Genomic DNA, 123,111 nt, shown 5'->3' with positions numbered 1-123,111 from the left:
GCCAAACCATGGAAAGAACCTAGATGTCCATCAACAGATGAATGGATAAAGAAGATGTGGTATATATACACAATGGAATACTATGCAGCCATCAAAGAACGAAATCTTGCCGTTTGCAACATGGATGGAACTAGAGGCTATTATGCTGAGTGAAATGAGTCAATCAGAGAAAGACAATTATCAGATGATCTCTCTGATACAAGGAATCTGAGAGGAAGGGTAGGGGGTTGTGGGTAGTAGGGAGGGAAAAAACTAAACAAGATGGGACTGGGGAGGGAGGGAGACAAACAGTAAGACTCTTAACCTCAGGAAACAAACTGAGGGTTGTTGGGGGGATTGGTGGGAGATGGGGTGGCTGGATGATGGACACTGGGGAGGGTATGTGCTATGGTGAGTGCTGTGAATTGTGTAAGCTTGATGATTCACAGATCTGTACCCCTGAAGCAAATAATACATTATGTTAGTAAAAAGAAAAAAAAAAAAAAAAGAAATGCCCTCTATTTCTTGGTTTATTACAGTTGCTAAAAGCAGGGATGGTGTTTATCCTTTGGGAGGATAGGAAACATGGGCTTCAGGAAAGCATGAAGGGGTCCCAGTGCTGAGTAACTCCTCCCTACAAAAATGAGGGAGTGTCTCTTAGTTCCATTAGTTGAGGATCCCATTTTAAGAGAATTCACAAAACCACCAAAGATTTAGTAAAGAAAAATTCTCCCAAATGTACGGGTATTTTGCAAACATGCTGAGGACACACGATCATGAGTTAATTAGAGCAGTCTGGTAGTACTTTAGTCAAGGTCCTTTCGGTTGCATGTAATAAAAAGTCACTTCGGACTGATTTTTGAAAACCCAAGAGGCATGCTAAGGATACCTGAGGGATGAACAGGGTCCAGAGGAAGGAGGGAAAACAGATCCAGAAACCCATGAAGGCCTCGAGGCTACTAAGTAGCCGATCTAATTTGCTTGCACTTATGGTTCTCTCTTTCTACTTCTAAACCTCTATGCTTGCCTGTGCAGGGCAGCTCACGGGTCCCGACTTTCTTAAGGGCCCTGCACAAGCTGCAATCCCAAAGGGTCTCTCTCCTTCCCCTTGCAAAATTCTTAAGATAAAGAAGTGTCTTGGGCCTGTCTGGATGAGAAGTTCGACGCTGGTCTCATCAACTGGTGGGGGTGGGGAGGGAAGGGAAATGTCCCTGGGTACAGACATGGCCCCCTTTCCTGTAGGGAATGAGGGCAGCGGCAGCCTGAGTCAGGCAGGCGCCCCCAGTGTCAGCAGAGAGAGAGAGAGAGGTCTGCTGCTTCGGCAGGGGCTTAGCTGCTGGTACTTAAAACAACACAGTCTGTAACTGCCTGCGAAGCCTATGATACCTTCCCCTCCAAGTTCCTGCTGACCAATTCCAAACACGTGCACTACTAACATTTCATGAAGCTCTACCTGTTTTTATTGCTCTTTGCTGGACTTGGTTGATGTTTGCTTTTTACTTTCGTCAAATCTTACAGGAGAGATGAAGACATGGCAAGTTACAAAGGTACCGCTTCTGCACTAACATCTGTTCTAACAATCTGGGTTGGTGTCAGCAACACGATAAAGATGGATGTTAACAGATTCCTTGAGCCTATGAAAATCCTGCCGAGGAATCGTATTTTGTGGGTGCACTGCACAGAGCCTGGAACACAGTGGTGCTCAAGGTCACACTGAATCCAATTCCAATTTTAACTTAAGTACAAAGATCTACTTCCGATCAAATATTAAATCTGGCTAATAACTTCAGGCCACAATCTGCTCTGTGTCCCACAGCAGGTGGGGCAGAAGAAGGTAATGAAGTCTCCAACTTGCTGTTCTCCTCTTTTAAGAACCTTATCACAACAGACCATCTCTAGCTCAGAAGCACAAAATGTATACGAAGAAATTACTATATAGTAACTAAAAGCACAAGTTTCAATAGCCTAGGGTCTTAGAGAAATTGTTATTCCAAAACATGCAGAGGCAGCAAGAGTCACCCAAAACCACATTTTATTCTATGACCTTTATATTGCTTTTCTGTTACTTAAAGGTTGAAGCAAAATGAAAGGATGGAAATATTTTGTTAAAGGAACAAAATAAGTTAATCACAGCAAATACACCTAATAAAACCTCAGGGTCTATGCCGTACACTCCAAACACAAGATTAAGTCCAGGAGTGGCTCATGTCTGGGTTTTTGTAGAGCAAATGGAAATATTTGGAAGAATCAACACATTTCAGTAGAAGAGCCATAAATGCCCTGAAAGCAGAAAGTTGACACAATTTTAAATATAATTCTCATATATATATATTTTCAAATCAAACACAATTAAATAGAATATGGTTTAAGTACATGAATACTTTGCTTTAGAAGAATAACAGAGGTGGTACATAGTACCAAAAACTTATACACAGCCTTTTTGCTTCTTCTGTTGATGAAACAGTGTGCCTCTATACAATCAAATATTGCAATGGAATAAATTCTCTATTCATTCAAGACTTTCTCAAGGACAGAGGTGATTAATAATTATATACTTATATATATATATATATATAATTTCTTTTTTTCTTTTTTTTTTTTTTTTGCAAAGTCTGAGCAAAAGCAGTAACACCTAAGAGAACGTTCGTCCTCCTCAGTCACACATGGTGAGGAGGCGTGGGCACTGCAGGCCCGTGGAGTGTGCTCGCCAGTGGGGTGGCCCTGCTGATGGCAGCGAGCCCCGCACCCAGTAGCTGACCGAGGGAAGTGCAGTGAGGGAGTCTCCTGCTCTCCTAGAGACAGAAAGAGAAAAGGCCACCACGTGCACACTTCCCAGCTCACAGCAAAAAGGGGAGGCAGCCAAGATCAAGTGCTTTTCCTGCCCCGCCCCCCAAACCTCGCTTGCCAATCTTAAAAAAAAAAAAAAGAAAGAAAGAAAAAAACAAAACAAAACCCATACAATCTGGGAATAAACATTTTGTCCAAGGTATCACAGGGGGAAACTGGAGTGATTGTTACTCCTGCTCCTTTTCCTCATGTATTCTGAAGGGAAAGCTAAGTAACTTGGAGCAGAGCATTCTAGAAGAGCAAGTCTTCGTGCTCAAAGTAAAGGAGGCTCATCTTTTTTGTTAGCAGGGGAGACTGGTTTGCAGTACACCGCATCTGAGGAGCAATTAAAATGGAAAATTGCACACTGTCACCCAAGGGAAGGACAATGTCACCAAGACTCGACCAGTCAGCTAGCCTCCTTCCAAATTAATGCCTCTGTGAAGGAAGACCACCAGGGAGCCCTCACCCCGGTCTGCTGGAGGAAAACAATCCACTAGCACCACACGGCCACTCTGAGCTGCCTGGCTCTCACTCTGAGCTGCCTGGCTCTCGGAGGGGCTGACTCACCTGTCTGCTCAGGCCAAAGCAAAGCACTTCCCGCACCTGCTTTAGGATACTTGTAGGGATGGGTCACGGCTACAGAATGTGTGTCAATCACGTATCAGCTCTATGCTTATCTGCCTCCCACAGTATGTGGTCCCTGTCTATTCCGGTGGACTAAAACTCGTTCATAAATGGGTTATTGCCATTGGAAAGCTATTAATTTTCTAGTAATGTAAACAATACCACTTTGTCTCTTTATGACTTTCACTGTGTGAACATCATGTGCAGCAAATATGTCTACATGTCACTCTGCTTAGGATGGAAGTCTAGGATTGTCTGCCAGTCTTTCTTGGGAACAACAGTGATATATCAGTGAAAAGAAATACAGTGCTTTGTTTTCATTGGCTGTGTTGAAGAATCCAACCAGAGCAAAAAAGTTCTCTTATTTTTCAAAAGCAGATTTCCTTTCTCTCAGGTCTTGAGTCATAGCTGAAAAAAGGAGAAAGAAAAAGGTTAAGGTGCATTTTTATAACCAGGGACATATTATCATGACAGATTAAGGTTACCCAGCACTTAGTGTTTACTACATACCAGCGCTTTTGACAGTGAGGATCTGACTATAATCCTGAGGTAAAATGCTGTAACCATTTCATTTACATATGAATGAACGGAAGCTTAAAAAGGTCAAGCAGCTCACCCTAAGATAACAAGGACTGGGACCCAGGTCCGCTTTTATCTTTCCCTTTTGGCAATAGATAGTAGAAGGAAACATCTAGTCTTTGACAGAGTAATTTGCCTTCTAGGAATTAACCCTGCACCATGCTCATAAGAGAGGGCAAAGATTCATATGCACACACATTCACTGAAGTACTGTTTGTAACAGGGACAAACCCAAAATGACTTAAATGACAATCCACAGGGGAGTGGGAGATCAGGAGATCCATAATATCAGGAAATATCCTGGTATCTCATATCACAATATCAGGAGAGCCATAATATAAAATACTCCAATACCTTTGGAAAGAAAAAAAACCCCTGATTTCTCCTCACCAGGTTCCTGAGGTGGAGACCCCTTTACTCACAGCACCGGGAAGAAAAAAAAACATCCCAGAAGACAAGGTCCTTAGGACATATACACATGCAACAATTCAGAAATGCTGTGAGGTAGTTTATATTAAATGCCTAAGTACATTCTATAGACCAGCGTAAAGTAAACATTCAAAGAGAGGCTTCAACATGGGCTAGAGAGGCTGGGTAATCTTTCATGGAAGTAGGATGTCTTACTTTCATAAAATCATGGAATGAGACTCAGAAGGAGATCTTATGAGACTGTCTTGTTCAATTTCTCTCATCTACTGATGAGGAACTAAGACTTGGAAAAGGAAAATAACTTGCAAAAGGTCACATATGTTCATTAAAAGTGGAACAATCAAGTTCTGTTTAGCTCAGCACTTCTTCCATACCAACACACCGCAGATCCCTAAGGACAGGCAGGATAGGTATCTTAGCCAGCCAAAGAGAAAGGCTAGCAAGCTTAAAAAAACCAAAATACAGCAAAATGTATCTGTATATCCTAAAAATAAAAAGCACATGATAATAAAATCTGAACATACAACTCAAATAAAAAGCCTTCATTTTAAATATCTACTTTCTAAAATGGTGCCTAAAAGGACATTTTTCGTATTGTTAAACATTTCATCCTCAAAGATAATGGGGAATCACAACTTCATACACCTTGATCTTGCTCTTTGCTATTTTAGGTTTGCCTGAGCCAGTGAAGATAAATATAGATAAAAATTATCACCCTTAAACAGAAACGAGGGTAGAATCTGCAAAAGTGAACAGAAAGTTGGTGTGAATCAGCTCAGTGCAAAGTTCAAAATCAAACCAAGCTCTGGTAAGGACAGTTCTCCGAGCAAACAGAGGCAGAGAAAGGGGTCTGCGGGCCTGTCTAAACACAAGCCCTCAGAACCACTGTGGGTTCCATGGGATGTCATCTGAACATCTTAATTCTGATTCCCAATTTCTGCTAATGCAAGTAACAGAGTAGTAGTTTCCTGCCTTCATAAGGAACAGGAACAGAAATTCTCCTATTGGCTTAAATCTCTGTGAATCAACTCTAGTTAGATAAAGAAAAATTGCTGAAGAAACTGGGAATGTCTGGCTTGAAGAGAGGACTGGGTGTCGGAGGAGGCGGGGAGGGAGGCAGGGTATGCTACACGGCAGCCCTCAACTTTCTGAAGGTCACTTGCATGGCTCTCACACACCCAACTAGAACCAGCTGGTGAAGCTGTAGAGAAACAGAATATTAGCTTGTGGATATTCTGAATACAACCCCTTTCTCAGAAAAGTTGTTCTGCAAATATCATCTCCCAGTCTGTAATTTGCCTTTTCATTTTCTTTACAGGGTCTTTTGACAAGCACAGGTCTCTACTTTGGATAAAGATCAATTTATCGATTTTTCTCCTTTATAGCTCATGCTTCGTATGTCTAAGAAATCTCTGCCTAATCCCAAACCATGGATTTTAGTTTTTAGCTCTGACATTTAGGTCTATGATCCATTTTGAGTGGGTTCTCGTGTGCTATGAGGAAGAAGGTTCATTTTCCTCCCATACATATATCTTGATGTCCCAGTACCGTAAACCAGAAAAGACTAGCTTTTTATCACTGATCTACCTTGGCATGTATGTCAAAAATCAACTGACTCTATATATTTGGGTCTACTTCTGTATTCTCTGTGTCTACCCTTATGCTGATATCACTCCGCCCTGACTGTGCAGCTTAATAGTAAATGTGTCCACGTACTGTTAGTCTTCCAACTTTTCTCTGCCCCTCCGCCCCATATGTCTGTCATTCTAGTTTCTTTAAATCTTCCAGTTATGTTTTATAATCAGCTTGTCAACTGGTCAACTTCTACAAAACACCCTGCTGGAATTTTTATTGTGATTGTACTGAATCTTGGATATCTTGTACGGCATGGAGAGTCAATACTGTATAACATATTTGAAAGTTGCTAGAACTTAAAAGTTCTCATCACAAGAAAAAAAATTTGAGATCATTTTGCAATGTATATAAATATCAAATCCCTAGGTTGTAGACCCAAAACTAACATAATGTAAGTCAGCTATACGCCTCAAACATCATCACCACCACCATCATCCTGGGGAAAACCAGCACCTTAACAACATTGGTCTCTTGATTTATTTAAATATTTAATTCTGCTCAGTTACAGTTTATATCATATAAACCTTACAGACATTTTGGTAAATATATTCTTAGAATTTTATGTTTTAGGATGCTACTGTAGATTGTAACTTTTTAAATTTCAATTTCTGACTGTTAATTGCTGCTATATAGAAATGTACTTCATTTTTATATATTAACCTTATAACATTTAGTATTGCTAAACTTAGTCCTAACCCTTTTTTTTTTATAGACTCCTTAAAATACTACCGTCCAAAAGACCTTTCTGTGACAACAGAAATGTTCTGTATTGTGCATACATGGCTAGTCACAACCATACTGGATAAAGCAACCTTAGGAATGTCTACATGAATGATAAGGTCTTCTGCAAAGAAAACCAGTTTTACTCCTTCCATTACAATTTACAGGCCTCTTCTTTTTTGCCTTTTTGCACTGGCTAGGACTTCCAGTGCAAGTATCCTTGCCTTCTTCCTAGAATTATGCAGTCTTTCCCCATTACACGTGATTTTAGCTGTGAGTTTTATCAGGTTAACGGGGTTCTTCTATTCTGTTCCTAGTTTCCTGAGAGTTTTATTGCCAGTGGTTGAATTCTGTTAAATTCTTTTTCTTCATCTACTGAGATGATCATAGGTTTTTCTTTTTATGATGAATAACTCCAATTTTTTCCTTTAAAAAAAAAAAGATTTTATTTATTTATTCTGGAGAGAGAAAGAGAAAGAGAAAGTGAGCATGAGTCGGTGGACGGAGGGACAGAGAGAGGGACAAGCAGAGTCCATGCTGAGCGCAGAGCTCAATGTGGGGCTTGATTCTAGGACCCTGAGATCACGACCTGAGCTGAAGTCAAGATGCTTAGCCAACTGAGCCACCCAGGCATCCCAGCAACTGATTTTCAACTATCAAAGCAAACCTGCTCTCCTGGGGTGCCCCCCACTTGTTATGATGTATTATCCTTTTTATATACTGATGACTGGGTTCCTTGTATTTATTTACTTACTAATTTGAGGGCACTAGCGGGAGAGATCTCAAGCAGCCTCCCTGCTAAGTGTGCAGCCTGATGCAGGGCTCAATCTCATGATTCTGGGCCAAAACCAAGAGTAAGATACAGCCAGTTGAACCACCTAGGCACCCCTTCTTGTATTTTTGTTAAGGATTTTGCATGTATGTTCGAGAGAGACACTAGCTTGTAGTTTTCTTTTCTTGTAATATCTCTGGTGTTAAGGTAATGCTAGCTTAATACAGTGTGTTGGGAAATATTACCTCTTCTTCAATTTTCTAGAACTTTGTCTAGAATCAGTATTATTTCTTCTTTAAATTCCATCTAGGCCTGGAACTTTCTTTGTGGGAAGGAACCTGATGTTCTCTCTCCCACCCCCCAATTTCATTGTTATGTCTGACATAATACCGTGTAAGTTTAAGGTGTATAATGTGATAATCAGATAAATATATATTTTGTGAAATATCATCACAAGAAGATTAATACATCCTTCACCTCACATAAATACCTTTTTAAAAAATAGTAAGAATACTTAAGATCAATTGCATTAGCAACTTCCAAGTATATAATACAATACTAACTAGAGTCCCCACGCTATGCATTAGATCTCCAGAACTAATCCATTTTCTAACTGGAAGTTTGTATCCTCTGACCAACATCTCTTCATTTCTCCTAATCCCCAGTCCCTGGTAACTACTATTTTACTCTGTTTCTACGAGCTCAACTTTTTTAGATTCCACATGCAAGTGAAATCATACAGTATTTGTCTATGTCTGACTTATCTCACTAGGCATAATGTCCTCAAGGTCCATCCATATTGTCACAAACGACAGGATTTCATTTTTTTTAAATGGGTAAATTTTCTTGATGCATTCAACGGTCAGTGCCACTTGGGTTATTTCTATGTAACACCTGGCTATTATAAATTATGCAGTCAACATAAACAGGGGGTACAGGTATCTTTTTGAGGTAATAATTTCACTTTCTTCAAATATATACCCAGAGTAGGACTGCTGGATCTATACGGTAGTTCTATTTTTAATTCTTTGAGGACTCCCCATACTATTTTCCAAGGTGCCTGTACCAATTTCCATTCCCACCAACACTGAACAAGGGTTCCTTTTTCTTACATCCTTGTCGACACTTGTTATTGCTTGTCTTTTTGGTAACAGTTATCCTAAAAGGTATGAAGTGATAGTTTACTGTGGTTATAATTTGTACGTCACTAATGATTTGTGATATCAAGCACCTTTTCATGTACCTTTTGGCCATTTGTAGGTCTTTGGAAAAAGGTCTTTCCAGGTTTTTTGCCCATTTTAAATTCAAAATCTTTTTTTCTATTCAAGTACGTATATATTTTGGATAGTAATTCCTCAAATTCAATTTAGCAGACACAGTATTATTCAGGCTACCTATTTCTTCTTGAGTGAGCTTTGGTAATTTATGTATTTCAAGGAATTTCTCCATCTCATTCAGGCTGTTGAATTTATTAGCATAAAGTCATTCATAAGATTTTACTATTACCATTCTAGTAAATTTAGGATCTGCAGTGATGTCCCCTTTTTCAATCCTGGTATTGGTAATTCCTATCTAATCTCTTCTCCCTCCCCACCCCAGCCTTGGTAAAGGTCTATGAATGTAATTGGTCTTTTTAAAGAGCCAGCTTTTGATTTTTCTCTATTATCTATGTAACTCATATTCATTTTTTTTTTTAAAGCCCAACATGGGGCTTGAACTCATGACCCTGAGGATCCTGAACTGAGATCAAGAGTCAGATGGCTGGGGCGCCTGGATGGCTCAGTTGTTAAGCGCCTGCCTTCGGCTCAGGTCATATCCCAGAGTCCTGGGTTTGAGCCCCGCATTAGGCTCCCTGCTCCCTCTCCCACTCCCCATGCTTGTGTTCCCTCTCTCAAAGAAATAAAAAATCTTAAAAAAAAAAAAAAAAAAGATTCGGATGCTTAACTAAGTCACCCAAGTACACCCCATATTCACTTTTATCTTTAATACTTCCTTCTTTGGGTTTAATTTACTCATTCCCTAGTTTAAGACAGAAGATTGAAAACTTTTTTTTTGTCTAATATAAACATTTAATGCTATAAATTTCCTTCTAAGGACTGCTTTAGCAGAGGTCTACAAATACTGTTGTTTTCATTTTAATTCAGTCCAAAGTATTTTCTAACTTCTATTTTGATTTCTTCTTTGACCAATGGAAGACTAAGAAGTAAGCTATTTAATTTCCAAATACTTGGGGGATTTCCCACATATCCTCCTGTAACTGACTTCTTGTGTAATTCCTTTGTGGTAAGAAAACAGACTGTATGATTTCAATCCTTATAATTTACTGAAAATTGTTTTATGGCCCAGAATATAGTATATCTTGATAAATGTTGTATTTGCAGGCCAAAAGAGTATCTGCTGAATGCACAGTCTATATGTGTCCCTTGAGTTAAGCTGGTTGATGGTGCTGTTCTATTCATTACTGAGACATTATCCACTATGGATTTGTGTATTTTCCTTGTAGTTCTAGCAGTTTTTGCTTTGTGTGTTTTCAATCTATTATTAAATGCATAACATTTAGGATTCTTGATGTCTTCTTGATGAACTGATCTTTTTATCATATAAAATGTCTTTCTTTTTGCCTGATAATATTCCTTGATTTGAAGTTTACTCTGACTTGTAGTAATACATGCAGTCTTACTTTTTTTTTTTTAAAAGATTTTATTTATTTATTTGAAAGACAGAGATCACAAGTAGGCAGAGAGGCAGGCAGAGAGAGAGAAGGAAGCAGGCTCCCTGCTGAGCAGAGAGACCGAAGTGGGGCTCGATCCCAGGACTCTGGGATCATGACCTGAGCTGAAGGCAGAGGCTTTAACCCAATGAGCCACCGAGGCGCCCCAAATTACTTTTTTTTTTTAAAGAGTTTATTTATTTATTTGACAGAGAGATCACAAGTAGGCAGAGAGGCAGGCAGAGATAGGGAGAGGGAAGCAGACTCCCCACTGAGCAGAGAGCCCAATGTGGGGCTCCATCCCAGGACCCTGAGATCATGACCTGAGCTGAAGACAGAGGCTTAACCCACTGAGCCACCCAGGTGCCACAGTCCAAATTACTTTGGATAATGTCTGCATGGTACATCTTTCCCATTCTTTTACTTTTAGCCTTTATATTTATATTTATATTTAAAGTCGGCTTCTTACAGATAGCATCTAAGTAGGTTCTGCCACTATCTAATCAGATAATCTGTTTTAACTAGACTATTTAGATCATTTGCATTTAACATGGCAATTTATATTATTTAACTTAAACCTGCTATCTTGCTATTTGTCTTTCATTTGTCCCACTAGAGTCTTTCTTCTCTTTCCCCCCTTTTCTTGAGTTCTTTTGTACTCAGTATTTTTTTTTTTAGGGTGTGGTTTCTACAGATTGTGTTTTCTCCCGATTGTGGGTCAAGTTTTTCTGCTTCCTTGCATACCCAGTAATGCAGTGGGTGGCAGACACTGTTATTTTTACACTATTGAGTGCTGAACTTTACTGTGTTCCTTTAAAGGATTGGCCTTTGTTCTGATCCTTTCCAAAGTTGCTTTTAGGCTTGGTTAAATGTTTTACTCTAAGGCTAATTTAGCTCCAGTATTAAGGGATGTTTCTGAAGACACTACTCAATGTCTTGTACATTATGAGATCTATCCACACCGGTCAGTAACGATGTGACCTATTCCTAACCCCATGTTTCAGGAATTGCTCAGCCTACTAATTTCTGGTAGTTTTTTTCCCTCCCGATGGGCATTTTCACCCAATACATGTATAGATCAGTATTTGGCCAAGGACTTCCAGGGACCTCTCATAAAGAGATAAGCTTTGGAGTTTTCTTTCTGTGAAGCTCCTTTTCTAGTAACGTGCTCTATGACTTCCTGCCACCCTGGGCTATCCAAACTTTGATTTCTGACTCCTCAATTCAGCAACACTATGAACTTTGGTAGACTCCCCCTCCCTGTACTTTGGAAACTGCTTCTGGGCAGTGAGCTAGGGATTGTGTCAATTTTACCCTTCTTTCAAGGATCACAGACCTCTTCTGCCTATTGTCCAGGATCTGGAAACAGCTGCTTCATTTAGTTTGTTAGTTTCCTAGTTGTTCATGATGAGAGGGCAGTTTCTAAAGCACCTCATCTTTCAAAGGCAAAAGAATCTGCCTTATGTCTTTTTTATGTATCTGGAATCTAATTCTTTTCAGTTTTATACAGGCTGGATCAGAACTTGTGTTGACACAAGTCATCTTTACCTTTGTAGACTTCTCTAAAGGTTGATCATACTGTGCCTGTTGCATAACATCACTGACTATCATTTTAGCAATCTTCCAAGCTAGTTCTTCTTGGGCCTAAAAACAAAACAAAAACCAAATGACTCAAACTGTTGATAATGGTTATTCATTAGAAAAATCAAGACTTACATTATTAGTGCTCTAACACAACTATCTACGCATATCATGTCTACCCCGTGGATAAGTAGCACATTCCAAGTATGAACGGACCTACACCACCCTCTGGCTACATTAACGTGCTGTTCACGTGCTGTCTTCTAGGGCCTAGTACCTACTTCTAGGTACTGGGTACCCAACATCCCAACTATTTTCACATTAGATGATCAGAGCAAAAATTTTTCTTTTTCCACTCACAACTCTCAATGTACTAACTAGTCAAAAAGCAATCCTTTTTCACTGACAGTGAAGAAGGAAAAAGTTGAGCTTTTTGATTGTACTGATGCAAACTTGAAGGCGCGGATATTTTTCAGTGGCCAGAATCTCTGAACTAAAGATTCTGCACTGCTCCCGTGAGGCTACTGTTAGATGCTAACAAGGGCCGCCCCTTCTTGGTCCGTCCTGGAGCAATGCGCCACCATACTTGAACATGGGAACTAAAGAAAGGGAAAACTTGAAACCTTAGTTAGACAGGAATTTCTTTACGTGAAAAGTAGAATTTACCTCGTCAGTATTTCCTTGCACCCATTTCTTCATAGCTTGTGAGAACATGGATCCTAATAAATGAAACCAAAACTGAGTGTAGATTTCATGCATAATTTTGTATTTAAAAAGTGCTCTTATTCAAAAGCTACTTCCAGAAATGGATATTCTTTTTTTTGCACAATCTTGTCTAAAGCGTTAAGGAATATTACCATTAATTAAAATTGATTATCTCCATTAATAAGTATTTAACTTGCAAAAACCATGGTTCGAAAGACTTCTGAAAGGCTATTTCAGAGTTCTGGACTTTTCTTTCTTCTATTCTCTTCTATCATCTAGTGTTAGATTTTCAGCAAACGTTAGGCAAGCAGAAGAAAACTGGCCAGGATTTGGTCTTAGATAAGAATCCAGTGATACATCAGGAGATATCAATCCACTTGCTATATATTCAAACTGTTCAGACCAGCTCCTATACAAAAGGGCTTCCAGTAGAGATTACTTTATTACATTCTTAATCTCTGGTTTGTATAAATTAGCTGTGTAAGAACAGAGCTTTAACTAGCCATGCTGTGTCTGAGCCATGGCACACCTCAGTCTCCCAGGAGATACACAAGAGCCTACCCACATCTGTACTCAGGTCTGAGGAATTACAAAAACATAGGCTAGCCACTTTTTCCATGAATTAAATACATAGCTTATCCTTTCATTAACACAAATAGGCTCCTGTCCTAACTCTGCTTTAAATCAAATGCTGGTGGATTATTTCTTAGGCAAGGTCCTGATTATTTCAATGACTGGATTAGAACAAAAAACAGCATTCATGAAAAGTATAAAACCCTTAATAATTTTCAGTATTAGCTAAAAGTCTGAATACTGGTCTAGTTAAACTTTATGGCCAACAGGGGCCACAATATTACACGTTCTGCCTACAGCTGCAAACGGCTGTTGAATTGCCCAGTTGCTGCTCCCTCTATGGACTCATCCAAAGAGTCACACTGCTGACAGTCTCCTACTTGCTTAATGCTCGCTCTCCTTTTTTTTCTCCCCAAATACCCACATATTTGACTCCTTTCTGTGTGTTCTGTCCTCCTTTAATATAGAACTTCTCCAGGACCCCATCCCCAGCCTTCTTTTCTCCTTCACCATATGTTCTCTGGGATATCTCATCACCTCTTTTGACTTTGACTTCCTTCAAAACACAAATAATCAAAAAACCTGTTCTTGGGTGTTAAATTCGTACTTACATATTGTCCTAAGGTGTCTCAAACTTATGTGCTCCAAACTGAGTGTCTGTTTCCTACCTACTCTTTTTCTTATATCTTCTCTCAGACATTAATTTAATCCTTTATTAAAAATTCACACCATAGGGGTACCTGGGTGGCTCAGTGGGTTAAGCCTCTGCCTTCGGCTCAGGTCATGATCTCAGGGTCCTGGGATTGAGCCTGGAATAGGGCTCTCTGCTCAGCAGGGAACCTGCTTCCCCCACCCCCCTGCCTGCTTGTGATCTCTCCCTCTCTCTCTCTCTGTCAAATAAATAAGTATTAAAAAAAAAAATTCACACCATAAATTTTCACCCAGAGAACCCAAATTAAAAAACTCAATCCACCTTCCTCATTTACTCTCTATATGAATCTGTCCCCAAATTCCACCCTGAATGCAGTCTCTTGAATTTCCCTTTGGAAGACTTAGAAATCTGACCTTTCAAATTCCTGCTACCACTACCTACCTTCAAATCCTCTTCTATCTATCTACATTACTAGCTAATCCTACTACCTGACTGGTCTCTCTGATACCAATTCATTCCTCTACCACTGCCAGAAAAATGCACCTAGTTGGTACTCTTGCTAAAGCGAGGTGGGGTGGGGAGCACCTGGCTGGCTCAGTTGGTAGAGTGTGTGACTCTTGATCTCCAGGAGCCCATGCTGGGTGCAGAGATTACTTAAAAATAAAATCAAAGGGCACCTGGGTGGCTCAGTCAGGTTAAGCACCTTTCTTTGGCTCAGGTCATGATCCCAGGGTCCTGGGACTAAGGCCCGTGTGGGCTCCCTGCTCCGCAGTAGTCTGCTTCTCCCTCTCCCCCTCTGCCTCCAGCTCTCCCTCTCCCCATGCTCTCACTTGCACATTCTCTATCTGAAATAAATAAATAAATAATCTTAAAAAAAAACAAGAAAAGAAAGAAAAAAAAAGACAGAATCCCTGATGCTTACACGACAGGAACCCATGCTTCTTACTCTGAAACACCAGGGCTTTCACAACCTAAGTACTGTTTCATCGCCCACCACTGCATCCAGGCACTAGGCCTAGCCACTGTACGTGTTCACAACATCTTTTACAACTCCTTGTTATACTTTCTCCAAGAGGATTTGAAAGCAACTTTTTAAAAAGATTTATTTTAGAGAGTGAGAGCATGTGTGCACCGTGCACAAGAGTAGGGGGTTGGCGGTGGGGGGGGGGGGGGCTGTGGAGAGGGAGAGAAAGAATCTCTAGAAGATTCCCCACTAAGCGTGGAGACGGACCCAGGGCTTGATCTCATGACCTGAGTCACCCAGGCACCCCTGAATGTAACTTTCAAAATTACTTCGCTTGCCCTGAAAGCAAAGTTCCCATACTTTCAGAAGCCTCTGAGATACTCAAAGCTCAATTCTTTCCTCTGTCCTCTTATCAGTATATAAAAAACCAAACTGAAACTATAGTGTAGTAAATGACGACCATTCTTGCAGCTATCCTCAGCAAGGAAGGAGAGGAAGCCGAGCTGAACTGTCACAACAGTATCCTGAGCCAAAGCCCCTAGATTGCTGTTAATCTGCTCTGTGATTCCTACAGGTTAAAATTTCCTGGATCCTCAACTACTTCATTTGCAGAATAAGGAGGTAGTATGCACTGCTAAGGAATCTCCATTACTTGGGGTCTGAGAATGCTTGGGAGTAGGGTTCTATGAGTATCCTCAGAATAATAAAGTAATCTGGATAAGAAAACTGAGTGTGTTGGTTTAAAAAACAATACTTTTCTTAAATTAAAAAAATATGATCCATAATCTTACCACCTAGATAATCTCTGAAGAAATTCCTTTAGAATAATTAAAACAACAAATATTTAATTAGTGCCTATCTGCGGTAGGTATAATTTTAGAATCAGGGAATACAGTGCCAAATAAGACAGACCAAATCCCTGCTCTCAAGAGAGGTGATACTATACTCATGGAAGAGAAATAGAGTATAACAAGTAGGCAAATGAGTTAAGACAGTATTAGACACTGGTAAGAAAATAAAGAAGTTGGTATGTTAGTGATACAGATAAGCTGAGATCATGTGGCCTGGGAAGTCCTCTCGGTCTGTTTGTTTTTTAAGATTTTATTTATGTACTTGACAGAGACAATAGCGAGAAAGGAAACACAAGCAGGGGCAGTGGGAGAGGGAGAAGTAGGCTTCCTGCTGAGCAGGGATCCCGATGTGGGGCTCAATCGCAGGACCCTGGGATCATGACCTGAGCCAAAGGCAGATGCTGACCAACTGAGCCACTCAGGTCCTCTCTGAAGAGCGAATACTTGCCATGAGAAAGAGCTCACGAAAGCCATGGCAGGGAGAACGGCAGATGGAGAGGCCCTAATAGAGAAGGGACCTCAAAAAAGAATAAAGGAGATTCTAGTTAGATCCTAGTCTATGAAGCAGAGAGTGGCTCAAGGCAAAGTTGTAGAGGCAGGCTGGGAATATTTAAAGGTCACAGCAAAGAGGCGAGCCAAAGCCATGGGAGAAGAGGTGGGTGGGTAATTAAGCAGTAAAGCAGATGGGGTAAAAAAATTCAAAAAGCAGAGGAAAAGGGTATAAAAGAAAGAAGGCATCTCCCTCTTCTCATCCTTCCACTACGTTACATGCTTTGTGTATCCTTCCAGGAAATATATATATATATTCTTCTAAAAATATCATATTCAAATCAAGACTTTAGGTACAAATTCCAGCTCAGGAGAAACACAGGTGAGAAAGGAGTGAGCTAAATAGGACGACCAGAAAAATCCAGAAGGTAGGGCATCTGACAGAATAATTAGCATGACAGGCTTGCGCCGAGTCAGGGTCATAAAGGAGGGACTAAGCTAGATTAAAATAAACTCCAAGTTTATGTTCTTATTTGTATGCTTAGCACATAGCATCGTCTCCAGTCTTCTGAGTAAATGAATGGAACCTGCTGGCTCCTACTTTAGGTCATTTACTTACCACAAAAATACATTTAAAGACATGTCTGGACAGCTGAAGGAAGCACTGGGATCTGTGGATGCATTTACTCAAACTGCAGAAATTACTATTAATTACTTCATGTGGGAACATCTCAATTACATTAATAATGCGAGTAACCTGATGGACCAGCTTGCTGGTGGATACAGAACCCTGCTGCCTCTACCTTCAAGCACAACCCAAATCTGACGGTTCTCCCACGACCTAAATCACAACCACCATCCTCCTCCTCTCCTTAGACCACGAACCTTGTTTCCCTGCCTCTCCTCTCAAACCCCTCCATTCTACTTTCCAAACAGCTACCAAAACCACACCTTTAAAACATGAGTCACATCCTGGGACGCCCCTTCTCCAACTTCCAACACTTCGAACTTCCTACCATGGTCTGTGAGAACCGTCCGAAGCCTACCGCCTCCTCAGCTCATCCCCCTTCCTTCGTGCTGGTCTTGCTGCTGCCTGATTGTGCCGGGCTCTTACATTTCAGGGCTTGTCTTGGTCCTTCTGCCAAGAACCCCTTCCTGCAGTCTTGCCAGGGCTTACTCCCCCATTTTGCTCAAGTCTCTACTTGAAATGCGACTTCCTCAATTGAGACCTTTCCTGACAACCATTTTCTTTATTTCTTCCTTCCTTCTTTCCTTTTCTTTCTTTTTTTCTTTTAAGTAGGCTTCAGGCCCAGTGTGAAGCCCAATGCGGGCGTGAGCTCACAACCGAGATCGAGACCTGAGCTGAGATCAAGAGTCAGATGCTTAAATGACTGAGCCACCCAAGAGCTTCTCCAGACAACCCCTTTTATTTTTTTCCTTTTAAAGATTTTAATGTGTTTATTTATTCTAGGGGCGAGAACGTAAGCAGGAGGCGGGGGAGGGAGAGAGAATCTCCCAACCCTGAGATCATGTCCTGAGTCAAAATTAAGAGTCGGACGCTCAGTCAAATGAGCCACCCAGGCACCCTTGACAACCACTTTTAAAACAGAACTCCCCATTATTCTTACGTTTATACGTGTGTGTACACACACACAGTATATATCTGTTTACTGTCTCTTCCACTATAATGTGAGTTCCACAAGGACTGGAGATTTCCTTTGCTTCTCAGAATCTAGAACGACAGATGCATAGAGCAGGCACTCATATTTTAGAACGAATAAGTAAATGCGTAATATGAAGAGACTCAATAAACAAAATGAGCAGAGATAGAGTGTGGAGGAAAAAGCTTCTTGTGTATCTTTAGCTCCTAACTACACCTCTTGATTTGTATGTATGTGTATATATGTATCTATCCCTGGAAGCACCCAACACCCGTACTCCAGAGCAGGAGCACTTTTTCATAAGGTGTCAGAGGAGTAAGACCAGCTTTTCAAAAAAATTAATGAGCTGAGAAATTCTCTTAATCCTGGAGATGCCATTATCCTCACTGACAGAAGCTATCTGAGAACAGCACAGAGCCGTTCCCAGCAAGTCCCCTGCAGAACTTGTCCAGCACTCCCTCCGCTTCAAGGTGACCAGATCAGGTTTGACCTAACCAAAGACGCGGCTAGACTCTGAGTTTAACGGCAGGATCGGTATCTTCTAACCCGCCCCCTGAATATGAGTGCACAGAGTCACTCAAAAATTATTTACTGACTGAGCTGTGAAGACTTCTTTCAGTCTTTAAACTTTTCCTGACCATGTACTTCAGACTTCTTTGGCAAAATAGGAAATAAAATCAATTATTTAAATACACTTAAAAAAAAAATAATAAATAAATAAATAAATAAATACATACACTAAAAGGTGAAACAGGTAACAGGCCCTTTTTTGGGTCTAAATTATTTCAACAATTATTGCATTTTTTGCTTACTCTGTCAACGTAGATCTGACCCAAAAGTAGACTGCTCCTCAACATAAAGTGGTGTGATTCATTCAAATAACAGTTGCATTAAAAATTAAACATAATATCGGGCGCCTGGCTGCCTCGGTCAGTAGAGAAGCACGTGACTCTTGATCTTGGGGTAGTGAGTTTGAGCCCACATAAAGTTTACTTAAAAAAAAAAATTAAAAATACACATAATAGGAATGTAGTCCTATTAAATTTAATAGGAAGATTAACAATAGCTCTCAATTTTAAACACACTATCAAAACAATACTTTTTCTTTTTAAAAATTTTTTTAAAGATTTTATTTATTTATTTGAGAGAAAGAGGCAGCGAGTGTGTGTGCACACAAATGCAGGGGAGGTAGAAGCAGAGTCCCCACTAAGCGGGGAACCTAATGTGAGGCTTAATGCCAGGACCCTGAGATCATGACCTGAGCCAAAGGCAGACGCTTAACCAACTGAGCTACCCAGGCACTCCTGGAACATTTTCTTCTTACAAAAGTTAGTATCTTTTACTCAAGACAATACTGTCAATCCAATCACACTGAAAAATTTCTAGATCCCAAGTGAATGGATCCACACTGGTTTCCAAAATCTTCTTGTGTAAGACAAATTGTTTGGAAGTTGAGATCAGTCACAAATAATGTTGTCAAAAAAGACTTCCAGGTTTAACAATTGACTGAGCACTCTCCTGCTGATTAAACAAAGGATTTGAATTTCAACCTATTAATATTTTCCACAAATATTTCATAATAACTTTCAGCAAATAAGAGGAAATTTAATGAACTAAAGGGTGTCAAAATAAATATTAAGTCCAACCTCAACTGGGTATTCACCATCCTTAAATAGAAAGGTGACAAATATTCTTTCATAAAGATGTGCCTTCTGTCATGGTGAAGCAAGTTCACGAACTTACTTTTTTTTTTTTTTTTAAAGATTTTATTTTATTTATTTGACAGACACAGATCAAAAGTAGGCAGAGAGGCTGGCAGAGAGAGGGGGGAAAGCAGGCTTCCCGCTGAGCAGAGAGCCCAATGTGGGACTCGATCCCAGGACCCTGGGATCATGACCTGAACCGAAGGCAGCGGCTTAACCCACTGAGCCACCCAGGTGCCTCACTAACTTTCTTTTTATATAAATTTTTTAAAGGTTTTATTTATTGATTCGACAGAAATCACAAGCAGGCACAGAGGCAGGCAGAGAAAGCTGGGGGGTGGGGGAAGCAGGCTCCCTGCTGAGCAGAGAGCCCCATGCGGGGCTCTATCCCAGGACCCTGAGATAATGACCTGAACCGAAGGCAGAGGCTTTAACCCAATGAGCCACCCAGGCACCCCAGTATATGAACTTTCATTCAGGGAGATGCAACTACACACAGCCCTTGGACTCAGCTGTGATATAAACACAAGTGAGAGATAAGGCAGTTATTTCATAAGATAAACTGTTTGTATCTTAAATGATCCTTCACTTACAGTCAATGACTAATGTGAGTGAAGGCTTAACAGAGTATAAAACACCACAAACCTTTTGATTTCTTTACATCAGGTTCAGGCTCAGATTCTCGGATGAATTGCCCCAAGTCACTTACTCTTCCAAATGTCATCTTCCTATATAAGTACAAAAAGAAGAACATGATTTCTAACAATTAATTTTAAATTAAGGAAAGAAAAATTTTTTAAGAACATTATAGATAGCTCATGTTATTCAGAGCAAGGCTTATTTCAAATAGAACTGTTCCCCAAAGAAAGCAAAATTAATCTTTAATTCAATGTAATTTTATTCAAAATCCCAGAAAGGTTTATGAAACATGATGCGTGAAGAGATAGCTCACAATTCTAAAATCTATATATAAGAGAAAAGGTATAAAGCCAAGATAATTCTGTAAAAGAGATAAAAAGGTAGGAAGCTGCCCTAGATCAAAATGTGTATTATAAAGCTAAAGTAATTATATATCCTATAAATTTACAACAATATGAAACAAAGTTAAAAGGCAAAGAACACAGTGAAAGATCTTACTTAACAGATATTACTAATCAATAATGAAAGCTAAAAAACATACAGAATTCCAACAAGTCACTGAGAAATCATCCAGGAGAAAAATATAAAAAGGAGATGAACGGTCAGTTCACGGGAGAAAAACCTGAACAACCAACAAAAGAAGCTTAATCTCAGGAGCAGTAGTCCAGATTGATAAAAAGTCAAACATCTGATGCTATTTAATGTCAATAAAGATGTGAGGAAAATTAGTATTTTTATCAATGGGTGGTAAGAATGCAAAATATACATATTTTTAAAGGTAAGTCAGTAAGATCTATTAAAATTTAAAATCTGCTTCATGGTATAAGGAAGTCAATAAAAGAAAGTCTTCTGCTATTCTGTGTATAACAGTGAAAAATTGCCAACAACTTAAATACTCATCAATACCAAAAGGGCCGAAGAGTGGCCATGGTTATGAGCCGTAATTAATATTATATGTAGAATACTACAACATAGTTAAAATGAAGTAAAACTGTATAAACTAACAAAGAAAAATCTCCAAAACTCACTGTGAATGAAAGCATGAGATACCGAACAGAGTGTGATGTCAATCACTAGAAATAAGCAAACAAAAATACATACTATAATGTTAACAGTGATTATCCTGAGTAGGAAAAGGAGAGAATGAGTAGTGGATTGTGACCACAGGGGACATTAGCTTTATCAATTTAACTTGTATAAGGGATTAATGTATTTGTAATTAAAAGGTAAAAAAAGAAAAAGAAACTCTGTGATGCCAAGGTATTATTTCACTTTGGGCACAGTGGGTCTTGCTTTAGGGCTACTGTTCCTAGCAAGTCCTCATTTCAAATGTGATTGCAATACACCAACAGATACAAATTTGTCTTCTTTGAGAAAAATTTCAGGAAGATGCCAAAACCATAACGCTAAAACAAACACTGAAAACTATCTTTAAAGATGTGGAAATGTCATTACTTCTCTATTTCTGACCCATTTTATACATTATCTGTTAAAATTGATTTATTTTACACACCAAAATACTTACAGAAGTAAACCATCTTGCAATTGACAGACTTATTTATTTTGTTTTTAGATTTTATTTATTTGACAGAGAGAGAGAGAGAATGAAAGAGAGAGCACAAGCAGGGAGAGCGACAGGCAGAGGGAGAGGGAGAAGCAAGCTCCCTACTGAGTAGGGAGCCAGATGCAGGGCTCGATCCCAGGACCCTGGGATCAGGACCTAAGCCAAGGCAGCCGCTCAACTGACTGAGCCACCCAGGCACCCCAACAGACTGTCTTAATTAAGGCTGTAAGTAAATGAACCAACCATTCCCTAATAAATACAACCTTTGCTAATTAATCCAATAGGCTTACTGTCCACCATTTGCCAATAAGTGGCAGAGCCAAGATTAAAACCGAGGAAGTCACTCCTGAGCCTCCACTCTTAACTGTGGTCTACTGGATACTCTATGTAAAAATGTAACAGTAGATTATAAAAATTTTTAAATTTTAAATAAAAAAATAGAAGATGCAAAATTCAGTAGACTTGTAAAAATTCTTGATACCAGTTAAACTTACCCTGCGTATGTCCGCTGATACAGAGATTCTGGGTCCAGACTCGCAGCATCCACAATTATCGCTTCATCAAAATTTTTCAGAATTTTAACACTGGCTTTTTTCATACTGGACTACAAGAGAAATTGTAAAATTAATAGTTACTCAGGAATCAAACAGTCCTAAGTTTGGATTATGACAGAGTTGTATAAAATCTTCAGTATTTGAAATACATGTAATTCTCACTCAACTTCAACATTATGGAGATGTTGAAAAGCAATGATTATGAAATACAAAATACAACTAAAGTACAGTATTACAATGTACAACATACACTATTTATTGCCAAATCTGTTTGTCTTCTTAATGATCTATGTTCCAACAAATGTGCTATCTTCACGAGTATTACCTTCCCAAGTATGTAGGACTCGTATCCACCCAGACATAGTTCAGCTAACTTTTACAAATAAACATGAATACTTCTGACTTTCAGTGTACCTTGTGTACTTTCAGTGTACATAACAAAGGAGAAGCTAAAGAAAACTTTCTAAAATGACCAGCTAGATGAGTATATAGTAAGTTCCCCTCCAGCATGTCATCTCCCACTCCTCATCCCACAAAAAAGTCAGAATTGGTATTTCTAGGAAATACCGGAGCCACGGGTTTTCCTAGATATTCCACCTCTAAAAATTCAATTACAGTCAGACTTAGCTCCACAGAATGACTAATACACAAGATTATTATTCACTGTAGCATTGTTTAAAATAACAAAAGATGGGAATGTGCTTAATATACATGACTAAGGTATAGGTCAAATTAAAATAAAAACTGAACAGACACTTATTATAGAACACACCCTACAGTGTGGGGGGAGGGAGTTCTCTTTAAGTAACAAGAAGGGTAAATAATTAAAAAGAGGCACCAGGGCGCCTGGGTGGCTCAGTTGGCTAAGCGCCCCCTTCAGGTCAGTTCGGGTCCTGCACTGGGCTCCCTGCTCAGTGTGGAAGTATATGCTTCTCCCTTTGCTTCTCCCCCTTCCAGACCCCCGCCCCCCCGGCTTGTGCTCTCCCTCTTGTTCACTCTCTTTCTCTCAAATAAAGGTATCCAAAAGAAAACTATTAGAGCTAACAAATGAATTTAGTAAAGTTACAAGGTACAAGATCAGCACAGAAAGTTTATTCCTATGCATTACCAATGAAGAATAAGAAAATGAAATTAAAAAAATAATTCTAATTATAATGGCATCAAAAAGAATATTCAGGAAAAAAAAGACCCATGGAAATACAAAACTTGTACACTGAGACCCTACAAAATTATGATGAAAGAAATTAAAGACAGCTTAAATAAGTGGATGACATCCCACGTTCATGGACTAGAAAAAGACTTAATACTGTTAAAATGGCAATAGAGCCCAAAGGAACCTACAGATTCAATGAAAACCCAATTTTAAAATTCATATGAAATTGAGGGACCCAGAACAGCCACAATAATCTGACAATTGAATAAAACAAAGTTGGAGGACACACAGTCCTGATTTCAAAACTTGTAAAGCTGTAGTAATCAAAACAATGTAGTACTGGCATAAGATACATGTAGATCAAGGTAGTAGAACTGAGAGTTCCAGAAATAAATTTAAGGTCAAATGATTTTTGACAAAGATGCTAAGATCGATCGTTCAATGGTAAAAGAATAGTTCTATCAACAGATGGTTCTGGGACAACTAGATATCCACATGCAAAAAAATAAATAAATAAAGTTGGCCCTACCTCACACAACATGCAAACTAACTCAAAATGGATCAAAGGCCTAAAACTCTTAGAAGAAAATACAGGTGGGTATGGGGAGTGACTGCTTAATGTTCCATTTGTGAGGTTTCCATTTGGGGCGATGAAAAAGGCTGGAACCAGATAGCAGTAAGGTTGCACAACACTGAATATATACTAAATGTCACCGAATTAGACATTTCATAATAGTTAACTTTGTTAGGTGAATTTTATCTCAATTTTTAAAAAATTATATTTCTTATGCTTACAATGAAAATATGAATATAAGAAAAAATTCCCTTTGTAATAGTATCAAAAAGAATAAAATATTTAGGGGCGCCTGGGTGGCTTAGTGGGTCAAGCCTCTGCCTTCGGCTCAGGTCATGATTCCAGGGTCCTGGGATCAAGCTCCACATCGGGCTCTCTGCTCAGCGGGGAGCCTGCTTCTTCCTTCTCTTTGCCTGCCTCTCTGCCTACTTGTGATCTCTCTCTGTCAAATAAATAAATAAAATCTTTAAAAAAAAAAAAGAATAAAATATTTAAAAGAAACAAGAAATGCAAAACTGATACTTGAAAACTACAAAATGTTATTGGAAGATTTGAAATAAATGAAAGCTATCCTACCTTCATGGGTCAGAATATTTAATATCATTATGATGGCAATTTGTCCCAAACTGATCGATGGAACTGATGCACTTCCCCATCAGAATTCTGGCTGGAGTCTTCATAGAAGTTGACAAACTAATCCTTAAATGCATTTGAAAACTCAAGGGACCTCGAATAGTCAAAACAATCTTGAAAAAAGAAGAACTAAGTGGGAAGACTCACTTCCTTCCTGATTTCAAAACTTGTTACTCAAGGAAAGGTAATTAGGACAGAGTTAAACACTTGTCATTTCAGCTAAGAATTCTACTTCTAGGTGTGTGTGTGTGTGTGTGTGTGTGTGTGTGTGTATATATGGGAGAAATGAAAACCTATATCCACACAAAAACTTGTACAGCAGCATTATCTGTAATAATCAAAAGACAGAAACAATCCAAATGTCCATCAATTGATGTATAAATAAAATGTGGTATGAGCGTACAACAGAGTATTATTTGGCCATAAAAGGAATAGAGTTCTGGGGTGCCTGGGTGGTTCAATCAGTTGAGCGCTGGACTCTTGATTTTGGCTCAGGTCATGATGTCAGGGTCTTGGAATTGACCCAGTGACAGGCTCCCTGCTCAGTGGGGAGTCTGCTTCTCCCTCTGCCCCACCCCTTAGCTCACACTGTCTCTCTCTCTCTCTAGTAAATGACTTTTTTTAAACTACCACCACCAACAACAAAACAAACAAAAAAAGGAATAAAGTGCTGATACATGCTAAACATGGCTGAACCTTGAAAACAGCACACTAAATGAGAGAAGGCTGTCGCAAAGGACCATACATCATATGGTTCCAATTATATGAAATGTCCAGAATAGGCAAATCTATAGAAACAGAAAATAGATTAGCAGTAGCTTAGGGCTGGAAGAATTGCAGGATATGGATGGTATTAGTTAAAGGACACAGGGTTTCTCAGATGAAAAACTTTAAACTGGCTTTGGTGACAGTTGAGCAACTCTATGAATATACTAAAATCACCAAATGATACAACATAAATGGGTGAACTGTATGGTATATGAATTATATCTCAATAAAGCTGTACTAAAAAAAGAGTATATATAAACTGATTTCAATTACGTAACTAAATAGGTAAAACTAACCTATGCCATCAAAAATCAGGATAGTAGCTATTCTAGCAGGGAGGACGGTGACTAGAAGAGGGCACAAGAGGGTTTATGACGTACTGATAATGTCATGTTTCCTGATCTGGATCCTTGATACACAGATCAAGTCTGTTTATGAAAATTCTTCAAGCTACATATAGTTATGATATACTGAGTTTTCTGTATATATACTATACTTCAACCTAAAATGTAAGAATACATTTTAAGGTCAGCAGCTAGAACTTTTAAGTGCTGAAGTAACAACTAAACATTCTAGCCTATCTCAAAAAGCAAAATGGCAACCACATTCGGCAGGTCACCATACATAAGCTAAATAGGAAGGAAACGTACTAAGGAGAGCCTTGTTGATGGTGATAAGCAGTACTGTCACAGAAACCAAGAAAATTTATCCAAGGCCCTGTGTCAAAAAATCTGAAGTGGGGGGGCCTGGGTGGCTCAGTGGGTTGAGGCCTCTGCCTTCGGCTCAGGTCATGATCCCGGGGTCCTAGGAAAGAGCCCCACATCGGGCTCTCTGCTCCGCAGGGAGCCTGCTTCCTCCCCTCTCTCCCTCTCTGCCTACCTCTCTGCCTACTTGTGATTTCTCTCTCTCTGTCAAATAAACAAAATCTTAAAAAAAAAAAAAAAATCTGAAGTGTTACGTATGTGTCAACAGTGTGATGTGAAAATAATCATGCTCCGTTATGCTGAAGAACACTAGACAGGGAATATGTTCTGGCTCTACACTTACTGTGTGATTTTAATACAATTAGTTAACTTCGTAGTATCTTTCTAGATTTCTTCTCTTAGCGACAACCCATTTCATCCAATTTGGGGGAGAATCAGATAAGGTTTGATACAGGAAAGCACTCCAAAAAACGAAAAAAGATTAAGGAAATGTACAACGGCACTACAGTTCAAAATGAAACCAGAAACTCTTCAGTGAAATACAATATTAAGAATTATGAAGAATTATTCTAGGGGTTCCTGGGTGGCACAATCGGTTACGTCCGACTCTTGGTTTCAGCTCAGGTCGGATCTCAGGAAGATCAAGTCTGCTCCGTACAGTGTGGAGTCTCCTTGGGGTTCTCTCTCCTTCTCTCCCTCTCCCTTCTCTCCCTTCTGCTCATGTTCACATGCACTGTCTCCTCAAATAAATAAGTAAATCTTAAAAGAAAAAGCATTTCAAATGTAGTCACTAAAATTTCCCAAATAATTCCACAAAGAGCTCTTCAGAGGCTATAAATGCATATCATGTTGTCTAATTACTGAAAGCCACAGCTGGAGTGTCAGGCAGAATAACGGCCTGAATGAAACAACACAGTACCTTCCAATATAATACACCGTTAATCACTATGACATGTTTATTGAGACATATAGTAAGTAAGGCTAATTTTATTTTTCTACTTTGTTTCTTCTACAACAAAAACTTCCAAACCATATCTGCTACTGGTATTTGAAGGAAAGGATCCATACACCTCTCTTCCGATCGCCAGAGGCTAACTGATGAGTACCTGAGAAGCCGAGCTGTCTGGACCACCTGGGTGAGAGTCCTCAGGAGGGCCCACAGAGCCGTGGGCAGTCAGGGAAACATTTCCTCCCGGAAATTCATCTCCTCGGACCGAATGGATGAGATCATTCAAATACTTATAATAAAGATTGCTGGACAAAAAGCCAGGCAAAAAGACCTGGAAGAGAGGATAAGCATCATTTTAAAGGTGGATTCAAATACAATTAAAACTTTGTTTGAAAACAAAGTTTTACACATAATCCCTCCAGCTAGCAAATAGGGCTTTGCTTTTCCTTGCTACGCTCCAAGTATTACCCCTTCGTGTACAGTTTATGTTGTGACTAAAATTACGAGTACAATTTATAGGTGTCCCCCCACCCAAAAGCTTGCCATAAAACTATTACATAGACTTGATATTTAGACTTCTTAGTGACCAGAAAACATGCAGGGAGTGGATCTAATCTGAAATGAGATTTTTCTGGTTATAAATTCTTTATGTGGGGCACCTAGGTGGCTCAGTGGGTTAAGCTGCTGCCTTCGGCTCGGGTCATGATCTCAGGGTCCTGGGATTGAGCCCCGCATCCGGCTCTCTGCTCAGCAGGGAGCCTGCTTCCTTCTCTCTCTGCCTGCCTCTCTGCCTACTTGTGATCTCTGTCAAATAAATAAATAAAATCTTTAAAAAAAAATAATAAAGTCTTTTATGTATTTATTATTATTATTATTATTTACTTCTGAACTGATTTCCTTAAGATAAATTATCAGGCGTGTGATTATTGAGTTAAACAGTGTGAGTGTTTTAGCTTTTTTTTTTTTTTTAAAGATTTTACTTATTTATTTGAGAGAGAGAGAATGAGAGAGAGCGCATGAGAGGAGAGGGGTCGGGGAGAAGCAGAGATGAGCAGGGAGCCCGATGTGGGACTCGATCCCAGGACTCCTGGACCATGACCTGAGCCCAAGGCCATTCAGACACCCTATTTTAGCTTTGATATATATGGCCAATTTACTCTTCAGAAGGATGCTGTCAATTTATATCACTGTATCAAGGTCTCTGTTTTGACATAGGCTTTCCAATACCAGATATGTTTTTCCAAATCACTGTTAATAAGTGCATAATGATAATATGGATATTTTTATTTACATTTAAAAATTGTGGGTGGGGGGATGGGTGAGCCTGGTGGTGGGTATTATGGAGGGCACATATCACATGGAACACTGGGTGTGGTGCATAAACAATGCATCTTGGAACACTGTATCAAAAACTAATGATGTATTTTATGGTGACTAACATAACACAATAAAAAAAATAAAAATTATTAATGATGCTGAATAAGTTCCCATGTTTATTACTGGCATTTCCTACTACCAACTTTTCCTTCAGAGCAGTTAGCACATGACTGTAAGTTATCTGTGTTTCATGTGTGCCTTCATTATAGACAGAGGTCCAGGAGGGCAGAAGCCACGTTTCTTCTATCACTGAAACGCCGATACCTAACACAAAAATTCTCAAAGTACTGATGAAAAAATCATCCACGTCTTTTTCTCATTTATCTACTTGACAGTATTCTTTTTTTTTTTTTTAAAGACTTTATTTATTTATTTGACAGAGAGAAATCACAAGTAGGTAGAGAGGCAGGCAGAGAGAGAGAGAGGAGGAAGCAGGCTCCCTGCTGAGCAGAGAGCCCGATGCGGGACTCGATCCCAGGACCCTGAGATCATGACCTGAGCCGAAGGCAGCGGCTTAACCACTGAGCCACCCAGGCGCCCGACTTGACAGTATTCTTAAAATTAGTGTAAGTTCTTTACATATGCACATTTTATAAGAAATATTTTCACATTGGTTTTCTCTGTATTTTAATTTTACTTTATTAAGAAAATTTACAGGGGCGCCTGGGTGGCTCAGTGGGTTAAGCCACTGCCTTCGGCTTGGGTCATGATCTCAGGGTCCTGGGATCGAGTCCCACATCGGGCTCTCTGCTCAACAGGGACCCTGCTTCCTCCTCTCTCTATGCCTGCCTCTCTGCCTACTTGTGATCTCTGTCTGTCAAATAAATAAATAAAATCTTTAAAAAAAAAAAAAAAGAAAATTTACATTCTTTATATGATACAGATTTGGAACTTTTCCTTTACGATCAGGAAGATTTTAATTTTAATCATGAAAAAATTTTCATCTCTGGGCAATAGCTGATACTCTATTCAGTTTACCATGAGCTTTTTAATGATTTGATTTTTATATGTAACTCTTCCACATTTCTGAAATTCAGTTTTTACATGTATTATTCAACAGTGCTTACTTAATCCTTTTCCACCTAGATACACATGACATATATAAGCAACATAACTTCATGGGCTTATCCTGGGCTCTGTGCAATTCCTGATAAAATCTGCTCTAGTTCATTAGAAAAAAGAAATCATTCACAAATTCTAATACCTTATTATTAAGCTATTAGCGATACCCCACGAGTTACAATATACGAAACTAGTGTTCAAACCTCATTGATAGATACTGATAAAATGTTTGGATCATTTTAAGCAAATTTGCCTAATATTGCTATCTAATTATTTTTGAAAATTTAATAATAAAGGCAGTAATAATAGCCACTAACATATTTTAATGCTTATATGTGTTGGACGTAATGCTAGTAAGAAGAACTTTGTATGTCTTACCTCATTTTCCTCCTTAAAATAACTTTTAGGTAAGTATCCAAATTATCTCCATTTTAGAGGATAACAGAAACCAGAATTAAAGAACTTCAGTAACAGCCTGAGGTCACTCAGCCTATCAAGGCTAAAGTAATACATACAAAGTCAGACTCAAGGCCTGTGCTCTTAACCACTATGCTCCACTGCTTCAATTTTCCAGTTTTGTTACACTTGGTTTTTTCCCGTGTTATGTTTTCCGGGTTTCACCAGTAAAAACTTCCTGCAGTTTAATATTTTTGAAGTTCTTGGTTACCTTCTCCATGGTTGTCCAGGCCTGACGTAATGGAGTTGTGAAACAGTTAGGGAGTGGCCCACCTTCCCTGCAGATATTGGATTCAATTTCTAATCGTACAACATCATCAAATCCAAGAGGATGTGTGGCCTGGAGGGAGAAATACCTGTGGTATAAAGACAGCCAAAGTCAAACCAAATTGCCTAGCCAGGATAAGCAACTTCTGGCACCTACTCTTCTATGAGGCTACTTGATTCAGCCTGTGGATGTAGGACTTGAGAGCTGGCTTCTAGAAGCCGTGCTGCAACCTTTATTCCCACAGCCCCAAAGGTATCTGGGTCAACTTGCTACCTTTCTCTGTCCTTCCATTTTCCTCAGTTCTTGTTTTAAGATTGCTGAGGGTCAGGCTACAAAAAGAAAAAGAAACCAATCACACATATTTAACGGGCCCCTATTCTCTGTTCAACACCCAGGAGACAGAAATGGACTTAAAAGAGGGTAAGACACAGTTCTTCCCTCTGGAAAGGGAGCAGAAAAGATCTCTGCATTGGACACAATGAGAAAACACCACTGTAGCTACAAGGCACAAGTCAAACATGCAGGAATTCAAACTATGATAGCACCGAGGGTCAAGTAGATGGATTTCACGTATTTGGATAGAATGACAGGACTTGATGAGGAGTGGGTGTAGAAGGGAAAAGGAGTAATCAATGATACCTCAAAGATTTCTAACTTCACAAGATATAATGCAAAACTACTGTTTTGGTAAGTGGATTATAAGGTAGACACCAAAAAAAGGATTAAAAGCAAAAAATATATGCATGTTCTCTTCCAAGCATTCTAGGGACTTCTAAATCTTATCTATGATACAAACACAGAAAGACTGATCGGGTATGTTTGTGATGATACATACATAAGATGCAAAACCAAACGGGCATGGGGGCTGGGGTAGTTCAGTCAGCTGAGTGTCCAACTCTTGATTTCAGTTCAGGTCATGATCTCAGGGTCATGGGATGGAGCCCACTGTCGGGCTCCAGACTCAGCAGGGAATCTGCTTGAAATTCTCGATTCTTTCCCTCACCATCTGCCCTTCCCCACTTCATATGCTTGCTCGCACTCTACCTCTCAAATAATAATAATAATAATAATAAAAAATCTTTTAAAAACCTCAAGAACTGGGATTGGTGAAGTCAAATTTGGCACAATGAACTTGACAAAGCGACAGTGCCAGTGGGATGCCATACAGCGATCTTCATTTAAAAATGGCTCCCAATGTAAAAATGGGATCCAGTGGGCAAACAGGGTCTCTGCTCTGGGTGGCTACTGAACTCCAGCCAGAACCTTGGTACTAGTGTCACTCTTCTATTTTAGCATTAAAATAAAATTAAAAAAATTTTTTTTGTTATTAGCCTTTTCGTAAACAGTCTCCCAACTTGTAAAAACAAGTTGGCAAATATTCCTCCATGATTTGAATTTGGGGGCACACCAGACCAAATTTCTAAAAGAAAACACTTGCTATTTCCAAATCCATATTAGCAATGTTTCTTATGTAATATTTCTCACAAATGTATTATACTGAAACAAACACTGGGAAAACATGAAGAACTGTAATCCAGCTCAAGTTCTCCCACTAACTTGCCTTGTGACTTTGAGAAAAAAGAGTCTTCATTTTCTTGTCTGCAAAATGGGAAAACTAGACTAGATCCCGAATCTGGCTACCCATCAACATCATCTGGGGTATCTTCTAAAAATAAAGATTCCTGGGTCATGCCTCAAACGTGCTGAATCAGAATCTCTTAGAGCGGAGGGCTGGAAATCTATTTTTAACAAGCTTCCAGCTGGTTCTTATACAGACAGCCCAGCACGGACCTGCAGAGCAGTGCTCAGGAACCGCTGACCTAGATGCGCGCTCAGCTCTCTTGCAACCCTAACATCCCGTGGTTTTCCTCTACTGTCAAGTTATCCTCTCAGCGGTTGCTTGTGGATACAAATAGCACATTACTTTTCTTTACAGAATTAAGAAAAATTAAATGAAAATTAAAAGACTGACACAGCTGGAGGCGCCTGGGTGGTTCAGTCGTTAAGTGTCTGCCTTCGGCTCAGGCCCTGATCCCAGGGACCTAGGATCGAGCCCCGTATCGGGCTCCCTGTTCGGTGGGAAGCCTGCTTCTCCCTTTCCCACTCCCCCTGCTTGTGTTCCCTTTCTTGCTGTGTCTCTGCCAAATAAATAAATAAAATCTTTAAAAAAAAAAAAAAAAGGGTGACACGGCTGACCACAGGCTTAGCACTCGACTGACCAGATGTTCTCAGTTCTGTTCACTGTAAGATTCTGCCATCCTCTCATTTTCAATGAAGACCAATGAAAAACTCTTATTCAATGAGTAATAACTTGGCTGCACAGATCTGCACCAGAAATATGATACACCTGTACACAGATATCTAATACCCTTTACAATACATTCCCTTTAGTTTCATCTTCCTCTTAGATTGCCTACCCAAGTTTTACTAACCCAAACTCAAGTTTCCTGGAAGTGCCACACCCTAAGTTTCTCTGACTTTGCTTGTGCCAATGCCTCTGTCTAGAATGTTCTTTCCCGCCTTCTCCGGCTAGCAATTCAATTCATTATTCAGGTTTCAATTCAAATCTTTCTTCTGTGAAACCTCCCCTAACTCCACCACCATCCTTCTTGCCACATACAAACCACCCATTCCCCTAGCAGAAATATTTTTTTCTAAGAATCCTAAAATGTCCCATAGGAAAAGAGGCTTTTATGCTATTCTGTGTGAGCTCCTTGACAGCAAAAACTGGATTTGTCTTTACTTCTGATATACATATCAAATACTCAATATTTGCCAGACGCTGAATACATCAATAAAACTCACTTGTCATATAAAATCATGGCATCGTTCTGTGCCTCCTGTCCATCATACTGGCCCTTTTTGGCAGCAAGTTGCGACTGGAAGTTATCTGCTGCCAACCAGAACTGTAAGATATTCACTGCATCCTCTTTTTCCATGTACTAGGAAGGAAAAATACAAGAACACAAGACTATCAATAGATTTCTCTAACCACCTCTAATCCATTACCCCAACCATTAAAAATATAAGACATATACAAAAAACAAAAACAAAAACAGATGTACTCGTTCAGTTCATGCCAGTCAGCAACTCACAGTCGCTCTTGAGACTGAAAAGTTGAAGATCATTCTCACAGAGGGGAAATAACCAAACAACTAACAAAAACCCCACCACACTGCTGGGTACAAACTTAAGGGAACTGGAGTCAGAATCACAGTAAAGATGATCCGTGGTCCCTCAGTGGCTAACATACAAAAAGTAAACTTAGCAGATCAAGTCTTTTAAACTCTATCACTTCCATCCCTCCATGCAGCCACCGCAACCTGAACAAATGGGGCCTTAAACTTACGGGAAACAGAGGGAGTGAGAAAGCAAATCAACCAAAAGCTCTGTTCTTGGGAGAGGCAGAGTGCAAGGGTATATCTACATTAATGTTTCGTGAGCCTGGAAAATCCTCTCCTCTCTACTTAATAGTCATTTGCTTTTGCAAGGAAAAGAATTTCATTTGCTGAAGCCTAACAAATATGCCTCAAAGAGATTAATCTACTCATTGCTTGAGAAATCCTATCAGGTGGCTAAAATAAAAGTGATGATAGTAGGAAAAATTTACTCCTTTTCTTTCTCTCTTCTGAAGTCTGGTCCACAAATATGTGTGCCCTGGAATCAAGTATAAAGTCTATGGTTTTAAAATGGCTCCAGATAATTAAAAGTAGGTATTATCTTGTAAGAAGTTTAATTAAGTTTTCAAAATGAGAGTTATTTTACACTGAGTTTTCATGTTCTCTTTAATCTGACTGATATGCCATTAAAGTACTCTTGCCATTAGGTGTACAACTTAACCTAAGAAAATTATTTCATTTCAGTGATCTTTTTGGAAATGATTTGGCTCTTCCATGTTATTTTCTATAGAGGGGGGGCCCCAGCATTTCTAGTTTAGAGGCTGGAATGCTCTAACAGAGTGCGAAAGGAAATGCAGACTTTACCTCAGAGAAATAAAAGAGGGCTGACTCACAGAAGAGAATGTCAGCCAGGTAAACAGTCCCACTGGTCAGCACTTCAATCTGGTATTTACAGAAATGGTGACTTCGCAGAAACTCACTAAAGTGCCTGCACGTGGACAAAAAGGGAAAATTTGAGGGAATGATCAAGGAAAGAGCTTAACTGGGAAAAATATACTCTTTCCACTCTGTGCCTAGTATATCTTAAAAGCTAGGTCAACACTACTTCTCCTCCCATGGTGTCGTTCCTGGTTCCTAGACCTGGAAGTAATCTCTCCCACCTCTTAAAACTTTGTAGCTTTCCTCTGGTATGTGACACAAGCTACCTCATATTACATGTAACCAAAGAACATACCCTACTTCTCTTAATAGGATGTAAGTTCCTTCAAAGAAGGTACTATATCTAACTATGCCTTGCAAAGAGCACCCTTTTCATAAATACTAAATGAATCAATATGTACATTTTTTTCCTTACAGGCATGCAAAAGTAATTCATCTAAAAAAAAAAACTATGGAGGCAGTTTCAACAAATCTATGTGGATTTAGTAATAGAGCAACCATTAAGCTTAAAGCGTGCGCTAACAAATTAGGGTATCTAACTGAACACGTGCATAGCTTAAATAAATTCTAATAGTCACACTATTCTAATAATCACCCCCAAATGACTTCAGAATTTTCAAAAAATTCTTTTAACTTAAGAAATACTAACATTAAAAACAAACATGTGTTTTATTTTTAAGAGTTCACATAATTTATATTTAAAAGGCACCATGAACCAAGTCTTAGATATGCCTATAAGATCCTGTAAACATTCAAAATACTTAAGTCCTCAAAAATTGATTCTTTGTAGTTGAGTGAACCCAAATCCCCAAACCCAAAATGTGAAAGTATGAAATTAACTTACTCTTGCTCCATTGCACTAAAGACTATGGACTGTGCCAAAACGAAACAGTTGGGATCCACCTGTCCATCTTCTCCACAAATCTTTGCTGTAAAAGAAATGGTAAATACATTTCTACTAAATCCAAACCATACACCTTTGTGGATCAGAGTAGGAAATAACTGGAGAGGCATACAAATCAGAGAGTTTTAAATAGAGCTAAGAAAAATACAGATGGACATACAATCTTGAGGTAGGAAAAGTCTTTCTAACCATAGATATAAAGAAATCAAAAGATTCAATAGCATAAAATTAATTTCTATGCATTAACACACCCATAAAACAAAATTAAAAAGGCAAACTGGGGGGCGCCTGGGTGGCTCAGGGGGGTTAAGCCTCTGCCTTCGGCTTGGGTCATGATCTCAGGGTCCTGGAATCGAGCCCCACGTCGGGCTCTCTGCTCAGCGGGGAGCCTGCTTCCCCCTCTCTCTCTGTCTGCCTCTCTGCCTACTTGTGATCTCTGTCAAAATAAATAAAATATTTTTTTTTTTAAGGCAAATGGCGGGGTTGTGCAGCACCAATGACAGTTTACCCTGTATATGACAGATTATTATCATTCATATATCAAGAGCTCCTACAAACTAGTAAAAAATGTCCCCAAAGAAAAATGAGGAAAGGACATGAAGAAATAGTTTGCAAAAGGGGTGCCTGGCTGGCTCAGTCTGGAGGGGATGCTCACTCAGGGTTGTGAGTTTAAGCTCCATGCTGGCTGGGTGTAGAGATCACTAAAAAAAAATTAAATAAACTTAAAAAAAAAAAAGAATAAACATAAAATGGTCAATATGAAAAAATATACATGCTCAACTAGCAGTCAAGTAAATATAACCACAAGTTAGAATAAGGAGGCACCCTACTGTTTGTCTAATAAACTGGCACAAAATTGTTATAACAACGCACAAGTTTAATTTTTTAAACACTGCACTGCCTTGCTTGGGCAAGGACATGGGAAAACGGACACTAACTAGTGTTAGTGAGAATATACTGGTATATCCTTTTCTGGAGAGCACTGTGGGAGTTTATAGCATAAGCTTTAAAAATAAACATGCCCTTTCAATCAGCAACTCTAAGACGGCAACTTAAAAGAGTTACGGATTTGTAAAAAAAGGTTTATCTGTAAAAAAGTTTATCAGAATGTTGTTTGGTAGAAACACAAAATGCATTAAAATTAGGAATTACCTAAGTAAACCGCAGCACATCAGTAAGCTGGTTAGCCAGCTATTAAATATGGCTGGAAAAAAACATTCACCCACGATGGCTGGTTTCACCTAAAGTTCACGACCTTAGTGAGACCTGAATGAAACCCAAGGATCGTACTACAGTTTCTGGGTCCATTTACTCTCATACTCTGCCAGACAACACACAACCCAGTTTCTCCTCTCTCTTGGAACACCTTAACAGCTCTTTTACTCTCTCTGCTGATAACTTTGTTTCCTGCTTCAATAAGAAAATAGAAGCAATGAGAAAATTATTTCCATCACTCCCACATCTACCTGGACCTCTACCATGCACTCCGCATTGAGCACCGGGCCCCATCCTCTTTTGCCTCAAGACTTCTTTCTTACAGCAGTTGTCCTCTGTCTCCTGCATCAATTTTTCCTTTGTTGCTGCCTCATACTCACCAGCTAGAGTCTGTGTGCTATACATACATACTTGTTTGTATGCTATATCTCATACGCTTATAACACATCGCTACAAAAAAACAAAACAAAAACCACTGTCCCTTGACTTAACATCCTCTTCCAGCTCATCTTTATAGCAAAATGCCTCTTAGGAGTTGCTCATACCTGCTGTCCTCACTCCGCCTCCTCTGGCGAAGTTTCTGTCTCCAGTGGTGGACTGAAATTAAGGTAACTGACGGACCAGCTGTCCACAAGGCTGGCAAACCCATTCCATTCCTAGTGTTCATCTTACTTAAAATCTCGGCAGGATTTAACATACCTCTGATCACTCCCTGACTCCCAGAAACACTTTTTCACTTGGCTTCCATTAAGAACTACTATACCCTTCTATACCCTACTCTTCTGAGACATAGCAGATACAAAGCTGACTTTACAGGCTGCTCCTTCTGTGTCTCCTTTGCTGGTTCTCCCTCACCCACCAGACTTGTGAATGTTAGGCCTGCCCCAAGACACAGTCCTTGGCCCTCTTGTCTGCTCACCATACTCACTCTGAGGATAATGTTCTCCATGGCTCTAAACCCATCTATATCCTGATGACTTCCAAACACATCGCCAACCCAGGCCTGCCTCTCTCATCAACTCCTTGCACAGATATCCAACTGCATACGTGACTTTTACCATTTGGGCACCTACAAACCCAAACTCCTGATTTTTCCCTTAAGCTATTACCCCTACAATCTTCTTCATTTTATAAATGGCAATTTCACTCTCCCAGTTATTCAGGTTTTTCAAAGAAATGAAGTCATGCTTGATTCCTTTTTCCTTCTTACCCTGCTTATTTTCAAACCATCAGCAAATTCTATCAGCTGTACCTTCAAAATATTTTTTAAATTCTACTTCAAGGATTTGCAGAAAATGAAGGAGAGAGTGGAAGCATAGTTTCTGAGTTATTCTGAATCCCCATATAAAAAGGAAGTAATTAGCAACACCAGAAACCCATGAATAACATTTACAGCAAAACTAGGCAGGTGGGGTACACAGTAACAGCACAAATGCAGACTTCTTCCAACTGTAACGTATTTGAAGTACAGCTGTATTAGAATATTCCAACCAAAAGAGGAGAACATAGGGTAAGATTAAGAAGAATGGGGCTCAAAGAGGAAAAACGACTGGTCTGAAAACATACAGGTAATTAACATTTTAACTTTCTCAGATCCCTTAATCACTAAATATTATCAACTTATACTTCCAAAGATTATTTTCCCCCTCATGGTATTGTATCATTAATTTGATACAGTTTAAGAAAAGGAAAAAAAGAACTGAAGTGATATTTGTGGGGTTTTTGGTTTTTGTTTTTTTTTTTTAGATTTTATTTATTTATTTGCCAGAGAGAGAAAAAGACAGAGAGAGAGAAAGAGAGCACAAGCATGGGGAGCAGCAGAGACAGAGGGAGAAGCAAGCTCTCTGCTGAGCAGGGCGCCAGATGTGGGACTTGATCCCAGGACTTTGGGATCATGACCTGAGCTGAAGGTGAACGCTTAACTGAATGAGCCACCCAGGCGTCCCTGATATTTCATTTTTAAATGTAATGTATTTGGCTCAAAAATTCCCCCTTTTCTCCCCTAACCCAGATAGTTTGGTTATTCGCTGGTACAAACGAGTCCCCAAAGGAATCACTAGCCAATCAATTCCCCCAACAATCAAATTCTCATCAGTTAGGACACCCTAGTTGTATTATTATACAAGAAATGTTGGTCTAGAGAAGTCTGGAAGATGGTAGCCACAAATTCCCACATAAAAATAGAGGAATTACATAGAAAAGCCAAAATCCAATGACAACATTTGCAACAAAACTGGGTGAAAACCCAAAATACAAGCAAACGGGGACAAACAACCATTATCCACAAGACCTACATGCTAGAAGCACCTGTGTGGAAGAAAGAAAAGGAAAACAATGGGCTCGGCATCTGACGGGCCCCAAAATAGCCAACAGTTGTTCACTGTGAAGTATGGTGGGCCAATTTAAGAACTACAGCTCAGACAGGAAAGGGTTTTACTGTCTCCAACGATGACTGAGTGCAAAGTATCTCTGGTGAAGACTTCAGGAGCCCCATGCTGGGAAGAATCTGTTAACAGCATGATTCATTTCATAAATCAAAAATACAAAGTCCCTGTAATAAAAATTAAAACTCAGTACTAGGGCTTGATGGGAATACAATATTTATTTAATAAACAAACCACTGTCATCTGTGATTACAGGTGCACCTAAGGTCCTTCTGATACGATGCAGCAAAAACTGACAATTTTTTTTAAGGTTTTATTTATTTATTTGACAGACAGAGATCACAAGTAGGCAAGAAGTCAGAGAAGCAGGCAGAGAGAAAGAGGAAGGAGCAGATCCCTGCTGAGCAGAGAGCCCAATGTGGGGGCTCAACCCCAGGACCCTGGGATCATGACCTGAGCTGAAGGCAGAGGCTTTAACCCAGTGAGTCACCCAGGCGCCCCCAATTTTTTTCTTACGAGGACCTACAGAGACATAGATTTACGTGACACAGTATACATATATGTATATGAAAACAATGTCCTGGAATGATGTTTGTTTGGCCTTATTACTGAGCACTTCAATTTTTCTATTCTAGTCCTTTGTTTGGCAGAAAGCTAGGTCTAAGAGACTGGTCTGAATTTACAGTTTGAAAAACACTGCCAAATAGCATACTACTTAATGTGTAGGCGTCTATTTCAAATCCTGACTCTGCCATGTCTGAGTTGTGTTACTCTGGGCAAATTATTTACTCTCTTTGTGCTTCTGATTCCTCATTTATAAAATAACAACTATATTTACATTACAACGTTCTTTAGAAGATTAGAGTTTATCCATGAAAAGTGCCTACAATGCTGTCTGGGACACACTGAGTACTCAATAAATGTGTGCTACTATTACTTCCTTGCTGCTGTTGTTATTTAAATCAAAGTCTAAGAATTTGGGTCCAATATATGAGAGAGGAAAATCTAAAGTGAGATACAGTAGATATATAAAGTGCTCTGAAAACAGACTAGGAAGGGATATGTTGAATTCCATGTTCATAAAGAAATCTCTTAGTTAATAACCCAAACCATGCATTATTTATTTATTTTTGCCATAACTTCAAGCACTGCTTACCTATGATGTCATTTCTCATTGCTTCTGTAATTGGTATTGGTTTAGCAGCATCTGGAGATATATATTTGGTAAAAGTATTCACTGCATCTTGTTCTATACCTGCAAGAAAGAAGGGGAAAACTTCAAAATTCAAAGAGCAACTTGGATGAGTAATGGACCAGAATCAGGAGCAGCAGACCTATTTGCGGTATGACCAAGCAAACACACACACAAATCCATATACGTATATTACAAATATAAATACGTATCGCAAAGAATTTAGGACAAAACAAGCCTCCAACATGCTATGTTTTCACTGTCTGGTTTGTGGAACAGAGTTCTATGTGAATCTCCCCCCTGACTCCCATCTAAACTAATGAGCTCTGAAACAGCAATTACTTCTGCATGTTTTCTTTCCAGGTCTCTTCTCCAAGTCTCAACTTGAAGGACTTGCACAGCAAATGTAACAGCAAGAGCTGTTAAAAATAAAAAATTATTTATAAACCTACACTTAAAATATTTTACAAAATGATTTCACATTCATAAACACATCTGTTTAACTTTCAACAACCTTAGAAGGTTAAAACAATGAGTCTCAAACTTTTGAGTCTCAGGACTACTCTGCAACTCTAAATTACTGAGGAACCCAAAGATCTTTCGTTAGTGGGAGTTTGGGCTATAGATATGAAGGTATTAGAAATTTTAAAAGACTGGGGTGCCTGGGTGGCTCAGATGATTAAGCCGCTGTCTTTGGCTCAGGTCATGGTCCCAGGGTCCTGGAATTGGGCCCTGCATTGGGCTCTCTGCTTAGCAGGGAGCCTGCTTCTCCCTCTCCCTCTGCTGCTCCCCCTGCTTGTACTCTCTCTCCTCTGTCAAATAAATAAATAAAGTCTTAGAAAAAAAAAAAAGAAATTTAAAAAAACAAGAAAAATTTCTGACTCAGTTAAAATTAACATTAGTATATCTTTTTTAAGTTAACAAATACATTTTTTATGGAGAAGAAACTATTTTCCAAACAATACATTTCCAAAACACATTTCCAAAAATGTATTTTTTATGGAAAAAAAAACTATTTTCCAAAACAATTAGTGGGAAAAGGGCATTATTGAACATTTTTGCAACACTCTGTTTATATTGATAGGAAACTGCTATGTTTTCGTATCTGCTTTGGCATTCAATCTGCGGTGCTATTTTGTGTTGGCTGAAGTGTATTTTGATACAGTGATATAAAATACACACACACACACACACACACAGTCTTCATCCCTGTTCCTGGCAGAGACCTTCTAAAACCCCTGAAATTTCCTGAGTGGTAGGGGTAAGAGAAGCATATTTTGTTATTCATAATATGCCCCTTTCAACCACAGAAAAGTTTATGGTAATGAGGTGACATGCAGAAATGGGGCTGGTTGCCAGAGAAACCAACCATGTGATTACAGAATCAGAACTTTCAGCCCCACTCCCCACCCTCCAGGGAGAGTGGAAAACCTGGGGGATCATCAAGTTAATCACAAATGGTAATTCAACCAATCGTGCCCACATTATAGAACCACAACACCCCTGAATGAAGTGGTTCAGAGAGCTTCTGGGATGATGAATGCATCTATTTGCTGGAAGGGTGGCACAGCCCAACCCCACAAAGACAGGGCCTCCTGCACTTGGGATCCTTCTTGACCTTGCCCTCTGCAACTCTTCACTTGGTGGTTCACTTGTATACTTTATAACATACTTTATAATAAACCAGTAAAGTGTTTCCCTAGGTTCGGTGAGTTATTATGAAAATATTACTGAACATGAGGAGAGGTTGTGGAAACCCCAGATTTATATAGCTGGTTGGCCAGAAGTACAGGTAAAAACTTGAGACTTGTAGCTGGCACCTGAAATGGGGGGCAATCTTGTGGGACTGAGCCCTTAACCTGGGAGGTTGGTGCTACCTCTGGGGAGTTAGTGCCAGAATGAATTAAACAGTAGGACCCCACAGAGAGAAGAATGCTTGGTATGAAAACCCACACATATCAGAAGCTTTGTGAATGGAGAAACGGTTTTCTTTTATCTGTATATATTTTTAAAGGTTTTATTTATTTATCTGATAGAGGGAAGGAACATAAGGAGGGGGACTGGGAGAGGGAGAAGCAGGCTTCCCTTGGAGCAGGGAAACTGATGTGGGGCTCCATCCCAGGATGCTGGTCTCAGGACCTAAACCAAAAGCAGATGCTCAACAACTGAGCCACCTAGGCACCCCTCTTTATATTAAGAAAATCTTGCCTCACACATGCAGAGATGGGAAAAGGAGTATTTTAACAGCTTTCTGAAATCACTGTGAAGATATTCTTCTTTGATATTACATCAGAACTTGACAAGTGGTAGTTTCTTAAAGGTTAGTTAGAATGTGGAAGTACAAACTAGATCAGTAAAATTGTCTGTTATATTAAAACCCAATGGTCTATTTCCCATGGTAAGTGGATCTTTTTACTCTTGATTTTATGACATCACATATTTTTGAATATTTTCGAAAATATTGGTTCACTGACTTACACAGACCTTCCAAATATGGATACACTGCATCACACAGTGTATCACATCATTAATATCACCTTATCAAACATTCTTTAAAGCTGCCAAAGCACAGGGTGATGAATATAAGTTTCCCAAAATTCTAATTTCCAATTGAAAAGGCTTACATTTTACAGAGAGCAACAAATACTGTCAGCAAAAAATACTATCAACAAATACTTGAAATGACAGGCTCATTTTATTCATTTCCAAGAAAACGTCAGGAAAAATACCCAACTCTGTGTAACCACAGTCTTTCTTTGGAGTAAAAATGGTATTCCATCAAAAAAGCAACTAACTGAGGAGGGCTTGGGCGGCTCACCCAGCTGAGAGTTTGACTCTTGGTTTCAGCTCAGATCATGATCTCAGAGTCATGAGATCAAACCCTGTGAGGGACTCTGCACTCAGCATGGAATCTGCTTTAGATTCTCTCTTCCTCTCCCTTCTGTTCACGCTCTAATAAATAAAATCTTTTAAAAAAATATTTATTTATTTGACAGACAGAGATCACAAGCAGGCAGAGAGGCAGGCAGAGAGAGAGGGAGAAGCAGGCTCCCCGCTGAGCAGAGAGCCCGATGTGGGGCTCGATCCCAGGACCGTGAGATCATGACCCGAGCCGAAGGCGGAGGCTCAACCCACTGAGCCACCCAGGTGCTCCCCTCTAATAAATAAAATCTTAAAAAAAAAAAAAAAAAAGGCAGCTGCTTGAGCTTACAAAAGCAGTCAAATATACATGTACTTTTCCTTAAAACAAGTAGCATACCCGAGTATGCAGAAGTGTTCTGCATGCTTCTCATGTCATCACACATTAAAAAACCACATACCCATGATATGATGGGCACTGGGTGTTGTATGAAAGTGTTGATCACTATATGCACATCTGAAAATAATATTACATTGTATGTTAACTAACTGGACTTTATTTTTATTATTATTTTTTAAAGATTTTATTCATTTATTTGACAGAGAGACAGAGAATACAAGCAGGAGGAATGGTAGGGAGAGGGAGAAGCAAGCTCCCTGCTGAGCAGAGAGCCCAACATGGGTCTCAATCCCAGGACCCTGAGATCATGACCCCAGCTGAAGACAGATGCTTAATCAACTGAGCCACCCAGGTGCCCCACTAATTGGACTTTAAATAAAAAAATTAAAAATAAAATTTATGTCTTAAAAAAACACCATATACCCAAGGGTTTTGATTTAACAAAATTAATTATCCACTTCCCCAAAGACATCTTTAAGTAAAACTGGCACTTAGTTTTACTGGAAGTATGGAGCAGCACAAAATGACTATTATTACAATTTGGCCCAGTGCCAGCAGGTTTTCCCACAGCTGTCCTTGCCCCATCATTATAAATGTCAACACCGTGAAACAGACAAATACCATCTCTGAATTGTCATGGAAACAGTTTCGACTAAATGGACCCTGCTGAAAAAATTTTCTAGGGCCCCTCTATGGGTGTGCAAACCATACTTTGAGAACCCCTGGGTTAACAGAACAGATTTTTTTTTTTTTTTTTTTTTAAAGAATAGACTATCACTATTTTTACAGGGAAAAAAAACCTTATGTGCTAAAGATGATCTATTTTAGTTAAGAAAGTGCTGGGAAGAGGGAGGAGCAATGGAGAAGCAAAAACATAGCTTTTGTATGTGACTGAAGTTTTATCAGCTTAATGCAGATTGCTTTAAGATCTTTCATATAAGTCCCATGGTGACCACAATGAAAATACCTATGGAAAATATGCAAAAGAATGAAAAAGAAATGAAAGCATATCACTTCATAAAAACAAGGGAACACAAAGGCAGGCAGTGAGAAAGTAAAGAAAAAGGCCTAAAAGCCACTCAGAAAAACAATGAACAAGATGGCAACAGTAAATCCTACCCTATCAATAATTACTTTAAATGTAAATGGGTTAAATTCCCCAAAAGACATAAAGAAGCTGAATGTATTTTTTTTTTTAAATAATCAAGATCCCACTACATGCTGTCTACAAGAGACCCAATTTAGATTTAAGGTTACACACAGGCAGAAAGTGAAGGGATGGAAAAAGATATTCCATGTAAATAGCAACCAAAAGAGCAGAGGCAATGGGACTTACCTTGTATTAGACGAAACAAACTTTAAGTCAAAAACTGTCACAAGAGACAATGATAAAAGGGTCAATCCACCAAAAGGCTGTAACAATTATAAATATATATGTACTCAACATCAGAGCATCTAAATATATAAAGAAACCATTGACAGAAGTGAAGGAAGACATAAATAGCAATACCATGACTTCAATACCCCATTTTCAATAATCAATATAGAACATCCAGACAGAAAATTTGGAATGAAAGAGGACTCAAACACCACAGACCAAATGGATCTAAAAGACAGATAAGATACAGAACGTTCCACCCTACAGCAGCAGAATAGAATACACATTCAGATCGCACATTTGGTCCCAAAACAGGTCTTAAATTTAAGAAGACAGAAATGCTACCAAGTATCTTTCCTAACCACAATGGAATAAACCCAGAAATCAAAAGCAAAAGGAAAACTGGAAAATTCAGAAATATGTGGAAATTAAACAGTATACTCATGAACAACCAATGAGTTGACAAAGAAATCGAAATGGAAATTTTAAAAATATCTTGAGACAAATGAAAACACAAAATACCCAAATTTTATTGGATGCAGTAAAGCCAGTATCAAGGGGACATTTATAGCTATAAATGCTTACATTAAGAAAGTAGGAAGATTTCAAAGAACCTAACTTTATGTGAGCAACTAGAAATAACAAATTAAGCACAAAATTAAAAAGAAGGAATAACAATTAGAGAAGAAATAAATACAGAACAGAAAAACAATGGAAAAATCAATGAAAAGGTTGGTTTTTTTAAGATCAACAAAACTGACCAAACTTACGCTGGACTAAAATAAAGAGACAACTCAAATAAAATAAAAAATAAATGGAGATATTACAACTGATGCCACAGAACGAAAAGTATCGTAAGACACTTATGAACAATAATATGCCAACAAATTAGATATATGCCAACAACTTAGAAGAAATAAATTCCTAGAAACATACAACCTACTAAGACTGAATCACCAAGAAACAGAGAAATTGAACATATCTATAATTTGTAAGGAGACTAATTCAGTAATCAAAAACCCTTCCAACAAAGAAAAGCCTAGGAACAGATGGCTTCACTGGTGAATTCTACCATTTAAAGAAAAATGAACAATAATCCTCAAACTCTTTCCAAAGAAATTAAAAATGAACACTTTCAAACTCATTTAATGAGGCTAACAATACCCTAATACCAAAGCCAGGCAAAGACACTATAAGAAAACTACAAACAAACAAACAGAGGGTTGCCAGACGACGGGGGGGGGGGGGGGGGGGGGTGGTAGGAAGAGGGTGGTAGGGTTATGGACATTGGAGAAGGTATGTGCTACGAAGTGTGTAAACCTGACAATTCACAGACCTGTACCCCTGGAGCTAATAATACATTATATGTTAATAAAAAATTAAAAAAAAAGAACTATGGAACAATATCCCTGATAAACATATATATATAATGTTCATATTATATATATATATAAATATAAATCCTCAACAAAGTATGAGCAAACAGAATTCAACAGTATATTAAAAGCATCACATACCATGACCAAGTGGACAGTCCCACATATGAAAATCAATTATAGTGATATATCATATCAACTTGACAAATGCAGAAAACGCATTTCAGACAATTCAACACTCTTTTGTTATTTAAAACTCTCAACACACTAGGAACAAAAGGAAATTACTTCAACATAATAAAAGCCATATATGGAACTCACAGCTAACATTTTACTCCATCATGAAAAACTGAAAGCTTTTCCTCTAATACTAGGAATAAAGCAAGGATGCCCACTTTTAACCTCTCTATTTAACTAGAAGTCTAGCCAAGGCTACTAGGATGGGGAGAGGGGCAGTATCCAAATTGGAAAGGAAAAAGTTACATTATTTCTGTTTGCAGATGACTTATCTTACATGTAGAAAACCCTGACAACTCCACAAAAAACTGATAGCTGAATTCAGAGTTACAGATACAAAATCAACATACAAAAATCAGCTGCATTTCTATATACTAACAATGAACTATACTAATCAAAAAGGAAATTAAGGGGACGCCTGGGTGGCTCAGTTGGTTAAGCGGCTGCCTTCAGCTTGGGTCATGGTCCCGGTGTCCTGGGATCGAGTCCCACATCGGGCTCCTTGCTCGGCAGGGAGCCTGCTTCTCCCTCTGCCTCTGCCTGCCATTCTGTCTGCCTGTGCTTGCTCTCTCTCCCTCTCTCTCTGACAAATAAATAAATAAAATCTTTAAAAAGAAAAAAAAAAAAGGAAATTAAGCGAGCAAATCCACTTACAATAGCAACACAAAGAACAAAATACTTAAGAACTGATTTAACCAAGGAAGTGAAAGATCTATACACTTAAAACTGTAACACATTGCTTTAAGAAATTAGAGGGCACAAATAGATGGAAAAACATCCTGTGTTCCTGAAATGGAAGACTTAATACTGTTAAGATGTCACTTCCCAAAACAATCTACAGACTCAACACAACCCTTATCAAAATGTCAGTGGTGGGGCGCCTGGGTGGCTCAGTGGGTTAAAGCCTCTGCCTTAGGCTCAGGTCATGATCCCAGGGTCCTGGGATCGAGCCCCGCGTCGGGCTCTCTGCTCAGAAAGCCTGCTTTCCCCTCCCTCTCTCTCTGCCTGCCTCTCTGCCTACTTGTGATCTCTGTCTGTCAAATAAATAAAATCTTAAAAAAAAAAAATGTCAGTGGTATTTTTTAACACAATAGAAAAAAAATCCTAAAATTCATAAGGCCTCACAAAGGACCTGAATAGTCAAAGAACTTTGAGAAAGAAGAACAAAGCCAGAGGCATTACACCTCTTGATTTCAAAAACATTATAAAGCTACAATAATGAAAACAGTACGGTACTAGCATAAAGTACTAGCATAAAGACAGACATACAGACCAAAAGAACAGAAACACAATGAGATATCAATCATCTCATACCTGTTAGGATGATCATTACCAAAAAAAAAAGTTAACAAGAGTTAGCAAAGACATGGAGAAATTGGAGCCCTCATGTACTGTTGGTGGGAATGTAAAATGGTGTGACCACTGTGGAAAACAGAATGAAGACTCCTCAAAAAAAAGTAACACTTACACCATTTAGGAATGCTACTTCTGGGTATTTATCAACAAACAAAAAACAAAAAACAAAAAAAACCTGAAATCAGGATCTTCAAGAGATATTTGTACTTCCATTCCATTGCAGCATTATTCACAATTGCCAAGATATAGAAACAACCAAATGTCCATGGACAGATACACATATAAACAAAATGTGGTACAGACACACAACGGAATATTGTGCAGCCATAAAAAGAAGGAACTACTGCCTTATGTGACCACATGAATGAACCTTGAGGACATTATACTAAATAAAATAAGTTAGTCACAGAATGACAAATCCTGCAGGATTCCACTTATATGCAGTATCTAACAGTCAACCTCACAGAAGCAGAAAACAGAACAGTAACTGTAGGGGATGGAGGAAGATACAGAGAGCAACTGTTAACAGGTATAAAGTTTCAGCTACCCAAAATGACTAAGTTCTAGAGATCTGCTATACAACACTGTATGTATAGTTAACAGTATCGTACCACATATTTAAAAATTTGTTAAGAAGGTAGAGTTCATGTATCTTAATACATCAAAAAAAAAAAAAAAGACAAAAGAATTCAAAGAAAAAAGGGAAAGTGCAAGAGTTAGGACAAAAGCTCAGGTCTGACATCAGCACCAGTACTGCCTCTAATATCCAGAGCTATAAAAAGATAGGTTTTGGGGAAGGGAAGTTGTGCTTATGTGTAAATTAATGCTCTCTACAACCAGGGCCTAGATGAAAGGTATCCATTGTGAAGATCTGGGCAAACTATTCTGCCTTTAACCAGATATAACACAATCCAATCTAATTTCACTCTCTCACAAACATTTATTGTATAGCCACTATGAGGAAATTGTTAATCAGAACAAAGACACTAGTTTTGTTGAAACTGTCTATCAAAAAGCCTAAAAATCAGAACGTGGGTTGCTTCTCAGTTCTTGCTTTTCCACCACTAAAAACAGCTGCCAATCCCAGACAAATGCTGTAAGAAGTTGTACAGACATTAATGCATTTATTTTCTGGGCGACTAAACTCACCGAAAGAAGTTTTGACACCTTTAAATAAAATATTAACTATATTTCATTTCAGAAACACTGAATGCGGTTACATCCTTCTTTTGGATCAAGAGAATTCAGTTTTCATTTAAGATTAAAAGGACACTGGGGCACGGAGGTGGCTCAGTCAGTTAAGTGTCTGCCTTCAGATCAGATCATGATCCCAGAGTCCTGGGATAGAGCCCCAAGTTGGCCTCCTTGCTTAGTGGGGAGTCTGCTTCTACCTCTGACTCTCTCCCTTCTCAGGCTCTTCCAATCTCTCTCTCTCTCAAATAAAAAAAATATATATATATTATATATATACATTTTCTTGCTCTCATTCACTGTCTCTCAAATAAATAATATATATTTATATATTTTTATAATATATTATTTATATAAAATTAAATTAATAAATCAATAAATTAAATCACTAAATTATTAAATCATTAAGATTATTAAATTATTATTAAATAAATCAATAAATTATTAAATAATTTTGTTATAAATTATTTAAAAATAAATCAATAAATTATATTTATATATTTCATTTATTTGTTTTATATATTTTTATTTTTAATATATAAATATTTATATTTATATTTTATTATATAAATAATTTTTTTTAAATTTATTTGAGAGCGAGAGTGAATGAGAGCAAGCGAGCATGAGAGGGGGAAGGTCAGAGGGAGAAGGAGACCCCCTGTTGAGCAAGGAGCCGGATGTGGGACTTGATCCCCAAACTCCAGGATCATGACCTGAGCTGCTCAACCAACTGAGCCACCTGGGTGCCCCAAAATATAAGAAATAAATAAATAAAAAGACATATATATATATATATATATTTTATATATAATATATATTTAATATATTTCAAACATTTTAATAAATTAATAAATAAAACAGTTTTAACTCAAGAAATACTGGGTTAGGAGCACCTGGGTGGTTCAGTTGTTAAGTGCCTGCCTTTGGCGCAGTCTTGATCCCCGGGTTCTGGGATCAAGCCCTACATCCCATCAGGCTCCCTGCTCAGCAGAGAGCCTGTTGCTCCCTCTACCTGCTCCCCCTACTTGTGCTCTCTCTCTCACTGTCAAATAAATAAATAAATAAATAAAATCTAAAAAAGAAAAAGAAGAAAGAAAAAACAAATACTAGATTAAGATAAATGCTTTGGTCCAATTTCTGAAATAGTCTTTTAATAAAAGAACAAAGGACAGGCACCTTTGTGGTTCAGTCATTAAGCATCTGCCTTTGACTCAGGTCATGATCCCAGAGTCCTGGGATGGAGCCCCATATAGCACTCTCTGCTTAGCAGGAAGCCTGTTTCTCCCTCTCCCATTCCCCCTGCTGCTTGTGTCCCCTCTCTCACTGTGACTTTGTCAAATTAAAACAAAAAACAAAGGAACACAGAAATGCTTAAAACATCTGGTTTGTTTTTTAAAAGCACACCTTTTAGGAACCTACGAGGCCAGATTACTGGGTTTCCTTCAATTATTGAGTGATGCTCAAAACTCTTTTTACTCACTTTAGTATTTCACTAAGAAGTCTTAAAATTTTTAAATGGCTAGGACTTTTCTTTTAACTGAAACTAATCCTTAACCACAACAAACCCCCAAAACACAAAACTTTAATAGACTCCATCCAGAAGATACAAATATATCCAGGACTTTATCAAGACTTTGGTACAACAGTATTTCATTAAAATGGATATATTTTAATCACCAACTTTTTCTTTTTGAAGATTTTATTTATTTGAGAGAGAGACAGTGAGAGAGAGCATGAGTGAGAAGCGCAGAGGGAGAAGCACACTCCCCATGGAGCTGGGAGGCCGATGCAGGACTCAATCCCAGGACTCTGGGGTCTTCACCTGAGTTGAAGGCAGTTGCTTAACCAACCGAACCACCGAGGCGCCCTTAATCACCGACTTTAAAGAAAAAGTTGTGATTAACAGATTTTAAACATGAACAATAAAGAAATTCTTGGGGCCTCTATGTGTCTCGATCAGTTAAGCAGCCGACTCTTGATTTTCAGCTCAGGTCACGATCTCAGGATCATGACATCAAGCCCTGCTTCAGGCTCTGTGCTCAGTGGGAAGTATGCTTGAGATTCTCCCTCTCCCTTTGCCCCCCACCATGCACTCCCTCACTCTCCAAAATAATAAAATAAATATTAATTAAAAACAGAAAGAAATAAATTAATTCTTCACACTATAAACTTCATGCAATGGACAAAAATTTTCCTGAATGCCCAGACTGTGACAATTTCATTTATTTCTGCCTCCTTGGTGACTAGTACAGAACCTGGCATTACACACTAGGTGTGTAGCAAATACCCGTTAAAATAAACTTACCACAAATACAGGCTGAAAGAATTAATTTGCTTGATATAGTAACACATTTTTTTTTCTATTATTTTAAATTAGCAGCCATTTTTATGAAAAAATTTGAAGTTAGAAATTCTTTTTACCCAGAGGGAAGAGGCCTTGTGATAAATTGCCTTAAAGCAGAGAAGAAAGTCAAGGGAAGTGGGCTTCAGCACAAGGAACGTGCAAGCCTATTCTTAAAGTCACTCCGAGTGGCTATTAAGGAGAATGTGTATTAGCAAAATTAACACATTTATTAAGATCAGCTCTTGTTAACCTCCACCTCTTTGCATAAAAATCCTAAAACAAAATCAGTATCTATTTAAATGGAAGTACAAAATACCAGTATATCCTAAAGAAGAAGTTACTCAAAAGAAATTACACATCAACTCTGAGCTCTTAATCTCAATCTTCAGCTACAAAAGCCAATAGGCCATTCCAAATTCTTTTTGGTAAAAAGGACCTATTAAGAAAACCCTAGGCTACCTGAGAGTGATATAGGCAAATACAAAAAGGTTTTAAAAGAAAAAGTGTTTCCACGCTATGAAAAATGAGAGCTGGAACCAGAACGAGGAGAGTAGGCATTTCTATGCTCCAGAAACATTCTAAATACGATATAAGAGGTGCTGACAGATGGCCACCTTCTGTAGCTCAAGAGGTTTTTTGTTTTGTTTTGTTTTTGTTTTTGTTTTTAAAAAATTTTATTTATTTGACAGAGATCACAAGTAGGCAGAGAGGCAGGCAGAGAGAGGGGGGGAAGCAGGTTCCCCACCGAGCAGAGAGCCTGATGAGGGACTCGATCCCAGGACCCTGAGATGATGACCTGAGCCGAAGGCAGAGGCTTAACCCACTGAGCCACCCAGGCGCCACTCAAGAGACTTTAATACAAATGAAAATAATTATAACAGGAACCACAGAGGCAGATGTTAAGCCACTAACTTCCCAATGTATTTGCTTTTAAGGGGAAAACAGAAAATCCACACACTGTGACTTGATTTGAAATGCTAACTAGTAGGTCAAGATGAAATAAGCACACACACACCACCCAATCTCCCACAGAATGCAACTAAAAACACTGGACAAGTTTATCTGAGGACCTGAAAAAGTAAATGGTGTAGCAGGCAGATAGAGAAAGGAAACCAGAACTCAAAGCACCACTACACTAGGGTCAAGTTCCCACTTTCTGTTCCTCCGGGATCTCCTAGCCTGCACTCCAAAGCTGACACTGAACACCAGATGCACCAAGAAAAGCTCCAGAGAAGCCTTCTATTTCTGGTCTAAGGAGCAGAAAGGGGACTTTTATAGATAAGGGAGAGTGAGTGAATTTCCTGTACTCTTGTTTCATCCCTTTCACGCTAGTTCGCGTCCCCAGGGAACACCAGGCTAGCAATGCGGGCAATGGCAGCAGCACACAGGCAGGCTCCTAAAGCTCTACAGAGAAACTGTGGTCCCACTAGGAAGAGGAGAATCCCTAGTTCTGTGATCCTCTGTCCTCTCACTGCTTGGCTAGAGGCGGACATAGTCATGGAAAGTAAAGCCCCAACTTTTTAACCACACAACCAGAAGGTGGGCTCCCCCAGGCGCCAGAAGCCATTAGGGAGACTGCAGAACGGAGGTTCATGAAAAGCTTACCAAGTTGTATGTGTGCTCCTGAGCTCATACGTGAGCTGGGCATGCATGGACTTGACTGTGAGAGCATACCAAAGGATCTGAGAACTAAACTATGACCTTTCCAGACAGGATGCTTGCAGACTTATCATATAAGTAAAATCCAAAAAATGAATGGACTCTTCAACCACAGCTTACAGAATGCTAGTTGGAACTTGTAGCCTGCACCTAACCAGGCAAATTTCCTGCTAAAGCAAAAATTCACCATTTTCTACAGGATTTAAACATGACCCAGAATCACTTAAGTCAAACTGTCCATAATACAATCCAAAATTAATAGCCTTTCAAAACCCCAGAAAATCCCATGATCTCACAAAGGAAAAAGATAAGCATGATACAGATGCTGGAATTATAGAACATAGTTGTTGTTGCTGTTGTTTTTTAAGAAGCTACTTAATTTCAGCTCAGATCATAATCTCAGGGAAGTGGGACTGACCTTGCATTGGGTACTGCGCTGAGCGTGGAGCCTGCCTGAGAGTCTCTCTCTCCCTCCGCCCCTCCCCTTCCCCCAACTGCATGTTCACACACATTAAAACCAAACAATAATAATAACAACAATAATAACCCAAACTTAAAATTCACTGGAAAGACTCAAAGCATGATGAAACTACAGAGGAAAGAATCAGTGAATCCAGAGATAATATGAATAGAAATTTTCCAAGCTAAACAACAGGGAAAAAAATTAGAAAAAGTACAGAACCTCAAGGACCTGCAGGACAATGACAAGATACAACATTTGCGTCATTAAAGTCCCAGAAAAAAAGGAAAAAAGTACAGTGCTCCCAAGAATGTGAAGAACAATGGCTGAATATTCACCCCCAAAAGAGAAAAAACCAAACTTCTAAAATCAAGAAGCTTAGTAAGCCTCAAATAGGAAGAAACTCAAAGAAATCCATACCTGAACACTATAACCAAATTGCTGAACATTAAAGACAGGGAAAATACCTCAAAAGCAGCTATAAAAAAGATGTTAAATACAGAGTAATAATGATTCCAAGATTGCAGATTTCTACCAGAAACCACAGAGGCCAGAGGCAGTGAAACACCACTTTCAAAGTGGTAAAAGAAAAGAACTACCAACCTAGAATTCTCTATCAAGCAAAAATTCAAAATAAGGAGAAGTCTCAGATGGAAAATAACTGAGAAAATTATCTGATAGCAGTCTTGCTCTAAAAAAAGTGCTAAACTAATTCTTGAGACACTGGTAAAATGGTACCAGAAATAATAACCAAACTTCAGGAATGAAGGAACAATAACAGCTACAGCAAATATCTGGTTTAAATGTAATCAAACAATTCTTCTTCTAAGTTCTTTAAATTGTGGGGGTTTTCAAGGAAAATAGATGACAAACTATAACATGTGAGCGGGAAGGAAAAGGGACCTAGGTGGCATACTCTACATCCCACTTAACATGATAAAATGCTAATTTTAAGTAGACTGTGTAGGCATGTATATTGTAATCCCTAGAGAAACCACTAAAAAACCTATAGAGAGAGATAAAAATCAAGAAATCATAGGGGCCTAGGTGGCTCAGTCAGTTGGTTATCTGCTTTTGGCTCGGGTCATGATCTCAGGGTCCTGGGATCAAGCCCCATGTCAGGCTCCCTGCTCAGCAGAGACTCTGCTTCTTCCCCACAGCTTCCGTGTGCTCTCTCTCCTCTCAAATAAGTAATCTTTTAAAAAAATTCATAAATTGTTAGAAAAAGGAAAAAAAATCAAACAATCCAAAATAAAGAAGAGAATAGAAAAACCAAAGGATGGGAAACAAAGGGAATAAAGAAAAAAAATAAATGGGAGACCTAAATCCAAATACATTAATAATTATACTTAGTATCATTACATATGTTATATTAACAAGTAGGAGTAATTATATATTATAATGTAAGTAATCATGTTACAATTAACTACACTTAATACAACTACACTAAAATTTATGCTGAAATACATTTATTAACAAAAAAATCAGACTGTCAGAATGGATTAAAAAAAATTACCCAAATACATGCTATCAAAAGAAACTCATTTTAAAAAAAATAAGAGCAAGTCAAAAGTAAAGGGATAGAAAAAGATATACCATGTAAACACCAATCAGATTAAACTGAAGTAGCTATATAAATCAGACAGCAGATTATTTTTGAACTTAGAACAAATGAAGTTACCACCAAGAAGAACATTACATAATGATAAAAGATTTGATTCACCAAGGAGATATAATGTACACACCTAAGAACAGAGCCTCAAAATACATGCAAACACACCTAAGAACAGAGCCTCAAAATATATGCAAAAATGGATAGAAGTGAAAATATAACTGGAAAAACCCACAATTATGGTTGGAGACTTCAACACTCTTCTCTCAGTAATGGATATAGAAAGCATACAAAGTATCAGCAAGGATACAGAAAAACTGAACATAATCATCAACCAACTCAATCTAATTGACATTTACAGAAAACTATAGAACAGCAGAACATAATTCTTCTTACTGTATGTGAGACATTCACCAAGACAAACCATATCCTAGACCATTAAAAAATTTTAACAAATTTAAAATGACTGAAATAGTATTTTTTTAGAGTATGTTTTCTGACCATAATATAATTAAGACAATAACAGAAAGATAAGACAAAAATTCCCCAAACACATAAAAATTAAACATTTCTAAATGATCATGGGCAAAAGAGTAAGATATAAGGGAAATGAGACATTTAATTTTTGCTCAAAGTATCAGAATTTGCAGGGTATAGCTAAAACAGTGATTAGAAGGAAATTTGTAGGGGCGCCTGGGTGGTTCAGTGGGTTAAGCCTCTGCTTTCGGCTTAGGTCATGGTCTCGAGCCCGGCATCAGGCTCTCTGCTCGACGGGGAGCCTGCTTCCTCCCTCTCTCTCTGTCTGCCGCTCTGCCTACTCTGATCTCTGTCTGTCAAATAAATAAATAAAATCTTTAAAAAAAAAAAAAAACAGAAGGAAATTTGTACCATTACATGCTCATCTTTTTTTTTTTTTAAAGATTTTATTTATTTATTTGATAGAGAGAGATCACAAGGAGGCAGAGATGCAGGCAGAGAGAGAGGGGGAAGCAGGGTCCCTGCTGAGCAAAGAGCCCAATTCGGGGCTTGATTCCAGGACTCCGGGATCATGACCTGAGCCGAAGGCAGAGGCTTAACCCACTGAGCCACCCAGACGCCCCTATATTACATGCTTCTCTTAAAGAATGATCTCAAATAAACCATCTAAGTTTCTACCTTAAGAAATGAGAAAAAGGGGGCACCTGGGTGGATGTTGGGATTGAGCTCGGTGTTGGACTCTGCTCAGCAGGGAGCCTGCTCCCCCCCAAACCGCCTGCCTCTCTGCCTACTTGTGATCTCTGTCAAATAAATAAAATTTAAAAAAAAAAAAAAAACAAAAAACGAGAAAAAGAGTAAAATAAATTCAAAGCATGCAGGAAGAGAGAAGTAACATAACAGAGAATCCATGTAACTGAAAACAGGAAAAAGGAGAAAAACTAATTAAATCAAAAGCTGGTTCTTTGAAAAAGACAGATTAAACCATTATACTGGCAAAGAAAAAAGATGATACAATTACCAACACCAGGAATGAAAAAGAGATTAGCACTACAAACTCAAGATTAAAAAGACAGTAAGGCCATGCTAGTTACATGCCCATAAATTCAACAATTCAATGAAATTAACAATTCCTTGAAAAGCACAAACTACTAACATTCACTCAAGAAGAAACAGATAACCTGAATAGTCCCATGCCTATAAAAGAACTTGAATTCATAGTTTGAAATGTTCTGAAAACACGACACAACAAAACAAATCCAGGCCCTTGCAAATTCTACCAAACATATAAAGAAGAAGTAATAACAACTCTACATGATCTCTTCCAGAAAATAGAAGAGGTGGGAAAACTTCCCAACTCATTTCTGGGGGGCCAACATCACACTGATATTAAAACCAGACAAAAGTAGTACCAAAAAAGCCACACAAGGCAGAGTACTAACCACTACACAACCACGGCCCAAAAAAACCACAGACCAAATTCATCATAAACATAAATGCAAAAATGCTCAACAAAATTTAGAAAATCAAATCTAGCAACATGTAAAAAGAATACACCACAACCAAATGGAGCTCACCCTTGAAATGCAAGCTTATTCAAACTTTTAAAAGTCAATCAATTATGATCCACCATATTAACAGACCAAAAAACAAAAAAACAAAAACTAAAAACACAAGGAAAACCATAAGGTCATATCAAACACACAAAAAACATAACAAACTGCAACATCATTCATGATTCAAACAACTCTCAGGAAGCCATTAAGAGGAGCAAACTTCATCAATCTGATTAAGGGCAATGACCAAAAAAACCACATAGCTAACCTCATACTTACAGTAAGTGAAAGACTGAATGCTTTCCCTTCAAGATCAAGAAGACAAGAATATTCATTCTCACCACTTACAAAAAGTCCTAGCTAGTGCAGTATGGCAAGGGGAAAAAAAAAGAAGATCGGAAATGAAGAAATAACACTATTCTAGCCACAAACAACATCAATGTCTACGTAGAAAATTTCAAGCATTCTACAGAAAAGCTGTTAAAATAACTGAGTTCCTAAGGTCAATATATAAAAATCAATCATATTTGTAAATACTGGTGATGTAAAATTAGTAACAAAAATTTTTTAAAATATCACTCACAAGAGTACCAATAAGAAATATTTGGATATAAATTTAATAAAACATATGAAGCATCTGCATGCTGAAACCTACACAATGCTAAAGAAGTCAAAGACTTAAGAAAATAAAGACATACCACGTCCATGGATTTTAAGACCTGATACAGTTAAGATATAAATTCTTCCCAAACTGACCTATGGATTGAATGCAATTCAATAAAAATTCCAGCAGGATTTCCTTGTAGATATAAGTAAGATTACACTTAAAAAAAAAAAAAAAGAAAGAAAGAAAGAAAGAAAAGAAGAAGAAAAACCATAACAGACAAAACAATTTAGAAAAAGAACAAACTTGGAGGAGTCATACTAACCGATTTAAAGATTTACTGTAAAGCTACAGGAATCAGAGACAGTGGGTATTAGTTAAGGAATAAACAAATATATCAATGGAACAGAACAGAATATGGTTCAGGTACAAACGGAACTCAATGGAGTAAGAGTAATCTTTTCAATTAGTGGTGTTGCAACAACTGGGTATCCATACTCCAAAAAAAAAAAAAAAAAAAAAAAAAAGAAAAGAAAAGAAAAAAAATACACACACACAACACACACACACCCCAATACAAAAAAACTTGACCTAAGTCATTCCACATCTTATACAATATTAACTCAAGACAGACCATACATCTAAAAACAAAGTACAAAACCATAATACTTTTAGAAGAACACAAAGGAGAAAATCTTCATGAACTTAAATTGGGCAAAAAGTTCTTAGGATTCCATTCCAAAGAAAAAAGAAAACAAAAAGAAAAGAAAAAAGCTGGTAAGTTAGACTTTTTCATTTAAAAAAGTCCTTTGTTTTGTGAAAGACACTATTAAGAGAATGAAAAGCCAAGCTATAAACTAGGAGAAAACATTTACAAATCACATAACCAATAAAGGTTTTATACCCAGAACGCAAAAAGAACTCTCAAAATTCAATAATAAAACAGACAATCCAATAAAGTATGGGTCTATGGAAGTCTGTTGCTGTGTTGGATGTGTTGAAAATGTTAAGAAACTGTCAGACTGTTTGTAGATTGGATGTACCATTTTACGTTTTCATCAGGAATCTATGCAAGTGTTAAAATTCATGCAAGTATACATCAAAAAAGGTCAAATCTACTGCATAAAAATTTGAAAAGTAAAACAACTAGTACTCCTTTAATGATTCCACTATTTCTATTTTTTATTGAAATAAACTATCACCAAAACAAAAAGCTTCCAAAAACAATAAACTGTATTACAGTGACAGAAACAGACTTCCATTTCCAGAAACAGGCCAGACTAAATGTTCAAAGAAATTCTTCTCAATACCGAATTCTCCCAAGACGTTTTTTGATACACTTAAAAAGTGTATCAGAGTTTGTGGTAAAGTAAGGGAAACAATAATAGTTCAGAATTCAGAATCTGGGTTTTGTTTTTACAGAGGGAATGCACTAGGCATATATATATATATATACATATATATGTTAATATTCTTAGCAATATGAGGGACAACATCACATAATCAAACATTCAAATTTCTGCAGTTAGTTCACACCAGTTCAGGTCAAGTTTTTTAAAAAATAACGTGTAAGGGGCGCCTAGGTGGCTCAGTAGGTAAAAGCCTCTGCCTTCGGCTCAAGTTGTGATCCCAGGGTCCTGGAATCGTGCCCCACTGTCAGGCTCTCTGCAGAGAGCCTGCCTGCTTCCTCCTTCTCTCCCCTGACTGCCTCCCTGACTACTTGTGATCTCTGTCTATGAAATAAGTAAATAAAATATTTTTTAAAAAGTAACATGTGATCATCAAAGCTTTCTGGATTTCTAAATTGCAGATAAGGAAATCGTGGACCTGCAGGAGCCAGTGCAAATCAAGATGGGCAAAGTGCCAGACAGGCAGCGCAGTCACCTGGGAAAACCAGCAATGCCAAGAGACTTGAAGTGTGCACTTTCAAGGGCAATTGCTCAGGGCCCAAACAGGGTAAAAGATTAGACCAAAATCATGCCAAAGGCCCTAAGAGTTTGCCTGAAAAACCCAAAGACCAAATGTATTTTAAGTGGTACCAGGAAGGTAGTGAAGTTGGCCCCAGATGCAAGGCAAAAGCAAATGCCAATATACTCATAACCCAATTTATTTACTTTTATTTTTTTTTTCCTGGAATAACCCAATTTAAACAGCGTTCTCAAAAAATTCCCACAGAGGGGCACCTGGGTGGCTCAGTGGGTTAAAGCCTCTGCCTTCAGCTCAGGTCATGATCCCAGGGTCCTGGGATCGAGCCCCACATCGGGCTCTCTGCTCAGCGGGGAGCCTGCTTCCTCCTCTCTCTCTCTCTGCCTACTTGTGATCTCTGTCTGTCAAATAAATAAGTAAAATCTTTAAAAAAAAAAAAAATTCCCCGGCGCCTGGGTGGCTCAGTGGGTTAAGCCATTGCCTTCGGCTCAGGTCATGATCTCGGGGTCCTGGGATCGAGTCCTGAGTCGGGCTCTCTGCTCAGCAGGGAGCCTGCTTCCCTCTCTCTCTCTGCCTGCCTCTCTGCCTACTTGTGATCTCTCTCTGTCAAATAAATAAATAAAAATAAAATCTTAAAAAAAAAAAAATTCCCACAGAAAAAATCCAAAATCTATGTTCAGACAGCCAAAAACCACTAAAATCACAAGTGACCAAGAGTGTGAATCTAAAGAAACAAATAGTGAACCAGATTTTAAAAACCTACAGATATTAGAATCATCAGATGATGAATATATGTTTAAACTTAAAGAAATACAAAATAGGCTGAGAAGTGGGATGAAGGGATAAAGGAACAAGAAACTAAAAACTAACCAGGCAAATCTGAATTAAATATCTAGAAATACAAAATTCAGTAACGTTTAGATAGAAAAAATTGTAAACTGATTCAACAGCAGATTAGACCCATCTTAAGAGACAATAAATGAACTAAAACACAGATCTGAAGAAATGATCATCGATGTAAAAAAGCTACATACAACATAGTTTTAGGCATATGACATTCTGGAAAAGGCAAAATTATGGAGACAGTAAGATTAATGGTTCTCAGGGATTAGCAGGTAGGAAGAGATGAAAAGGCAAAGTATGGACAGTTTTTAGGGCAGTAAAAATACTCTTAACACCATAACGATGGACCCATGCCATGGTGTATTTGTTGAAAGCCACTGAACGCACAGCACCAAGAGTGAAACCTGATGTAAACTGTGGACTATGGGTGACTATAGTGTGTCTGGGTAGGTTCAACAATGGCAACAAATGTGCCGCTCTGGTGGCGGACATGGAAGATGGGGGTGGCAGGTCTATATATGTGAGGGGGCCAAGAGTATACAGGAAATTGCTCTACCCTCCTCTCAATTTTGCTGTGAACATAAATTGCTCTGAAAAGGGGCACCTGGGTGGCTCAGTCAGTTAAGCATTTGCCTTGGGCTCAGGTCATGATCTCAGGGTCCTAGGACTGAGACCCCAGTGGGGAAGGGCTCTCTGCCTACTGGGGAGTCTGCTTCTCCTTCTCTCTGCTCATGGTCTCTCTTGCTATCTCTGTCACTGTCTCTCTCCAAAAAGTAAGTAAAATCTTAAAAAAAAAAAAAAGGGGGGGGGGGGAAATTGCCCTAAAAAAATAAAGTGTTACGGGGTAGGGGGAGGGGGAGAAAAGAAAAAACAAAAAAGAATCACCTAGCTCTACGAGAAGCAAAGAACAGATAAGATGAAGACAGGAAAAAACATGGAGGCTGTCGAATCAGAATTCCAGAAGGTGATAACTGAAAAATTATGAGAGTGTAACTTTCAAATGAACAGAGAAGAAATAAAGAGGTGCTGTTGTTAAAATGCTGATTTTAACTCAAGCTCCCTGCTCACTTCATAATCCGAGGTATATTACTTAACTATCCTAAACCATAGGGGTGCATGGGTGGCTCAGGGGTTAAATCCTCTGCCTTTGGCTCAGGTCATAATCTCAGGGTCCTGGGATCCAGCCCTGCATTGGGCTCTCTGCTTGGCAGGGAGCCTGCTTCCTCCTCTCTCTCTGCCTGCCTCTCTGCCTGCTTGTGATCTCTGCATGTCAAATAAATAAATAAAATCTTTTTAAAAAAAAACTATCCTAAACCATGGTTTTCTCATTTGTAAAATGGGGCAATAATGCCGACCTCAGAGGTGGTATGGCCATTAGGTGAAATCCGAGTACAGCAGTTGGCACAGAACCCAATAAATGACACCTGTTGGCAATTAAAAAATAATTTTACCTACGAAGCAGACAGTAAGTTAGTAGCAAATTAAGAAGGAGATGAAAATGAAATAAGCATCCCTGGATAATGGTTTGATTTCAAAATCTCTGGAAGGCAGAGGCAGGATTCAACCCTTCTTCATTTGTTAATTCTGCAAAAGAGCCTTCGGAGAGGATCCAATTTTTGTCTGTATCCCTGCTGTTCCTTCTTCAAATACCAATCCTTCTCCAGGACATTCTCCAAATCCTTCCAAATTTGCAAGTGGGTGTGAGAGAAAACTATTCTAATGCTTTTATTCCTCGCCTCAAGTTCTACTTTATAAAATGATTAAACAAAGAGGATAAAGAGAGATAAGAAAACCACATACTTACTTTTCATTAATTTTCCTGATAATTCCTTCAGTGGTGAAGAGGGACTATTTCTACTGGCTACTAGAAGTCTAGAGGAGGATTCTTGGATTTCCATGGAAACTGGATGCGTTCCTGTTCTGGCCATTTCAAGATGGAGAGAATGGGCACTGTCACATTCCCGGGAAAGCAGCAAGTGATTCTGAATGTTGCTAGTTCTATTGTTCAGGTCAATTCCTTCAGATTGAGTCATAAGCAATTGAGCTGAGCTTGAATCCTCCAATCTCTTGTCAAGAGACTCAGTTACAAAAGATGTTGCGGTTTCATGCTTCTTAGATGGAGAGACAGGCTCAGCCAATGCACTCTGCTTCACGGTGTTGAGACTGTGTGCTCTTATTCGGGACCAAGTTGTAGAGTGAAAACTTTCAGCTTCTAACCAAAATTTAACCAAATGCTCCATTCGCCGAAGTTCCATGAATTGAATAAAATAAGGGAGAACAACAGTGTCATGCAGGACTTGTTCAAGAGTCTTTGAAAGACTTGATTTGGTCTCTTGAGTCTGGTAGTCCAGACAAGATCTGCCTGAAAGAAGCAAAAGATTAGCAGTTCAGTAACAAATAATTTAAGATTAATAGATTAGTCAGCCACAGTCCAGCTTAGTGGTACCAGAATTCTTAAATAAAAGTTTACTTCCCGGGTGCCTGGGAGGCTCAGTGGGTTAAAGCCTCTGCCTTCAGCTCAGGTCATGATCGCAGGGTCCTGGGATCGAACCCGCATTGGGCTCTCTGCTCAGCAGGAAGCCTGCTTCCTCCTCTCTCTGCCTGCCTCTCTGCCTACTTGTGATCTCTCTCTGTCAAATAAATAAAATCTTTAAAAAAAAAAAAGTTTACTTCCCTAGCAATTTAATGAATAAAGAACTAGAAATACTGTCACTGTGACTGCTAAACAGGCAAAGAAACAAGTGTTCGAACTTAATTCAACTATTAAAAAGCTCTTTAATTCAATTATTCTTATCTGACTTTTAATGGCAGTTTAGACCATGGAAATTCTTGGGGAAAAAAAATCTTACGATACTAGTACCAAAGAAAGGTGGCCAATAAAAATATGAAAATATATTCCATCTAATTAAAAATGCCAGAAAAGCACATTAATATAACATTTTTGTCTGTCAAACTGGAAGATGTTTTTTCAAAAAATAACAATAAAAACCAACAAAGGCAGAGCAGAACAGGCAACAACAGGCAACTGTCACCCACTGATGATGAAAATAAAAAATAACAAAACTTCTTTGGAAGAGCATTCAGTAACAGAGGGCAAAGCTTTAAAAATCTGCATGATTGGGCGCCTAGGTGGCTCAGTGGGTTAAGCTGCTGCCTTCAGATCAGGTCATGATCTCAGGGTCCTGGGATTGAGCCCTTATCGGGCTCTCTGATCAGCAGGGAGCCTGCTTCCTTCTCTCTCTCTCTCTGCCTGCCTCTCCATCTACTTGTGATTTCTCTCTGTCAAATAAATAAATAAAATCTTAAAAAAAAAAAAAAATCTGCATGATTTCACAATCCAGTAACACCACCTCTAGGAACTTTTCCTGAGGAAAAATTGTCCATGTGTGCATGGCCAGAAAAATGTTACCAACGCTCAGTGTTTGTTACAACAGAATAAAGAGTAGCTCTGGAGACCTGTACCCCTGGGGATAAAAATATATGTTTATAAAAATAAAAAAAAAAAAAAAAAAAAAAAAAAAAAAAAAAAAAAAAAAAAAAAAAAAGAGTAGCTCTGGGATTTTTATCTTGAGAAATAAAACTAAACTTACCAAAATTTAATAAAAATAAGTTCATTGTATATATAACTAAATTTAGGTTATGATTATAATCACAAACTATTAGAATAAACAAAAACAATTTTTTTTTAACATTTAAAGCATTTGACATTTTGAGGTTCAGCTTCATAAAATTAGCAGGGTTTCATCAATTTTTCAAAATAGCTTTTCTTAATCCTTTGATATTCAAATTATTTTCTTTTGAAACACTTCATGTGTCATCCTTGCTGGCTGTCTCTTTTTTTTTCAAGAAAGGGAGCGAGTGAGCAAGCACAGCCCAACCCAACACAGGCTCTAATCTCATGGTCCTACCTGAGCTGAAATCAAGAGTTGGGTGCTTAACCAACTGTGCCACCCAGGCGCCTCCTGGGTGTCTCATGTTCAAGGTTAACCAGTACATCTCTGTCAAACTCCCTTTCTTGAACTTCACAAAATTCTGATCCTTTGCAAGATTTACCAATTTTTAAATTAAAATTTTAATTCTGAAATAATGGTAAGTTCAAATACAACAGTAAGACACAATACAGGGAGATCCCATGTACCCTTTACCAGGGTTCCCCAAGGTAACATCTTACAGTACCATATTACAGTATCACATCAAGGTACTGATGTTACTACGACCACTAATCTTACTCAGATCTCCCCATTTCACCTGTACACACCTGTGGACTTCATTCTATGCAAGGGAATCCATGCAACTTTATCCTGGGTAACTGCCAAGTTACTGAACAGTTCCAATGCCACATGGATGCCTCATGTGGCCTTTTGTAACCGCCTCCTCCGTTCCTTGGCCCTGGCAAACACTACTCTATCCTTAATTTCTCTAATTTTGTCATTTCAAGAATATTATACAAATGGAATCATACCGCGCATAACCTTTTGGGACTGGCTTTTGACGCTCAGCATAATTCCCTTGGGACTCACCCAAGTTGTGAGGTAAATCAATAGTGTGTTCTTCTTCATTGCTGAGCAGTATTCTGTGGTGTGCATGTGCCAGTGTGTCTAACCACTCACTCGATGCTGCAAGACAGCCGGTCTTCGGCTTTTAAGCTGCTATGGACATCGGGGTACAGGCTTTTGTGGGAATGTAAGTTTCCACTTCTCTAGGATAAAAGCTGAAGAGTGCAACTGCAGGGTCATATGACATCTGCACGTTCTGCTCTACAAGAAACACCAAACTACTTTCCAGAGTGCCTGTACCATTTCACATCCCCCCCAGCAACACAGGTGTGATCCAGTAAAACTTACAATTTTACTTTGTGATCAATACAAATGCTATTTGCAGTGTACTGCTGAGTGTGGCCCACAGACACTCTAACATCTTTGAAGATATACAACTGTTAAGCAAAGAGGTCAAAAGATGGGCTAATTTTATTAGACATCAATTTATTCACTTTTCTTTCAATTTATGATACCATGACACACAATTTTTATAAAGTGCAGAACTGTGGATAACGAAAATTCGATCTCCTTCATATCTTTTTTGGGGGCAGGGGGGAAGAAGTTATTTTAACATAGTAGGGATCCTATTACACTCACTGTTATGTGACCTGCTTTTTGCACTTTAACCTTAGATATTTCTCTAGGTCATCTTCAGACTTGTGGCTCCCTAATATTCCAGATGCGGGTACACCACAATGTATCTACTTCTCCATCGCCAGACATGTACATGTTGTTCCTCATTTTTTGCTTTCACCAATAACACTGCAATAAAAGCTTTATACATACTTGCATCTACATCTTTTGGCATATATGTGACTACCTCTGAGGGCTAGATCTTCTATTTTACATTCTGATAACTACTTCCACACTGCCTTCCAAAAAAATCTTCATCAATCTACACTTCCACTAAATAGGACTGGCTATTTCTCTTCATCTCCGTTACCATTCAAATTGTCAAACTTTAAACATTTGCTGATGTGTTAGGGAGAACATTAACTCATTACTTAAATTTGCAATTTCCTGAGTATGAGTGAAATGAGGCATCTTGTTCATATAATTAGTGGTTAAATGTATTTCTTCTTCTGGAAATGGCCCATTTTTTTTTTTAACTGAGAATGCTTTATATTTTTTGCTTATGGGAACGTAATAGAGTATCATTTGTTATACTTGTAGCTGTTATTTTTATTTAAAATTTTAAAATTTTATTTATTTTTTTATAACATTTTATTTATTCATTTGACAGTGACAGAGATAGCGAGAAAGGAAACCTAAGCAGGGGAAGTAGGAGAGGAAGAAGCTGGCTTCCCGCGGAGCAGGGAGCCTAATGCGAGGCTCGATCCCAGGACCCCCGGATCATGACCCGAGCCGAAGGCAGACACTTAATGACTGAGCCCCCAGGTGCCTCAAATTTTATTTTAAGAAGGGTCCATGCCCAATGTGGGGATCAAACTCACAGCCCACAGATCAAGAAACACATGCTCTTATCTTAAATACATTTTTCCAAAGCACATTCCCATTATACAGTTCTAGTATCCTCCAGCAAGTTTCCCATAACACACTCAATCCTTCCTACTAGAAGTTAACAAAAAGTGAGTCACTTACCCAGGTCGCCAAAATGAGCAGCCTCCATGTGGCTTGGCTGCTTCTTAAGTGTTGCTGTCCTGCTACTTGAAAAGGAGTCCATGTTGGCAGAAATGGCATTGATTGCAACATGACTTGGTCCTGCTGCCTCCAGCAAGGCATGATTTTTAGTGCTTTTTTGTGGGGAATGTACAGATATTGAAGCTATAATTTGGGGGGGGAAAAGGTTAAAAATTAAACATAATTTGATAGCCTAAAAATGTCTCATAAAGGACTTTAAGAGAACTTTAAAAATTAAATTTTGTAACACCTCACTTAAGCATACACGCTCAACAAAAAATACTTATGGGAAAGGGAATCAAGCAGCAGAAAACTGGAAAGCAATGTCCTATTATTATTTATAACTCTCAAAATACTGTGCCAAAAATGGAACTTAAAACAAGAGATGTTTCTTTGAGAACTTCTACTGATGACAGAAAGTACCAAAGCCAGAAAACATTCTGATATATGGACCTTTTCAATTCCTTAATCCTTTTTGTCCAAGGAACAAAACTAAAACTTGTGAAATGGGGTAAAAATGAGAAAAACATTCTTCAGAATACTTATTTTATTTTTTTGTCAGAGGAAGAGAGAGAGGGAGTGCACAAGCTGGGGGAAACAGCAGGCTGAGGGAGAAACAGGCTCCCTGCTGAGTAGGAAGCCCAAGGTGGGACTCGATCCCAGGCCCTGGGATCATGACCTGAACTGAAGACAGATGCTTAAGCCACCCAGGCATCCCCTTATTTTCCTTTTTAATTGGGTAACACAATTTCTCTAATGAAAAACATTTATGATCAAGGTTCAAGCTGCTTAGAGATAAAGCACATTTAAAAAATTCACAAAATACATTTTCCTTAGTAGTCTGAAGAAATGGCCTATTGATGTCAGAATAAAGAAATTACCCATTTGGTAATAGGAGATAAGCAACTCAGTATTACAATACTGTCAAAGTAGTCCTGTGACCTTGTTGCTACAGCTGGATCAGCATTCTACCTCTCCTATTTATTCCATACAAATATTAAAGACTCTTATTAAAGATTTTTAAAAAGTGTTGGCCTAGCGCATTGCTATAGCAAGGACAGAAGGGACACCTGGGTGGTACAGTCGGCTAAGCGTCTGCCTTCTGCTCAGGTCATGATCCCAGAGTCCTGGGACGCAGTTCCATACACAGAGCTCCTGCTCTGTGGGGAACCTGCTTCTCCCTCTGCCTGCTACTCTCCCTGCTTGTGCTCTCTAACAAATAAGTAAAATCTTAAAAAAGAAATTTAAAAAAATGCCCACCGTGTCGGAAATGGTTTCCTTCCCTGACTCCTCCTCCTGAGGCTCTCTGCTCTTTTATTCTTTCTGCTAGAAACATTTACTCTCAAACCTTTTAATTATTACTAGAGCCAACTTTTCTGAAAAGATTATTTAAACCTGTAAGTACTCCTCTTTTTCCCACAAATAAACTTGAGACCCTGACACATCTGTTAAAATAAATAAAACCAGATAAAATAGAGATATCTAAAGGAGATTTTTAAAAAGAGTTATAAGGGACACCCAGGTGGCTCAGTCATTAAGCATCTGCCTTTGGGACCCCACTTTGGGCTCCCTGCTCGGTGGGGAGACTCCTTCTCCCTCTCACACCGCCATCCTGCCCCTGCTTGTGTTCCCTCTCTCACTATGTCTCTCTCTGTCAAATAAATAAATAAATACATTAAAAAACAAAACAAAATAGTTATTAGTAACTCTGGTTGACTCAAGGGGAACATCTCACTCACACTCTGGACCTCTCTGCAGCAGCTCCTAGGGTACACTTCTATGGAACTGGAGCCCCAGGGGGTAAGCACTAACCTGCATCTGACACCTGGCCTTTGATTTGGGCTTGGGGCCTATTAATTCCTTACCGCTAGCTATTCTCACTTTGACTTTACCATATCAAGACCAATTTGTCCAAATACCAAACTCACCGCATCTTCTTCCAAACTAATGCTCCTATTCAATTTCCCTATCTCTGCTCAACCTGCCAGTCTCCAAAGCTCAGAATCATGGGCCCATTCTTTTTCACTCTACACGTTTACCTAAGATTGGTTGATTTTTTCTTAAAGATATTATACATCTACTTACATGTTTATTATCAACACCACACCCTTAATACAGGCTTTTCTGTATTACAGCAAAAGGACTTCTTTGGTTTCCATCCTATAGAACTCTTCCAGACTTACCTTTCATAAATACCATATATAAAGCATCAACATCCTACTCAAAGCCTACAGGCTCCCTATTTTCTCTGTCTAAACTCTCTGTTCTGGTCTCTAAGGTCCTTACAACTGGGTATCAATCTTCTGTGAAAATATCCCCTTACTTGTCTGAAGGCCCAATATATACTCAAAGAAGAGGCTGGGCCGTTAGGGAAAAGAGAAAGAACTGCCTCTTTCACTCAAATCCTTATTATTCAACTTTTATATAGATTAAGTCCCATTTCTACAAAACCTTCCCCACACTTCAAAAACCATTTGCTGATCTCAAATTCCTCTGAACTCCTCACAATACTTCATCTAACTAAGCCATCATGTTCAGGGCCTCTTCTGTACAACAAGAGCTACCAGGGGCGCCTGGGTGGCTCAGTGGGTTAAGTCGCTGCCTTCGGCTCAGGTCATGATCTCAGGGTCCTGGGATCGAGTCCCGCATCGGGCTCTCTGCTCAGCAGGGAGCTTGCTTCCTCCTCTCTCTCTCTGCCTGCCTCTCTGCCTACTTGTAATCTCTCTGTCAAATAAATAAATAAAATCTTTAAAAAAAAAAAAAAAAAAAAAAAAAAAAAAGAGCTACCAGAGTAGTACCTCCTACATACCAGACCTTGTACTGGGGGCTTGATACACATTTTTTGGAGGTTATATTACTTCATTTTATCTCTCACACCAATTTTGCAAGACCAGTATTTTCATCAGATTTTTAAAAAGATTTTATTTATTTGAACAGAGATCACAAGTAGGCAGAGAGGCAGGCAGAGAGAGAGAGAGAGAGAAGGAAACAGGCTCCCTGCTGATCAGAGAGCCCGATAAGGGCTCAATCCCAGGACCCTGAGATCATGACCTGAGCCAAAGGCAGAGGCTTTAACCCAGGCACCCCTATTTTCCTCATTTTTGAGATGCAGAAAGACAAAAGTTAAATACTTGATACATGTCAATGAGATAGTAGTTGTTTCAACAGGCAGAACTTGAGCTTTGGTCTGCCAGACTCTAGAAAAATCAGCCTTTTACCTTTGGTTGGAAACTCAGACTCTAGAATTATTATGTGGATAAAATAATATATGTAAATGTCTCCAAGTACCTCCCACCCACCATGCCAAAATTGAACATATAATTTCCCAACTTGGTTCTCCACCAGTCACACAGTTAGGCAAGCCAGAAAAGTAGGTGTTAATCTGAAACCTTCCTATCCCTTACACCTCCTATTTAATCAATAACAAAGTTCTATCCATTTTTGCTCTGAACTGATCACTCCATCTCTCTTTATTTTCATCACTGTAGATCCAGCCCATGCCATCTGTGGACTCACTTGATGAATGTTCCTCTCCCCTATCAATCTGTAAGTTCAGTGAGTACAGGAGCCAAGTCTTTTTTTTGCCTAGCCTCAGTTTTTGGCTAATGCCTAGAACAGAACAGGTGTTCAAGAAATGGTTGTTATTAGTATGTTGGTGTATTTGCTACTATTCCACATCTAAGCTCTAATCATACTGCAAACTTCTTGAGGGCCTGTTTCCTATGAAAGGAAGACTCTGTAAGATTCTGTTCTGTAAGATTCTAAGGTAAGCCAGTGAATGCTAAGCACAGATTATGTACTGTCAGAGGGTAGGAACATGGAATTTTTTTAGCCAGGTACAGTTTCAGAAGTTAGGCAGGCCAACCCTCTCACTCCACAAATAAAGAATCCGAGGAAGGTTACAGGTCTTCCCAAGGTCAGAGTAGAAGACCTAAGAAATCTAAAGTGCCTGAGACATCAAACCCCTTCCTTCTACATTCAGATCTCATCTTTACACATGCTGCTTGCTAAGGGCTTGAAGTCTTTATCAAAGTCAATCAAATTCTGCTTAAGGAAAGCAGTATGAACCAACACGGTTCTTAAACACCTGGCTTAAAATTAATAGAAGTAAGCAGAAAATAAGACTGTAAAGTACCCTAGCTCTTCCCTAATATTACAAATCTCTTAAGTTATAATTAGTCACTCTCTAGCAAACTGAGCATAAATGGTTAATACTCAATGCTAGTAGCCACATAAGATACAAACATCTGAAAAAAGGTCTAAGTAGCGGGCACCTGGGTGGCTCAGTGGGTTAATGCCTCTGCCTTCGGCTCAGGTCAAAGTAGCAATCTATAGATCTCATGTAAATAGATTTTATTTATGAAATTTACATGTAATGGCTATATAAACAATTTCCATTATAATTTTCCATTCCAATCTTTGTAATTAATATAATAAAATCAGTCAAAACTATAGTAGAGATTACAACCTAAAGAAGCATGCTCTAGCCTATAAACATAGACAATATACTGATTACAATAAAGTACTCTGGATAAATTTAAGTTAAGACCATTCATCCAAAGTAACAGAGAAGTAAAAACTGTAATGATCCATACTTCCGGGTAAACAACAGAAAGCCAAGCCTTGTAAGTGGAAGTTCTTTACTCCAGAGCTGTCAGCTGAGTTCAGAGTATTTTTCACTTTGGGTTTTTTTGTTTTTGTGTTTTGTTTTGTTTTGTTTTTTTAAGATTTTATTTATTTGACAGAGATCACTAGTAGGCCAGGGGTGGGGGGAGCGGGGAGCAAGCTCCCTGCCAAGCAGAGAACCTGATGTGGGGCTCGATCCTAGGACCCTGGGATCATGACCTGAGCCAAAGGCAGAGGCTTTACCCCACTGAGCCACCCAGGAGGCACTTTTTGTTTTGTTTTTAAAGATTTATTTATGGGGCCTCTGGGTGGCTCAGTCAGTTAAGCCTCTGCCTTCAGCTCAGGTCAGGATCCCAGGGTTCTAAGATCAATCCCTGCATCTGTTTCCTTTCTTGGCAGGGAGTCTGCTTCCCCTCCTCTGCGTCTCCTCCCATTTGTGCTCTCTCTGTCTCTCAAATAAAATTTAAAAAAATAAAAAAGATGTATTTATTTATTTTAGAGAGAGAGTGAGCACAGTGGGGAGGGGCAGATGGAGAAAGAGTCTGCAGCAGACTCCACACTGAGCCGGGAACCCAACACAGAGCTTGACCTCACGACCCTGAGCCAAAACCAAGAGCCAGACACTCAACCCATGCAGGTACCCCTCGCTTTTTGCTTTTTTAAAAAATAAAATCAACTACAAACCATAAGAGACGCTCAACTACAGGAAAGAAACTGAGGGTTGCTGGAGCGGAGGTATGGGGGATGGGGTAACTGGGTGATAGACATTAAGGACACCTGATCTAATCCTGAGCACTGGGTGTTATATGCAACAGATGAATCACTAAACTCTAACTCTGACTCTAACAATACACTCAATGTTAATTCACTGATTTTAAGTTAAAAAAATAATAAAATCAACTCATTAATTCTAGTGAACAATCAAACATATGATTAATGGAGGGCATTGGTTTACTATATCACTAGGACAGCCAACAAGTGCTTAGCAAAAGCCTATCATATATGCAAGGTGCTGAAGAATATACAGGTCGAACAAGGAAATAAGTCACAATCATAAATAATTACAAAAGAAGGCAGAGGTGATTAATGGCAAAAGAGGGGGGGAAGATAACAGGTTTAAATAGCCTGTAAATGCAAAGCACATCACTTTTTTAACACAATGGAACGCCACTGAACTCACCTTTAATTGACTTGACATCTGAGGTTTTCTCTTGTTCTTTGCCTTTCACTGGAAGATAAAAAAGCATCATGACCAACTTCTACGGTCAAAAAGATCCCATCTGTACAATGTAAAAATTAGACAAGCTTTGTTCTAACAGATGAATATTCACAGCTGTACAACAATGGAATAACACCTTGGAGGGGGACAGGGCGAGACAGTTGTCAGGGGAAAGGAAGTGAACCTTGAACATCGTTCGGTCAAGAGCATTGAGCGTGCTAATGGAGAGACAATGTCAGAATACCTGGGTTCAAATCTAGCTTGCAACTTATTACACAGCCCTCTGACCATGGACCAGTTACTTTACTTCTCTGGGTCTCAATTTCCTTGATTTATAACTTTAGAACAGTAATAACAACATCTACCTTAGAGGGTTATGAGTGAAAAAAAAATTAAAAAGAGCCCAGAAGAGTACGAGGTACAAGGTTAATTTAGGATGTTAACTAATATTATTAAAATGTGCCACTAAATGCGTCTTCAAGAAAAAGAGTTCTTTGTGTATCGTATCTTACTTTTTGTGTATTCCTCTCATAGCAGCAAATAAAAACATTCTAAATTTATAATCTAAATATCTAATACTCAAGGCTTTAACAACTTCTCTTAAAGTGCTACAGTCTCTTCTCCATTATACAAAACAGTAGAAATTCTACTGCAAATATGCTAACAATGTAATATCCAAGAAAGGAAGGTACATGGCAGCTTAAGCAAAGCGTGAACTCCTACAGGATCTGACATAAGACTATTTTTAACCTTCCTTACTTTTCTTGTATTTTTTTTCCAACATTAAATTTTCTTTAACCCCACCATGAAAAGCCTATCAAAATAAAAAATACCAACATGTGCTCTTAAACAGTCAACACTGAAAGGCTAGTAGCAGGAAATAACAAGCTCTCAAAGTATCGGATAAATTAATCCATCAACAAGTATGTGAGTGCCTCATATGTGCTAGACATTGTCCTGGCTCAGGAAGGAACAGTCCTGTCTTCAAGAAGTCTACATACAAGAATGTGGAGACAAACACGAACAAAAATTATCATTTCAGGTACTGATCACTGCTGTTGGAAAGAAAAAAATAATAAGGTAATGTAGTAGAAGCAACTGGGTTGCATCTGCAAACTGACTGCTTCTCCTACTTGAAACATGAACTTGTCTGGACTTCCAAGGCACTCGACTCCCTGGTTTCCAGCTGCTCCTTCTCAGTTTATTGCCTGGTCAACTTCTCTTCTACCTACTGAGAGTTTCTCAGAGAAAGTTGGGCACCTTTTCTTTTCACTACGTACACATGTGTATTTCCTGGCTGAACTTACCCATTCTGAAGGTTTTCAATACCACAGACAAGCTATGAATCCTGAATTTCTATTTCTAGTCTAAAATCTTCCTGACCTTAAAATTCATTTTGTTAACCATCTACCCATCCTCTTCCAGAATTACACTCGTCCAAAATGGAACATACCATCTCTTCCCAAACCTGGTTTACTTCACTTTTCATTTTTCTCATGAATGACACTCCCACCCCAGTTTCTCAGGCCAAAAATCTTGGAGTCATTCTTAACATGTCTCTCCTTTACTTCCCACACCCAACACACTTCTAAGACCAACTGATTTTAACCACTAAAACATACCTCTACATTTCCACTTTTGTCACCTTCAATACATTCTCATCAATCAGATCTCGTCAATACTTGAAACAGAAAAGTACACACACAATCCAACAATAACCACATTATTAGTGTTTTGCCTTACTTCCCTTTTCCCCCTAAATATTATATAAAGGGTCCTCTTACTCACTACCTGATCCCACTACTCTTCCCTTCCCAGAGATAAATACTGCCCTAAATTGGATGTGTTTTCTATCATTTATGTTTTTAGACTATTACTACCTGAGTGTAAAACACGCAGTTATCCTATAGATCTTTAAAAATGACATGAATAGTATTCTTCTACATATATCTGAAACTTGTATTCATCCCATAATTTGACTTGTCTATACTGATGCATTCATGTAACTCTAGTTCTTTCATTTTAGCTGCTGAATTTCTAAAATACACCTTTATTTATTCATTTTAGTACATGTCTTCCTATGTAGTCTATATGTAAGAATTTCTCTAGGAGGGGTGCCTGGGTAGCTCAGATAGTTGAGCATCTGCCTTCAGCTCAGGTCATGATCTCCAGGTCCTGGGATCGAGCCCCACATCAGACTCCCAGCTCAGCCATGAGTCTGCCTCTCCTTCTCCCTCTGCCCCTCTCCCTGCTTGTGCTCTCTCTCTCTCTCAAATAAATAAATATAATCTTTAAAAAAAAAAAAACTTCTCTCGGATAAAACACTGTAAGTGGAATTAAGAGGTAACCAGTGATGGGCAGTTTTAAGTGGACATTTAATTAATATTTTTCAAATGGTATTTGATGGAATTTTTAATTCATTTCCTTGAGTTCCTCTGAGGAAATATCCTTTTGTATTTATTGGGTATTTAGGTATCTTCTTTTATGAGCTGGCTATTCAATTCCTTTGTCCTTTACTTATTTGCAGAAATTCCACTCATATTCTGGATGTTAATCCTTGGTGTTGCAAATACCTTATGTGTATTTTATTGTATGGAAGCTTTAAATTTTAACGTAGCCAAATTTACATTATGTGGATTGTATTTTCCTATGTCTTAAAGATATACTTTCCTAGCCCAGGATCAGATTTTTTTTTTCCCCTCTGTATTTTCTTCCATATGATTTCAAATTTTGCTTTTTAAAATTCTGGGCTCTTATCTACCTGTATTTATTTGTTTGTCAGATATTGGGAAACTACAGCTCATGGGCCAAATCAAGCCCACCTTCAGTTTTTTATAAATAAAGTTTTAGTTTAACACAGCCATGTCCATTTGTTAACATATAATCTATGGCTACAAGGACACCATCTTGTCTTGTACAGAAAATTAACTGACCCCTGATGTATATGATACGACATAGAAAAATCCTAATTATTTTTCTGCCAGAGGGACAGCAAACATCACTTACTGATTAGTCCAACCTTTCTCAACTAAACAGGAACTCTTTATATACCAAGTTCTCATACATACATGGGTTTGTTCCTGGACATTTAATTTCAGTCTTAATTACTTAACCATATAATCAGCCTTTGACAGGGCCAAGTCCTCTACCTTATTCTCTTACAAAACTACCTGCTCTATTAATTATAGGGTCAACTTGTCCTGATCCTAAAACCCCCACAGGAATTTTTAAAGTAGCACTGACTGAATGATTAATGTGGGGGAGAGTTCACATCTTTCTGGGATTGAGTCTTTCTATCCATGAACATAGTATACCTCTCCATTTATCTAGGTCTTCTTTCATGTCAAATTAGGTTTTGTAAACTCTATAATGATTTTAGTTTTGTTTTTACTGGCATATAGTGGTAAAACTGAGTTTTAAATAATCCCATATAAACACATATATTTTTAAAACCCAGCTGAACTCTTTTAACTTTTATGAGTTCTAAAAGTACGAGTGTAGATCTTCTTCAGTTTTTTTATATATGCAATTATGTTATCTGGGACTAACGATTCCTTTGTCTCCTTTCCATTCCAAAACTTAAAATTTCCCTTTTTGTTTTGTGCTATTGTGAAGACTGTATTAGCTTTCTTTTTGTCTAATATCCCTGATATATTTTCCCATCCTTTTACTTTTAACCTGCTTATGATCCTTTTTATACTAAATGGCATATAGGAGGAATCTAGTCTTTTCACTGGGACAGCCCATTTCTGTTTATTGTGATTACTGCTCTAGATGTCTGAAGAAGATCATTCTTAAAACTGTGTAAATTTGTTGATTTCTCCTGGTAATTCTGTATATTTTGCTTTATGTATTTTGGGACTGACATTAGGTGCAAAGCAGTTCAGAGATTTATCTTCCTACTACTGTTTATTTTATCATAATGCAGTCATCTTTTTATCCCTGATAATGTTTTGTTGTTTCAAGTATGTCATCTGCCACATAGCTTTCTTCTGGTTGACATTTGTCTGCTATATCCTTCCATCCAGTTATTTTCAATTTCTCTATGTCCTTATGTCTTAGTTGTGTTCCCAGTAGTTTTTTGCTGGATTTTGGTTTATTATCCAGCCTAACTTTTTGTCTTTTAGCCATACAGTCTTTTAGTGGAATTAAGCCTATTTACATTTATTGTGACTACTGATTTAGGTTTATTTCAACTACATTATTCTATATTGCTAACTATACTTTTTCTTGTTTCTGTATTTCCTTGTATTATGAAACATCCAAAACAAAGACAATACTAGAATTTAATCTGAGTAATACTCAGGTTTATCCAATCTTAAGATTATGCTACATTTGCTTATAAAAATTTTTCAAAAGAAGACATGCATGTGAAAATTAATTCTCTCCCTGATTGGATTCCCCCTTTTCCCCAGGGAAATAATTTCATAAAATAGATTATTGTCTCCACCTACAGTTTTACTCTTTAACATATTTCTGTATCTATAAACAACATATAGCATTGATTGAAGGTTTTTAAACTTTATATAAGCGGTCCTACCAACTGCCATTCCCAACGGCAGCATAACCTAACCAAATCTTGGTAGAGTCAAGCTTTAATCCCATCCTTCAGGAGTTCTCAAGAACTTTACTCCCTCAAGAAACACCTCTCTCTTCTGTATCATTTTCTCCCTCTCTACCAGATCATTTCTATCGCCATACAAACATGTTCTAGCACCTTTTATCTTAAAAAAAGAAAAAAAATCCCTTAACCCAAGAGCCCCTTTTAGTTCCTTTTCACTGCAGTTTCTTGAAAAGGGTGTTTTTACTCTTGCTACTTTCCACACTTCACCTTCTCCCTCCAACCCACTCCACTGATACTGATACCTCTCTAAAAAGTCATCAATTACTTCCACATTATCAAACTAAGTAGTTATTTCATCTTGATCCTGCAAGTGACATTCAACACAACACACCCTTCTTTTTTAAACACTATCTTCTCTTAGCTTCCATGATATCATGGTATTTTTTTTTAAGGTATATCTTTTTCCATGCATTTACCTTTTTTTTTTTTTAAAGATTTTATTTATTTATTTGACAGAGATCACAAGTAGGCACAGAGGCAGGCAGAGAGAGAGGAGGAAGCAGGCTCCCCGCTGAGCAGAGATCCCAAGACCCTGGGATCATGACCTGAGCCGAAGGCAGAGGCTTTAACCCACTGAGCCACCCAGGTGCCCCTGGTATTTTATTTTTGATTCCCCTTTGCCAATGGCTCATGTTCCTCTATTAAACTTTTTTAAAAAGCTTTTTTTAAAGATTTATTCTTTTGAGAGAGAGAGACACAGACAGACAGAGTACAAGCAGGGGGAGAAGAAGAGGGAGAAGCAGACCTCTGTAGAACCAGAAGAGATATGGGGCTCAATCCCTGGACCTGGAGATCACGATCTGAGCTAAAGGCAACTAAAGGCCAACCATCTGAGCCATCCAGGTGCCCCTCAATTTAACTTCTTTTTTTTTTTTTTTTTTTTTTTTTTTAAAGATTTTATTTATTTATCAGAGAGAGAGAGAAGGGGAGAGAGCGAGCACAGGCAGACAGAATGGCAGGCAGAGGCAGAGGGAGAAGCAGGCTCCCTGCTGAGCAAGGAGCCCGATGTGGGACTCGATCCCAGGACGCTGGGATCATGACCTGAGCCGAAGGCAGCTGCCCAACCAACTGAGCCACCCAGGCGTCCCTCAATTTAACTTCTAAAAGCTGGCTTAACTCCAGAACTTTCACCAAGGCTCTGTTCTTGTGTACAGTATGGCAGGAAATGCTACCTGGCCACAGACCTCATTTTCCTCTTTCTAGCAAGAGGACTGTAGCCTATTAGCTAGCTACTAGCTGGCTAGTTACTCTACATTTCCCAGAAGCTTTTGCAGTTATCTATGACCATATGACTAACTTCTCACCAACAGAATATGAATAGAAATAATTTTGTGCCACTTTCCTGCCAAAGCTTCTCTTTCCTCCTTACCATGGATCAGGGGACAGAGGATAGTCAGAAGGGGCTATGACCCAGCTTTGACAACAGACCATACCCCAAGGGAAAGATGTGTGACAATATGGGAGGAAAGATCCCTGAATGACTGTGAAGCAAAGCCACCCAATAAACTTGGACTGTTAAATTCAAGAGAGTAATAAAAAAAAAAAAATCTTTTTTGAACCATTACACTTCAGTGTATCTTTGTTATAATACCCTTAGCCTTTCAACATAACTAATCCTCACATTTTATGTATTCTCTAGGCGATCTCATTTAGTCCCATGTCATTAATCATCAGTTATGCAAAATGTTTTTTTTTTTTTAAGATTTTATTTATGTATTTAACACAGAAAGAGAGCACACAAGCAGGGGGAGTGGCAGGAAGAGGAAGAGAGAGAACCAGGCTCCCTGCTGAGGAAGGAGCGTAATGCAGGGGCTCGATCTCAAGATCCTGGGATCATGACCGGAGCTGAAGGCAGTGGCTTATCCGACTGGGCCACCCAGGTACCCCTGCAAAATATTTCTAAAGCCAGAACCGTATCTCAAGTTCTGACCTCTTCCTAGAACTATAGATTCATACATCCCACTGCTTCCTTGACGTATCCACATGGATGTCTGTTACACAAAGTCATAATTGCCAAAAACAGTTCTTAATTCTTCCTGCCCCATGCTGTAAGCCCAAAACTTTCCCAGTTTTTCTTCACTCCAATCACTTCTTCAAGTTAAGCTATTTCTGTCTTCAAAGCATAACCTATACCCCCTAAGTTCCAGCCTTCTTCAGGTTCCTTAAACGCACCCAGCTATTGCTGCCTTCAGACATTTGTACTTCTAGTTCTCTCTGGTTAGAATGCAGTTCCTTTGATCTTTTGTGAGGCTGGCTCTCTCCCTTCACTCAGATCTCAAACTAAATACCATCTTCTCAGACAAGCCTTCCTTTATTATCTGAACAAATACTGCTGTCCTGTGATCTACTCCCACATCAGTTTAAATTCCCTGCTCAGCACTTTTTACTAGCAGATATTTTTTGTTTTTATTCATTTATTCAACAAATATTTACCAAATTCCTAACTATGCCCAGGAACTGACCTACACATGGGGATACAGCTGTGAACAAAATCAGCTTCCATCTTAATAAAATACATAGAAAAGTAGAGGGTGATAAATGCTGTGGAGAAAGTAGGTAAGACAGGAGTGCAAGGGCTGGGGACTGCAATGTTAAAAGTAGGATGGACAGACAAAGCCTCACCAAGATGTCAAGGAGATGAGAGAATAAAATAGTGGGTACCTGTGGGAAGAGGTTTCCAGGCAGAGGGGAAAAAAAAATAAGTGCAAAGGCCCTGAGGCAGGAATGTATTTGACAACAAAGAGGCCAATATAAAAAGAACAGTGAACAGGAAACAGAAAACAGGAAAAGGAGAGCAGGAGATGAACACAAAGAAATGAGAACAAGATTAAAGGGGGCCGTGTACAGGAAGCTACTGGAGAAATTTGAAGAGATAGGGGTCAAAGTTGGAAGAAGGGAAACCAAACTAAGCCTACAGCAAAATAACTCTGCTTTCTCTATTTCCTTTTTGCCTTTGAAAATTTTATTTATTTGAGAGAGCAGGTGAGTGAGCAAGCAAGTGCTGGCAGGGGATGGGGGATGGGGAGGTGGGGGTGGGAAGCAGAAAGAAAGGGACAGAGAGAATCCCAAGTAGGCTCTCTGCTCAGCTAGGGACTCAACACAGGCCTCCACCTCACCACCCTGAGATCATGATGTGAGCCAAAATCAAGAGTCAGACGCTCAACCAACTGAGCCACCCAGGCACCCGTTTTCTCTACATTCATAAAACCAGCTTCCTCTTAACATTTAAGCTGAGATTTGAGTGACATCCTCTCAGAGGACTTAACTGTCCAATCTACAGGGATGACCACCTAGACCAGGGAGTTAATAGTCAGGGATGGTGAGAAGATGCTGAATTTGGTTACGTTCTGGGGTAGACTTAGCAGATTTGCTTACGTAGATACAGGAGAGAAAGAAAGGTTCAAGAAGGTACTGAAGTTTTAGACTGAGCAAGTAAAAGAACAGAAATGCAATTTACTGAGGTGACAAAAAATCTGGAGTTAAATTTTGGTACAGTAACTCAAAGAGCCATCTGTCAGCCTATTATTTCTATCAACAGATATACTGTATCTATTAGGTAGAGGTATAAAGTGGACCAACAGTTGGATATACCATTCCTAACTCGGGAGAGAATTCAAGCTGGAGATGTAAATTCAGGAGTCGTCCGCATATAGGTGGTATTTAAAAATGGTATTTAAAGACTGGATGGGATCCCTAAACAGAAGCATCTAGCTTCTACTCTTGCCACTTCAGCCTGCAAAAAGCAACTACAATGATCTTTTTATAACATAATATCAAATCACTCCTCTTTAAAAATTCTAAGGGGCGCCTGAGTAGCTCAGTGGGTTAAGTGTCTGACTGGATTTCAGCTCAGGTCACCATCTCAGGGTCATGAGATCCAGCCCCGAAGTAGCGCCACACTGAGCATGTAGCCTACTTAAGATTCTCTCCCTCTCCTCTACCCCTCTGGTGCTCTCTCTCTTCCAAAAATAAGAATAATAATAAACTGAAATAATGTCTCTGCATTTGAAAGAAAACCAAACTATGGCCTACAAAGCTCTGAATCTTGTTTACCTCTCCAAGCCCAAATCACAGTGGCCTTCCTTCCTTTCTTGAAGGACACCAAACTCTTTCTTGACTCACAACCTTTGAACATGCTCTTCCCTAGCCTCTCGTACCTCCTACTGAGCCCTTGGCTCTAAGTTCCAAGGTCACCTGCTGAGGCCCCTCTCTAACATCAAACCAAAATATGCTTCTCCTCTCACCTCATCTCTGTCATGTTATCAATTTGTAAATACACACAGGTATTAAAAGAGAAATGTATTGTCTGTCTGCCCCAGCAGACAATAAGGTCCATAGGTGCAGGGACATTTTCTTGTTCAGTGCTTAATAATGAGGGCCTAACACAGTGCCTGCCAAGCAGCAGACATTCAAAAGTATTTGTCGGACAGAGACAACAGTCTATTATGTAACATGCAATCTGCCTCATTATACACAGAATGCGTTCTTTCCCCCTTAAAAAAAAAAAAAACCACTTCAACACTGTCAAACAAATTACAGCAATAAACTACACCAAGGTACATTATCAACAAAGCTTCCTTGTACCATTTTACAGGTTTCCTTCATTCAGCAGAGCTTTCATTCATTCCTCACAGTACCATTCACTCACCATGACATCAGTTACTAAAACTCTGCACGTACTTAAAAAGAATTCTTGAATTCATATCTGAATGGGGCCTTTAGGAACCACCTAATTCTTGGTTGAGAGAGGAGAAAAAAGTGGGTTAACACTTTTTTTATCCCAGGTGACAGTAGCAGAGCAGTCATGTGAACCCAAGCCTCTGATAAGGTTTAGTGTTTTGGTTTTTTTTTTTTTTTCCTCTAATACCTTTTCTCTTAAATAACAAAACTTAAAGAACCACTATCACCCAAAAAGACCTACACTTGTTCATTCTGGATATATACTTTAAATGCAACACAACAACTTTATCCAGGATCAAAACTAAACTGCCTCTACTTAAAAACTGGGCAGCTATTAAAATTGAAAATCAGAAATTTCGTTTACAAAGTGAGCGTTCCAACAGTTAAGTTGACTTGCTAAGTAATCAAAAGAAATAGTCTTCATTAGGGAACTTTCAGCAGTAAGTAATGTTATTTAGGAACTGCAGGATCCCCCACCCCACCCCCAAAAAAGGGGAAACTAGAAAATAGCACCAGTTGAAGAAAAGAGCTTTTTCACATGTTGCTTTTAGATATAAAACCCTCAATATTCTGAAAAGTCAGAGACTTCCGTAACAAGGTACTAAAGGAATTTCCTTTTTCTGGATCCACCGTTTATAGACACACAGCACACAAACGCGAAAACTGGGTTTGCGCAAACAGGCATTAACTTGTACGGGCTCTGGCAAACACTTTTGGACCAGCGAGATAATTCCCCTCTGACCTCGCGCGAGGAGGCCACCTTCTCCCTCCCTGCAGAGTCCTGGAGCAAAGCAAGGCACGCAGGGGGCGTCTGCACGGAGGCCGAGGGCCTCGCCACCACCCGGGAGGAGAGCCCGTGCAGGCCCACCTACCCTACCGCCGCCCCTGAAGCCCGGCCTGGCTCCCAGCCGGAGCCCCCTCTGCTACCTTTCCGCCGGAAGAAGGACATGGCGGGGCCCGGGTCGGGGCGGAGGGCGCGGGGGGACTGTCGCGGGGAGGGCCCGGCTCCCCTCATTCAGCAACCGGCCCGGACTTCCGGGTCCGCAGCGGCCGCCACACTAGCCTGAAAAGAGACCCTTCTTCCGGGTGTGGGCCCCACCGCCTCCTCGAGAAGACCAGGCAGCTCCTGCCGCCATATTATCAACAAGCCGCCCGCCCGGAGTTCCGGTCCTTCCCCGCGCGAGGCTTCACGGGAGGCCGACCCGCCGGCCCCGCCCCCATCCCCGCCTCCTCTCGTGGGTGCGGGGGCACGCGCCCAGCCCGCCCACGTGATCCTACGCGCGTGCGGCCTGTGCCCTTTCCCAGGTCCGGCGTCGCTGCCAGGGTTGGAGAGATGCGGATCCGGTCCCCGCAAAACTGACCCTCTCGGAGTCGGAGTCTTCTCCACTCCCCGCTACCGCCGGACCCTGGAGTGGATGGCGCGGTGCCTCAGGTCTGGGGGCGTCCGGTCGTGGGCACTCAGAGCGTGCCCTTGTACACAAGGCGAGGCCAGCACTGCTGCGCTCCCCCTTAGCCCTCCCGTTTCTCGGTTCCAGTGAGGCTGAAAGGCACGGCCAACTACAGCAGCTTCACCCTGCACCTGCAGCCCGTGCTCGCCCAGGCGAGCAGACCAAACACACACCCCCAGTCGCGCGGATACCGCGAGGTCACGGTTCCTCGAAGCGGGAAGAGGAGGCATAACCTGTTTTATGCGGCTCCACTGGCTTTCTCAATCACAGTGACCTCGGCAATAAAAAAAGAAGTGGGCTTGTTTTCAGAACCAAATCCCTACGAATGCTTAAGTTTGAAAGGGGCAGTAACATAAAAGCATCACCAGTAATTACAAGGCAGACTTGTGAATTATCCTTCAACCTTCGTTCAAATGCTTTTTCCCCGGTAAACCTGGCCCTCCATCCATCCCTAAAGCAGAGGGGAATCAAGTCAGTGTTCCTCACCACTGGGTGAGTGCGCTGATTGGGAAATAATTGCAGCGTTGTGTGTGCTCCTTTGGGGAAGGAATATAGAAGATAGCACTCAATAAATGTCCACTGAGTGTTTTTTAAATCAGTAAAATCATGTGACGGTTGGGGAAACGGGACAAAAAAAAAGTCCAACTTGTCCAAGATTATGGAGTGTCAGTGTTTGAGACTGTAACTAAAACCCGGTGTCTTTTCACCATATAATTAGAGCAACTTAATAGATTTGTTTTGGTCCTGGGCCTGTAATCACAGCTGATACTTGTTGAAAGTTTTCTACGCAGTCAATGTGCCAAAGCCTCCAGATTAAGAATAGTCCTTGGGTCTTGGTGTGGGGAAAACTAGGCACGTTAAAGTATCTTGTCCAAGGTCACAAGCTAACTAGAGGTGAATCCTGGATTTCAAACTTAGTTACCTCCAGAGCCTAAGATCAAACCTCTTGCTGCCTGGGTAAAGGGAGTGTGGCCAGGTAGAAGCAAGAGAGACTGGCCGAGGCTCTGGATGCCTGAGTGTATTCTGGACCTGAGTTGGTGTTGAGAATGGATGTCTGTTCATCTTCTGGGGGCCTCTGCAGAGGCCACAGGGGAATTTGGGCAGTGTCCTTCCACGATCAGAGGGCTATTGTAAACCAGCCTGCACTCAGGAGGACCACTCTGCTGTCTTGTGGCCAATAAAACCAAAGGTCTTGCCCTTCAACGAGATTGGCTGAAGACAAGGAAGAGTGTAGCTGATGTGCAGTTGATATAAGGGAATTAAGTGGGATCTAGCAGAAGTGTAAGCAGGGGGCCCTTCTCTCTCTTCCCCCCATGGAGTCCAGTCTCTTGGCAGCGCCTTCTTGTATTTGTTGACTGGCTAGTTGCCTGGGACTGAAGGGGGAGTGCAAGAAATCCCCTGAATATCATCACTGGACAGGAGCCAGGGGGAGTGCTTTAATCCCTGCAAATCTCAAACCCTTTCTCATTTTCTCTAACTCAGCATAGAATCCATGTAAAAGCAGGACCAGCCCTGCCTTCCACTGTGATTATTGCTCTTGAGTGTCTCGTAGCAGAAATTCTGGAACTGCCTTTACTCCTCCGGGCAACAGAATATGTATTCTCAGGTGGTAATACCTGTCATTATTTCTTTCTTTCTTTCTTTCTTTTAAGTTTTATTTATTTATTTATTTGACAGAGAGAGAGATCACAAGTAAGCAGAGAGGCTGGTGGGGGTGGGGAGGTAAGCAGGCTCCCTGCTGAGCAGAGAGCCCAACATGGGGCTCAATCCTGGAATCATGACCCTAGCTGAAGGCAGAGGCTTTAATGTACTGAGCCACCCAGGCACCCCTGTCATTATTTCTTAGGTACTCCTGTGCTCTCTGTATACTAAGAGCTTTGTCTTTTTTTTTTCCTTAAAGATTTTATTTATTTATTTGACAGAGACAGCAAGAGAGGGAATATAAGCAGGGGGAATGGGAAAAGAAGTACACCTCCCACCAAGCAGGGGACCCGATGCAGGGCTCGATCCCAGGACCCTGGGATCATGACCTGAGCCGAAGGCAGATGCTTAACTGACTGAGCCACCCTGGCACCCCTACTATCACACTCTTACTTCCACAGTCTGTCTGACTCCGAGCTATTTGCTTATACTAGTTGCTCCTGTCTTTCTTTCTACCTGCAGCTCATACCTAATCAGCTGATTCCAGCGTGGGGTGTCTATTTATTGGGAAATAGAAGGCAATGCATGATACCTAGCAGTGCAGACGCCTTCTGAATCATCACCCATTAAAGTGTTTATACGCTTAGGGAAGCGTTAAGTGTACTACTACACTACCATTTAATCTGCAGGAATTTGATGATCCACAGATGAATAAAATTAAAATAAAACAAGAATATAAAAATAAGCGAGAGTATTCCATTCGCCTGAATATGCAGTTGTGGCAAACCGGATATTCTGCATTGCATTTCTAAATTAATTTGTGAAAGCCACTTTAATATACATATAAAACAAAATGAATTTTCACTGGAAGGAATTCCTTTGATGATAGTCCCAATTTTTTAAAGTTAGTTTATTTATTTTTATTCATTTATTTATTTTTGAGAGAGAGATGGAACACATGTGCACAAACTGGGGTGGGGAAGAAGCAGAGGGAGAAACAGACTCCTCACAGATCAGGGAACACTATGCAGGACTTGATCCCACAGCCATGGGATGGTGACCTAACCCAAAGGTAGTTGCTTAACTGACTGATTCACCCACATGCCCATTATATTCCTAATTTTAAGGGAATCCTCACAGTCCTTTTTTTTTTTTTTTAAGATTTATTTATTAATTTTAGGGAGGACGGGGCAAAGGGAGAGAGGGAGAGTCTCAAGCAGACTCCACGTAAAGCACCAAGCCAGACATAGGGTTTGATCTCACGCACCAGGAGATCCCCACCTGAGCAAAACCAGGAGTTAGACACTTGACTGGCTATGCTACCCAGGGGGGGCCCCTCATGATCTTTTTATACTAGTTGTATCATTTACAACAAATCAATGAGATAAAATCAGCCAGGTAATTATCACAAAGCCAGTGAATAAAAGTAATTTCCTATAACAAACACTTTTTACAAATTGAACAAAAAGTTCTATAGCAAACATTCTAACAAATGTGGTTGTCTATATCAAACATTCATAACCTCAAGGAAATTATTCAAATAAATCTTTTGACACTATAGGGGGAAAAAAGCTCCCTGTATTTTATTAGTAAGCAGCCAAAACCAAACTCAAATTTATGACAAGTCTCAGAATGTGTATTGCTGTAACTTACATTTCTCATCAATACTCAAAGGTTAATTCTTAAACCAGTGTTTCACATTCTCAAAAGCATTTGCATCCATAGCTTTGTAAAATTTATCTCTAAGAAAAATTGTGGCCTCTGAGTTTAGTTTTAATCAAAGCTAAAAGCAATTGGGGCTTAATGTAATTTATTTCTTCTATAGTGTCTAATCAGGCCAGATAAATGGGAGCTTAGTGCACATTTTTCCCATCAAAGGAACCCCAAACAAGTAGGAGATATGACAATAATCTCTTAAAAATGCATAACAAAGACTTCCTTACATACACCCCAGGGGAATATCATCTTTGATCTGCTCTGGAGGTAAGACTATGACACAACTATTCTCAAATATTTCTTCCCAGGTGGTCTACAAGCATGTACTTCCCAGCCTCTAAAACTATAAAAACAGTTTTCACTGGCAATGGGGTTGTGGAAATCCATTGTCTTACAGCTGCCCAAGACACACTTCTGTCCCTAAGTCCCCTTGATAAGCCACTAATTGTTAAGCCGGACTAGTTGGCCTTTTCTTTCAGTCTTACGGCTCCTTTGGCAGTCCCCTTGCATATACCTCCCTCTCATAAACCATTTTCTAATAACAGTAAAGCAGGTCATTTGGACTAGCCACCTGCTGTGGAAAACGGAAAAAGAAAAGCTAAAACCAAACTGCAAGCCATTGAGGCAGTAAGAAGCCAATGAAGAATTATCAGATGGAGAGAGAGAAGAGAAACAAAATCCAGTGAATTAAGTCCCCAATTAGGGCCTCTTTTCTGAGAGCATCCCTGTTCAGGGAAAAGAGATGGAGAAGCTAGCTGAGTGAGACTTCTGATAATGTCACAGACATTAGGACAAAACTTGGAGCCCCAGGCTTGCTTTGGATCAGGATTCTGAAAAAGCTACATCAGAAGTAAACCAGCCCTTTACAGGGATTGCAACCCAGCTTCCGGTCCTCTGTACAACTCAGGAAATCCTAACCCCAGCAATACATCAAGCAAATCCTGATTCCTGGTGCCCTGGGTGCCCGGTGGAAGCAAATGAAAATCCACATGGAACAAGCTAATACTACCTAACGTCTCAAATTATTTCCACAAATGATTGTTCAAACATAATGTCTGGCACACGATCACAGATATCAGGTGCATGAGGAGATAAGACGCTGGGAACAAAAGCCAGGAAAAATGATAAACAATAGAAATAGTGACATGGGAGCTCTAGATCGTGGACTTATTGATCATAGATTTGAATATAATTATGCCTATTACAACCAAGGTTATAAAAAAAAACATTGGAAATTTGGGCAGAGAACTGAAAATTATACAAATTGACAGAATGTATATGAAAAAGAAGCAACTAGAAATTCTAGAACTGAAAAAGCAAAATAACTGAAACTAAGAACTAAATCATTGGATCTATAGGCAGAGTTATAACCGAATTTGTAAAATGGAAGGCAGGTCAGAAGAAAATATCCAGGGACGCCTGGGTGGCTCAGTTGGTTAAGCAGCTGCCTTCGGCTCAGGTCATGATCCCAGCGTCCTGGGATCGAGTCCCACATCGGGCTCCTTGCTTGGCAGGGAATCTGCTTCTCCCTCTGCCTCTGCCTGTGTTTGCTCTCTCTCCCTCTCTCTCTCTCTCTGACAAATAAATAAAAAATCTTAAAAAAAAAAAAAAGAAGAAGAAGAAGAAAATATCCAGAAGGAAGCATGCAGTGAAGGTGAGAGTCATAGAGAAGAAAAGAAAAGAGTGAGAAGGTCTACCGTATGTTGATCAGAGTCCCAGAAGGAGAGGAGAGAATGTAGCAGAGGAAATATTTGAAACATTAATGGCTGACAATTTTCCTGAAGTGAAGACAGAAAACAGCCTACGGATTTAAGAATCACTATGAGGGGTTCCTGGGTGGCTTGGTTGGTTAAGTGTCCTAGTCTTGATTTCAGCTCAGATCATGATCTCAGGGTTGTGAGATCGAGGCCCTCATTGGGCTCCACCCTGGGTATGGAGCCTCCTTAAGATTTTCTCTCTCCCTCTCCCTCTGTTTCTCCTCTCCCACCCCTGCTCACACACTTTCTCTTAAAAAAAAAAAAATCACTATGAACTCCAAACAAAAGGAAATACACACCAAGACTATTACAATGAGGGCACCTGGGTGGCTCAGTGGGTTAAGCCTCTGCCTTTGGCTAGGGTCATGATCTCAGGGTCCTGGGATTGAGTCCCACATCGGCTCTCTGCTCAGCAGGGAGCCTGCTTCCCCTCATCTCTCTGCCTACTTGTGATCTCTCTCTGTGTCAAATAAATAAATAAAATCTTTAAAAAAAAAAAGACTATTACAATGAAACTCAGGAAATAAACAAAAAATTATTTAAAAAAAAGATTTTATTTATTTGAGAGAGAGTATGTGTACATGAGTGGGGGAAGAGGGGCAGAGGGAAAGGTAGACACTGACTCCACACTGAGTGGGGAGCCAGATGTAGCACTCGATTTCAGGATCCTGGGATCATGACCTGAGCCAAAGGCAGACGCTTAACCTACTGAACCACCCAGGAGCCCAACAAAAAATTATTAAAAATAGCTGGGGGTTCGGGGTGCCTGGGTGGTTCAGTCAGCTGGGCATCTGCCTTCAGCTCAGATCATGATCCCAGGGTCCTGGGATCGAGCCCCACATTGGGCTCTCTGTTCAGTGGGGAGCCTGCTTCTCCTTCTCCCTCTGTCTATTCCCCCGCCCCCGCCTTGTGTGAGTTCTCTCTCTCTCAAATAAATAAATAAAATCTTAAAAAAAAAAAAGAAAACCTGGGGGTTGGGGAAACAGATCACCTTCAAAGGAGTGACACTTAGGGATCCGATATTTTCAACAGCTACAGTGGAAGCCAGATGACTATGGAATTAAATCTTCGGTGTGCTGGTAAAAATAACTAGCAACCTGAAAACCTCTACCCATATATTTCAAAGATGACACAAAATAAGACATATTCAAACGAAAACAGAAGGAAAAAAATGTCACTAGCAGACCTGAATTTGCCGAAGAATTTACAGAAAGTGATAACAGATGGAAAGTCTGAGCTATAAGACATACAGAACAAAGAAAGTGGTAAATATGTAGACAAAGATAAATCAACACTTAATGATAACATGAAAGTCACCCCCTGTGTCTGCACATGATCACCCTCACTTATGATACCCTTTTGGGGGTCTCCAAGATCACCTTTAGTTTCGATAATTTGCTAGAAAGACTTGAAAAACTAACAAATAGCTGTTACCTTCACAGCTATAGTTTCTAAATGCTAAAAGTTACAGGTTAGGGTCAGCCAAGGGAAGAAATGCATAAGGGCAGAATCCAGGCAAGTACAAAAACACAGAGCCTCCAGTTGTCCTCTCCCCATGGAGTCGAGAGAGCTCTACTCTCCTGGCATTGATACATGACAACATGCATGGAGTATTGCCAACCAAGGAAGTTGACCCTAGGCTAGTGTTCGAAGGATTGGGACTCCATCCCACAAACAGTTGCCTTTGCAACTGACCTCTGTCTGCAGCCCCTCGACAGGTCATACTGACATCATGTGACCCAAAGGTCCCACCCCAAATCACACTGTTACAATATGGCTGGCCGTAGTTATAATATATCTATCTGGCATGACTTTCCAACAGCCTAGAGATGACTGCCTACCAGCCAAGAACTGAGGCCAGACCTCTCTTTTGGTGAATTAAATTATTTTCTACATAAATACCTAACAGGTTTAAAAATTTCACTGATGTGGCAGGCCCCTGAATCTTTGTAGAGCTTATATCCCACCTTCTGGCATGGTATGTGTCTTACCAGGGCATCTAGAATACCTGCCATTTCTTGTTCACTGGGTCTGTCATATGATGTCGGTATAGCATCCTAGTGTGATGTTCTGCAGTGTCCCCACAGTGAAGGGTTCTTTAGATCTGCAGTGTCCATGGTAGCCACTAGCTCCACATAACTTTTCGGCCTTTGAAATGTGGTTAATTAAGATATGCTCTAACCATAAAATATACACCAGATTTTGAAGATCTGTTATGAAAAAATAACATAAAATATCTTATTAATATCATTATATTGATTATATATGGCAATTGATAATATTTTAGATATGTTTAGTAAGTCAATACATATATTATTAACTTCTCTTGCTTTTTTTACTTTTTTCAGTGTGGTTACTAAAATTATGCATTTTTATATTTTTGTTGGACACCATTGCTTGGACTATTTTGATACTGAGTGTGATGGTTAGTTTTATGGGTCAACTTGACTGGCCGTGAGGTGCCCATAGTAGGCGTTCTTTCTGGGTATGTCTATGAGAGTGTTTCTGGATGAGATTAGTATTTGAATTGGTGGACTCTGCAAAGTAGATTGCTTGTTGCAGTGTGAGTGGGGACCATACAGTTGTTGAGGGTGTGAAGAGAACAAAAGGTGGAGGAAGGAGGAATTTTTACCCCCCCTTTTTCTGCCTCACAGCTCAAGCTTGGACATCTCATCTCATGGTCTCCTGCTCTCAGACTGGGATTTGTACGATCAGTTCTGGATCTCAAGCCTTTGGACTCAGACTGAATCACACCCTGGCTTTCCTGGGTCTCCAGCTTGCCAACGGCCTCCTACATCACATGAGCCAGTCCTTTATAAAAAATCTCTCTCTCTCTCTCTTTCTCTCTCTCAGTTCTGTTTTACTGGGGAACTGTGGCCAAGTGACCGCCAGCAGTAGAATTAACAAGGACTGGACAAGACTGAGTTTGTGCTGTTCTCCATCCCAGATGAAGGCAGACTGCTTTTGAGCCTCATTCTTTGTTTTTTTAAAAAAGATTTTTATTTATTTATTTGACAGAGAGAGAAATCACAAGTAGGGAGAGAGGCAGGCAGAGAGAGAGAGGGAGAAGCAGGCTCCCCGCCAAGCAGAGAGCCCAACGTGGGCCTCAATCCCAGGACCCCGAGATCATGACCTGAGCCGAAGGCAGAGCCTTTAACCCACTGAGCCACCCAGGCCTTGAGCCTTATTTTTTTTTTTTAAAGATTATTTATTTATTTATTTGACAGAGAGAGATCACAAGTAGGCAGAGAGGCAGGCAGAGAGAAAGAGAGGAGGAAGCAGGCTCCCTGCTGAGCAGAGAGCCCGATGCGGGACTCAATCCGAGGACCCTGAGATCACGACCTGAGCTGAAGGCAGCTGCTTAACCCCACTGAGCCACCCAGGCGCCCGACCCTCATTCTTAATGGAATTCAAAAACAGTGCATTTGCTAAATCTATAACCACATACCAACTGTCAGAGGTTGTGTTCATCTGGAAGGGCAACTAAAATTAGGACTACATCTCAGTTAAATACATAGTAATCCACCATCATTCAACATGACCCATCTGGGTTCTGCAGGGTCATATGCCCATGAGTGAAATAGAAAGTAGAATGGGAACAACTACCCATTCTTTAAATCTCTAAGGGAGGTAGTAATCTGTCATTCCACCCAGGATGTACTATGGCTTGATTTATTTTCTCAGCCAAGGGTTGGGAGTAGTTTCAGAAACTTCCAGCTGGCCTTTCTTCCCCCGCTCCCCACTTTTTAAAAAAAAAAATAATGACTCTTACTCTACAGGTCAGGGAGCCAATGTGAAGGTTCTGCCATATTCTAGGGACACCCATACTGATGATGCCTCATCAATGACTAAAGGCCTATTTGGAGAAAGGATTGGGAGAACAGCCACTATATATATTTGTTGTGGCATTTCAAGGTTTCTCAAGATTTGGCCTCCTTTTCAATTCCTAGGGTCAGATCTTAGAACTGTCTCAGGTTTGGAAACAGATGAAAGGTCATAACTTTTCTATTATGGTAGTGACATCAGCCTTCTGATATCTGATCTTGATCTTTTGATTATGTGAGTCAAATAATACCTTGTTTTCTGCCTGTCTTAGTCTCTTTAGGCTGCTATAAAAAAAACACCATAGAACTGACGACTTGAACAACAACCAAAAAAAAAAAATCTTATTTCTCACAGTTATGGAGACTGGAAAGTGCAAGATCAGGGGTACTGGCAGAGTCTGTGTCTATTGAGGGCCTAATTCCTGTTCATAGATGGCTACATTCTCTCTGTGTCCATACAAGACAGACGAGGCAAGAGAGCTCTATGGGGTCTCTTTTATAAGGGCATTAGCTCCACTCATGAGGGTGCTCTGATGACCTAATCACCACCCAAAGGCTCTCCTTCCTAATAACGTCATCACACTGGGGGATTAGGATTACAATATATGAATTTTGGGCAGATACAAGCATTCAGTCCACAACACTGTCCATCTATCTCACTCCAAGAACATAATCATCATTAGCCATTCCTACATATACCTATGGGTCGAAGCACCCTTGGTACCTTTCCCACCAATGCGATAATTATTATCTATCATGTCTCTGACAATTTAGGGCTGTTCCAAGGGCTCTGCTATTCTAGAATCCTGTTATCACCATTAACACTAGGGAGCCCAATTCCATAACTGCATCTCCTATCACAAATTCTTGGCCACCATTCAAATTCCCAATAATCCAGTGGCCTTCTCACTAATTCATTTCACGTTTTACAGAGGGGGTGACTTCTGGGACCTCTTAGAGAACATAGTTCTGCTGATGGAGTCTCTAACATGACATAATACATTCTGATATTCCCATTTCTCTGACCTGGAATTATCTCTTTAGCAAATCCAAACTTGTCCATGCATAGGCCAGCTGCTAAAGAAAGACCATAGACACAAACTCACTGATGTTTGCAATAGGAAGCTATCTGGTTAGAGTGTACAGGTAGTAAAGGGTGTGGACAGGTGTCTACAGTATCTGTTGCATTATCACAATCCCCCCTTCATGGCCACAGAGTCAGTCTGAAAACTCACAGGGCCCATCATCCGCTAGATTTGAGCTTGGACTTGATTATCATTTGGCCACCATAAGCCTTCATTCTAGGCAGAGGAGGGTGTGATGTCCTCTGGTTTTCAATCAGCCTTGTCTGAGATCCCATGTCACACAGTCCTTGGAAATTCTGGGTCTTTCTTCTATCTTGGTGGATAGTTACTCTGGAATATGATCTCAAGTCTACTTGGGGGAATGACTGGGGAAATTTTTAATATATAGAATGAGGGTGTATTGCAAAGTCCTTCCTTAAGGGGACCTGTCTTCCCTTTCAAACAATGAGCTCTGATCCTGAGAGCCGACATTCCCCTGGGAACTTTCCCCTGAAAAGGAATGTGGTTTCCATGATGACAGCTGGCATTAGCCTGCTCATGAGCTCATGAATTCTCTTTTAATTATATAAATAAGGGTGCCCTGCTCAGTTGTCCTCATCTTTTCCCCACTGGTAACACTATGATCCAGTAGCCATTTCTCCAGATAGATTCCTGCGGATCAAGGAACTTGATGGATGGTTCAGCCTCGCTCGCAACCCATTAATTACACTCACCTTCCTTTGATAATTAAATGCAGTTGCCTGGCCATTGTCATTCTGGAATCCTGTCATTCCCATTGATAGTAGCACCTTTCTCACTGCCCACACCAGGCCAACAGAGGTGTGTCATCACTGAGTATCTCAGAGATGCTGGTGGCCTTCACAAAGGCAGAGTCTCCCCTGATGGGTTCTCGGGTCTTATGTGGTAAATCAGTTCCAACGTCCATACTTTAATCCTTCTAACCTTTCCTTGATACTGTGTCCAGGAAGTTCTGCCAATATCCTCCTCATTTCTCTAGGCCGAGTTCCATCCCAATAGTCAATTAGGACTGGCCATAGTGCTGGGTGTTGACTTGTGGATGAAAGTCCCCAGGTGGGGAAAAGTCTCCTTATTGTGGGCTTATCTTTCACCCAGCACAATCCAACAGTTTCAAAACCCACTCTCCCACATGCCCCCTCCCCACCAGTTCTTCCCATCACAGAAACATGGCTCATAAGTCCTATGACGTGTGTTATTTTCTCCCAGAGCAGTGACTGACTAACTTGTCCAGGAGATGCAGGCACCTGACTTTGATTACTTGCTTTAAAACATTCAAGAGTGGAGGGGTGGATCTTCAGTAGAAAATAACATTTTGCAAGGTTTCTGCTTTAGCCCAAGTCGTGGTACATTCTCCTCTGGTAAGAAGGGGGCTCGAGGAGTCTCCCGGGTCAATTTGCTCAGGCTTGTCTACACAAAGGTCCCCATTTCACAGCTCAGATTCCAGTCTTCTCCTTCATGCTGACTTTGACTGGGACACCTATCAAGATGGTGCATTCTCTTTTTCAACTCAGCTGGCATTAGCCACTTTTCAACTCAGCCACTTTTTGTTTGTTTGTTTTTAATTAACATATGATATATTATTTGTTTCAGGGGTACAGGTCTGTGGTTCACCAGTCTCACACAATACCCAGCACTCACCACAACACATACGCTCCCCGATGTCCATCACGCAGCCACCCCATCCCTCTACCCCCCTCCCGTCAAGCAACCCTCAGTTTGTTTCCAACAACTGTGCCATTTTCACAGTTAGATCCTGGACCTGCTTTTCAGCAAAGTCTGTTCTACAATTGCTTCTCGAAAGCTGCCAGAAGGGTCTGGTGGCTTTTCACAGAGTGGTTGGAATTGGCAATTGGCTACCATGAGCCTGCTGTTTTGTGTTCAGCCAGAAGCTGGACCTATCACCAAACTCCGATCCAATGAGTCATAGCTGAAAGCCTGAGTAATTGTGACACATGGGGTTCCCCTCTGTTTGCACAGGGTTGTCTGCTTCCCCACCCACCACCCTGCATCATATTTTTATGGCTATCGTACTGGTGAATAATCTAACTCCCAAATTTCAATCACTCGGTTACGCTTAGCCTGGGTTCCCGAGAAAGCAGAGCTGGTGGCAGAGGGCTCACGGCAGGGCTATATCCAGGAGCACATTTCCAGGGAGCAGGAGTGAAGAATGAAGGGAATGAAGCAGGACAGACAGGAGCCAGTGTGAGATGGTGTTATTGAATGGGCTGTCACTGAGTAGGAAGGATTGCCGGTCTGTAGGGTTGCGACCCCAGTAACCTGTGTGCGTGCACCCACCAGCTCTTATCTCCCATTGATCAACATCCACCCCACAGGGCATTCACTTGCATCTCAGGGCTGTGCATATAAACCCCAGGGCATTGTCAGTACGGAAGCCTCAGAGCAGGGGAGAGAGGCAGAGTTGGGGCAGGAGATGAGGTACTATCAGATTCCCTTTGTGTGATTTTGTCCAGAGCCCATGCAGAGCTGGAACCAGAGCCACAGGAGACCAAGAGGTCCTGGAGTGACCCAAGACAGGGATGGGAAACAGTGGGTGACCACACATGCTCCACCCTAACTCCAAACCTGAAAGTCCCGAGTAGCCTGGAGGGAAGCCAAGGGAATGTGTTTGTACAAGTCACAAAAGTGCACAGATTCTAGATACCTGGAGGGCCCAAGGTTTGACTGCCCATGTTGTTAATGTGCTGCTGGGAGTAAGGACTGTAAAGAAACCAGATAAATGGAATGCTAGAATAACCTGTTTTGGCTTGGGTTTGGGCTGCCCTTGTTTCCTGTGCACAAGGACAGTTGAGTTGTGTCCAAAGCATCAGGAGTGGCTGATAAGCCGTATCAGTTATGCCACCACAAGGACCTGGTATGGTCCTTTATCCAGGATGTCTCAAGTGTATTTCACAAAGCACCCTACTATCAGCAATGGTCAAAGCTAGACAGGATCCTGGCAATGGCCTCCTACAAGTCCCCATGCTCTGTGGATCAGAAGACTGAAGTCTCTCACTGTGTGAGAAGAGCAATGATCATTACCACCCTGGTGATCATTTCAGCTAGCGTTTTTGAGCACCTACTAGATATACTTTCTGGAAACTTAATCCCCATAGAGGCTCTCATTTTGCAGATGAAAAAATCTCACATAGGCTCTGAAATAACACCAGCCTGAATGATTCTAATGAAGAGAATGTAGAGGCTGATGTTCAACTTAAAATTGTTTGGTCTTGGGACGCCGGGGTGGCTCAGTCCGTTATGCGTCTGTCTTTGGCTCAGGTCGTGATCTTAGGGTCCTGGGATCAAGTCCCGCATCAGGCTCCTTGCTCAGCGGGGAGCCTGCTTCTCCCTCTGCCTGCTGCTCCCCCTGTTTGTTCTCTCTCCCCAATCGATTTCTCTGACAAATAAATAAATAAAATCCTTAAAAAAAAAAAAAAAAAAAAAATTGTTTGGTCTCCCCCTCCCCACCTCAAAAGAAGACTAGTGAGCCTCAACATTCATAATCAGTCCTCTTATTCCCCCCAACTTGGATTGCCTATCTGCTCACAATCATGGAATAAATTTGGATGATGTCTTCCCCATATTCTGTTATTATGAGTATCTATTCCTTCATGCTCAGTATCTAAATAAAAAGATAGAGATAAAAGACTCACATCTGTTGAGTGTATGCTGTATTCTGGATACTGTGCAAGAGACTTCTCATTTGCTTAAGTAACATAGCGTTTCAGCCTCAACAACAGCCTGGCATGTTGTGTGTTATTATTCGCCTCATGTTGCAAATGAGGAAACGAGCCATCGGAGAGATGAAATGAATCGCCTAAGATCTTTCAGCTAAAAAAAAGCAGAGCTGAGGATTGGAGCATGGTTCTGTGGGCATCCAAAGCCCCTTTTCTTTACACCACGCTGCATAATGGTTTGGTTTGGTTAATTTAATGGTTCATTTCATTTGGAAATGATAACCATATTTCACATGGAAGTGACTGAGAGGTTTTAACTCCCGGTCCTGACTTAGGAGAGTCAGAGACCAAGTATGAGACATAGGTCTGCACACAGAAGTGTGAGCATCTCCAGAAAGCTTTCGTTTTCGGGTCAAGCAAAGACACAAGGCAGAGGACAGACCCCACCTGACGTGGGGTTCATGAAACTGAGATGCTCGAGGATGAACTTTCTATCCAGGAGTCTATCCAAACCTATAATTGCTTTTTGGTACAAATGTTTTAAAACTTTTTTGGGGGGGGGGGCAGGTAACAGCTGACTGTCCAGAGAAGGGAAACCTTGCCCTCACTGAATCAGGCAACACTCAACTATAGAGACAGGCAGATATAACAGTAATTAGCACCCACACAACTTGTGCAACCCCACTTTGCACAGGCTGCTGGAACCAGACCACCAGGGGGCTGGAAAGACCACAGCTATACAACTCCCGAGGCAAGGTGAGAAGAGGGATGGTGAAGCCCATGTTTTAGAAAGAAGGAGGTCTTGTTTGGGGCAAGGGGTGGGGTCAGTGTATAAGGGGATCAAAAGGGATTTCTTGTCTGGTCTTTGCTCACTGGCAACTGCAGAGCAAAGCGAATCTGTCTCTCTCCTTTTTGGATGTATTTATTTATTCTGAGGGAAGGGACAGAGGAATAGGGAGAGAATCCAAAGCAGACTCTGCCCAGAGTGTGGAGCCCGAGGTGGGATTCAATCTCACGACGCCTAGATCACAACCTCAAGATCATGGCCTGAGAGTCAGACACTGTGTCACCCAGGGTCCCAAGGTGAGTTCATCTCTTTATAGTGACAGCCTTTGCATTGGCACAGAAGACGGAATCCAGTCACTGTTCCTTGAACATTTTCTGAGTGTCCATTATATGTCTGTTCTTCTTCTTTTTTTAAATATTTTATTTATTTATTTGACAGAGAGAGATCACAAGTAGGCAGAGAGGCAGGCAGAGAGAGAGAGGAGGAAGCAGGCTCCCTGCTGAGCAGAGAGCCGGATGCGGGACTTGATCCCAGGACCCCGAGATCATGACCTGAGCCGAAGGCAGAGGCTTAACCTGCTGAGCCACCGAGGTGCCCCTACATATCTGTTCTTAAAAGATGGCACCTTGAGGCACCGGGGGGCACAGTCATTAAGCGGCTGCCTTCAGCTCAGGTCATGATCCCAGGGTGCAGGGATCAATCCCTGCATCAGGCTCCCTGCTCAGCGGGGAGCCTGCTTCTCCCTCTCCCACTGCCTCTGTTTGTATCCCCTCTCTCACTGTCTCTCACTATCTGTGTCAAATAAATAAATAAAATATTTTTTAAAAATCTAAAAATGAAAGATAGGGGCGCCTGGGTGGCTCAGCGGGGGTCCCTGAGCTGATGGGCTTGAGCACCCAGGGTCTGTCCTCAATTGCCCTGAATTCCTGTGGGGGTGCTGCAGACATCTCAAGCCACCAAGGATGAACCTGCAGTTCAACCAAATCAGGCAATCATCTCCCATGACCGCATACCTGAGCACCAATGGGGATGACGATGCAAATGAAGGGTAGAATAGAGTTTTCCCGGCATTTGAGGGAAGGGTGAAGCTGCGCCGACATTTAGATGAAGCCATGTTTTGGTGGGCTCAGGACAACGCAGGGTTCTGTGTTGAACTGTGACATGACCCAGAGTCTCGCTTCTCTGGAAAAAAATAAATGTACAAGAATTGGGGGTTCTAGTTCCATATCAGAAGATAAGGATGGATCTTCAGGGGCAACTAACAGTTGCTGCCTCAGTGGCAGAGCTCAGATTTAAAATGCATCTCTCTGACCCCCAAACCAGGACTCTCAGCTGCGGTCATTTGTAGAGAGCAAGATGGAGTCACTCATTTCAAGCAAGGGTACCGCAGCTACAAGATATTGCTGCAGACAACGAGCCTCAGCTGACACCCAGAGGAGCTCTGCAGCTGCCCAAGACTGATGAAATCCCCTTTAAAAGGGAGGAATTTTGCAGTAAAAACTGTCAGACTCTTCAGACAGGATCCCTTAGTGTCTGACCACTTAGAAAAGGCAACTGCTGGGGCACCTGGGTGGCTCAGTTGGTTAAGTGTCTGGCTTCAGCTCAGTCATGATTCTGGGGTCCTGCTGAGCGGGGGAGTCTGAGTCTGCTTCTACCTCTTTCTCTCTGCCTCTCCCCTCTGCTCATGCTTTCTCTCTCTCTCAAATAAATAAATAAAATCTTAAAAAGAAAAAAAAAAAGGCAGCCACTGCCAAAGGCTCTGCACCATTGATCTCTAAACAGAACCGAGATCCTTCACTGTTTGAACAAAATAATCAGTTAAGTGCCAAGACTCGACCGGGACTGGACTGAAACCTTATCTCAACTGCATGACCGTAGACTGACTTCGCTTTTGGTCTGTTAACCCCCCCTCTGTTATCCTGTTTGTTGCGTGACTTGTCTTAGGTTCTGCCCTCTGTGCTGCCTAAGAAGCCAAGTGAATCCCATGGCAAAATGTCATTGACTTTGGACCCCTGAACCTGCTTGATCATGATGTTCACCGCGCTCTAATGCTGAACAAGCTGACGTTGTGGAAAGGCACAAACACCGCATGTGTCCCTTCATTGTGGGTTTCGTAACATCGTTCATTTAATTCCATCTGTAGATCTAGAAAGGTTCTTACTCTTGCAATGGCTCTTTTCTATATACACATTTAAAGTCATGCCCATGAATGTTCCTCCACGTGAAAAAGCCCACACCCACAGCTGTCACTTAGACCTGGGGTTTGCTCGTAAGGTTTTCTATTCATGCGTTCCTCCTACCTGTTCCTCGATTTTGTCACCAGCTAACAGTTAAGTTTAAGGGGAGATTTGGAAGGAAAGTTGCAAATAGGAAAGCTTCACCTTTCCTTTATTGTTTATAGTCAGTGTTCAGTAGTCAAGAAATACAGATATATTTATGTTTCTGGTGGTTTGGAAGCCCTGCGACTGAGCAAATTCCTTTCCTCTTACTGTGTCTCACCTTCGCTTCCGCAACACGAGAAGCCCGAGTCACCTGACTTGAGGGTCCTTCTGTTCCTTGGGTTTCCTTGGAAATCTCAAGTCTGAGAGTGACTTCTACAACTGTCATCCCCCCCCCTCAGAAATTTCTGTCTCTGGTGGTTCAGGACCAGAACACACAATGTAGTTCATCATGATGGAGAGGACCCCACTTCTGCGGGAATGGATTACTTCTTCCAACTCAACATGGAGACCCAGTGTTGAAGAACTCTGGTGGTTTCTTCTCCATCTTTGGAAATAGAACGGTATGTGGAGGCTCTTTTTTGTGTGTGGTAAAATATACACATCATAGAATTTACCATCTTAGTAATTTCTCAGTGTACAATTCAGCGACATTAAGTACATCCACGCTGGTGTGCAACCAATACCGCCATCCATCTCTAGAACTTTCTCATCTTCCCAAACTGACACTCTGTATCCATTAAACTCTAACTCCCTATCCCGCCTCCCTTTTGCCCTTAACAACCACCATTCCACTTTCTGTCTCTCTGCTTTTGACTATTTTAGGTATTTCATATAAATGGAATTACATAATATTTGTCCTTTTGTGACTGGCTTATTTCACTTTGTGATTCATTCATGTTGTATATCCCAGAATGTTATGCCTTTTTAGGGCTGAATAATAACAATAAAATCCACATTTTGTTCATCCATTCATCTGTAGATGGACATCTGGATTATTTCTCCCTTTTGGCTATGGGTAATAATACTGCTATGAACATTGGTATATAACAGTGGTTGAGTTTTTACTTTCATTTTTTTGGAGTATATACCCAAGAGTGGAGTTGCTGAATTGTATCATAATTCTATTAAATTTTTTTAAGGAAATGCCAAACTATTTCCCACAGGGCTCCAGCAGTTTACATTCCTGCCAGCAATGCACAAGAGTTTCAATTTCTTACCAACCCTTGTCATTTTCTGGCTTTGGTTTTATTTTATTTTATTTTTAAAAATTTTTGTAATTTATTTTCAGCGTAACAGTATTCATTGTACCACACCCAGTGCTCCATGCAATGCCTGCCCTCTCCAATACCCACCACCTGGTTCCCCCAACCTCCCACCCCCCGCCCCTTCAGAACCCTCAGATTGTTTTTCAGAGTCCATAGTCTCTCATGGTTCACCTCCCCTTCTAATTTCCCTCAACTCCCTTCTCCTAACTCCCTTTGCCCTCCATGCTATTTGTTATGCTCCACAAATAAGTGAAACCATATAATTGACTCTCTCTGCTTGACTTATTTCACTCAGCATAATCTCTTCCAGTTCCGTTCATGTTGCTACAAAAGTTGGGTATTCATCCTTTCTGATGGAGGCATAATACTCCATCGTGTATATGGACCGCATCTTCCTTACCCATTTGTCTGTTGAAGGGCATCTTGGTTCTTTCCACAGTTTGGCGACCGTGGCCATTGCTGCTATAAACATTGGGGTACAGATGGCCCTTCTTTTCACTACATCTGTATCTTTGGGGTAAATACTCAGTAGTGCAATTGCAGGATCATAGGGAAGCTCTATTTTTAATTTCTTGAGGAATCTCCACACTGTTTTTTCCAAAGTGGCTGCACCAACTTGCATTCCCACCAACAGTGTAAGAGGGTTCCCCTTTCTCCACATCCTCTCCGACACACGTTGTTTCCTGTCTTGCTAATTTTGTCCATTCTAACTGGTATAAGGTGGTATCTCAATGTGATTTTAATTTGAATCTCCCTGATGGATAGTGATGATGAACATTTTTTCACATGTCTGATAGCCATTTGTATGTCTTCGTTGGAGAAGTGTCTGTTCATATCTTCTGCCCATTTTTTATATGATTGTCTGTTTTGTGTGTGTTGAATTTGAGTTCTTTATAGATCCTGGATTTATTATTTTTTTAAAACAGTAGCCATCTTAATAGCTATTAGAAGTGGCTTCTTTCTTTCTTTTTTAAAGAAAAAAACTTTCTTTTTTAAAAGAAAAAATCTTTTTTAAAGATTTTATTTATTTATTTGACAGAGACAAAGAGAAATAAGCAGGGGGAATGGCAGGCAGAGGGAGAGAGAGAAACAGACTCCCTTCTGAGAAGAGAGCCTGATGTAAGGCTTGATCCCAGGACCCTTGGAACATGATGTGAGCTGAAGGCAGACATTTAGCCAACTGAGCCACCCAGGAGCCCTATTCAAGTCTTTTCTTACTCATAAGAACTGATTCTGTACTTTCTCTAGGCCTGCTGTATCAATCAGTATACACTAGGTTATGCTGCAGAAACAACTCTAATATCCAGGGGCTGAAACAACTAAGTTTACTCTCCATTTATCTTACATGTCTCACACAGGTGTACAGGGCACCTCTGCTTTACTGTGGTACTCAGGGACACAAAATGGCAGTGACTTCATCACCATGCATTCTTCCACTGTTACGGCATCATGGCAAAGGGAGCATGCTAACGCATGCGCTAGGTCTCAGAGCCTCTGCTCACATTACCTTTGCCAAAGTGAATCATATGGCTATGCCTAACTTCAAAGGAACTCCAAAGGCACGTTTTGAATAAGCAGGGAACTGTTATCCTACCATGATCCTGGAAAAAGAAGAAACAGTATGTTTGTGAACAGCTGTAATGACCACCACCTCTGCCCACATACTCCCTTAGGCTGCTCATCCTGCAGCGTCACTGGGGGTCAGGTTGGAGTTCGGAATCTTGCCTGATGCAGAACCAGGATCTCTGGTTTCCTTCCTGGCTGCCACTCTTTGAAATTTATTGCATAAGATTATATCCCCTTTGCTTGGTTGCCCTTGTGAGTTTTTGACTGTTTTCTTCCTATATTTTCTAACTTTTATTATATTTCAGATAGGGAAGAATCTGGAGCCTCGCTTCAGTTTAGCTGGAATCTTCTCTTACACCACCATTAAAGGTGCACTGCAAGGACAAGAGGTTTGTGTAATGTCCTACCAAGGCCTGACCAGGAAACATATCTATAGGTATCTGTTAACATTCATGAAATGTTTATTCTAGATCCCCACGGAAGTACCCTTTATATTCATGATCTCACTTTTTAAAAAAAGATTTTATTTATTTATTTGACAGACAGAGATCACAAGTAGGCCGAGAAGCAGGCAGAGAGAGAGGAGGAAGCAGGCTCCCTGCTGAGCAGAGAGCCTGATGCGGGGCTTGATCCCAGGACCCTGGGATCACTACCTGAGCTGAAGGCAGAGGCTTTAACCCACTGAGCCACCCAGGTGCCCCCATGATCTCATTTAAACCTCACTCCAGCCCTTTGAGTTTAAAGCCATCATACTCATTTTGCATCTGGGGAAACTGAGATCCAAAGTCACACTCCTAGTAAATGATACAGCCTGTGTACTAACGGGATCTGCCCACAGCCCGCCACTATCCAAGTGGAGTGGTCTTTCAGAGTTGTACCAGCGATCAAGGAAGATTTGACCTGGCCTGACGCTCTGCTCTGAATTCCCCCCTACTTCCTCACACTATAAGTGTCTCTCTGTGAGCCAATGTCTCACTGGGAAGTGAAACAAGCAGTTCAGGGATAGTTTGGAAATAGATGCATTTTGAACCTGTCTTTGAATTGTATTTGAAATTGAATTTGAATTCTGAGGTTTTAGTTAATTCCATATAAAAAAAGAGGTTCTTAACGGGGCACTAAACTTGTGTATGATCTTCAGCAGTCCCAGGATCCCTGGAAATATGTTGGATTGGTGCCTTTGTCCACGAGTATGTCCACCGTTTTATCATATCTTCAAATGGGTCCATGACCCAAAGTGTTATTAATCATATAAAACATCTAAAAGTTCATGTGTGGGCACCTGGGTGGTCTAGTTGGTTGGGTGTCTGACATTTGGTTTCCGCTCAGGTCATGATCACGGGGTTTGTGGGACCCCCCCCACCCCCAACCATGGTCTCTGTGCTCAGCCTGGAGTCTGCTTCTCTCCTCCCTCTCCCTCTGCTCCCCCCCACACCCTGCACACAAGTGCTCTCTCTTCTAAATAAATAAATAAAATCTTTTAAAAAAATTTATTAATTTTAAATTAATAATTAATTAAATTAAAATTAATAATTTTAAAAAGATTTTGTTTATTTATTGACAGAGAGAGACACAGCGAGAGAGGGAACACAAGCAAGGGGAATGGGAGAGGGAGAAGTAGGCTTCCTGCTAAGCAGGGAGCCTGATGTGGGGCTGGATCCCAGGACCCTGGGATCATGACCTGAGTGGAAGGCCGACACTTTAACCGATTGAGCCACCCAGGGTCTCCCTAAAAATTAAAGTTCTTGTTCAAAATTCCAAATAGTTCTTCGAGAAAAATTCTTTGCTGTCTTTATGCAGTTGAAAGCAGTCTCCAGCTGGGGGCTCCAAATTTCGGCGCACATACTGTTCAGTAACAGACAAATCCTCTAGATGGCAGCAAAACCCTCGATAGAAACATAACTCCCTTCTGTCTGCATTTTCTGGCCACATTTTTTCATACAGAGCCATGAACCCAGACCCAGAGCTCCTTCCAGATCTTTCAGTGATTTACCTCAGCATGAGCTAATACGGTAGGGTGCTTACTGCTGTGATTGTCGGTTCCAGAGTTTAACTGCTGGACCAATTTCAGTCAGGACTCAGGTAGTACAGATTTCCCCGCCAATAAACTAGAAGAATGCGGACTATGCTTTCAACATTGTTGAATTCTCAGTCCCTGGAGCAGAGTTGGTTGAACAAATGAATGAGTGGATTACCACGAGGAACGCACAACATTAGGCATCACTTGGGTTAGTGAGTTAACTCATTAGTTTGAAGCTTCAATTCAAACGGTCATATAAGTCGAAACCCCAGTGTACCAGCTAACAGTCTTTTTTTTTTTTTTTTTAAGATTTTATTTATTTATTTACTTGAGAGAAAGAGAGAGAGGGCGTGAGAGCACACACATGTGTGTGAGCATGAGCAGGAGAAGCAGACTCCCTGTTGGGCAGGGAGTCCAATGCAAGGGCTCAAACCCAGAACCCTGGGATCATGACCTGAGCTGAAGGTAGATGCTTAACTGACTGAGCCACCCAGGTGTCCCCCCCATTCCAATGTTCTTGATTGCAAGCAACTGAAATCCACTCTAGCTGTCTTAAACGAAAAAGGAGTTTGGGGGACAATATGGAAGTAGATTCTAGAATCACGAGGAAGCATTCAAACGTTGGGTTGTTCCCTTACTGTGCATCTTGTGTTTTCAGCCTCGTGGGTGGAGCCTTTAACACAGAGCCCAAGTCATTCATACTCTGGGGCACCCCAAGACTGAAGAGAGGAGGAGGATGGGCTGGATGCCAGTTCCCTGAGGGCGAGGTTGTGGTAGTGTCTACGTTCCTCCAATACCCCACAAAGCCCGTGTCCCCCCAGCCCGCTGGGTGGGCTTTACCAGAAAATGTCAGGGGTCTTCTCTAGCCTCAGTCTCATCACCAGGTTTTGTTACCATTCATCTCATCTTCTTGACTTTTTGAGATATTATTTAAATTTCCATTTTAGTTTCAGGCAGTTAACATTGTGTTCTATTAGTTTCAGGGGTTGCAGCAGAGTGACTCAACAATTCCATACCTGGTCCTCTGCTCATCATGACAAGTGTCCTCCTTCCTCCCATAATCTATTTCACCCATTCCCCCACTCCCCTCCCTTCCCCCTCTGCTGGGTTGGAGACTGCTTCTCCCTCTCCCACTCCCCCAGCTTGTGTTCCCTCTCTCTCTGTCAAATAAATAAATAGGGTGGCTCAGAATGGGTAAGCCTCTTCTTTCGGCTCAGATCATGATCTCAGGGTCCTGGGATCAAGCCCTAAATCAGGCTCTCTGCTCAGCTCTCTCTCTCTCTCTCTGTCAAATAAATAAATAAATAAATAAATAAAATCTTTACCAAAGAAAGCAGAGAAAAAGAAAGTAATAAAGATAAAGAGAAATGAATGAATTAGGAAACAGGAACAAAAAGGGTAGAATGAAAAAAAATGTATCTACAAGCTGAAATGAAAAATATAGTTTGAAATGGTAACATAATCAAGTAAACATATGCAAAACAAGAAATTATGGGGAAATGAACAGGTTCAGCAAAAGACTGTTTCGCTCCACTTAATGCAAATACACTTGAAAACCTGGATGAATTGGATAATTGGTTGTCAGGAGAATATGATTTTTCAAAATTGACTCTAAAAGAGAGCTAAAAATCTAAATTGTGACATTACCGCAGAGGAAATAAAGAAGATTCTCAAAGGCTCACTCTCCCCACCGAAAGCATTAGGCCCCGAAATGTTCAACCGGACAACGATCAAACCTCAAAGAATAGAACATTTTGAAACTACTTGAACTGTTCCAGGATAAAAAACAAAGAACAAATACTTTGAACATTTTTTTTAATGATGTGAGCTAACATTAGTTCTGAAAACCAACATCATTAGATATTCGAGAAGGAAATGATAGCTCACGCTCACTTTTTTGAATATCAGTGTAGAAATCCTAAGTGAAGTCTAAGCGAACAGAATCAGCTACGTACTAAAATAAATAAATAAATAAATAAATAAATAAAGGACACGTAAGCTTATTCCCAAAATAATTTAAAAATTTTATTATTAGCAGGGAGCGGCAGGGTGCCTGGGGAGCTCAGTCCGTCAAATGTATGACTCTTCCTCTCAGGTCATGATCTCAGGGTTTTAAGATGGAGCCCTGCTTGGGTCTCCATGTTCAACGCAGAGTCTGCTTGAGATTCTCTCTCTCCCTCTCCCTCTGCCCGTCCCCCAGCTCGCCTGCCTCTCTCTTTCTCTCTCTCTCTCTCTCAAATAAATAAATAAATAAATACATTAAAATTTTGTATTAGAAATTTATCATAACTAAGACTTACTATTTCCATATTAGGAAACTGTTGTCACAGGTCTCTTTAAGAATACAGTGGGCCTCACTATTGGGTATTTACCCTAAAGATACAAATGTAGTGATCCAAAGGGACACATGCACCCGAATGTTTATAGCAGCAATGTCCACAATAGCCAAACTATGGAAAGAACCTAGATGTCCATCAACAGATGAATGGATCAAGAAGATGTGGTATATATACACAATGGAATACTATGCAGCCATCAAAAGAAATGAAATCTTGCCATTTGCAACAACATGGATGGAACTAGAGCGTATCATGCTTAGCGAAATAAGTCAAGCAGAGAAAGACAACTATCATATGATCTCCCTGATATGAGGAAGTGGTGATGCAACATGGAGGCTTAAGTGGGTAGAAGAATAAATGAAACAAGATGGGATTGGGAGGGAGACAAACCATAAGTGACTCTTAATCTCACAACAAACTGAGGGTTGCCGGGGGGAGGGGGTTTGGGAGAAGGGGGTGGGATTATGGACATTGGGGAGGGTATGTGATTTGGTGAGTGCTGTGAAGTGTGTAAATCTGGTGATTCACAGACCTGTACCCCTGGGGATAAAAATATATGTTTATAAAAAATAAAAAATTAAAAAAAAAAAAAAAAAAAAAATACAGTGGGCCAGGGATGGATGTCTTCTCAGCCCCCACCCTGTACAGTGAGGCAAACTGTCTGATCTTGAGGCTCAGTCTTTATGTTTCATTCCTGTTTTCATCAGTCAACCTCCAAAATATAGACGCTATCCCACCTGTCTACCCCACCATGCCCGGCTCCCCTCAGTGCTGCCTCGTCCTCTTGGGAACCTACAATCCAAGCTGTTCCCATACTAATCTAGAATCGTCTGGAATTTCTGCCCCACATCCTGTACATTCTGCTGTGTCCTCAGACACTATGTCTCCAGCTTCGTCTTCACTGAAACGCAACTCCTGGGAACCCCCCCCACCCCCAGCCTGTTGCTAAGACCCTGTTCCCTGCAAGCTTGTCCAAAGTCCCGTTTCTTTAAGATTTCGATCACATGACCTTACCACCCTCTCCCCTTGCTGGAATCTTTCCACTTATTCACTTAAGAGGTCACTCGTAGCGACCCAAATAGGTGTCCTGCAATTCGTATGGATATTTCCATATCCGCGTGCGTGACTTTAGCTCCTCTGTTCACCCCACTGCTTCCGCTGGGGATGCCTTGCTCACTGCATGAAGTACCATGGATGCTCCGTGGTCCTGCCTCCACGCCACCTTAGCAATCCAGCCTCACATTACTCCAATAAGACAAATAAATCTCTGACCCCCATCAAAACTCCTGGTCTGTTGAACCCACTACTTCTTCCCAACTATTCAGTGATCTCCTTCCTCTACCTCTCTTATTACTCCGCTTAGATCTCAAGATTCAGCAGTTCACACACATACATACATACACACACACGCACGCACGCATGCACACACACACACCCCTATCTGTCCTCATAGACAGCTTCCTCTCTTCCTTTCCAGAGAAAACTTTGATTTTTCTTTTCTCCCTTTCTTCCCATCTCTTCCAGCAGAAGGCGCTACTGTCCAAGCTAGAGTTTCTCAACTTCAGCGCTATGGACATTTGAGGCTGGAACATTCTTTGTTGTGGGAGACTGTCCTGTGCATTGCAGAATATTTATCAGCCTCCCCAGCCTCTACGTATTAGATGCTCTTACCACCCGTAGTCATGACAACCAAAAATGTCCACAGACATCACCATAGTTTCCTGGGTCGGGGTGCGGGGCATGAATCCCCCCCCCCCCCCCCCCCCCCCCGCTGAGAACCACTAGTCTAGACTCATCTCTCTAACTTATGCTTGGGACTCTACCTCCCTCCTCACATATATACAATCTTTTCAGGAATCCTAGTGTAGGAAATACTTTTTCCTCTCCTGTAGAGTCAGAAGCTCTTTCAACAGGATTCTTTAAAAAAAAAAAAAAAAAGGATAGTATTTATTTATTTGACAGAGAGAGACACGAGAGAGGAAACACAAGCAGGGGGGGAGTGGGAGAGGGAGAAGAAGCAGACTCCCCACGCAGGGGGGAGCCCCCATGCAGGGCTCTATCACGACCCCAACCCAAGGCAGCCGCTTAACTGACTGAGCCCCTCAGGCGCCCCTGTCAACAGGATTCTTTTCAGAAATACTTAAACATCTTAAAAAAAAAAAATCCTCAGCACATTTCCATCTCCAACCACGAGTACTCTCCCTCCCCTCCCCACCACATCTTGCGGAGTTGGCTACTCTTCCTGCCTCCATTTTCCCCCTCATTTGATCCTCTCTCCTTCAAATATGATTCAGGTTCCTGGCATTTCACCCCTGGAGCTTTCACTACAGTTTTAAGTGACTTCCGTGTATATAAACGCAGCGGACAGTTTTCAGCCTGTGGTCATAGGCACAATGGAGGAGAACCAGATTGAGGGAAGTAAAGATCATGAATTTGGTCTTGACGCTGTTGGATTTCCGGTGTCTCAGAGGATCCAGAGAAGATGTTGGCTGGACACTGAGACAGTGAGGCCTGGAGCCACGAGAGAGACCGAGGCCAGGACATAAACCGCGTGGGTGTCGTGCAGTGTACCTAGGGACTTAAGGGTATGTGTGTATGAGTCCGGTAACTAATGCCTTAGGTGTAATGTTAAGTACCTTGACTAGAGGCGGTGGTGTGTAGAGCAATGAGAATCACTTGAAGGTTTGCAAAATGCAGATTCCTGGGCCCCACCCCCAGTTTTCAATACAATTAAAATGGAATAGCTTCCCTGTGATGGACAATTTGCATTTCTATCAGGTTCCCAAAAGATTGATGCTTAAGCTGTTGGTCCAGGTGCCATACTTTGCAAATTACTGATTTAGAGTGAGCAGAGGAGGCCTGGGGCTCGACCGGGCGCTCCAGCATTTATCAGTCAGAAGCAGAGATGAGCCCAAGAGAGACAGAAGAAGGACCGAGGAAGAAGGGACCACCACGGGTTTTTTTCGATGGGGGGCGATACAGGGCGAAGATGCCCCAGGACTACAACTCCCAGGATGCTCCGCGCAGGCTCGCGCCCGCCCCCTGGAGGCGGCTCCCGGAGGCGCGGGTAGGATCCCAGGGACCTTTCGCGGAGCATCCGTGAGCGCTGGGAGCCGCGGCGTCTGCGGGCTGCGGCGGCGGCGGGGCTGGAACGAGCGGGGCGGGTGAGTAAGAGCGGCGCTGGTCGCCGCTCCTTTGCGCCTCAGCTGCGTCGTCTTCCCGGGTCGAGCCGGCAAGCGCTGGGGTCCGAGGGTCCGGGAGCGGGGGCGCAGGACGGCCCGTCTGAGAGGGACAGCTGCCGCTGTCGCCCCGGTGGCACCGGTCCCCCTCCGCCCGGCGCTTGCCGCCCCCAGCCCGGGACGGACGTCCTACCCGGTCCTGCCCACCCAGCCCGGGAGCTGCGGGATTGGTGCCGCAGGTGGCAGCGACAGGGGGCCGCCCCCCTCCCCTCCGGGCCCCGGGGGCTTGGCGCAGAAGCCCCGGACGGAGGGCCAGGTGATTCCCGAGGACTGCGGCCCTGAGAGGCGACCCTAACCCTCGCCGCGGTGGGACAGGTGCGTGGACACGCTCGACTGGGGCCCCCGGGGCCCCCGGAGCCTCCTGCACCCTCCCTGGTGCTGTCCTGAGGATGCTGTGTGTGTCGGGGACCGAGTAACCCTTGGCCGTCCTCCGCGTCCACAGAGCTCTGCCCCCCCCTTGTTGGCCTGGGGTGACCGGGGAAGGCTCTGGCCCCGCGTCTCCCGGGTCAGCTGGCGGTACCACCGCGCAGTGTACCTGGGGAGCCCTGGGGGACCGTTTGGATGCTCAGGGGTGGCCGGTGATGCGGAGCCTGCCAGGAGTGCAACAGGAACAACCTCTTTACCAAATATCTTTGAAAGAAAATTAATTTTATGTCATTTTTTTTTTTTAAAGCAAGCTTGACCCCGAATATCTTATGTTTATTTTGTGGGCGCTGCCTTTGCCAGCACGCAAGTTTATATAATAAGCAGTATAAGGTTTGAAAAAAAAAAATTCCTCTGAAGGTGCTCTTCCTTGCCCTCTATCGGAAGAATTATGTTGGACTGGTTGACATGCTTATCCATTAGTAACTGCGGTAGCTGGCGCCAGGAGATAGAGTGTTTTTGAGTCGAGTCACAACCCAACCCTTCAGGACCAGTTTTGGTTTGAGAAGGTTTTTGCTATCCAGTTTCAGACTCCATGGTATTTCACCGTTTGAGATAGGAGAGGAGAGAAGGAGCAGAAGTTGGTCAACCCTAATTTTTTACACTACAGAAAATAGCTTTGCATGAGTAATTCTCAAAGCAAGCACATTTAATTTGGTACTAAGACTAGATCCGAAGCTGAGCCTCCAGACCAAAAACCCTATCAGTTTTAAGAGTTTTTCAGTTGGTTTGTTTGGCTGTTCTAGGTAAATAATTTCATCATCTGTTAAGAAGCAGCAGCTGTCTCTTACGAATGTTTGAACTTTTTCTTTCTTTTTTTTCCATTGACCATCCTCTCTACAGTGTTGACTATTTTGGGCTTGATTTTAGGGGAATGCTCCTGTGGGAGCTTCACTAAATATATTTTTATCCTATTAAGTAAGTTTTCATTTGCCTCTGATTACTAAGAGTTTAAAAAGTTAGGGGTGAATGTTGATTTTTTTTCCCCAAGTTCTTTTGTATAGTGTATATTGATATGCCCATGTAGATTTCTTCTTAAAATTGATAACATAGGTTTTCTCTCTGCCTGCCTCTCTGCCTACTTGTGATCTCTGTCAAATAAATTTAAAAAAAAAATCTTAAAAAAATAAAAATTGATAACATAAGTGATGCTGCTGCTAGATTTTCTGTGTCTAAAATCCTGGGTTAATTTTATTTATTTATTTATTTATTTTTAAATATTTTAAATATTTTATTTATTTATTTGGCACAGAGAGAGAGATCACAAGTAGGCAGAGAGCCAGGCGGGGGGTGGGGAGGGGAACCAGGCTCCCCACTGAGCAGAGAGCCTGATGTGGGACTTGATTCCAGGACCCTGAGACCATGACCTGAGCGGAAGGCAGAGGCTTAATCCACTGAGCCACCCAGGCGCCCCCATGTATTTATATTTATAAGTGAAATTGGTATATCCACCCCTCACCTGCTCCCTTTTTTGTATCTGAGCTCATAATTAGCGTTAGGCTGTCCTCACTGATTCTGGTGGGAAACTTTCCACCACATTTTATGCTCTGGAGCAGAAGAATTATCTGTTCCTTGAAGTTTGGCAGAATCTGACTGCAGGCTGCCTAGGCTATTGGTGATAATATTTTTTAAGAAGTTGGTATCAGTACTTCACTATCTTTTCTATTTTTTCCATGATATTGATTCTTCTCAGGTTTTCTCTTTCTTCAAAGTCAATCTAATACTTTACATCTTCCCAGGAAATCATTAACGCTATTGAAATTTAATATGTGTTGGGGCGCCTGGGTGGCTCAGTGGGTTAGAGCCTCTGCCTTCAGCTTGGGTCATGGTCCTGGGGTCCTAGGATCGAGTCCTGCATCGGGCTCTCTGCTCCTCGGGTAGCCTGCTTTCTTCTCTCTCTGTGTGCCTCTCTGCCTACTTGTGATCTCTGCCTGTCAGATAAATAAATAAAATCTTAAAAAAAAAGAAAGAAATTTAATATGTGTTAGCATAATGTTGTTTATAGTCTTCTGTTGTAAGGAAATAGCTCTTCTACATCTATGGTATGTTGTCTGTCTTGTTCACAGTTTTGTGTGCGTGCCTTTTCTCCTTTTTTTTTTTATTGGTTAGGCTTGATTGAGGCTTGCTTATTTTATTATCTTTTCAAAGCACCAGTTTCTGGCTTAACTGATTAATCTTGTTAATTTTAGGGGCGCCTGGGTGGCTCAGTCGGTTAAGCGTCTGCCTTCAGCTCAGGTCATGATCTCAAAGTCCTGGTATCGTGCTCCACATCATACTCCCAGCTCAGCCAGGAGTCTACTTCTCCTTCTCCCTCTGCCCCTCTTTCTGTTTGGGCTTGCTCTCTCGATCTCTCTCAAATAAATACATAAAATCCTTTTAAAAAATTCTGTTCATTTTATTTTTCTGTGTCATCCGCTTATGTTCTTAATTTTTCTTGCTACTTAATTTCAGTTTATGTCTGCAAGTTCTAGCCTTTTGAATTTGATGGCTTCCATCATTGGTGTAATCAGTCCTCCTGAACAAGGCAAGGACATGAATATTTGCATGCCATTTAATTCTGAGATCTGCTTTTGGTTTAACCCTTTAAATCAGACATTATTACTGATGTTACTATTATACTAATTTTCCAGGTCAATATTTATTAGACTTACCTACTTTTTACCTACTTTACCTACTTACCTGCTGTTTACCTACTTTCTTCACTCTTCATTCCTTTTTAGATCATGCTATTCCTCTTTGTATCATTTTCCTTTTCTGTGAAGTACACTCTTTAGAAATTCCTGCATTGATGATGCATTCTCTGTTTTCATAATATCTGAAAATACCTTTATTTTGCCTGCATCCTTGAATTTTGGCTTCATTGGGTTTCTCTAAGCCATTGATTTCAAAGGTGTTATTGTCGTTGTTTTTCTAGCAGTTTTTAAAGATGTTTTGTTTGGAAGGCTTTGGGATCTCTGTTCTACCACATTGTTGAAAGAAAGATGGAGATTTTTTTTAAAAAGCAGAAATTAATTTGTAATCTAATGACCTGTCAGTTTTGTGACATTTCCCTGTGCAAAATTATAGATTCATCTCAAAATTATTAATTACAAATTATGTTCTCTGTCTCCATAGCTTATTTTTTCTCTGACCTGTTGATTCTGAGACTTGCATTAAAGATTTCCACTATGGGGGCGCCTGGGTGGCTCAGTGGGTTAAAGCCTCTGCCTTTGGCTCAGGTCATGATCCCAGGGTCCTGGGCTCGAGCCCCACATCAGGCTCTCTGCTTAGCAGGGAGCCTGCTTCCCTTCCTCTCTCTCTGCCTGCCTCTCTGTCTACTTGTAATCTCTGTCAAATAAATAAATAAAATCTTAAAAAAAAAAAAAAAGATTTCCACTGTGATTCCCAGTGGGTTTCTTTGGTCCTATTTCTATTAGTTTTGTAATATGTATGTTTACAGGCCACCCATAAACACTGTTTATATATTTACATGTATTTTTGAAGCTATGCTTTTAGATACATTAAAGCTTTATGATTCTTACAAAATTTCTTGTACCTTTGGAGAATAGTCATCTATTTTATTTCATTATTTTTGCTTTTCATTCTGTTTTGTTGGATATAAATATTAATATTGCTACATCTGCTTTATTTTTTATCTGGCTTATCTTTTCATATTCATTTATTTTCAATTTTCTGTGTTTTAGCTCTTACTCTTACAATTAGCTTATAGCTACATTTTGTTTTATTACTTAACGTTTGTGTTTTTATTTATTTATTTATTTATTTATTTTTATGTTTGTGTTTTTAAAAAATTATGGTAAAATACACATAATATAAAATTTACTTTAAAATTTATAAGTGTACAGTTCACTAGTATTAAGTATATTCATATTACTGTGCAACCAATCTCCAGAATTTTTTCATCTTGCAGAATTGAAACTCTATACCCATTAAACAACAACTATCCATTCCCTCCTCCCCATTTCCTCCTCCCCCAGCTCCTGGTAACCAGCCCTCTACTTTCTGTCTTTATGAATTTTCCTGTTCTAGGAAACTCATAAAGTACTTCATGTAGTTTTTGTCTTTTTGTGACTTGGTTATTCCGCTTAGCGTAATGTCCTCAGGTCACTTGGTGTCATAGCATGTGTCTACATTTTCTTCTTTTTCAGGCTGAATAATACTCCATTGCATATATATACACCACATTTTGCTTATAATTTCATTTCTCAGTTGCTTCCATATTTTAGCTATTGTGAATAATGCTGCAATGAGTATGGGTGTACAGATATGTCTTCAAGACCCCACTCTCCATGCTTTTGGGCATATTCCCAGAAGTGGAGTTGTGAGTCATATTGTAATTCTATATTCAACTTTTCAAGACACTGCCGAACTATTTCTCATAGCAACTGCACCATTTTATATTCCCAACCAACAGGGCACAAGGGTTCCAATGTCTCCACATTCGCTCCAACACTTATTTTCTGGGGGTTTTTGACAGCATCTGTCATAATGGGTGTGAAATCTTTGCCTTTCAGTAAGCAGCTTTAACCCATTTATATTTATTTCAATTACTACAAAATATTTCAATTATTTTCAATTATTTCAATTATTTCTTATTTCTATTCAGAAGCTGCTTCCTGCCATCTTATTTTATGTTTTCTATTTCTCCTGTTTATTCCTGCCAGCCACTGACACTTTCTTGCTTTTTGTCGGACTGACCAAGTTTTTCTTATTCTATGTTATTCCTCTCAAGACATGGAAATTACAGATATTATTTCTAGTCTGTGGTAGGTACCTTTAACTTTAGAGGCAATTTTTTTATGGAGGTACAACATTAATGTGTAAAGGTATACCCATGTTAACTGTATAACTCCATGAATTTTGACAGGCTGAATACACATATACTCAGCACTCCAAACAGGAAACCACCTTTCCAACACTCCAGAATTTGCCCTCATGTGGCCCACCACCAAGGATAACCACTAGATTGATTTCTAACACAGTAGATTCATTTTACCTATTTTTTGTACTTTATATCAATAGAATCATATAGTTGTACTCTTTTTCTATCCAACTTCTTTCCATCAACATTATGGTTGTGTGGTTTGTCTCTCTTTCGGAGTGTAGCTGTGGTTTGTCCACTCTTGTTGCCCTATCTATTCCATTGGGGTGTATATCCACAATGTAGATACCCATTTTACATGATTGATGTTTAAGTTGTTTACAGCTTGGGGCTATCACAAATAGTGCTGCTATGAACATTCTAGTACATGTCTTTTGTGGAATCGATGTCTGCATTTCTGTCGAGTACATATCTAGGAGGGGAGTTGCTTGGTCATGGCATGAGCATGCATGGGGTTTAAGTAAATATTGACAGTTTCCAACAGTGATTGTACTAACTTATGTACCTGAGAAGCATATGGTTCACATCCTTGTCATCTTTTGATAACTTCTTTCTTTTCCATTTTAGTCAGCCTGGTGGGTATCACATTATGGTTCAGATTTGTATTTTCCTGATCATAAATGAAATTTAGCTCTTTTGTTACCCTTAAATTTTCACACGAGTCTAAACATTTTTTTCCACTTGATGTTTAAAGATAATCTGTGTATATGAACTCTTTATGAGTAAAGCAAGAATGAACCTTAACGTGACTTTAATTTTGTCTCGTATTAAGATCAAATGGGGGCACCTGAGTGGCTCAGTGGGTTAAGCCTCTGCCTCCAGCTCCAGTCATGATCACAGGGTCCTGGGATCAAGCCCCACATCGGGCTCTCTGCTCAGCGGGGAGCCTGCTTCCTCCTCTCTCTCTGCCTGCCTCTCTGCCTGTCAAATAAATAAATAAAATCTTTTAAAAAAAAAGATCGTATGGGATTTGGGGCTTTTGTATATTATGCATAAGCAGTTATATTTTACTGATTATTTGCTCATCAGTTATCAATTTGGCCAATTATTTGCTCGCCACTGGTTCTTTTTTTCCTTGTTTTTCTATTTTTTGAATTCCTTATTATTTAAATGAGTCCTTGAGGAATTTTTTTCCCCTGAGATTTTGTGGGTGGTAAACTTTCTGAGCCCTTGCATGTTTAAAATATTTTTTATTTTGCTTTTCTATCTGAGTATACTTGACTGCGGGTAAGATTCTATTCTCTGTATTTTGGGGCACCTGGGTGGCTTAGTCCAGTAAGCATCTGCCTTCAGCTCAGGTCATGATCCCAGGGTCCTGGCATTGAGCCCAGCATTTAGTCAGGCTCCCTGCTCAGTGGGGAGCCTGGTTCTCCTTCTCAGTCTGCCCCTACCCCCAACTCATGCTCACACGCTCTCTCTGTGGTTCTCAAATAGATAAATGAAATCTTTAAAAAAAAGAAAAACACCTTTACATTTTGAAGATAATTCTTCATTTTCTGCTGGTATCTAGTGTGGTTGATGAGAAGTTTCTGCAGTCTGATTTCTGTTTCTTTATAGTTAACCTGTTTATTCTCTCTGAAGCTTAACCATTTTTTTCTTTTTCCTTGGTGTTCAAAACTTCACTATTTGTCTAGGGGTCATTCTCTTCTGTTCTTCCTGCTCGGTGCTTGGTGGTTCCTTTCTTCCCAAAGATTAATGCACTTCTGTGGCACAGGAGAAATTTCTCTGAGCATTTCCTTACCTCCATTTCTTTATTTTCTTTTTCTGAAATTACTATTAAATAGGTACCAGAATTTCACAATTTGTCTGTCATGTTTCTGGATGTTCTTCTCAGATGATCTGCCTTCTTATCTTTATGAGCCACATTTTGGGAGATTCCTTGCCTTGGACTTTCCTATTAACTAACCCAGTGTTTGACTTTGTCCAGTGTGCTCTCCTGGTCCATCTATTGAGTGTTTTTCAGTGTTGATTATCATATATTTATTTTTCAAGGTTTCCACCTTGTAAAATTTAGCTTTTGGAATAGCTAAGATAATCAGTGTTCAAAAATCATACTGTATTAAAAAGCTATGAGAGAAAGGTCTCCCACCATCCCTTCCCCCATCTGCTCACTTCTCCCTCATCCCCCAAACAAGTAGCCACGTTATTAGTTTCTTATATGTCCCTCCAAAGTCTCTTTGTGCAAATACAATTAAATAAGAATCCGATTCTTGGGGCACCACGGTGGCTCATTGGGTTAAGCATCTGCCTTTGGCTCAGGTCATTATCCCAGGGTCTTGGGATCGATCTCCTCATTGGGCTCAGTGGGGAGCCTGCTTCTGCTTCTCCCCCTCCCACTTCCGTTCCCTCTCTAGCTGTCTCTCTCTATCAAATAAATGAATAAAAAAAATTTTTTTAAAGGAATTCAATTCTTAATCCCTCCTCTTTTTTTTTTTTTTTTTGCACATATAATAGCATTATTCCTTTCACCCTGCTTTTTTGTTTCACCACCTAGAGATCTTCTCCGCTCAGCTGCATGCTTTCCTCGATAGAGCGTCCCCTCAGATCTTCCCAAGGCCATCTAATAATTTCTTTTATGTGCTTCTATGTGCTCTACTAACTCTCTTTCCCTGGGTACTACTAACTCTTTTTCCCTGGGTATATGTTCTACTGACTTGATGTCCCCATTTTGTGACGTTGAATAAAAACTCAGTGGCTCTTCCTCCGAGGCACATCTTTGAGTTTGTGGATTCCTGTTTTCCTGCCAGTGCTGTTCCCCATAGGCAGCCCCTGGCGACTGTTGAACAGTTCCTCCGAACTCTGCTGAGTGGGGTATATATTTCGGTGGGGAGCATTTGTTGTGGGCTGGAAGGGTCTAGTAGTCAGGGCTGTTCTGGCCACAGTTCCCCAGTCATCCGGTTGTCACATTCCATCCCTGCCCCTCTTTCTGTCTGCAGCCTCAGAGCCCCAAGTCCCAGATCAGTTTCCACTGAATGACGGCCCCCTCCCAGACGTGCATGGAGGTGTGATTTGCTCAGGCAATCTGATTCTGAGTACCCTCCACCTTTCAGAAATTTCTTAGACGTTCCAGTTACCCAGTGGCCCTGGTTTTTTTTTTTTTTTTTTTTTTTTCAAGGTCTCTTACTGATTTAATATTGTTTAAAGAAGTGTTTTTTTGCCATTCTGTAGAATTTTAGGCCACTTGGAAAGCAGAAGGATGTGTTTAGTCCATCATCTTAGTACAACCTCCACTATTATCTTTTATTTGGAACTTATCTGTATGTCAGAGGTCTGCAAGACTAGCCCCAGAGTCGGGGATTCGCTAGGTGGGACAGGACTCAGCCTATTGCCATATTCATGGCTGTGGTGTCGTAAACATTGAAAGGACATGAAGCAAAATCAGCCAATGGAAGAGGTACACGCTGCCAAATCCAGAGGACACCAGCTTCCAAGAAGCCTCTCCCAGGGGAGTCACATGTTTGATTTCCCCCAGGATGAGTTGGGACAGCAATGTGTGTAATGCTATCTGCCCGGGAAGCTCACTAGAGACTCAGGGCCTGTAGTTTTTACCAGGGGCTGGTCATGTACACGCCCTCTGCCTAGCACATTCCAATACTTTGGACTCCCAGCGGGAAAGCAGGTGTTCAGCGTAAACCACAGCATTTGTACAAACAGTTTAGGCCAGTGGGACTCTCTTATCAGGTCTGCAAATGTTAGGACCCACACCCCCATCCTCCAAATCCAAGTTCCCTAATGTCAGCCAAGGGCTAACCTTCTAAACAGGGCCTTCTGGAGAATAGCGGTCTCAGCCTATTATGTTAACTGTTTTCTACAAAGTTTCCCTCCTACTTTCCACAGAAAAAGATGGATACCATACCTGGAAATGGCTTCTCTCTGCCAGATCATCAAGTGTTTTTTGCTCCCTCCCTGAGGAGGGAGCAACATTTTAAAATATTAAGATGCAGATGATGGGTAAAGAATTGTTTGCTGACTTTGGAAGAAGCCAGAGCACCTTTGAAAGGATGTCAGTGGTGGAGCATGGGGGTGGGGTGGGGGGGGCGGCATTCAACTATTTTAAATTCTTTTCTTCCCCTGTTGGCCTTTGGTCACTTCAAGATGGCAGGTGCTTATCATCGAACACAGCAATCTGCAGCTTAATATATACCTTCCCCCCAGAATTAGATGGTTTCGTTGCTTCACCCTTTGGGGCTAAGTCTAATCTCCCAGAATATCACGAATTCCCTGAGGACCAGACAGCAACTCCTCTCAGCTACATTAGCTGTGCCTTTTTGTAAGGTGAAATGCATACAGTTGGTGCCTTTTAATGCTTGTTGAAAGAAAAACCACAGGAAAGTAGGAAACCGTATCCACTTCATTCTGTCCCCTGTTTAACATGTGGCTGGTTTTTTGTTCTGTGAAGAGGACGGTGATGGAGAGCACCAAGCTGCCATTAGCTAGCTGCTTGGATTGTCTGTCGAGTTCTGTCTATCTCCCCAGGCAGCAGATGGTATAATTGTATAATTAAAGGCTTTTGTTTGTGAGGTTTTCTGAGGTCACTGAACCTGTGTGGGGGCTTAGATCTCCAAATCACTTTTTTTCTTCCTGACCCTATGGAATGTATCTGTTTTTTTTCCTCCCTCTCCCCATGTGTTTGGACCTCAGGTGTGGGGAATGACTAATCATAATCTCATTCTTGACCCTTTATCATCATTGGTCCACAAAAGCTCCTCTCTCGTCTTGTGGTGTACCTCATGCTTATTCTCCCCCCTGCCATAGCAAACTATTCAGATGCATTGGATATACGCGCTTTTGTTTGTATGTGTACTTAAAAATGAGGACTGTGTGTTATGTGCATGTGTTTTTCATAGCTGTCACTCTCTTTCCCAGTGTTGTCATTCACCACTATGTTTTTATTTTTATTAAGATTTTATTTATTTATTTGACAGAAAGAGATCACAAGTAGGCAGAGAGGCAGGCAGAGAGAGGGGGAAGCGGGCTCCCTGCTGAGCAGAGAGCCTGATGTGGGGCTCGATCTCAGGACCCTGGGATCATGACCTGAGCCGAAGGCAGAGGCTTTAACCCACTGAGCCACCTATGCGCCCCTCACCACTATGTTTTTATATCCTGTCCCTGTTGCTGTGTGATTATCTGGTGTGTTTGCCCACTGCATCTGGGGGTGGACACACAGACATTGATTCCTACCCTGCCACACTTCAAGCAATGCTGAATGGAACTCTTGTCCATGTCCCTGTATGATCCACGTGAGAATCTCTTTAGGATTCAGACCCAGGAGCAGCATTTCCTGGTCATAGTACGTGCCTATGGTTGATAGAACCGAGTACTGCCTGGTCATCTTCAGCGTGTCTATGCCACCTCCCTTTCCCTAGTAGTGCCCAGGACTTTGGTTTTTACCTTTTGATACGTGAATTAACAGAACTTTAATAATCAAGACATTTCACATAAAAATCCATTATCTCCAGTCTCTGTGGAATAAATAGTATTTCTTCGTTGGCTAAAGTCATGGACTGGTAGGATCCTCCTTTAGCTACAACACAAGCTCTCCCCGACCCGGCTGGCCCTACTCATTCTCTTGACCTCCTGGTCCCTGTCGTTGTTTGGATTTATGGCCAGCCCACATGTACGTGAGTTGGTACCTTGGAAATAAACAAGCTGGTGCTGACATTTGTGAAGATGTTAGATGAGCATGGTTTGGGGTCGCGTGAACTCCAAGTGGCAAGCATGGCAGTGGTCGCTGTATCTCATGGCATTGAGTGGGGGTCAGTGAGATAACAGAAAACAGAGGGAATGTGCTCACCCTCTTAGAGCAGTAATAACTCTTTCTTTTCAACCCATTCTGGATTGTTTCTTATTCTGATGCACAAAAAGGCCACAGCTCAGTGGAGTCTATGTATGAGGGGAAACTCTAAACCAGGGATTTGAAAACTTTCTCTGTAAAGAGCCAGATAGGATTTCCAGGGTCATACAGCCTCTCTCGTAACAACTCAGCTCTGCCCTTAGGGCCAAAAGCATCCATAGATGGTAAGTAATGCACTCTGTTCATTGGGCCCAGACTGTGGTTTGCCAGCTTAATTTTTTCTTGTCTTGTTTCTGAGGCACAAGTTTATAACACTCACTTGATTGCTACATAGCGAGGACCTACTGTGTGCCAGAGCTAAGATTATGGTGTGGGATAAGGTGCAAATCAGTCTTTCAGCATAATGTCTCGGGGGTGGGGGAGACAGATGAGTGAGCAGCCAGCTACCCGAGAGGACAACAGGCCAGGACCAGGCGGGCACAGAACCTGGCACTGGGGCTTAGGACAGGGCGTATCAGGCATAAGGAGGAGAGATCTAAGATAAAGGGGGAAGAGGAATTAGGTGGGACAGGGGCAAGGGCCCCAAGGGTTTAATTCATTATAACCAGAGGATAAAGATCAGGGTTTTGTGGTTCAAGGAAGGAGGGAGTCAGGATTAATGTAGCAGGGGTCCCAAGCAGCCAAAAAAAAGTGGATAGCAGGAATGACAAGAAAGAGATTGAGTTAAATAAACACCCACAGGCAGAATCACAAATGCTTAAATGATTAAAGGTTAGTGATGACAATCCCCACTGCTATTAAAATATGTCAGGATGGGGCGCCGGGGTGGCTCAGTGGGTTAAGCCTCTGCCTCCGGCTCAGTTCATGATTTCAGGGTCCTGGGATCAAGTCCCACATCAGGCTCTCTGCTCGGCAGGGAGCCTGCTTCCCCTATCTCTCTGCCTACTTGTGATCTCTCTCTGTGTGTGTCAAATAAATAAATAGAAATCTTTAAAATAAAATATGTCAGGAAATATGAAAACATAGAAAGCTCTCCAAATAATTTCACAAAGTGAAAGTAACCCTGACAGAGAACAAGGGAAGCCCACAAAAGTAAACTTAGACCAAAGGTCACGTGTGGTGTATATGCACATTTCCTAGGTAAAATGGCAATTGGGGCACCTGGGGGGCTCAGTTGGTTAAGGGTCTGACTCTTGTTCTCAGCTCAGGTCTTGATCAGGGAGGTAAGTTCAAGCCCTGTGCTGGGACTCCATGCTGGCATGGAGCCTATATAAAAAAAAAAAAAAGAAAGAAAAAAAGAAAAGGCAAAATGGATTCAGCAGAATTAAAAAAGTAATACATTTTGCCCAAGTAGTTTTTTTGTTTGTTTGTTTGTTTGTTTTTCCTAAGTAGCTCCATGTCCAGTGCAGAGCCCAGCACAGGGCTCAAACTCATGACTCTGAGATCAAGACCTCAGCCAAGAACAAGAAACAGATGCTCAGCTGACCAAGCCACCCAGGGGCCTTTTGGCCAAATTGTTTTTATTATAGGAATTCAGGAATGATTTGATACAAGGACATATGTCTGTTTAATACATTGTGTAAATAATAAAAGGGAAAGCTATATAATCCCGTTAAGAGGTACACTTAATAGAATTTGACTTTGAATCTTGTCATTCCTTGAAAAGCTTTTGTGTCCCCTGCCTTCAACGTGTGCAGTCTTCCTTGCGGGGCTGACCTTCTCACCTTTTTATTTCTCTGGCAAATCCTTGCCCAATAATTGTATGATTTTTCATTCATCACGTTTGTTGCAAATCTTCTCTTGTATACCCTGCGTGGCGTAAGTTACCCTCTACTTTCCAGTGCAGTAAGGCTCCATCTGTATCTCTGTCCCTGTATTTCAATGGTCATTCTCAGTTTCTC

General features: G+C 40.5%; 1 protein-coding gene across 9 annotated transcripts; it reads right to left on the bottom strand.

Moving 5' to 3' along the window:
- Nucleotides 1–1,416: 1,416 nt before the first annotated feature.
- On the bottom strand, nucleotides 1,417–82,709 carry AKAP10 (A-kinase anchoring protein 10). Of its 9 annotated transcripts, XM_004779884.3 has the most exons (15): nucleotides 82,441–82,709; nucleotides 72,171–72,218; nucleotides 66,326–66,508; nucleotides 61,990–62,547; nucleotides 39,875–39,973; nucleotides 35,060–35,144; nucleotides 34,141–34,264; nucleotides 32,963–33,099; nucleotides 30,101–30,245; nucleotides 27,152–27,325; nucleotides 22,154–22,263; nucleotides 20,102–20,184; nucleotides 12,525–12,577; nucleotides 11,826–11,921; nucleotides 1,417–3,840 (listed from the first exon to the last, which is right to left on the bottom strand). In XM_004779884.3, exons 1-15 carry the CDS (start codon nucleotides 82,526–82,528, stop codon nucleotides 3,835–3,837), a joined length of 1,989 nt encoding a protein of 662 aa, XP_004779941.1. In that variant the 5' UTR covers nucleotides 82,529–82,709; the 3' UTR covers nucleotides 1,417–3,834. The 9 variants fall into 9 exon arrangements, 8 of the variants coding, with proteins under 8 accessions (XP_004779941.1, XP_044941377.1, XP_044941378.1 ...); XM_045085442.1 differs by lacking the exon at nucleotides 27,152–27,325; XM_045085443.1 differs by lacking the exon at nucleotides 66,326–66,508.
- Between the last annotated feature and the right edge of the window lie 40,402 nt (nucleotides 82,710–123,111).

Source organism: Mustela putorius, unplaced genomic scaffold (assembly GCF_011764305.1).
Source record: "Mustela putorius furo isolate JIRA1106 unplaced genomic scaffold, ASM1176430v1.1 tig00000867_pilon_pilon_pilon, whole genome shotgun sequence".
In the NCBI taxonomy this organism is placed as follows: Eukaryota; Metazoa; Chordata; class Mammalia; order Carnivora; family Mustelidae; genus Mustela; species Mustela putorius.
This window is presented reverse-complemented; position numbering and strand designations above follow the sequence as displayed.

What these genes read in the sequence shown, in the direction of transcription:
- AKAP10 (XM_004779884.3), bottom strand. Translation starts at nt 82,528, where the DNA reads ATGAGGGGAGCCGGGCCCTCCCCGCGACAGTCCCCCCGCGCCCTCCGC. An exon ending in TATCAGCGGACATACGCAGG is followed by an intron (nt 20,185 to 22,153) that starts GTAAGTTTAACT and finishes GTACTTATATAG; the next exon opens with GAAGATGACATTTGGAAGAG. An exon ending in TGATGTAAAGAAATCAAAAG is followed by an intron (nt 12,578 to 20,101) that starts GTTTGTGGTGTT and finishes TTCATTTATTAG; the next exon opens with GATCCATGTTCTCACAAGCT.